Source organism: Botrytis byssoidea, assembly GCF_014898295.1.
Source record: "Botrytis byssoidea strain MUCL 94 chromosome Unknown BBYS_008, whole genome shotgun sequence".
Lineage (NCBI taxonomy): Eukaryota > Fungi > Ascomycota > Leotiomycetes > Helotiales > Sclerotiniaceae > Botrytis > Botrytis byssoidea.
In genome coordinates, this window is record NW_024065849.1 from 1 (window position 1) to 108,398 (window position 108,398).

Below are 108,398 nucleotides of genomic sequence, written 5' to 3' on the forward strand. Positions count from 1 at the left end.
GAAGGTCCGGAGGAGACAGTCTCTAGAACCTGAAAGTCCCAGTCTTTTGACTCTGCCCATCGGAAAGCTATGATAAATCCACGTATAATTTGGATCCTCTTTTGAATAAATAGAGAAAAGCTGTAATAGCAAAGTCAATCATGGTCTAAGCAAGAGAAATACTAGGTAGATAAGTTCTGGGACGGAATGGAAACCATTGAAACTTCGACTCGTTCTCCGAGCGATCCGCAAATCATGTGAAGAGATGCGTATAACCAAGGCCATACAGCCTCCAGCACGAATTTCCTCGTAAAGTTAAAGGCAAATAACCTACATAGCAATCTGTGTGTAAAAGATATTTGTTACTGTGTGTAACATTACAACGAAAGTTTTATGCGCCTGAGCGTAAAACAGTGCGTGTTTGGTACACATCTTTGGTCGCTTGGAATGTCCCCCTTGGTCGAAATTCGCGAAAATTCGAATGATATACTTATAGAAGAGCAGATTTATTTCAGCTGAGTAGGTTTACTCGACTTTTATAATTGGTGTGATTTGTGTAATTGGTGTAACTGGTATGATAGTTGTGATAGTTGTTCTGGTATGATCGTTTATTACATGAACGTGTTGGAGCATTTTCACCTTATGGTTGAAGTATCTTGTTGTCATGATATATGCGTTGGAAACGACGGGAAATAGATGAAACAGAGTTACCAGATTCGACTTTGTGTTCTTAATTGCTTATGAGAGGTAAGAATTGACGATGAAGAAAGCACAAGTTGAACTTAACACTAGTTGTAGAACATGATCCATGAATTAGCCATGAGGTGTGGGAGTGATAGTGATGGTGAGATGGATTGCAGTGAGGACAAGTGTGATATCAGTTAGTGGAGAGATAATTCAGATCAGACCAGTTGCTTATCCTTTTGATAGATTCTTAGATGGCATGGATGAATTAGACAGCCAAGGACTTGATCGATTGCAGATAAAGATGCTCGCAACGGTAAATGAGATGTGATTGATGATTGATGATTGATGATTGATAATAGACAATAGATAATTGACAATAGATAATTGATTGATAGCGGTGATGGTATAATGTGATATGTTTGAATCTTTCTTTCCCCAGATTCTTTCTGGTTTGTTTCGAATTGAGTTGAGTGGATGGGATGGATGAACTTGGAAATACCGGTAAAGTAAGAAAATAATAACTTAAGTGATTAATAATGATTTAGTACTAACTCATTACCTACCTAGTACCATCTCCTAGTGATTGCCTACATGTGAACTTTAACCTTAAGCTGGGAAGGTTAATAATAAGGCAAAGGGAGTGAAGACTGAAAACAGAAAGGAGAGAAAAGGAGAGAAATGGAAAGCAAGGAAGAAGCCGAAAACAATATCTACGTGAAGAGCTGGAGGTAAAGAGAGATCCGACCTAGTAATTCAAATACTCAACTTTGGATTGACTCGGTTTGGAGATTCACGATTAATAGACAACAATCAATACATACGATCAATTGAGCGATACATAGGTACCTTCACACACATATACTCAATATACTCAATATACTCAATATACTCAATCTACTCAATCTACTCAATCTACTCAATCTACTCAATCTACTCAATATATACTCGAAGAGTAACAACACATTTAATACCATCACGTCGGAGAATATCCTTCAACATCTCAATCACAAAGAATCAACAATCAATGGATCCCCAAGTCCAAGTATCCAGTTCATACCAAGAATAATCCAATCCAATTCACGAAAGTCAATTAAATTGTCCACATCAAACGTCCTATATATTGTATTTGGTATGTATCTGTTGATAATTCTCTCGTCTCCTTCTCCCTCTCCTTCTCCCTCTCCTTCTCCTTCCTATTCTCTTCTCCATTCTCACTCAAACTTGATGTGCCTCTTCTGACCTCTTCTTCATAGATAGACAACAAATACTTGGAATACCTTCATTTCCATTTCCAGCTCTTGCAGACTAAAACGATACTTCGTACATAAAAGAAACGGCTTTCCCCAGATATATCAATCAATCACCGTCTTATTCCGCCTAAAGCCGTGGATCCCCCCATTTTCACTGTACATTTTACATGGGGCATTAGATGCTAAGATACCCCGTTTCCACTTCTCATCCTGCACCTCAGAAACAACCCAACCCAACCAATCCAATCCATTCGCCATTATGACTTCGACATCGACCGCAGGTCATAGACTTGATCCTATTCAAACCACAAACTTGTCATTAAATACGGCTCCAGTCGAGATGGATGATCTTGATACTGCAAAAAATTCAAAACTTGTCTCAGGAACGTCGGGTCTATTAAATCATATTTCGATTCCGGAAACATCGCCAATAACATCCGATTATCCATCCTATCCATCAAATTCCTCAGTTTTACCCACAGCACCCACAGCACCCACAACAACAACAACAAAAATAACAAATCCCACGACAGAGATGGTGGACTCATCAAAACAAAATGCCTCTGTTGGGGATGGTGGTTCAACATCACAAGAAGCATTGACCGCGCAACCCGTTACGAACGAAGAAACCTCTTCTATTGATCGTGCGCCTGCGCCGCCACCAACAATGTCGAAAAGCGAAGGTAAAGCCCCTGCTACCGAATCATCCTCCGACGCTCAAGAATCTTTAACTTCGCGACCACGAATGAATTCAGAAGCTATCGGTCCCTCTCTTGAGATCACCAAAACACCACCACCACCTGCTGATGGAGGGCCCAGAATCTTGATTACCTTGTTACTCACATCTGGCGCGCGCCATCCATATAAGATCGATGAGAAATATCTGACCAAACGCTCTGTTGCGGTACCCGGTGTTACAGAAAATGGAAAGAAGGATCCTCTTACTATTAGTGTATATACGCTCAAGGAGTTAATATTAAGGGAATGGAGAGACGAATGGGAAACGAAGCCGAGTAGTCCAACCAGCATACGATTGATATTCTTTGGGAGGCTGTTGGATGATAAGGATCCTCTGAAAGGTACGTTTTGTCAATTTACAATTTGCATGTTCGAGTGCCTTGACTTGATATCAGAGGCACTTGAAATTCTTGGTCCAATACATTTCTATGACGAGGACTGTGATTTGTCAATGTTGCAATATATTTAGCTAACACCCACTCCTAATAGCATGTAAATTCAACCCCGAAACATCAAATGTGGTACATATGACTATCAGACCCCAGGATATAGTCGACGAGGAAGATGCATCAAAAGCAAAGTCCATGGGTCGAGGAAGAGGAGAAGATGGAGAAAGCAATGCTGGGTGCAGATGTGTTATTCTCTGAATCCAATCATTCAAAAGTCACCATTTTCGTACAAAGTACAAACTCGAATTCTGTCTATGGAAAGCGTCGAAAGGGGAATCTACTTGTATACATGATTCTCCAATTCATTGAACAAAGATACAGCCAAGCACATACATCACAACCCAAGTCACCCAACAGAATGGGCATATCACGAGCGAGAAAATGGCGTTGCGGGTTCAATTTGATTGAAGGGTGACTTTTCCCCTATTTTGCTTTCTTTATACGGTTTCTCGAGCGTTTTTCAAATAAAAGGGTCATGGCATCATATCAGATGTGAAGCTTTGTTAATACAGGATTTGAGCGGGTGGAGGCGGACTGGGCGAGAACGAGAGCTGGTTGTATGTTGTGTTGTGTATAATAAGATGGATGTGTGATCATATATGGATTTTAGGACATCAGGAAACTGCGCATGGAGTGTGAAAGATGGCGGAGGGGTGAACAGAGAAATGATTGGCGAATTGATTTTTCTTGATTGATTTGATTGATAGCGAGCGACATGGTTAGCATTTGGGAAAGGTGAGATATTTGAAAGGGAACTTAGGAATTTGCTAGGAACAATATAGGACAGATGATGTTCTGGGTCGCAAGAGCGAATGCTTTATTTGCTTGACTTGACTTTTTGGATGAGGACATCTGAAACACCTCCGAATCACATTTCATTATGTTACCGAGGAGCTGTGGTCTGATAGGGTATAGTATCCTTCATTCAGCCTTATCATATATTTGAATTTGGTATTTGCGTGATACGAAAATGAAAATACAAGCAAGCAACACTCTTTTTTCCTTCACTCCAGATGCTCATCTATCATTCATGAATTTCAATCTCACTGCAAGGTGAATTTATGCATCCATCAAAATCGATTGCTCGTATTAAATCCATATCCACATCCCGTTCCGTCATGATTCAGAGTCAGGAAAGAAAGATAGAGGTCTAGCATCTGATTTAGAAGCCCATCTTAACCTTCCTCTCCACTTCCTCATGGAAACCGGGTAATGTCCTTGTCTCGTCACCTTTAAATACATCTTCCCAGCTAATCGTCGTGTCGGATCCTCGTAGAATTTCTTCGTGGAGACCTAGATTGATAAATGTTAGCTCTGGATTTTTGATATTGTATTGCATCTTGAGTTCCATTCGCAGCTGATCTTTCGCTTGCGGATCTCTCTCTCATTTCTTTAGTATTTTCGAGATCGTATCACATAACATAATCCGAGTATATCAAAATCCAAATAGAAATAAACACATACCCGGTCCACCACCTCCAAGCGCAAGAGGTCTCCATTCCCCTTCTCTCGTAATCTTCAATTCCATACCTCGACGGATGGGTTCGCTCATACCGAAAGTGCGACGCAGAGAAGCCATCTTGAGGGATTCTTGCGTGGATTCCCATTTCTTGAGACGGTTTTCGAGTGGGTGCGAGGAGTCGGGGAGCGTGGAGAGCGAGGAGCTTTGGGTTGGGCCGACGCCGTGGCGGAGTGTGTCGTGCAGACCTGGGGCCGAGGGGGCGCCGAGGGACGCTTCTTGGAGGTGTGTGTGCGTGCTGGTGTGCGAGGCGGAGGGAGCGATGCGCATTGCCTGTGGGGAGGGGTGTTAGTTTGGGGTTGAGGTTTGGGGGAGAGAGAGGGAGGAAGTGGAAGAGGATGGTTGTTGGGGACGTGGGTGTGTAGGTTTATAGAGAGATGGATAGAGAGAGAGTTGAGAAACTTACCATCTTGAATTATTTTTCTTATTTAAATTTAGAGATGTAGTAGAGTAAAGCGTGTGAATTGTTGATTTCGGAAACAAGTTGTGAGTTTCTAAATACCTTTGACAATGGTGGTTGGAAAGCTGGATTCTTGATGTAGGTATTATGATGGGGGAGCTGTTATGGTAGAGCTTCAGGCTGCTCTATGGAAGACGTGTAAGCGCGAAATGGAACGGGCCGGAATTAAGCGCCGCTAAGGTTTTGATAAGGATGCTTGGTATCTGTTTATCAGCTTTATCTGAAAAATAATTGAAGAGGTAGACCACTTTGAATTTACACTTTCATTCAAACCAATCGATATTTTTGAGTGTATTTGGTGTGTTGATTGAATTACTATATGCAAGTAAGAATAAGTATAACGCTTTCTAATCAATCATTTTATATTCAAATATAACCTGTAAATACTAACTTGTGGCAATAAGTCCAGGTACAGGCTTTAATGGTGGATCATCAAAAGCTTTCCCCGCGTTCCGGGGTCGGCTCTCTTTCCCTTTTTCACAAGTGACTCAATTCTTTTCTTCAAGATGGAAATTCCAATTAGTATCAAGACGCAATGGGGAGACCTATGATATGGAATCACAAGACTTTGCAGCTGCGTCGATATGGCACAAGTACAAGGACAAGGACAACTCATCCACCAATCGTTAGGATCAACAATGGCACATTTTATCGACATCATCCAAATTCACATCATCATGTTCCCGGACATGCGAATCCTGCTCTATTCGAGAAATTGAACTTTGAGATACCTTCATTTTCAGAAGGAGAGAAGCATTGGGCGATACTTGGAGCTTCATCGTCTGGGAAAACTACACTATTGCAGATTTTAAGAGGAGGTCTTCTATGTATTCCGCCAACAGCGCGATCATATCCATACCTCAGTAACGATGCTTCCAAGCCACGAACTCCGACCAAGGCAATCAAATATGTGGGATTTGATGGGGAACAAGGATTGGGAAAACAGGCTCCGAAAAGCGCATATCTGAGTGCGAGATATGAGTCGAGGAGAGAGGATACAGATTTTAGCGTATGGGATTATCTACAAGGGAATACGGAGCTCAATCCTTCGACGAAGATAGATGCCAGTGGTTTTGATCCCGAGATACTCGTTCGTGTGATAAATGATTTGCGATTGGGGGAATTGTTGAATATGCCGGTATCGAATCTGAGTAACGGGCAAACGAGAAGATCGAGAATTGCGAGAGCGTTATTGGAAAAACCGGAAGTGTTGCTTTTGGATGAACCTTTGATGGGATTGGATCCTCCTACGTTGTTAACTTTGAGTCCAATGTTGCATCGATTGGCTAAGGCGAATACTCCGAGACTTGTTTTGTCGTTGAGACCGCAGGATCCTATACCGCATTGGATAACGGATTTGGTATATTTGAAGGGAAATTGTGAAGTTGCTTTCTTGGGACCAAAGGACGATGTTTTGGATCAATTGAGAGAACATGTTGAGAGGAGTAGGGATGGAAGTGATGAATTGAGTCTCCATTTGACGCCGTCATCTTTGAAGGAGATTGGGAGGAAGTTAACTTTGGAGGGGATTGAGCGGCCTAGCTTTGAGAAAAGTGTGGCTACAGGTGGCAACTCAACCGTCGCCGCAAAGAATGTTCCGGAAAGCGCAGGTCCAATGAGTCGTGATGGTTACCCTCTGAATGATGTTAAGCCATCAGAGACGGGTGAAGCACTCATCGAGATGGAAGGTGCTCGAGTAAAGTATGGAGATAAATCTGTTCTTGGTAACTGGACTGAGACAGTAAACGGTGTCGAGAAAGACGGCTTATGGTGGAACGTCAAAAGAGGTGAGAGATGGGGTATTTTCGGTCCAAATGGTTCTGGGAAAACAACTCTTCTGTCTCTGATCTGTTCTGATCACCCTCAAACCTACTCTCTCCCCATCCGTCTATTTGGAAAGTCTAGATTACCCGAACCTGGAAAGCCTGGGATATCGATTTTTGATCTCCAATCCAAAATTGGACACTCCAGTCCCGAGATTCATAATCACATTCCTCGTAATTTGACTTTGAGGAAAGTTCTCGCCAATGCTTGGGCAGATACTTTCATGGGATTACCAAAATTAAATAATAATGCGAATGAACGCATCGATGCAGCATTGAGATGGTTTGAACAAGATCTGAGGTTAGGAGGAGCTACTGGTCAAGATAATGGGAATGAATCTCTATCATGGGCTGATGATATCTTGTTTCGCGAAATGCCATTTTCATCTCAAAGAGTAGCACTATTTCTTCGGGCCATAATCAAAGCACCAGATTTAGTCATTCTAGATGAAGCATTCAGCGGTATGGACGATGGTGTTCGTGATCGATGTCTTTTGTTCCTAGCCCATGGCGAAGAAAAACAATTCGCACACGTTCAACACGAATTATCAGTCAATGAAACGGAGAGAAAAGCGCAGAATCTTCAGATTGTTGAATCAAATATCTCGAAGGGAGGGAGGGTAAAAGTTAAAGGATTGGATCAGAATCAAGCACTTCTTTGCATTAGTCATGTGAGAGAAGAGATACCGGGGAGTGTGAGGGAGTGGATTTGCTTACCGGAGGCGAATACGGGGAAAGGAGCTAGGTTTGGGAGGTTGAATGGGCCAATTGAGGGGGATTGGAGGAGGTGGGGTGAGATTTGGGGGTTGGGTAGTTAGTGGTTGGGAAGTTGAAGAGGAATTTTGGAGGGGATCTTAAACAAATGGGAGAAGATGAATTTGAGATGATGTAATGGCTTTGAAGATCTTAGATTTTTTGGATAATAAGAGAGAGATATTATTCATGGGATAATGGAGATTGGCTTTTTGCTCCTTTTTGTGTGGAGTAGGATGGGAAGATCTTTCTATCGAGCGAACAATCAATCCTCAATCAGAACTCATAAATATATATTTGCATCCGTCCATCTCTCTAATCAAACTTTTGGGATATACTAGCAAAGCAGGTTTCATAAATATAAAGATCCAAGTCATGTTCGTGCGAATTGGTCAGGTTATCTGCTGCTAAAGCTTTTCCATTTCTAGTTTCTAGCCCCCATCACTCTACACCATTTCTCAGTAAATCTCTAATTCATCCTTGATCACTAACCCTATTCACACTCCCCACCGAAACCCTTTACAACTCTCCCTTCCCCTCCCCCTCCTCCACCAACCCCATCACCATACTCATCTCACCCCTCTCCATCCAATCCAAATCCCTAAACCTCCTCTTCACAATCCCATTTCTCCCTGTTAAAAACATCACCTCCATGCTCGCATCACCGTTATTCTTTTCATAATCATATCTAGCTTCGCAAATATGGGTTGTATTTCTTTCCTTAGGTTATTGGAACTAGTCTGGATGTCGAGTTTTCACACGAGGATAGCGTTGAGGCGGAGTACTGAGAAGTTCGAATTGGAAGATGTGGGTTTTGATGGTGCGGGGGATTTGGGGGGGGGGGCGGGGAGATGGCGAGATGGGGAGGTGGGGAGGTGGTTTATGAATAGAGTGTGAGGGGAAGAGGGAAGGGAGGGGGTTTGGAGGGTGTGTAGTGTGAGGTTGGAGAAGAGATACTAGGAGCTACGGTGGGAGGTTATAAGGAGGGGGAGCTGAGGAGAGTGGGGATGGAGAGGGGGGTTTGAGGGCGTTGGGGAGGGTGCTAGGGTGGGAGAGAAGGTTTGTTGGAAGTGGGTGGTGCTTTTGCTGATGGGGTATCTGATGTGGGAGGGTGCGGTGGCTTGGAAGTGAGTGGTTACAGAGGCGAGTTGAGAGGCGAGTTGGGGGGCGAGAGATATGCTTGGAGAGTTGGGGTTGTGTGATTAATGGTGTGGTGTGATTGGGGTGAGTATCTCCCTACTGCTGCAATCAATTTTTTAAAGTGATGATGTGGGAGTACGAGAAATATTGAAGATATATATAACAATACTTTTCTCTATATTTTCATCTCTGTAACGCAGATACCCTACTTCTTTATGATCCCTCGAACTCATATTCATATCCATCATTAGCCGTACATGAACGAATTTTCAATCCATAATTTTACTACAGAATTCAAATTCCTTACGAATTGATCGGTTATCCAATAGGAGGGGTGTGTGTACGAATCCTTTTCGCGTTCGGGTTGCTGTTGGGAAGAGCTGACGGATATCGTCTTGCTACTTCGAGGGGTGGAGAGCTGGGGTGATTAATTTAATGACTAGGTGATTGTGATTCCAAATTCGGGTTTGATTGGTTGTTGGTTGTGATATTTCACATGTGTGTAAGTATATCGTTGTATTTCGGTAAATGTTGTTGATAGCATATCCTATGGTTCGTTTGTTGCTGAGTATTACAAAGTGCAATGGTAGATGCTAGATAATGTCTAATAGGCATGCATTGTGTGCTTGTGAATATCTGGAGATAAAGTAAGCTGGAGATAGGTATGGTTTTGCATCTTTAAGGTGAATAATGACTCATTGAATCGTAATATATACCTAGTAGGTGCTATGCATGAGACCGCCATCGTAACTGATGGAAAGAAAAGAACTACTCTTGTGCGAAGTATTTCTAATCGAGCTCAAATATTATTACATGAGGTCTGGCAACTATATCGCGATTTGTGATGCTCAAGACTACCTAGGTAGTCATACTTTGATAAAATCTATCTGCGAAATCAACAACGAATCCACTCCTTAATCATGCAGAGAATCGCTTTTAAGAAACGACCTCATACGTCACACGGTTCTGTTAATCTACCATCCTTTAGACAAATTTATCCGCATCTACCACATCCCACGCATCGCCATCCAAGTATCAAGATCTGCAGGCCATTGTTGATGCATTCTCAACCATGGATTATTCTCTCCCCGCAAATAGTTCCAGCCATATTTATAATTTTCTCCTCTTCGATGAGCACTTTGCCAAAAACTATCATATTCTTGACGGAATCTCTGCATCATTTCTCAGCCAACGATAACTCTATACACAAAAAGGTACCTACGTTAGGACCGCTATGATTCCAATCTTTGAACTTGGAAGGATCGATTCGTCGACCTTGATGATAGGCCTTGTAAATTTTGTTATATTCATCCAGGTTTAATCGTGGATATTCCCATGCATGATTTCCGATTCCATAACCGTTCCAATCTTGAGCTTGTTCCCATTCAACATATTTTCGTGTATGTGGATCATATCTTTTGAAATCTCTTGAGAATGCTCCGGTTACTTCTTGTTTATGCTTATGTTCATCGTGGTATGAATCCCTGATGGAGAGTCAGCTAGATCATATGCGATATCTTCACTACAAAAATTACCAATTCTGCCATCGATCGGGACTAATTCTGCTTCCTTGTTTCCCGACAAAGATATCTGGTCCCTTGTTCGTCACAACATTATTGAGCCTTCCCAGAAATCCTCGATGACCACGACCTTTGGGACCATCTTTGGGCCAAATGAACTGTAAATTTTTCTTCTTTTCTGGCATGATGAGAATAAGAACTGAGTGCTGGTTTATAAAGCAACCAAACGAATGTAAGAGAAGTGTGGATGAAAAATTCAAGACCATCACATAATGACTAGATATAAAGGTTTCTAGACAGGTTTGACTCGGTTGGACCGAACACTCTCAGGGCTTGCTCTCTGAACCGTTGTCAAATTCATAAGGTGCACTTGACCACCATAGCAGAGCATAGCAAATCAAATAGTTTGTGAAGATTTATCAGCAATTGGAATCATAGCCTCCATTTTCTCCGCCCTGGAAAGGAGTCATATTTGGTCATGTTCATGACAGCAATGTCTGTACAGTTCATTGCTTGTTCTGCAAACACTATATACATATAGAAAGGCAATCTTAGATGGCAAGGAGAACTAGCAGTAGTTTCACAGGATTAAGATGAATAAAGAGGACAGCAGGTCTGACAGTTTTATGACTAGACAAGCAGCAAACAGCTGGTATGCCATCTTGTCATACCTTTCACTAGAGAGTATGAGCAATAACTGTATGCTATATCGTACTACTTGGTATAATGAACCACAATGCAAAAGTTTGATATACCTCATTCTCTCATTGTCACGTCATGTCATCGTTATTTTGTTGACAGTCAATATCAATGACAAAAAGAATTGAGTGAGACCCAAGCTCGAGTCAAGGTGCTGACATAGATCGAAGCACGTGAGAAACAAACGGTCTGGCAAACTTGTGGGGCAGAACGCGGTTGGGGTTGGGGTCGGCAACACATCGCGTCTACCATACAAAGGACAAGAAACTCTAGATGAAAGTAAACATCATAATCAACAACCTGTTTTCTATGAGATTATTCTTGATTCCCAATCGATCGAGCTCAATCATTTCCGAAGACATTAGATGGGGAAATACGGGAGCAAAACCTTGGACAACAGATCGATTTGAGCTTTATATCAATATATAGGGAATTCGGGAATTCAGGGATCCTGCTGCGCGTCAAACCTCGAACTATCTGCAACATTCACTCCTTGGGAAAAGAAGGACTTGCCGTTAAAGCTATTTAATACCTCTCATCCTCGATTCTGAAGTCCTGCCCATGTTCCAAGGCGGTTTGCACGATTAGAAACCCATTTTTCTCAGCGATTATCCACCGTTTGACAACGCATCGCAGTCGCGAAACGAATCATCAACTGGGGTTTATTGGCGTTAATTGGAAGGACTTGATTTGATTATTTGCATTTCTACAAGGCTGGAGTGAGGTTTCGAGGTTTAAGATCGATCACTATTGCAGCATTTACCCCGAGAACCAGGACTTGATCACGCACAACAATTTGGCGACATAGAACGATCTCCCCTCGTCTACATGGTGTGCGCTATACTCGAAATGACCTGAACTGGAAGTGAAGCCCAGGCATACCGTCTTGATCGCATATTCAACTAGCGCAAGACATTAGTTCAATACCAGAATCTTGAGACTCGGAGCGCAATCAACTAAGACTCGAATTTGTTAGGAAGAGAGGAGGAGACGGAGAGGAACAGAGCAGTAATAGCCTGTCTATCTTGCCGCAACAATGCCAACAATCAATGTCTTGCCAACCTCTGCTGCTGAATTGCAGGAAGTTGCAGATATCCTTGCGAAATCAAGGAAAGTTGTGGTTGTGACAGGAGCTGGAATCAGTACGAATGTCGGAATACCTGTATGTGGACCGCAGCCTAAACTACCCTTCGAACTACTGCTAACCCAGCAAATAGGATTTTCGTTCCGAACATGGACTATATTCCATGATACAAGCCCAATATGATGCTGCACTGGAGAATCCGCCTTGGGAAATTAATGATTATGATATTGATGATCGACCGAAGAAGAAAAGGCGTGTCACGGAGCGCTATTATTACGAACTTGTGACAGCCGATGGTGTAAGGGTAGAGCTGCCACCTGAAGAATCAACTGAGTTGCCCTCTCAGCAACCCTCTGAGCAGTCTTCCCAGCAGTCTCCTCAACAATCCTTTCAATCGCCATCAAAAGAACCTTCAGCGCAACCAGAAACCCCTGCTCTAGCTCCATCGAGAAGGAGTTCTCGCAGACATGCATCTTTGGTACAGGACAATCTCATAAGTGAATCTCAGAAACCGAGTGTGGAAACTCCATCTGCTATCAATTCTAATACCTCGATCACAAACGAGAATGCAGACAATAAATTACCAATATTACCCCCGAAGCGCCAAACTCGAAACGCTTCTTCGGCGCAGGACAAGTCTTTCAAGCAATCTTCGACACCAAATCCAAAGGGTCAATCTGCTCATAATCTGCATGATTCTCTTTCTCAGGCGACTCCCACTAATGCACCAGATTTGTTGCCCCCGAAAAGGCAAGCTTCTAAGTCTCGAACTTCTATTTTGGCACAAGATGATATCAAGATTGAATCGCCACAACCCAACACCAAAGGCAAGTCTTCTAAACTTCGGGCTACTCGCGCTTGTGATAGGTGTCGAGTTCGAAAGATTAAGTGTGGTGATATCCGGCCAAGCTGTGAACCATGTGCCAAATCCAAAGTTGAATGTATTACCACCGAAACTCCCAATCGACGAGTATCTCAAATTGAAAATACCAAATCTCATGAAGAAATAAATCCTTCAATGGAAATGGAACTTGATTCGGAAAGTTCCAATACTGAAGAAAATGCTTCACAACAATTACTTCAAGAATCGAGTGAATATTCATCTCAATATTCATCGGAATATTCTCGGATGTCCCAAGACTTGGAGTCAATTGACAATAAACAAAAACGGACTCGACGTTCACTCCGAACAAGCTCTCCCTTATCTTCAGCAAAAGAAGAAAATTCCAATACAACAATAATTTCTTCTGATTCTTCCTCATCAAATTCACTACGACGTGAAAGTAGTCTTCGGTCAACAATTCAAGCATCAACCACCAATCTAATATCTATTCCTTCAAAATCACGAACACTTCAAAGGTCTTCGTCTCTTATACCTTCTGTCGCCAGTTCAATTCTCGAAAGCAAGACTTCACGACAATCAGTGAGATCACGAGCTGATAGTTTACCTCCACAACTTACAGAACAATCTTCTTCACTTCTCAGAAAATCTTCCCGAAGAAATGCACCTGCATTTGAAACTTCCAACAGCAAACTCTTTTCAACCACAAATACTGAAATTGTGTCTACAACTGGCAGCGCCACACCTTCAGTTTCATCAAGTGATTGTAGTAGCAATAACAACAACAAGAAACGAAATCTATCGAGTGAAGTCAGTTCTGTCACAACTGCTTCCGAATTTGAAGAACCTCCTTCACAACCATCTCAATCGTCTTCATCACGCACGTTACCAAATCTTAAAGGAAAAGATCTATTTGACTCAGTCATTTGGTCCGATCCTTTCTCAACTTCTATATTTTACATGTTTATCTCCAATTTTCGTCGCAGAATTAATAACGATGTCAAGTCTACCACCACCACTCACCAATTTATCCGCTCTCTCAGAGACAACGGTCGCCTCGTCCGGAATTACACACAGAATATCGATTGCCTCGAAGAACGCGAAGGACTCACTACGGATCTCGAACTTGGCGCGGGTGATCGCACGCGTTTTCAAACCAAAATCCAGGGCAAATCAGTCGCAGCTGGATCAGATGAACGAGGAGGAAAAGAAACCCCTGCTGCAACAGGAGTAGAGTGCGTTTTGCTACACGGGTCACTTCGTAAGTTGCGATGCGGTGTATGCTCGAAACTTACCAGTTGGGACGAGGAAGATAGGGAGACTACTACAATGGCTGGGTCCGCTCCCGATTGTCCTTCTTGCATTTCAAGCTCTATATCACGCCAAGACAAAGGTCGCAGAGGTTTAGCTGTGGGGAGATTGAGGCCTGACATTGTTCTTTATGGAGAAGAACATCCGCACGCAAATTTGGTAGGACCGTTGATCATTCACGATTTAAAATTAGGTCCAGATGTCCTTCTTATTCTTGGTACTAGCTTGAGAGTTCATGGGCTCAAGATTATGGTCAAGGAATTCGCACAAGCTGTACATGCTAGAGGAGGAAGTGTCGTTTTCGTCAATCAAACGAAGCCATCCGAGAGTCAATGGGGGGATGTGATCGACTACTGGGTAGAATGGGATTGTGATGCATGGGTGCTGGACCTTAAAAGGAGACGAAGTGATATCTGGCAGCCATATACAAATGTCACACAAAATGTTGCCAGCAAGGAACCGGCGCCGTCCAAGCAGCGTAATACATCTGATAAAATACCACCATACCGTCCACAGTGTAAGAGAGACGACAAGACCAATGCAGTTCATTTCATATTCAAGATCCTTGACGATCTTCGGAAACTCAAGGATGCCAAAGGGAATGGATCAGTACGGCCAATGTACTGGGTGCCTTTCGATCGTAGGCCTTTCAGAGCTTCGACTGGACAGATACCAGAAAACAACCCGATTAAGAAGCCCCGATCATCAGTATTACCCATTAGAAAAGGTCGAAAATCTCTCCCAGCTTCATCGTCAACCAAAGTTCCCACAACTTCCACGAGTAGCAAATCCCACAGACGGAAAACTATCCCCGAAAACACTCCTGCGAAAATGTGTCCAACTGAACCACATCGCAGTGGTGCCTGGCTTGAAGACTCTCTTTTGAAAATAGTCCGCAAACTCACCAACAACACGATTTCTGAAGACCTTTTAGAAGACCTACGCGGCAGAGTCCCATTTGAAAAACTTGCCGAAAATGTACCAGGGAATAGCATTGGATACAAGAGATCTTTCTCAGATGTTGGCATAGATGGTGCATTGGAAGGAATTGGTCTCCCAAATATGCGTGGACTATTAGATTCTAGCATTAGTATCAAAGGAATGAGTTTGAGTAGTTTGCCTCCTACTGGATCCCCGGAATCAGGAAGGAAAGATTTGGGGAAAGGAAAGGGAAAGATGATTGACAGAGGAGAGAGGGAAAGGACTAGTTTGCCGCTTGAACCGGCTTTGGAAGAGGATCAGAATACCATTGTGGTGCAGTCGAGACAGGTACAGGCCATGAAACATTCGTATGGGACGAGAAGTAAACGAAATAGGATGGAAATCAGTGTTGATGATATGGGAGTGAGTGGGAGTGGGAATGCGGGAGATACGATTGTGGTTCTCAATAGGGATAGAATGAGTATTGGAGCTGTTTGTAATGATAGATGAATGATCGATAGTCGGATTGCTGAATTTGCTGGAACTGTATACACTGGGCTTGACTGGGAATTGATGGATTAGCTAGGGTTTAGCTCTGAGGAGAATATTTAGACAGACTGTTTTTTGCTTGGTCAATAAATAGAGGGGAGGGGTGTAGAATATGATACCATGATTTGAGCACTCTTTGTCAGTATGACTTGAGATGGAATTGGGGTGATGTATCTGTGTATCTGTGTGTTTGTATTTTTACTTGCATTTAGGTTGGCAGTAAAGTAATCCGTTCGGCTGGGAGGATATGATTCTCAGATCACCGATCTGGGTGATGGGAATCAATACGCATAAGCTTGTGAATAAGGGGATATCAATCGATTTGTAATGTTAGGTGGTATGTAATCTTACTTATCTGCAAATCATCAGATACGATTCTTCTCATATTACCTGCCTATTCGATTTGATATGAATCTGCCACTGTAATAATCGGATAGAGGTAGCATGGTATAGGCTGTGGTTGGGTAATATAGCTCAACCAAGTCTAGGTATCTTTCGTCAATTGTGTTGAAGACACCGCACCGCGCCTTTGTATCCCAATCAGATTGTTTGTCTGTCCTGTTCAGATTCAGTGCACGAATCATAAAGTAACTTCTGATTTTTTTTGTATAGCTTATAATAGTCACTCTATTCCAATGTATGTAGAGCTTTTCAAAATCTGGATTGTTATAACATATAACATATTCACTAAACGCAACTCAATTCCTCTCCACCAAATCACAGACCGTAACTCCAGACTTCTCCATACAGGAACCACAACTCCTCTCCTTTCTCTTCCCCTATAAAATCACATGTCTTCTCATAAAACCCTCTTCCGAGCCATCCCTCCATTCGCACTCTCCAAAACTCTCCTCCTCTTGATCCCAGAAGAACTTCTCACTCTCCTCCATATCTCCCTCTTGAACCCTTCAACCCAATACCCCGTCCTTCCCAGCGCATCTCCATTTTCCTTTACCCTTCTCAGTAGAAATTGTAAACACTGCTGCGTAGATCCCCACACCATACATTTATACGCTTTTGGTTTGAGCGCCTGCGTTAATCTGGATTCCTCTTCTGATTTCACAAGTCCTTTAGAAGCTGATGATGTACTGTTCGAGTCCTGGGATTCTTTTCGACGGAGTTGTAGTAAGCTGCAACTGATCTCATCGGCCATGCCTTGTAGCTGTCCAAACGCCAATTCGATGGTGGGTTTTCCGGATAGGATTCGTGAGCTTTGGAGTGTGTAGGCTTTTTTGATACTCTCTTCGTTGTGCGTGGCGAGGAACAGTTCTGCGCGTGGATATGCGTTTTCTTTTCCCATTTCCTCTGTCTTTTCTGTCATTGCAGTATTCTTCTCGACATCTATCCCAGGATACGATAGACTTAGCAAACCAGCGGCAATCCCATTATATGCCTCATGTGTCTCTTCAATACTCCCCCATATCAACTCCCGCTTCTCGGTAGCAATGTACGCACCCCTGACCAATTTTATGCCCAGTACCCAATTCTCTTTCTGTGCAAGTTTTAAACATCTTAGGATATTCGATGGAGTGGATCTTAAATATGCTTGCATGGTTGTGTAGAGTAATGCTTGGGATCCGGTGTTGTAGATGCGCATGAGATCGATAGTCCATGACTCGATAGTGTGCTGTAAGTCTTGCTGTTCTGCATCGAGCCAGATACGTGCAGATTGGGAGGCGGCGGTGCGGAGGAGTATATGCATGGATTGGAGGAGCAGGGGTGGTGGGGGGAGGCCATTTTGGAGAGCGTGGAGCACGAGCGGGCCTGCGCCGGAAAATCTGGGGGTGGGAGGCTTAGCGGATTTATTTTTGGGACTTGGGAAATATTGATATTGATATTGATGTTCAAGAAAGGAAGGGAAACCTTACTTGAGCGAAAGAAAATCTCCAGGTTGTAGCAAAGAAAGGGTACTCATGAGTCCATCTCTCCATTCCCTGATAGCTCTCTCCCCTACCTCCTTGCTCACCCCTGATACATCTCCACCCACTTCTCCTCCAGAAACATTGACTTCCCTCGCATATCCCAATATCACCCCGCTAAATCCCAATCCCTTCATTTCTTTCACCCGAGCTCTCACTTGAGTAGCATTTTCCCCGGCGATGAAATGATCGTAGATGAATTTCCGGACGATCATATGTAACACTGGATTTCTATCGGGATTTAAGATCGTTGAGCTGGAATTTGCGAGCTTGTTAAGGAGAGGGAGGAAGAACTTGATGATTTTTGGGGAGGCAAGAATGGAGGTTATGAGGTAGGATTTGAGGAGGAGAGGAAGCGGCATTATGGAGAGGGGTGGAAGCTCGGAGGTTGGAGAGGTGCTGAAGGGGGGAGGGGTGGGCGTGGGCGTGTGTGGAAACCCATTTTGAGGAGAGATAGTTGAGGTAATGGATGAATAGTGTCTGAGAGATGGTATATGATATCTCCTTGGTGTAAGTGAAGGAAATCTAGAAGATCGTCGTAAGAACATTTCAATAAAGATCGATAGCACTCGAGATGAAAGGAAAGATCAAGAGATCAAGAGTCTCGAAGTAAACATTACCTGGGACCTACATAGTATAAACCCTGTGATATATCCGGAAACTATCACTTATCAACCCGATCGTTCTACACAACAGTTGGTTCGTGTATCATCGGGTCTATATTGGCATGCATCCACCTCGTAATGGCACCTCGACCCCGCATGTCGATATCATGGTATTGCCTTATCTGGAGAGTGGGTCCTTATCGTGTAGTTTATTGTGACATTCATGTGCGTAAGTCCAGAATAGGAATCTGGATTTGAGTGGTAAATGTATTATGGAGTGCAGATCGACTCGGCGATCCTTTGGCTGCTCGCTTTCCGTGATAAGGAGTACCGAGGGGGATATGTCTAGACATCTTATTCTTGAAACAGCCAGGGTGATTAGTACAAGAAACGTGTTGGCGAACCTTCTGTTAAGCCACTTTTGTTTGCCGGTCATTATCATTCGACTCCATTACGTCAAACAATGTTGAAGAGAACTATAGATGGACATTCAGAGTAGCTGTGGGAGCCAAAGAAAGAAAATAAAATATGGACAATTTTTGGTTTCAATCGAAGTTTTAGGGTGTATATTTTGAGCCTTTCGGCCAGCCGTCTGTTGCGCCCCTGGATTATTAGTGTCATAAATCAGAAGAAAATATCCGAGGAATCATATATCCAGGTCGGTAAAAACTTCGATAAATTGTTAGTCTATTTAGACGATGTTCTATTCTACTGAAGCCCGAGCTCCTTTTATCGGATTTATATCTTCGTTCAGTAAAAGTAGAGCAAGAAATAAATGTCATGAGTTCTTCAAGGCGTCCAGTCTCAAGCAAAATAGCGTGTCGGATCATCAAGCATCAAACCAGTCCCCAACAAAGACGAGAAAGTATTTACTTCTTGCCCATATTCAATCCGTGTTGGACCGAATCAATGGTTGCATCACAATATGTTGATCGGACACCACCTTTCTCAATAGTTTTCAGACCTTGAATTGTGGTACCCTTAGGAGATGAAACCTTTTCTCTCAGAACAGCAGGATGTTCACCATTCTGTATTAACTTTGCGGCTGCGAGCATAGAACCAGCCAAAATTTCAGTGGCGGTATCTCGTCTCATTCCTTCGGAAACAGCACCGTCGAGGATTCCATCAAAGGCAGTGAGGAACCATGCTGGAGTGCAACCGGCAAGGACACCTGCAACTTGGAATACATTGTCGGGTACATATGTATATTGACCAATACTCTGAAAGATCCATTTCATGGCCTCTTCGTATTTTGGAGAAATGGTTTCCGATCCAGTTGAGATAACGGTTGATGATTCCTTGATCTGTGCACCAAGGTTTGGCATACTTCTGACAAATGCACATCCTTTTGTATCTGAGCTACCTTTAAACGCAAACTCCTTCAATTGCTCAGTTGTTGATCCTGCCAAGACTGAGATGACAAGTTTATTTGCTAAAGCATCACCGACCCCAGGAGCTCCGAGAACTTCCTCGGCCATATATGGCTTGCATGCCAGGATAATAACATCAGCCAATTGAAAAGCTTTCAAGTTGTTATCATAGAAGACGGCGAGTCTGTCTGCAGCCTTGGATTCTTTTGATGCCGAGTATACTCTAGAAGCTGAAGCTTCTGACTTGGTACAAGCAATTATATGTGAAACTGGTGTGTTATCCCTTGCATCTGGCAACGAATTGGCAGCAAGAATACCAGTAAGGATAGAACTACCCATGTTTCCTGAACTTTGTAAGTGACTTTCCTTATCATGCGAATGTTCCGACTCACCACATCCCACCACAGCGGCGACCAAGTTGTTGTTCTTGGTTGAATCTCTGTTCTTGATCCATTTTTCTATTTCTCCCAATGCTGAGTTAGCATTTGGGTCACTGCTGATACTTCCAGATCCGTTTTTCACAGCCATGATGTCAATATTGAGAGAAGAATAGGGTTCTGATGATGTTGAAATCCGAATATCAATTTGAAAAGAGACACCAATCCCACGGATAATGTGGGGGCTTAAGATTAATCATCACGTGGTTCTTAGCGTCATAACCGATATCCCTACTACGTGCACGACCCTACTATATGCACACTTTTTTTATATCAAAACAAAAATCAATTTAAAATTTAAAAATCATTATAATAATATAAAATTTAATTCAATAATTAATTAATATTATCAATTTCAATTTATAAGGATTTCGAATTATTAAATTAAGAATTGATTGAATAATTAAATAAAGAGAATATAGAATCTTGATATATAATTTCTTAATAAATAATATATTAGAATCTATTTATAGAATTATAATAAATTTTTATAGATTTTTTGATATTAATAATATTATAAAAAAATCAAAAAAATCAAAAAAGTAAAAAGAATTAAATTTAATATAGATTCTTAGATTTTTCTAATGATTTATAATATTTTTAGAAAAGTTAAAAATATTTTTTTAAATGAATTTAAATTTTATATTTAATATTAAAGATTTAAAAAGTAAGTTTTTAAAAAAGGGATTATATTAAATATTAAAATATATAGAGTTTTGATTAATAAAAGAAAATTATTTAAAAAATATCTTTTATTTTTGAAATTTTATTTTTAAAATTATCTAAATCTTAATTCTATTATATATAATAAGATTCTAATTATATAAAAATTCTTTTAAAATAAAATTCTTTAAAAAGAATTTTTTTTTCAATTCAAAATATTATTAATTCATTTTTAAAAAAATTATTTTAAATAAAAATTGATTTAATATTAATTAATAATTTAATTTTCGAAATTTAAATTTTTTTATTAAATCAAAATCTGATCAATATAGTTTCATTCTTTAATAATTGATTAAAAACTATATAACAAAAAAGTTTAAGATTGAAATTTCTTAAAAAAATTAATAAATACTTATATTATATTTATTATTAGATTAAATCAAATTCCTAATAAGTTTTTATAAATCTTTATTTAAATTTAATATTAATAAATTATAGATTTTAATATATTTATATTTTTTTTAAAGATTATTGTTATTATATAACTTAAAAATAGAATAAAATATTATAAATTCATTATTCTATTAATAATTAATTATTAAAATATTTTTTATAAAATATATTAGAATTTAATATTAATATAATTTCAAATTTTCGATAAAAAACTTTAGTTTTTTTCAAATATCTTATATTATAATATATAGAACTTCATAATTTCATTAAAAAAAACTTATATTTTTAATTATATTATAAAATATATTAATAAATAAATAATTTTTTTTATAAAAATTAATATCTTATTTATCATTATTATTATTATAATTTTTGAGATTTTTAATTTTTTTATTTCAAAATATTATATAAGTTTATTTCAATTATCTCAATTTTGAATTTCAAATTATAATATCGCTTTTTCAATTTTTAATTCAATTTTCTATATAAATAATAAAAGTGTGCACATAGTAGGGTCGTGCACGTAGCAGGGATATCGGTTATCTCAACGCTTTGATAACCTTTTCTTTATTGAGTGTCTGGTGCTTGAATTTTCTATTTATCTAGACTCGAGTGATCGATAACGAATATCATTTTACACACAAGACAAATTCATCAAAAGAAGGTACTCTATTCGTTTCCTCCTTGAATGGCTTGTCCCTCGAAAAGCTCTATTATATCGTCTTACCTTATAATATATGTCATCGATGAACACTGGGTGCATCGTTTGCTATGTCGCGGTATCGAGATGCTTAAAGCATTTCTCATATACCAATAGGTTTGGTCGATCCCCGAGTATGCTTAGATTGTATCCTCGTTGATGAAAAACAGCTTTGTCAATACCAACATAACAACAGAATCCGGCTATCAGTTCTATTGAAGGCACACAAACCAGTCTCAATAGCTCAGCTGGACGATTTACAGGGTAGATTATGATGTATTGCTCTACATAGAAACACTCTCGAAGTCTCGAAAGTTGCAAGGTCTTTCCATATCTCCTAGCCTTGGATACGGACATTCAACTCAGCTTGCTGGGGCTACTACATGATATCAATCAAGCTTGTTACTGTTATGAATGCAATATACTCTCCAAATCCAGTAAATATCCATCACAAATCGTCCCCTAGTTACAACTGCTTAGTCCCAGTTTATCTCGACATCCTCGCCTCTTAACCACGCTGCCAGCCTCATACATCTTCCCGAAAGGACCCCCATTATATTTGGTAAATCTCGGAAATCGGATGTCCAATTCTATGCTGCGCAACAGCTAAATACCCATACCTCTCTGGTCATTTCTCTAACTCCTCTTTGGTGAAAATTTCAGGAAGGTTCTCTCCACCATCCGCGATCACCTTGGCTTTTCATAGCATAGATGATTGTATTTGACATCCCATCCGCCATCTTCGATGAGACACCAGAAGATAAATCGGCAATCACATTCTACATCGATTGAATGACCTCTATAACGAAGCGTTGAGTAATTGTGGCCTCCATTTTCCCAATGGCTCAATCAAGAGGAAGGTTGAGGTCGACTAATGTTCCATTTTCGCGGTGCATGATGAAATCTCCGTTCTTTCTTCCTTCCTTGGATACGCTGATACAATCATCAATGGCCTTCCCTCCACTCCATGCTGTTCTCTTACCAGTATCTTCCTTGGTGTGAAAGCTGGGAGATGTTATATAATTACTTACAAGTCCAGATCTTAGCACCCTTTTCGGTGAACATACTCCGATAATTTGTCTATTTTGACGCATTACGGTACAAAGGCCAACCAATACATAACTCAGGAACGCAGAAACGAGCAAGTATCTCGTCGTGCGTACCATTGAAATGGTTGTAACCCACCGGTTGGGTCTCCTTTTCTGTGATATTACATGGCATATCTTGAGAAGCTGAACACGTTTATTCGAGAATTTCAAGATGTTGGAAAGTATAGTCAGTACATTCCTCTTCGAGTTATCGAACGAAACACACTCCTCCCCTTGTTGTATGTCACCACGAAAACTCCGCTGTCGTCAAAATTGTCACAAATAATGAGGAGATCTCCGATTTCACGTACCGAACAGGAAGTAGCTAGCCAGTAGCTAGTTGTTGGCCCAAAATTGAATACGCAAGCGTTATCTAGCGTCGATGGGATGATCGGTCCCGAAACTTTGGCACCACTAGGATCAAACCTATTTTTGGCCAGATAAATTTCTCCAAAGAGTTCTACTTCCGGAAAGTGTTCATCCAGGACGAAAATTGCATTCTTCCTTGTATATTTGTTGTGAAATTAACACATATTATGAGATGGATCAGTAGTTTATCCCGAAATTCTTTTTATATTTTATATCTATCGTGCTTATATTTCCACATGTCTGAATCTATCAATTCTCAAAACTATACCGTTTAATCACTTCTTCACATTAAAAAACAAAATCAGTAAAAAACAAAAGGAAATGATCTCTAGCACCTGGAAGCCCACTTCTTCACACCCTTCTCCCCACATTCATCTAAACACAAAGAACCAAACGAATCCCACTTTCCTCAAGCGACAAGAGCTAGAATCCTCTTCCTCCAGCAGGCTTCCCAGTACCGACTGGCACGGGATCTACAATAACGCTGCTACTAGCCGGTCCATAAGTATTGACCAGAACAGAATTTGGGGTGGTCTGACCACCATTATTGTAAATGGTTGTGAATATTCTTGGAACAATTTCTGGCTTATCAGTGAAAACGATAGAAGTCTTGATGGGCTCAATAGTTTTGATTGTTTTGGTAGGTGGCGTATTCGGCTTTTCGGTAAAGTGTTGAGTTGGTTTTCCGGTGGCAGTTTGAGCGGGTCCATCGGGGTTTCCGGTAAAGTATTCAGTGGGTCTAGCTGTTACTGTTTGTTCGGGTCCGTCGGGCTTGCCAGTGAAGTGCTGAGTTGGCTTAGCCGTAGCGGTTTGAGCCGGCTCAGTAACCGGTTTCCCAGTAAAATGCTGTGTTGGTTTTGCAGTAGCGGTAGGTGCAGGTGCTGGATCAGGTTTTCCAGTGAAACCTCCAGTGGGCTTTCCATTTTCAGCTCTCTCCTCCAATTCGACTCTCATATCCGCTAATATTCCCTCTATCTCCCAATCTAAATCCAAATCTGCAACGTCTCTATCCTCTAGTTCCTCAACATCCCTCTGGCCCTTCCCCTTTGCTTTTGGCTTCTCGGGAGCATGCGTAGTACAAACCTGACTACTCTGCGCCGGCCCACCCTCGCCCCCCTTCACTGTCTTAGTAGCATGATCCTGTCCATCCTGTTGCTCACCCTTGGTAGTAACAGGCTCCGGCTTTTGCGTAGGAGCAGGAGTAGGAAAAATGGAAAGCTTGGTAGGGTCAATGATAGGAATAGAAAGCCAAGTAGGCTTGGCGTGGATGTTCTGGTTTTCGGGTATTTTAGTTGTGGCTGGGGCATCTTTTGCCGGCTCGGGGTCGGCGAGGGGAAGGGCGAGAGAAAGGGGAGCTGCGATGGCGAGCGCGGCGATCAGAAGATTTCTGTGGAGAGATGTTAGTTGCAATTTGTAATTGTTAAGTTTTGGAAAGGAAAACGTACTGGTAATGCATCTTGAAGATTGTGCAAGTGAAGCGAGATGTGAAATGAACGCGTTTGGTTTGTGAAGAGAATGAAAATAAATGGTAATGATTGTGCAAGCGATAGGAACTCGAAAGAATGGAATGTATTGGAATGAAAGAATAGATTGCTGTGTAGATTTTATTCTTCGACATTGATATTTCATTCTACTTATACTTTTTCCACAATCAACTCAGCACACCAAACCTCATTTTCAAACAACTCCATCGCCTCTTCAACTCTTCATCACAAAATCAACCAATTCTGTTTCACCTCCCATTTCGTCGGCTCCCACCCGCAACTTCAAGACACTTATTCCTCCTCTTGACTTTCCTCAATGCCTCCCAACTCCTCTCGATCCCACGTCGCACATCAAAGGTTCCTCAAGATTGATCGTGTATCACAGTACGGGCGGCACACTTGGCTCATCGCCATAAAATTCCCACGCAACTTGGCGCATCGATACGTCGATGCGTCAATTTACAACCTCTCCAAAATCTCGCAGACAGAAACCCAAATTTCTGCTAAACCAAGATCGAGGCGCTCAACCACACGTTTCAAAGATTCATGATCAATTTCCCTCCCCCTCTCACAAATAATCATTCCGCATTCTCGCCTAATCCATCCCATGTCCACTATACCACACAACCTCATCCCAAACCTTCACCCTTTTCGTACCTCTGATATCCTCATTTCCTCATTTCTGCAATTTACAATTAGCAATCTTCAGCATCAATCTCCCTTCAATTACCACCCGATCAAGATAACAACCCCTCAAGTAAGACCTTCAGATCCCTCAGGAATCCACACAAAATTCAATGTTACATGCACCATGCTGACTCAAAACTTGGCGACATGTAAGCAAGCGCAAGCGCGAGTCAAAATGAAAAACGAAATAAATTCATGGGAGTGTCACGAGATGTGGCTGCTTTGTAATGAAACTCCATTTGTCCTTTATTTTGCTTACTATTTTCTTGGGGTCTTGGGGTCTTGGGGTCTTGGCTTGAAGGTTTGATTACTTATTTTTTATAGTTGGAATTTGTATACTTTGGGGGGCTGATTGATTTCTGACTATTTAAATAGAAAAATCGTTAAGAGGATTCGTGCACTCATAATTGCAGTTTTCACAAACGCGTATCATGTTCCAATATCTTTGGATTATATCTATATACCCTAATCAATAAAAGGTACAATTTTTCTCAACTATTGATACTTAATTGCCACGCTTACTCTGCTGCGCCTTGAGATGTATCCGAAGTATAGAATCGCCTCGGACATCTGTAAGGCCACGAACGGTTCAACTCCATCTCAACTCTCGAGACTGTGTATCGAGGTCTCTTCACCAAGAACGAATTCACCGCCTTGATCACCAGGTGTTCCTCTTCCCCTGGTCCGCACAAGTTCCCACTGAATCTCCCGTTGAAAACCTTTCGCAACCTTTTTACAGTATCTTTTCTCAGCCCCTCACTCTCACCTAACCGTTTCAATAGAAAGTAAGCCACCTTATCCAAATCAGAAAGGTTGGGATTAAGAGGTATTCCAGACGGTGCTCTGTCAATTTCTGATCGGAACTCTTCACGCAACTTCATAAGCAGATACATGCACGTAGAATACATTCCGTGCCAATCAAAATGCAGAAAAAGAGCTTCTTTCTCTACGATTCCAATCATGACTTGGAGAAATTCTACATAAGTCGGTTTGAATTTTGATTTTGAGAAATGCGTTTTCAATCGGTGATTTAGATCTTTAAGATCGCTAGAGATATCGCTAGGAGAAAGTTGATTTCCGGGAAAGATGTTTTTCAAACTAGAGAGTAGCTTATCAAGTTTGTCGCTGAGTGATGCGGAAAGGAGACTACGTATGTCGTGCGAGTACCCATAATGATCACAATTTTCCTGCACGCAGACTATGTCGTGATGATATCTGGCAAGGCCTGACTCATGCTGAAATTCTAGCTTTCTTGGACCTCGCTTCCAAATTTTTTGCGCATAGCTCATGACATAGTCATTCGGAATGTAAGGTGGATCACGTCGAGCGAATAACCGGTCCACTGACTGCATCATGATTAAGAATTCCATATCTTTCCACTCAGGATATTCATCCAAGTCTTTCCGCGACTCTTGACGGAGTGCGTTGTAGAGATGTATACAGCTCATTGTACTAGGTTCAAAAGCTGTATTGCGAACTCCTGATTCGTTGTATCTTATCGTAGACATAAAGATCAACAAACCACACATAACAGGGTTTCGGCGTAGATAGGAGAATTTCTCATGTTTGTCCTCTGGGTTTGGCGCAGGGTGTATCTCTCCACGATCCCCGTCAGCGAAAGGGGGGTTAAGAGTCGAACTCATCCAGTCTTTCAAGTTGCAACAGCGAAGATCGTTATAAAGCCGATACGTTGCATCTTCTACATCCTTTAAATCGTGAATTTCAGCCATCGTAAAGCAGTTGTACAGGTTCTGTAGAATATGACTGGAAAATATAATGACCTCATCGTGGCAATGCACCACTTCCTTTCCCAGTATGAACCGAATATCGCACATGATCTGTGCCGCGAAGACCAACCACACTGGAATCTGTTTGGTAGTCAGAAAATTCCGGACACCTGTCGTGAACGCATCTTCAGTATAGTTCCCATCCACGCTTGTGGCCGTCTCTTCCTCGAGGTGCGAGACCTCGTAAAGCAATTCGTGTAAGATTTTGCGATTAAGAACAATCTTATCTTCCAAGGTGAACTTTGTGTTTTCTCCCTGCGCGACAACTTCATGATCAGAATTTCTTTGGTATTGATTCACCGAAAATTTATCATGCCATTCAGATAGTATCAACCAAGTGGTATAACTCAGATAGTCCTACACAAAATGTGTTAGCGAGGAAGGAAATGGGGCATCAGCAGACAATCGTCGTCTGATCTCAACGATTTTAATTCAACATAAATCATGTATTTCTCATTAAATCTCAAGCTTTCAGTGTATAAATGTGAGATAAGTTGCACAGTTGATAATTAGGGTTACTAACTTCAGTCGCTATAACAGCATTGTGCTCTTGGCTGTCGTCACTTTTATCCTTAAGATACATCAATTCGTTGAAGTCAGTGGCGCTTGCTTTCTTGAATTTCTCCATCAACTTGTTGACATCCGGGCACATGATATTTGCAATGCTTTCGTAGCTCCGTTTATTACTTGGCAGATTGGAAAACAATTCTCGCTCGAAATCTATGGAATTGGACATCGCTGTATAAGTGGCAAGCGAGACGCTTGCTAGGCTGAGAAGTCCCATTGAGTAGTCGCCCCACATTTCGAGTAGATAGGTTCTTGTAGCCTTTGAATCCTTGAGAAAGAAGTAAACTCTCATGTATTCGTCGAATGGATCGGATTCATCGACTTCCAATAGCACGATTTGTTCGTCGATCGGTACATCAATTTCGTTCTTTCTAATCTTTCCACTCTCTGGCTTTTTACCCTTCTTTCCCTTCTTTCCCTTCTTTCCATGCTTCTTCTTTGCTTTTGGCTTGCTGTGATTTATTATACTACCACTAATTGACCTTCTCTCTTCATCACTATCCGAATCCGAGGATGGTTGAGTACTTTCAATCTCCAAGCTACTGAATTGGTTATTGATGACTCTCTCATCGTTGGTGGCCTCCGAATCGATTTGGGGTTGCTGATCAGTTTCATCATCCAGTGCCACATTTTGTTCCTTTGAGATGAGACTCTCGAATAGTCGCAATATCATTTGCAACGTTTCCAAATAATGCCTGTGGCCTTCATCTGCCTGGTTGTTACGTCCATACCATTCCGCTGCCTCCTTGCGTTTTGATATAACTTGAGCTAGATCATCTCGGACGTTACTTGGTAGCTCATATTTCTGGCTAATGACAGCCTCGGTAAGCCTCTTGATGTATTCAAGTCGAGGTGTAGAGCCAGGGGACCTAAGATCTTGTTCTATTGCAGATGCTGTTTTCACGAGCCACCCGAGAAACCTCTTTTCCAGCTCTTTGTAAGACTTCCAAGTATCGTAGACGGGAAATTGATAAGCCATAATAAAGTATCTTGAAGATACAAATAGAGTACGTATGAATCTTCCAAAATTGGTAATAATGCTGCAAGCCAATTGAAGAATGCAAGTTGTCAAGAGAATGAAAATGAATTTCCAAAGCACTTATTGTAAACAAAACCTAGCATGAAGCAATTAACACCTTCCCATTACCAACACGTAATGAAGATTAAGGAAGTGACGACTTGCTCGAACGGCTCATGACATCCACGTGATGTGCGAAGGTTACTACGTATACAAACTTATACCTTACGACCCCGGCATTTTATTCAGGTGAACACCAAATAATCGATGAGAAATTTATGAAATCCTAATATGTAATCCGCCGTGTATGCGTATGGGCTTTTCTTAGTAGGCAACTAATACCGTTCATAACATGCCCAATTATCAACTGATAAATCGAATCACCTATCAATCAGTCAATTGCTCATGTGACTCTCGACTGACGAGTCGAGCTGTTTAAGAATGCAGCTTGAACTGTGAGACAGTTCATTGTAAAGCTAAAATTTAGCCAGGGAGGTGATGAGAACCATAGGCTAGCATAGGTAGGTAGGCAATAGTTATCCTTTTCTTGCCTTCTGGGTGCAATGAATCAAAAACGGGGTAATTTCTTGATTCAGCGCGGCTGTTACCATTGAGAAATATGTATAAGAGATCACGAAAGGTAGGCTCTGAAAGTCATGTTTGCTGGAGGTTACTCAAAATCAACAACATCGTCACGTTATCACAACACTACAATCTTCAAGCAACATTAGAGATGCAACATGATTAGATTCAGAACAGAGCTTTCATAGTAATAATCATCAAATAAAATGTACGAAATCAAGAGTTCAAACAAAAACCAATGCCAATTGCCGCATGCTTCCCAACTCAACCAAATTTGTCAGCCCATGAACCACACAAAACTATCTCAGTGCAAACAACATCCAGCAATATCCATATTCCATATCCGACCCAAGGAAAACAATTCTTTGCCAATATCACTAGCTTTCTCGTCCAAACACCTTTCAACAATTCTTCGGAAACTTCTTATAATCCCTAACAAACGGGACAAAAGCCGGAACCTTCTGCTCTCTAAAAAGAGGCTTACGAACTAACGCATTTGCCGACGCATTAAATTCTTTCTTCACCTGCCAAACCAAACCGGGATATGAAAATGATTGAACTTCGAGATCAAAGTATCCAACTCCCGGAAAATCTCAGCATTAACAACCGGCTTGCCATTCGAAGTCTTGAATCCGTTTTCCTTCCACTTGTAGATCCAATCCGCAAACCCATCAACCACAGATGCCGAATTGGTAATGATGAGAATCTTAGAAATTCTCGATGCATTCTCATCGCCGTCATCATTTCCTCCCCGCGCAATAAAAGCATCCAGAACCTGCTCAGCCATCCTCAAAGCCACACGCACAGCGACTAACTCAGCTACTTGAGTCGTCTGCGGGATATCCTCGTCGAGAAGCTTAGAAACACAATTAGGTGTCGTGTCGCCTACATAAACACCATATGCAGCTCGATTGGCTTCATTTCCGTTCGCACTGCATGTACTGTCGATAGCAACTACACGCGATCCTTCGTCAATAGTCACCTCGCCATCCGCATTGCGAGATTTGAGTTTGAGAGCACCGCAACAGCCTAGTGCGTCGAGAACATCGGCTGGATTGTCGACATACAATTCGTTGGCGTCTGGGTTGAAGCGGCGTTGGAAGACTGCTTCATGGCTGAGTCCGTTGTATCTGGTAGTGCAGTCGCACTCGATGTCGCGGCTGACGACGATTGAAATTTTAACGTAGACCATGGTTGTCAAATTGTTTGTTGTGAACTCGTGATGTTTTTTGAAGTGCTGGATTTTGATATTTCATCATTTCTGGGAATCACTTTATACGTATAAGAATTTGGCACATTCGATCGTTTCATCTATTTTCTTGATGGAGATTCTTCAGAGTACTATTTGGTCTCACTACGTCCCTGGATTATTTATTCACAAACGCAAATCTAATGATCTCGCCCGCAGCATACATATGTGACTGCCCAACATCTATTTACAAAGATTATGGCTGTAAGATCTTTTCCTGAGGCTGTAACAGCAGGCTTGAAACAGGGGTTCTCATCTCTTTGTTCTTCATAGAGATGGAAATCATGGCTGGCTTCTCTTTCTGCAGTTACTCTCCAAATCAAAGACTATTCTCAATCATATCTCAGCCATGCATTCAAAAATTTATTACCATTTGTAGCTCAGAATCAAGCAATTATTCTGGAATATTCCATTCTATGTTCACGTCGCTCTCATTGAGAAGTGTAATGACGAGGAAGTTTCAAACTGGAACATCTCAGCCACCAATTTCACCCAACACAAAAAGACGCTTCTAACTGTCATGATCATTTAACTTCACTGCAAATTGTTCCAATGATAATTTATTAAAGAAGATAAATAATCTTCATTTCTGGTTCAAGCACGATTCTCAATATTGACACGGACCATTGCATGCGTCAATATCAAATATTGCACCATTGCATAATTGTGACATATAAATTTTTTATAGACTATAGTAAGTAAGATGACAAATGAAAAGTATGAATATACTAGTAGTGATGATATATAACAAGATTTGCATCGAGTAAAGAAACAGGATATTATGTTGACAAAAACAAAGGAAAATGGTGGAATCACAACTGCCATTACAGCCGCACACTAACTCTCAAACTCTCATCCTGACCAACATACCCCGTAAATCTGCAGTCAAGCTCTCACAGCCTTCGTCGTTTCGTAGCGATCCCCTCTTCTCAAGCTTCCCCAAACAGTTCTCTTCCTCTCCATCCCCCTGATGTTCTCACCCACAACTCCATCTCTCCCCATGACTCTTGGTTTCTCCTCCCTAGCCACCTTCTTCGCATTCTCCATGAATTTCTCAAATTCTCCATCTCTCACATTTCCAGAATCAGAGCATTGTTTTGTGACCGTCATAGAAACTCTCTTGATCATCTCTCCAGTCGAGTATGGCGCATATTCAGAGTACGTATATTCGGAATAACTATACTCGTCATAACCTCCACAATCCATCATCAAATTAGGCACATCAAACATTTTCAAGTAATCGGGTCTCTTGGATCGACGCGGTGTTTGGGCACGTTTTTTCTCCTCGACCAACACTGGAGCGTTGATTTGAGAGCGTAATGTATCAGGTTTAGGAGCGTTCTTCACACGACTCGGACTGGCTTTGATGGGTAGAAATTCTATCTCATAAGGTACAGTTCTGATAGTTGCCATAGAGTTTCGTGGTTCGGAAGATGTAGGAGAAGGCAAAACAGAAAGAGGTGCTTCATTTGAAACTTGTGATTGTCTTCGATTTGACATCGTTGAATTGCGTTTCGCATTCCTTACAGTCGCGCTCCTGCCTATGCCTGGAACGGGTGCCTCGGTACTCCCTAACGTATAATAAGTCTTTGAGCGCGTGCTGCTTGAGCGTTTGACCTTTGGAGCTAGACCCATTTGTTCAGAAAGATCAACTCCTTGCGTTTGGGAACGAGTAGGTGTTGGGCGTGATGACTTGAAGTCTGACAGAGAGCGCCTGAGGGAAGATAAACGTTTTGGGGTACTTTCATCAGGTCCCTTGCGAATGAGGAGAGGGGCGACAGTATCATGGGTGTTTTGGGTTGTTATTTCACAGATATCAGAAGGATCGAAAGAGGGACGAACGGTTGTGGCCATAGAGTTACGAGGAGCATTGCTGCTGCGGGTTTGTGGTCGAACAGAAGCTGTGAAATCGGCTTCAGATTGAAATTCGCTCAACACTGACTTACTGAAGGAAGCAGGATATCGCTCTAACTCGGGTTGCGATTGAGATGCTCTGCATGTTGACACACGAGATAATGCAGGATGTTGAGCCAAATCTACTTCGGGGACTTTATCCAACTTCGTAGGAAAATCCATCGAAGCATTGTAATTGGGCGGCGGCGATCTAACTGCTTGTACTTCCATTACCGGAAGGTCCGTAGCAATCCTTTGGTTACTTCGAAGGGTTGAAGTGGAGTATGCTTTCTTGATTGATAAAGGTGCAATACCACAAGTTGATGCTGCTGAGTTCGACATTGAGGTGGAAGTTGATGCGGATGTATTGGGTCGTCGAAGATCTTTACGGGAAAAATTACTTCGTAGAGGCGTTGGTGAAAGGAAAGGTTCAGATGGAGGTGTTTCAGCTATAACCGCGGGATGAAGCTCTACAGGATCCGACATCACCATTTTGATGTCAATTGGATAGCCTGCACCTTTCTCCATATCATTCTCTGCTTTCTCATTCTCTAATTTCCCATTCTCTGCTTTCCTTGCCTTTCTCGAAAATTTCATTGATAATTTCCTTCCCATGGATTTTGCAGCGCGAACAGGAGAACTATCCCGAGACTTGCTCTTGGGTTTCGGTGTTGCAGGTCTGGAATCATTGTAGGGATTGGAAGTGAGGTTGTTGATCATGTCCAGAGACGTGCGTTCTCTAATGATACTACACTGTGTGGGTGTTTCTCTAGTCGTGGGGGCTGGATTGGGACTGGTACTTGGCCGGGTAGCCTTTTTCCTTTTGAGACTTCCAAACATACTGGCTCTGAACAAAACGGACTTCTGAGACGCTTTGTGATCAAGGACATTAAATCTTCTAGGATCTTCCAAGGTATTTTGACGTTGATGTTGATGCACGGGTCTCGCGTTGAGAGCTGGTGTGGTATTGATTGTCGAAGACAGGATATCCAACAACTCTGACTCCGAGTTTTCGACTAAGACAGGTCGATCGTGGAGCCGAGGAGGTGCTTTTCGAGAACCAGCGGGCTTTTGAGAGGGGCGTGATAGAATAGAACGACTAAGCCGGCGTAATTTCAAAGGCCAACCATCCTCAGTGGTCTCAGTCATAGGAGTGTAGGTGTTTTGCGAAAGCATGATGCTGGCGAAATGTCGTATGGTCGAGTAGATTGCTGTAGTATTTAAAGGGATGAAGAGAAGTTTTATGTAGATATAGGAATCTGTGTCGAAAGAGAAATGGAACTGTCAAAGCCCACTCTTTTGGTATTTTGAGTTTCGAACAGACAGGCTTAAAGGCAAGATGTTTCCAGGTTTCGGATTGATGAAACAGTATCCCAAATTTGACAGGATTCAAGCAATCAAAGAACTCTTGATGGATTCAATTTGTTTCGGTGAACAGTAAAGTAGTAAACGGGAAACAGGAAACAATAAACAAATAAATAACACGGGGATATTGCAAGTGCGAAAGTGCAATAAATGTATGAAGGTATAGATAAGATTTGGCTAAAGAGCAGATCATTTGATTTACCAGAAATCAAAGTTTAGGACCCGCAAAGCAGCACTGCATGCAATGTTAACAGAAACGAAAGTAAAAACAGGTCTGAAAAAAACGTTTGGAAGAAACTCTAAACTCATTGATGCAGGAACGCAGACAAATGTATCTTATATGGTCACTGGAGAAAAATTCTTCCCAGCTGCAGTACCATCCGAGCATCATTTCCAGGGACTTCCTGCTTCCCTGCCACTAACAAAGAAGTTTTAAGGAAGAACAAAATGCCTTACAAACGACAAAATGATGTGCACTAGCCATGCGTACGATTGTCCCTGCGCAGATCCGTATCTGAAAAAGAGCGTCAAAGCTGCAAACGGCACCCAAATTTGGTGGTGAAAAAGTGCAATGCTCGTGCTCAACCCTCTATTTGGGACCATTGAGTGGGGCGTGATACTATATAGGGAAGTGAAAGGCAAGATTTAGACTGAGGTGCTTTGGTGATATTGTGATATTGATATATCGTGATGCCTTGGGAGGTGTTGTGAAATTTTATTTGGGAGAGAGACCGGGTAAAAGAAGTGCCTTGGGGTGAAAGGAAATGGATTTGAGACAGGTGATTACGTAGATACTAAATATAAGGTTAGGATTTGGTAGGAACGACAATGAGAGGTATAAGTAGGTAGTGTCGAGATGTTCATCAAAAGATTTTGATCTTAGCGACAGCGACATCAACGGCGATAGCGATGGCGATGGCGATGGCGACCAACATCACAAGTATTTCTGGGTTCCTGGAAAGGTATTGAAGACAGAGCCAAAAAAAGATAATTGATAATCCGGGATCGAAGCATACAGGGACCGATTTCAGAGTCTGACCACGCCAAAATCACACCAAAGCTCAAACTAATATTTTGGTGTTTCACCATCCAACCCCCTGTTTTAATTCTGAAAAAGTCATAGAATGGTCAGAAATATGTTTATTTTTCCTTCTTCAAATACTCGCCATCCCCAACTCGTGCGCACAGTTCTTTAAGTGCGTGGCCAGCCCACTCAAAATCTTCCATATCGAGATATACTTGTCCACTGTGAGAGAGTGGATTGTTAGTTTGTTGCAGAACACGAAATTTTAAACATATGATGTGGAAAAGCTTTTATGAAGGTATGAATCACGAATCAAAGAGCAGGTGAATTATCACATACCTTAATCTAGCCCACCATTTGTTGTTCACGAATGCTATGGCGATGAATGTTTTGTATTCGTTTATCAATGTTTCCGACATCCATTGGTAAGCTTGCATTTTGGTATCTTCATTGATCTTGAAGAATGCGTCGATATTTGATGTTCCAATCTCCAATGGTAGTAACACATTGACAAAGCAACAATCTGTCAATGTGTTGGTACTATTATCCAGAACCTCAGTACCCAAAATCTTTGCGATAGCTTTACCACCTTCTCGCGATAAATTGGTACAGTAATCCATGATGGCTTTTTCACCACCACAAACTTCTTTGCGCCATTTGATTGCTTCGGTGGTGCAGAGATAACTGCTGTTATCAATCGTACCAACGAATTCGAATTGATTGACAAAGACGCTCTTGACGCTTGGCGGTAACGGATTGAATGGCCTAGGTCCCTTAGGAACGAAACCATGTGATGTAGGTAAGGTTGACCTCATCAGATCCTGGTTTCGTTTTGGAACGTAAAATACGGCACAGCCTCGCGGGACAAAGAGCCACTTGTGACAATTGCTGACGAAGAAATCAGGATCAAGCTTTGATAGATCAAGTGAAACGTGACCGATTCCGTGGGCTCCGTCAACGATGGAATACATGCTTTCCCTCTTGCAGATCTCGATGTATTTCTCGTAAGGAACTCTCAATCCAGGAAGTGATCCTACTACATCAAATACAGCAGCTCGAGGACGTTTGCCTTCTTCTTTTGAGGCTTCAATTGCCTTCTCAAATAGTCCAACGAGTTCATCGTCCTCGATGGGATATTGGAAGGTAATCTGTCTGGGTTGGACCAGGCCACGACTGGCCTCCGAAACATATCTGATCTATAGCATGAGTAAAGGTTAGACTTGATGTTGAATTATGGACGATCAATTGATAGCAGTGCTGGAAAATTATATCCAGGGTTTGGGAGCTACATACTGTCAAACCACAAGCACCATATATTGTAGAAAAAAAGAGAATTTCATCTTTTCCGTCCTCATTCCACACCAAATTTCTCAATACAATATTGACTCCGGTAGTCGCATTTGGCACGAAGACCACAGTGTCAGTTGGAACATTGAGAAGCTTTCCCAGAGCTTCTCGTGACTCATCGAGAACTCGTGGGTATGTATACCGGATAAACTCATCTGGACGAGCTTCTGAATCATCTTGATACTGTCTTTGCTTTTCACGAATGGCACGAGGGATAGTGCCAAAAGAACCTAATATCGTAAGCTAGGTAATTGCAATTGGAGGCGGGGAAAGGGGGAAGGGGAGGGGCAGAGGGGGAGGTTGGGATTTGATGAATATACCATGATTCAGATTTCTCCACCCTGGTTCGAAAAGAAAGTGCTTGGCCATTTCTTTACCAAAAGGCGTTGCTTGATATGTGTTTGAGTCGCTGAGGGAAACTTCCCCAAACTTGGTGTCTAATTCTCCCATTTTGATAACTTTGATGATAATCGTTGAAATAATGAAGTGTAGATATGAACAGTGAAGTGAAGAAAGTGAGGGGGAAATGAACTCTATTATACTAGAAAGTGGAGAACACCAGAGACGCCAGTAGGATGTCATCGATAACCATTTGGTGGAGAAGCAACAGTGAATGGCCCGGGCTATCACAGTGCGGAAAGATAACAAACGGTCAATACATGATAAAATCCATCGATGACTCTTTTGCCAAGTCAGAACGATTTCAATCTCAACGGAGGTACAAGCCGACTCCAAACATTTGTGCTGCAGATGTGGATTGCAAGATTGTCAAGTAAAAGGCGTGGTAGTGTTCGACTTCCCCCCACCTATCAAATACGCCTATCACAACAATAAAGTTCATGCCAAACCTCAAGACCCATCCAGATTCTTCATGGAACCAATATCAACAACTTCACACACCTAAACAACTTCATATAAACCCATATCTTGCCGATGCTATGCGAGAATTTCAGTCATAGATCCAACACCGGACAATAAGACCATAAGACATTGAGGAAAGTGCTCAGGAGCATTGAAGAATATCCCATATTAAGTGATGGAACAATCGATGCAACACAGCTCCCTTCTGACATCCGTCACCAAGACTGGTGAAAAGCATCCAAGTGATTACACATCAACCACCACGAATCGAAAGGTTATCTGGCTTAGCTTTATATATCGATGAAGCTGTCAGATGTACATCCAAGAAAAAAAATTAAAATTTGGTTGATTAGGTTGATTTGATTGACTGATTTGCCCTGTATATTGGGGTTACTGAATTCTGCAACTCTTGACAATGATGCGGAAGAGATGAACAGCGTCGTATTCCAATTTCATAATCTGCGCTTTTTGTCTATCGACAACTTCTTGACATGAAAAGTTCATGAAACAAACAGTATGAATACTTCAAGTATTGACAATGGTAGGTTGATATAATCTTACCAACAGTCAGCATCACAAGTCTTTTCTGCCAATTCACCGCCTTCACCTGTCACAAATTTATATTCACCATATCTTCAGATATAATCAAGATTCTCTGCCCAGGACCCAAACATTAACGAAACGACACACTCTTAAATCTTGCAGAGTCGACAATGGTTTCAGCCTCCAATATGAAACTGGGTTCTTCAGAAAGAACTCGAGAACTGACGACGGTGTCACTTTCGTGCTTTGATACGAAATAGAGGCCAGCGTTGGATGGTGTGGCCCAAATCAAGACCAAGCAGCACTTGGCTTTCTCTGGCTTCAAGGACGGGGATAGTAGGGTCGATTCAATAGTGCTGTTGAATGACTTCTCGATGCAGATTTGGAAAACTCATCCCACATCATTCGTTCCCGGAAAAGTTCATCTTCTGCAACAGACCCATCTTCGGCCAACTTCCCAAGGTCAAAGAATTGACATTACAAGATTAACAATCCATGCTGAACCGGCTGTTAGTTCCGCCTTTATGGAAACACGAATCCGTCATGTTGACTAGTTTTTGGTGGGAAATTGAATGTGAAACGAGTGAACAAGTCGAGGTTTCTTGTGAGATCTGGAAGAGGAATACATTCAGTAATCTCGCTTTGCAAGTCGAAATCGCGACGATTAGACTAAGCTTGGAGAAAAATTCTGAATCCAGATCTCTTAGAAATTCTTTTGGGCAGACTTTGACCAATTCTTTGCTTGGTTGGTCGACTAGCTGATTTGATCGCCAGAAAAAATAGAGTGCTGTGATCAAACTTCGAAACTTCAATTCCGACGGAACCCACCCAAATGGAGCGCATCATTGGAGCGCATCCAGGAGTTGCTGCTGTTTTATTTGTCGGAACACGACGCCCTAAGGGTGCTTTACTTGTTGAGTTGCGAAACCCATCTGTGGACAAAGATGTCTTTCTTGAATCGTTATGGCCGCTTGTTGAGGAGGCGAATAAACCCGTACCATACACTGCTAAAATCACTAAAGACATGATCTTAATCACAGACGAAGCACTTCCGATGGTAAGATCTATTAAAGGTACTATCGAAAGAAGAGGTACGGTGAGACTTTATGAACAGAAACTTGACCTTTTGTATGCAATTCATGCCTAGAGCACAATTAAGGGGGGGAAGGGGTTGGTAAACTTCCTGCATTGGAGTACCATAAAGATGAGCCCTCGCAATAAGTCCACATTTTCAAAAAGACCTCAACAAATCAAAAAATCATAACGTTCTTCGCTGATACTGTTTGATCAATCGCGGCTCAGTATCTTCGGTAAAAATGTGTAGTGAATATGATCTCAGATCCTTTATTAGCCTAACGGCATGTAAAAACGGGCAAAACCCTCGGCACGATGATGTTCTTGAGAGCCCTAAAACATTAGATTTACATGCTAATATTGACATTTTGATGGAAGGGAAGTTTTGCATCTCAAAACATATATGTATGTATCTATATACAGTACTATGCATTAAGTTTGCGCGACAAGCCTTTTTCCACCAAAACTCACCTTATTTAAAATAAGATTAAAAATCAACTTTTCTATCTAATTATAAGAAAACTAGAGTTTCTATTAAAACTTATCGAAATATCGATAAAAAATTAATGAATTATTTTTATTGATTTTTGTTTCGATTAAAAAAGACTTTGAATTTGAAATCTCTAAAAAGTTATAGAATTCACTTAATTTTGATATAGAAATTGATTTCCAAAAAATATTCTATTTCAAACTTATATATAATATCAACTAAAGATTCTAGAGTTGTAAAATTATAATTATTAAATATTTGATTAATTTTAATTCTATTAATATAAGATTCATTATAAAATATTTAATATATAAAGATTTATATTCAATTGAAATCAGAATATTGACATCTTCATTTTGTAATATAATTAGAAACAATTCTATTTAGATATCTTTTGATATTATAAGCTTTTTCGTATTATGTAATTCAATTAATTATTTATACAATTCCAGATTTTGATAGAGATATATAGAATTGATGATTTTTAATCATTTATTAAAATTGTTAAGTTTATTCGAATAATCAATTTCGCGCGAACTTTATTGAGGTTACTGTAGGTCAAATCCAGATTTTATTTAGAAATCAGAAGAATGCAAGCCAGAGATAGTTAAAAGCCTAATGATTGGCCGTTAAAGCTTAGTTTAAGCTTATCCTTATCAATTTTGCAACCCTAACGCAAATTCTAGACCGCTAAACATTTCAACTCCAATCTTTATTCTAGCCCGTCACTTTCCTCATTTGTCATTTTCCATTCGCCATGCTGTAAGCCAACCAACATGTTATAGATATGTTTGGTAACCCGTGCAAGGTTATATCAGCCCGTCAGCGGCCTGCAATAACTCGCACAATGCTTTATTACCTATGTAGGCTTGAAAAGATTATATACCTCCCGACATCCATTTCTTCTGGACGAAACGGCCGACAATCTTTTATATCTTAGTATCTAGCTACGCGGAGCAAGCTCCTACGTTGAATACTCTGGTGCCTTGAGGCTCTAGGTTCGTCGATCCAATTCTGGAACAAATTGCCGATGTCTTCAAGCATGCGCAACTCAAGAGAAAACTGGAATGAGTGGCCCGTCTTTAGTAGAGAAAGTTCCAAAGCTGCTGCTGTTGATGAACAAGTGATGACTGGAGCCGACAATTCGGAGAAGATCGAACCAGACACTGCTATTAAGAATGATGCATCATCACAAGAGAAGATATATCCAAGCGGATGTAAATTTCTTCTCATCACATTGGGTATCATGGCTGCTGTTCTGGTGGTTGCTCTCGATAACTATATCATATGTAAGCCATAACTGATACCATCTCTGCATAAACACTGATGATATCATAGCAACAGCTATCCCTCGATTAGCCACAGACTTCAAGTCAATCAATCTGACTGGATGGTACAGCAGCTTTTATTTTTTGACAATCATGGCTTTTCAGCCAGCTCATGGACAGACATTCACATTCTTCTCAGTAAAATGGGAATTATTGATCAGTATCCTGTGGCTTGAAGTTGGTTCTATCATAAGTGCAGTCGCCCCTAATTCAATTGCCTTCATTTTTGGGCGTCTGATTTGTGGTGCAGCTGCAGGAGGAATCTGGTGTGGAACACTTACGCTCGTTACTAATGTCGTTCCTCCTGCAAAGCGTTATCTATACGTGCCGCTAGTTACTAGTATGTACGGTGTGTCCTCCGCAGCTGGACCGCTTCTTGGAGGCTTATTTACAGATTCGAAGCTCACCTGGCGATTCTGCTTCTGGTTGAACCTGCGTAAGTAGTAATCTCCGCTGTAAGCTCTTGCAAAGTTCTGACATTTAATTTGAGAAGCTATCAGTTTTGTTGCCTTCTTGTTGATTGTGTTTTTCCTTGAGCCACCAGAACTTTCGGAGCTGGGGAAAAGCCTGACTATAAAGCAAAAGATTATAAGGATCGACTTTTTGGGCACGCTTCTTCTGATTGCAGCGTTCACCTGCTTTTTCTCGCAGCTCAATGGGGTGGCACCACATACGCGTGGTCTAATTCCAAGGTCTGGGGTTGTATACTTGGCTTTTTCCTTCAAATAGCAGCCTTCACTTATCTCCAGGTTCGGCTTCAAGACCGGTAAGTTTAAATTGAGAATCTGGATATCCTTCCTAACGTCTCAATTAGCGCGACAATTCCCATTCGGGCATTGCGAAACTTCACAGCCTTACTGTGCCTTCTTTATCAACTTTTCATCTCTATGGTCATAGCGATACAGATTTAATTATTTGCCTTTCTACTTTCAGTCCGTACTTGGGCATTCCGCGGCTTCATCAGGAGTTCTCACCCTACGTAATGACGCTACTTCTTTCACCAATGGCTAGTGGTGCTTATATTACCACCTACGGTCATTACATCCCAATCATGTATATTGGGGCTTGCCTAGCTGTTGTGGGCTCTGGAATGTTATCTACACTCACCATCACAAGCAGTCAGGCACAGTATGTGGGCTATCAAGTTATAGTCGCTTTGGGAGCTGGTACAGTTCAACAGATTGCCTTCACTGCTGTGCCTTTAGCACTTCCACCGGCGGATGTAGCTACTGCGAGTGCGCTAGTATCTTTCTGCAACAGTCTTGGGCCGGTAGTGGCCCTTATTGCCGGAAACATTCTTTTCACCAACCTCTTTGGAAGCAAATTGGCAGAAATTCCAGGGTTGAGTGGAAAAATTACTGGATCAGAAATCAAGGGACTGGTAGACATTGGAACACTCGTAACAGCCCAGTACGTGGCAGGTGTCAAATAAGTCGGACGCTTTTGTTTGCGATACGAGCTGCAGGATTAGCCGCATGCTGTGGTCTCGTAATCCAGCTTCTTTCGTGGAAAAAGAAAAGAATAAGCAGTCCAACGTCGGGAGAGATGACGAGAAAAGGCTTCAGCAGAGTGATGCGAAGGTCTAGCTTGTTTTCGTACGTGAACTTCCGCGCAGAAGACCCTTCTTCATGATAGCTAGTACTGTATAAACATCTCTTATCTCCCATGATCCAAGTTTAGCATTCAGCTCTGTCTGGAACACTCCAGGGTGATTTAGACATATTTGTAAATACCCGAATCTGGCCTATTGAAGATCGCAATATAGCTTAAAACTTCTATCTAGTAATTTTTGTCATGCACCTTCTGACTACCATTCTATCAACGATCCAAAAAGAAATTCGAGTATCACTGCTTTGCACACGCCAATCAACGGTACACGGTCTGACAGAAGGATGGCCAATATGAAAGCTCTACAAATTTTAACGTTCAAATATCGATAAACTGAGCAGATTGATTGTCGCTCGAATTATTTGATACTTTCAGCACCACTTATATTGATCACATGCGCCGTAGGTTAGTCCAAATGGATGACCAATACCCTTTCGTGATTTTTATGTTTTTGTATGACCTCAGCTCATTCAAGCAGTCCTCTCGATAACGAAACCTAATTGTTATTGCACAAGCATCAAGACTAAAGGTATTACAACGGTAGAATCTCCGAAAGTAATAGTAGGGGGTCTGGTCAAGGGGTACTGCAGTAGTGGGTCTTTCTCGCTAATGTGTGACTTAATAGGGGGCCGATGTTTATACATTGCTGGACAAAAAGAGGGCAACGCCTTGAAAGAGTCTCAGATCATCTGATTTTTGGGATGAAGTCGCCGAAAGAAAATAGAATCCATCATCCGAACTTCCCGATTGCAGGGAGGTAAGCAGATAATTCAGTCAAGCTTTGCTGCGCATACACATGATAAAACGACAAAAAGTTTATACCCAACGTGTATAATTTCTATTACAACCTCCAATCATCGCAAATAGATCACCCCCCCCCCCCCCCCCCCCCCGGAACCCTCATAACCACATACACCATCCCCCGCCTTTCCCCTTCCTCACTTAAAACTCCAGCTCATCCCCCCCACAAACCCCATCATGCAGAACCCTATACCCCGGCGCCACACCCCCCCAGAACGGTATCTGCACCGTCGTGACCGGTTCATCCAACGACGCTGTCACATGCCCATTGGCACTTGTATCTTGCGTATCCGCTGCCACAATAATGCCATTTGCGCCTGCTGAGAAAGTTGCAGTCTGGTCTGTTTCGGGTATGGTGATAACCATTTGTCCGGAGAGAAAAAGTACGTATCTGGTTGTTCGGTTAGAATTAATTGAATTCTATTTTTGGAATGAGATGGGAGAAAGGATTGAATCAATATGAGAGGAGACAAACTGTGAAGTAGGCGCCACATGGGCCGCGCCGGGGAAATTAGCGGGCAGATATCCATAAGTCGCATTTCCCATCGCGCCCAACTTCTGTAGAATCATCTCGGTACCATAACCAGGCTGCTCACCAGAGATGATGGGATCGGTAAGCTGCCAGCATTGGAACATAGAGATGTTGTTTGAGGCGGTGATGGCGGTTAGGTTGAAGTTTGTTGGGACCGCGTTGACGGGTGATAGATAGGAGGCAAGAAATGGGACTGCGAAAAGATATGGGGTGCATTGGGAATGCATTTTGGATCTAAGGGGCTGAGTTCAGGAATTTAGAATCGGATCACAATCACAAGTTTATATCTTTCAATGGTACTGACTTTATATACATACAATAATGGCTTCCATAAGTAAACGCTGGAATCATGCAAGTGCGGGGTACTTGTTTTTACCACCTCCGATACTATAGGTTGGTTCTAGATAGGCATTCAGTGTTGCATATGCATCGAGTCAATTCCGGAAAATAAAAAGGCAGTGATTGGCACTTGATAGTTTAAACTTTACCGCACAGCAGCTGATGTTAGCCCCCAGATCTTTAGAGTGATGCAGTCCAATCTAGACGTTGAATGCAGTAATTCTTCGATCCAACAGTTGGGTTCAATGTAATCTGAACGTCACCCACCATAAGTTTCACCCATCTACAACTCATGTATGTAAGGTGGTGCAGTTTATAAATAGTTGCTAGCTGAATTCGAACTATTCCGACCGAACCAAAGCTTTGTAGCATTGAATATCAAACAACAGTGCTACTGGTAGAATTCAGATGTGTACGCATATGAACAAGGAACTTTGATTCATCTCCTTCCAAAATAAGAGTTGGCGCACACAGAATCTCTACTAAATGAAGTACCAATACTGAAATAGCGCTTCGTGCAGATTGTTGAAGCTATACCTTGAACGCGGGTGTTGAGTCTAGTGGTTGTCTTGCCCTTGTAGACTCATGATTGGCTTGTTGGTTGATATAATGCTCCACAGAATTAAAGATTATCGTCGATTCAAGATCAACCGATTTATAGGAAAATGCATGCACTTGCATTAGTCTATCCAATGATAGAAGGATAGTATGAATAGCTGGAAGCGGGTATAAGTAAACGTCAGTTGGTGGATTTTCACCTGCTCTTCGGGGAGCGGCTCCCAATTTCTCTACACTGATTATATTTCTCACATTCAAGGTATACAGTGGACAAAAAAGAGAAATGAAGACAGTGAGATGTATCTTTGTATTGGAAATTGGACTTTGTTATTCATCCGACCTCCGTAATATGGCACCAAAGTGCTAACTATCTGAAATGAACTCGTTGAAATATAGTCATGCATTCGTCCCGTCTTCGTGTCATAAAAAAGCATATCCAACGCCAAATTTCCCATGATTCAAGATCCAGTTATCGGGATGACCGATTATAACTGTTTCGCAGAGGCGAGCCTCTTGCCCCATTCCCTCCGTTTCATATTCGGTGCCTCGCCACTCCATCCAATACTTCTCATCATCATTCATCATTCGGGCTTTGTTCGTTTGCACCTCGCACCACTACTTATCACCCCTAATACCGATCATCATCATGACGTCTTCCATGAGAATGGCTAGAATGCCTCGAATGACTTCTATGTTCGTGTCCATGATGTCCGTGATGTCCATGATCATGATGTCTCGAATGCCTATCCTCTTCATATCCTCCATGACCACTATACTTTTCATCCCTATACCCACCATGCTGCGAGTGTGATCCCTCACCATCTCTTGGCGGCGAGCATTCCCGTCCAGTTTGTGCATCCTCATAGTATTCTACATCCCGATTGTTGTGATCTTTTCTATATTTCTTCACTTTGTTTCCGAGAAATTGTCCAGCGATCATTCCACCAGCTGCATACAAGAGTTTGCCCATTGTGCCGCGACCGGTTTGAGATGCGACACCCCAGCCTCCGGCGGCGCCGAGTCCCATAGATACAAGTCCACGATCGCCTTCAATGGGCTGACCGTTGGCATCGAGTTGTGGGGGTGGGAGATTAGCGCCGGGCTCGTGGTAGGTTGGTGCACCACCGGGGGGTGCAGAGCCATAGGGAGCGGGTGCGCCATAAGGAGTGGGCGCTGGGGAATAGCCACGGTTATCGGTGTAGGCATTTAGTTGTTGGTTTCCGTATGGATCATTTGGAGGAGGGTAGGGGTTCTGTCCATAGGGAGATTGCTGGGGAGGAGCTCCGTAGGGACCTGGGGAGTGTGCTGGAGAAGGACCCGGTGCGCCATATGGTGGTTGAAGGTTCTGTGGTGGGTAGGGATTTTGGGAGTAATTTGGGGCAGGAGGGTAGGCGGTGTTGTCTTGACCGTACTGAGGTTGTTGAGGATATGGCTGAGGTGGGGCGGCACCATATGGCTGATGTGGTGGGTAGGGATTTTGGTTTCCACCACCATAAAAGTCCTGGTTGGACATTCTGTTTGAATAGATTTATTTGGGTTGTTTTCTTTGCTTAAATTATATCTGGAGGTTTGGTATGTTTGATGATGTTTCGCGACAAGTTTGATGATTGAATTAGATGAGATGTGACCTCTGATCAATGTAAGCGCAGGAGTAGGCAGCTTAGAGGAAGGTGGGTGAGAGAATCTTATATAGGGCAGAGCACAGCACGGATATGGTAGTGATTGAGGCACAGCTAGGGCAGTGAATCAATCACCTGCAGTCTCCAGGGCTCGCAAGGGATTTGAGCCACTCAGGCCTAAAAGCCTAATTGGCATAGCTGACTGTGATGAGTGGAGAGCATAGGGCTTATACAAGAGCTTTGGTTGGTTCATTGGCAAGTCATGTTCCGAGTTCCGTGGTGAGGGGCAATCTACTGCGCCACGAGTACAAAATTATCCCGGTTAGGTTAGTCATGCAAATCATGCAATAGATTCCTTCTAGAAGCTTGAAGAACCCTTCATTGGAGAACGATCATGGTTCCTGATAAATGCTGGCTGACTGGTTGGTATGTTCGAACTTCGAAGTGTTTGATGGTTCATCTGTTCTTTGTGTTAGTGGGTGATTGCACGCTGATGAGTGTGTTGAAAATGATCCAAGCACTTATTTGTCCCAAGACTTCCACACTTGTAAATGAATGGATTACAATATTGATTGCGTAGGACTTTCGATTAGGCTATTCGCATTCGTATTCATCTTGAACTATGAATGTTTACGAATCTTGCGAATAATTCTGCATTTTAATTTATTATAATTTCCAAAGAATAATAAACCACTCTCTTATTACCATACCGAGCATGCTAACCATCAACCCTCTCGCTTCCAGCCCCTTCATCAAAAACTCATCATCCACACTCAGCCCAATAAGATAAGAAGCAAAAAACGTCATCAACCTCGAAAAGACAAACTGCCACTCTACGCCTTATTGCCAAGCCACGAACCCTCAGCCCCGAGCCACTTTGCGCAACGAATGCCGAATTTCCGTTCTTGGCAATTGTCAATGCTAGGATATACCTTCGCTATCATGTAATCATTGCAATAGTTGCGGTATAAACAAATGAACACATGTGTTGTCTATGCAGTATGTTCCACTTTCGAGCCTCGTGATCTTTTTTCGCCGATGATAGGAAAAGAATGGGAGGGGCCAGATTACTGAGATCTAAATTATGTATTGTTCTGATTCAGTTATGTGTCTATTGAGAGAGCGCAGGCTTTCCCCGTTCGGTGCCGATTCAGTACCGAAGAGATACTTACTAGATCCGGAGAGTCCGAAATTTCTTCTGTGGAGGTCGTGGAAGTGGTCACGAGGTAGAAGAGTCATTATCCCCTCTTAGCATTTTGTGGCATTAGAATTTATCCACTATGATGTTCGACAGTTGAGTAGACCGTCGTCGAACATCACTTCGATTATTCAGGGTAAGAGACAATAGAGTTATGCGACCAATGTTTACATTGTAATTTTGCTCATAGTTATGTTACTACCCAAATGGAAATCTCATCGAGCCTTATCTCCCCGAGTTTCGATAGTATTATCCCACTGCTCAATACCATGATAAAAAAAGAATCAAACCAATCTAGATCTCCCATACCCATCATCCAGGCCAATGCCGGCACGATCATTATAGAACAATCCACCTCCTTCCATTGCAGCTTGCGTTTGCATCATTTCGTCCGGTCCCATTCCCACCTCACTAACCCAATCTTCTACATATGGAGATTGATAATTTGTATTCAAAGGACCACCATAATTTCGACGACCGCCTTGGCTGCGGTCATGAGTAGAATAAGGCATCATAGATGGTTCCATTCTCATCGAACGCTGTTCACTCAACTCCCTTTGTAAGTCCGCATTGCTTTCACCCCCTAGAGGAGACCGAGAGTGAATAGATCCATACCGAGACGATGTAAGTGGGCTGTCCATTTCGCCGTACATCAGAGGATTGGGACTTTGGTGAAGATTGTTGTGGTGGGAATGGGGATTCCTCATTGCTATTTCATTTCGCTCGTCGTACATCATTCTAGGTGTAGAACGTTGGGATATACGGGGAGAATTGGGGTAGTACGCTACTGGCTGATAATCTGGAGTCATAAGATATTCAGGGGGACCGGGTCCTAGGTCCTGGAATTGTGTTCGTGAAATTGGGGTGCGGGGGCTGTAGTATCGAGGCCTTTGAAGGCTAGAATCGGGATAAATATCTTCGCCTGAACGTTGACGGCTCGTATTGGGATGTCGTTGATTCAATGATCTGGATGCCATGTTGCGATCGATCAGGTGTTCGAATGTTCCATGTTGATCCGAACCTATATTTGATTGCAATCTCCTCCTATCGAATTCTTCAAAGTCTTCTAGACCCAGTGGTGCTGCGCCCAAGATATGACTTCGATCACGAGGATCTTGTCTACCAAGTCTGAGAGCCTCAAGACCCCCAGGGTTTTGGCCAATGCTTCTGGATCTTGGGCCTATTCCTGCCATTGCAAGAGCTTCCAGACCACCCGATCCTTCCAAATATCTTTCATTTGGATTAGAACGATTTCGTTGGAGTAAAGGTAAAAACAAGCCCGTAGAGAGGGGGGAGTGGCCGCACATTCTTGGAGTACCTCTAGGAGAATTTATTATTCTACTCATCGAAAATTGGTCTCTAGGACTTAGTTGTCTGGGGTTAGGATTGAAATTTGGACAACCTTCCCAATGAATACCGTTCTTCTCATGGCGGATATCGTAGCAACCGGATGTTGAACCTTGGTGGTTACTTAAGTGTGAAAGAGCATGTCGAGAACCATGATGAGGTCTGCCTAGACCAATACTTTCGAGAAGCATGTCGATAAAAAATTTCGCTTTGGGCTTGGATATTGACTCAACGTTATGTTGCATAAGTATAATATAAAATGAGAAGAAGAAAAAGAAAGAAGAGGGCTGTGAAGTCAGAGGGAGGAAGGATCATAAGCAAACTTCTATTTCTGTACGAACCGATACCGGATACGATAGTGGACAGCCATATGTGAGTCAAGATATCTTCTGACGATAAATCTATCTGTGAAAAGAAAGAATAGATGCTTCGCTTGTTCGCTTGCTGAGGAATCTTGACAAACTGTAATACCTGTTCGTGGTTTCAATCCGCACAACGTGATAGATTGTATGACGATCAGCCAATAGTCTTATTCTATATTTGCATGAGCTACAAATACAAAGCTCCATAGGTAGAATAATGATTGTCTTCTCGAAAATCACCGTATTGATCTTCCGGGTGAGCAAACAAACATTTTGATACGACTTGGCCCCCAAGTATGGAATCGTCCGATAGCCGGATACCTTCAAAGAATGTACGATGAAGTAGGTTGTGAATAAGAATCATCTAATGATTTGTTAGACGCGAAAACAGTCTCGCCAAAGCATTCCAGGGCCCGAGTCTGAACAAGCAAAAGCTTCTTTGAGCTTTGCAATTTTTCCTTGTGGTATGTTACATATTTCTTTGATTGGTTGGTAGAGAAACCATTGGCAGCAGTTTCCTCGATACATCAAGTGGTACAAGAGCGATGTAGTAGATAAGTGGTAAAGATGAAATTGAGAGCGAGAGATATTTGGAATGATATACGGTTGGTGAAATCTGGTACTCGTTACCATAAACGGCGTTGTTATTAATGTAGGACACAAAGCCTAGGTAATTATGGCTCGCTAGATCCTTTGGTCGATCGACAAGTCCAAGCATTGGGGGGTCGGATAGACACTCACAAGATAGATGGGAATGGTTGAGGAGATAGATTCAAAAGATGCAAGAATCGACTTCATTGATAGCTAAGTAGAAAAGAGTAGAAGAGCATAGAAAGATAGGAATGTATGCACAAGCTATACTGAATATCTTGGGAGATCCAGCAATATAAAGATTTATATCAAAGCATCAGTTCACCAAGACCATTGAGCAGTCTCCTTGTGATGATATCCGTAGAAATAGAAGATATCACTAGTATCAAAGAGTGTCGCTCCCCGAGTTCTTCGAAGAATACTGCGATGCAAGCGTAAAAAGTGACAAGTATTTACCTATATGAATGGCTATTAAATTTGAGAAGTTGTCCTTGTATATGGAAAGCTATCGAGATGCAGAAAGATATTGAAAACAAAGGCGCTCTGTAGAAAGAGAATAAAGGTTGAACTTCGTCGTATTAATGGTAAAGAAACAAGAGACTAGAAGAAATTCCAGCAATTACATGCGTATACATAGGTATTTATCAGAGCTTCCTATTTTATTGTTCGCCGATGATGTTGGCCAAGGACGGTTGTAGGATCATCATTTTGATGTCGATCACGTGAACGCTAAACCCTAAGCGTACTAACTCCTTGGAGCTACTGACCTTCGACGTTTCTTGCCCTTAACAACTTCCTTCGCTTTTTTTGTACGAAATTCGAGGTTCCTCAAATATCCAGAAGAAACAGTCGCCCCCGCAAATTCACGAAGAAAATTAAATCTTAAATCAATATCATAAGATATTCATTTACAGACAACTTAATCCTTCTCTACAATCTTTGAACAATACTTACTGCATATTTGAATTTGTGCGCATTATCCGCATTCAATCTAAAAAGTCGCCGCGCGATCAAAACTTTTACATCTACACACTTCCTTCCTCATTGTGAAAACAAGAGAAAGCTACCAACAAAATCAATATGCCTTCGCAAATGCCGTCAAGTTTTGCTTCTGCTGCTGCAGCGGCTGCAGGTCCAGGTTCGAGTCGCGATTCTCGAACGGGAAGGAACGAAAGTGCTCGTGGTAATGAATGGTATGTTTGATTCCTTTACACAGTGTATCTTTTTGAGAATTTATTACAATCGCTTTATTGCTATAATTGAGTTATTTTGGTAAAAAAAAACATATCTACATTCGTTACGAATTCTCCGTCCCTTTGATCCAATTACTTTCTTGGGTGTTCGGTGGTTTGAAAATTCCAGACGTCATTACCACCAAACCCTTCTTGGGGTTAGATCATAATTACGACATGCATTCAATCACCGTCGAAGACATCCCTCGTTTATCATGTCAATCAGACTCAAGTATTAACGTAATCTCATATGGTAGGGCCAGAAGAGATGCTAGATCTACCAACGGAAGTGGAAGTGGCACGCTGACCTTCCGTCGTTCCTCCAACGCTCCTCATACATTATCCGCACAAGCAGAAAATCTCCCAGCACACAGTTTCGAAGCTTCCGATGAAGTACCACAACAACAAACTCAATCATATGAGCCATCTGTTCCTGCAGATCTTCGTTATCCGAAAAATCATTTATTGGATTTATACCAGAAACATCGAGAAGCTAAAGATTCCGGCGCACGTAATGGTGACGTCTCGAGACTTTATGTTGAAGGGTGGAACCCGGGTCAGTCGAATGGAACAAATGGTCGAGCATGGGGTAAGGTCACCGATGGTAGAGAGACCCATGGTCCAGATGCATGCTGGGATATGAGTGGTAGTCAGAGACCAGTTTCATTGGAAGAAATGACTGAAGAGGAGAAAATAGTCAGTTTACCTACCTAGCAGCTCGCCGCAGTAACCAACACTAATCTCTACATTAGCTGTTCACTACCGATGTTAATTCCCCCATGAAGCCACCACCCCAGAATCAGAACAAGGGCTCGAACGAACAAGGATCTAACACAAATGGTCGCAAAACCTCGGTTTCTCATGGCTCTGGCAACTCCAATTTCGCAGTTTCTTCGCCAGCATCAAGCAGACCTGGTACGCGCCGCAGGGAGACGAGTGATGCGGTTCCGTTCGCTGCTGGATTAGGATCTCCTGCTGGGACTGGTCGATTTCCCCGAGACGAGTCCTCTCCCTTTTTTACTCGTAAACTCACGGATCTGAAAGATGATGGAGACGATAGAGTGGACGAACCCAAGAGTTCCTTACCATTTGGTCCCTTAATGCGTTCCAACACAGGCGGGGCCAACTTGGGAAGTGCGCCACTATCTCCTTGGGGACCAGCGACCACAAGTGCAACGATGACTCCAATGGGAACCTTCGGTGCATTTGCGATGCCAACTCCGACAACTCCTAGTGAGAAGCGACCAGGATTCGGAAGCATTCGAGGAGAAAGTCGACTTGCACATCTTATGCCGAAAGAAAAATCGGAGGATGGCGCATCGCAGCCTGCCGAGCGTTCATGGAGAACTAGACCTCGAACTGACACGGATCCATTTGGCGAGGATAGTGTTCCAAGCGGCAGCGCTGGTCTCGGAGGTGGTCAAGATACTAGCCCAACCCTGAATCCTCAGCGAAAGGCCCCAGGACTTGATACCCCAATCCGTGGATTATCGAGTGACTTTGGGATGTCTGATATGCCTGGCTTCCGAGATGCCCAATTACGCGCTCAAAGCCATCAGACACCGCAGGGTCAACATTTCAATGAGCCATTGAGTCCCGATACTAACCCGTATCGCAGCCCGCTCGAGGAACGTAGACACGATGATAGTTCCTTTGACGATGACAATTCTCATGAGCGACCTCAACCATTAGGAGGTATCCCGGAGCACACACCAAATGCGTTTAGTAATCTTTCTCGAAATTTTGGCAGTGGTGCCTTCGACGGGAGCGATCGTAGCCAAACATCTAGTGTTGTAGGTGGTGTTTCCCGGGGACCATTCGCAGCTTTAGGGGGACTTCCGTCATTGAGTAATGTTGGTGGTATGGGGGGTTGGCCTACAACTAACAATATGGTCTCTACACCGGACCGCGAAAGTCGATCTGTCTTCCCAAGCGCGTTTGGAAACTCCATATTTGGACCCATGGGCGAGATACCATCGCCAGTCCATAGCTCCATGGGAGGGGGTATGTTTGGGCATGGAAACCCAATGGGTTCTATTGGGCGTGGGAGTAAGCTTGGGTCTTTGTTTCCTCCAGCCATGCAGGCTCAGATGCAAGGTGCAGAGAACGACAATTCTGGTGAAGTGGGAGATTTACGACAAAACAGTGCATTTGGAGCGATCGGACGAACTCAATTTCACCACGGTAATTTCTATGGATCAGAACCTCGCGCCCAGGAGCCATTCTCAGCAGCGGAGTCCCAGCCTAGTGCAACCATCCCACAAGCTACTTCGGCTCAATCTAATTACCAACAAGCCCAAAACGGGCCTGATTCAGCACCTGGTCAACTCCCCAACTCTCAACAACGTATGATGGTTATGCCGGATAGAATGCGATGGATTTATCTTGATTCTCAAGGACAGCCTCAAGGCCCGTGGTCTGGGCTGGAAATGCACGATTGGTATAAAGCCTCATTCTTTACTGCCGATCTCTCGGTCAGAAAACAGGAGGATACTGAGTTTGAACCCCTTGGTCAGCTCATTCGTCGCATTGGAAACTCTCGTGAACCATTCCTTGTGCCTCAAATTGGCATTCAGCATGGACCTCCTACTACCCAAGCCACCCCTTTTGCCTCCGCCGCTACAGCTCCTACTGTTCAGCCTGGATCTGTTCAACCTCCATTTGCCGGAGCATTTCCAAGCTTCGGTACTACCCTGACCGCTGAGCAGCAAAATAATTTGGAGAGACGTAAGCAAGAGGAACAGTACCTCATGGCTAGACAGAGGGAGTTCTTGGCGGCTCAACAGGTCAACATGAAGCAGATGCAAATGGGCGGCCTTCCTTCGACCTTGCACCACCATTCAAGTGCACATAGCTTGCAAAGTCAACCCAGCTTCGGCAGCATGACATCGCCAATTTCTATGCCACCTCAACCTCCAATGCCTGGTGGATTTTTCGAGTCTGGCCCTAGACCAGGTCTGTCGCAGATGATGGGAGGTATGTCCAGTGAGTTTCTTCACGATGATTTGGCTCGCCTTGGTCTCCAAGATCGTCAACAACCAGGAGCAGTTGGTGCGCCAACTTCTCAAGCTCAGCAAATCAACGCACTTTTTGGCCAGCCTCAACACATTGGCGCTCAACGAGAGGCTCCTAGAGCGGAGCCCAATGATCCCGAAGGTTTCGTAGCTCGTCTTCGACAATTCAACCAGCTTAGAGCCGAGCATGATGCAGACGAAGCTGCACAATCTTCCACAAATGAAGATCCCACCCCTCAGCCAGCTGAAGCCGAAGCGATACCTGAAGAGCAACAATCACAATCTCAAGAAGAGGAGAATGTCGTGGAGGAAACGCCTACACCAAAGTCCCCCGAGGTTCTTTCTTTAACTCAACAAATCAAGGACCAACAAGCTTCAGCCGCATCAGCACCTGCAAAGCAATCTCCAATCTCGGCCCCTCAACCTGAATCTCCTTGGGCCAAGGTGAATACCAGCCTTCCAATGCCTTTCCCACCTCCGGCACAATCAACAACCCCTCTTCCTGCTCCAACAGCACAGCGAGGAGGTCGCTCTGGCCTGCCTGATTCCTTACATGCGGAAGTCCAATCCCGTTCTGAGACTCCTGAGGCAGTTAGCGCCGGACCAACTCTTGCGCCATGGGCTGTTCAACCTGTCGAGGCTCCTAAAGGCCCTTCTCTAAAAGAGATTCAAGAAGCCGAAGCAAAGAAGGCTGCCCAAGCAGAGGAAGCTGCCGCTGCTGCTCGTCGTGCTTTACACGAACAAGAAATGAAGATGCTTGCTAGCCAGCCAGCTGCACCAGCTCCAGGTCTCCCAACCACATCTACCTGGGGTGCCATAGCCACACCTACAACCCCTTCTAATGCTTCATCTGTTTGGGCTAAGCCAGTTGCTGCCAAAACTCCTGTAACCGCAACTTCTTCCAAGAAGACTCTCGCAGATATCCAAAGAGAGGAGGAATTGCGCAAAAAGAAGCTTGCGGCTACTGCAGCAGTATCTCAACCCTCCCCCGTTGCAGGTGGTAAACGCTACGCTGATCTAGCGAGCAAGCCATCTGTAACTACTCCTGCCATGGGAGGAGGCTGGTCTACCGTCGGCGCTGCTGGAAAGGTTAAGATTCCAACAGGACCGTCAGCTGCAACTTCACCTGTCCCGGCTCGTGCTGCCAGCACCGTTTCTGTAGCTAGTCCTGCCGTTCGAACAATCAGACCAACACCATCCGCTCGTAATGTAAACATGGCTAGTACTCAGGCTGGTGGCAATACTGCCAATGAAGAGTTCAAGAAATGGACAAAGGCTACTTTGAGTGGCAAAGAAGGTCTTAATTCTGATATTGATGGTGAGTTGAAATTGATTCAAATGCATTACCCAAACTAACATATCTCTAGTTGATGTTTTCATGAATATGTTATCTTCATTCCCAGACGAAGCTAGTATTATTGCAGATGTTGTGTATACTAATTCCCGTGTGATGGACGGCCGTCGCTTTGCTGAGGAATATATTCGTCGCCACAAATTGGCTGACAAGGGCATTGTTGAGCCTGCCAATACTGGATCGAATGATAAGTCCAGTGGAGGTGGATGGAGTGAAGTCGCCAAGAAGGGTCCGCCCAAGGAGGAACCCACGGCTGGCTTCAAAGTTGTTCCCACCAAGAAGAAGGGAAAGAAATGAGGGATGATATGATAATATTTGATTGAGCTTCTCTGTATTATGAATAGCTTTGTCTGAATAGCGATTTTGTATTGCAAGCTAGATTGTTCTTACTAGTCAGCTATCAATTGATGAAGATCAAGTTGACTGACTGATCACCTGTTGACTGGAAAGAGGAAATAACCACATTTTGCAGTAGAATTAGTATCGAAAGAACATCAATGTAAAAGTTGACAGCGTATGCGTATACATGAATACTATGAGTGAGTTCTCTTCCACCGTTTTCCAAATGATATGTGAATCTTTCAACGATTGGATTTGAAGTATACCGATACATGGAATTACACGGAATATGAAGTCTGATTTACGAGGTATTTGATATTTGAAAATCATCGCTTACAAATCATTTCATCCGACCTTGACAAATTTTCCCACATGAAAAAAAAAAGATTTGAAGCCCAATACAACAACAACGAAAATATATTCATTATGTCTTTCGCCTCAGATCTGTCTACCGGCGGCAAGGGCGGCACATTGGATGCCTTACTGTTCAATTTAGAGCAATTAAAAGAACTTGAAGCTGTATCGGAAATTGTCACAAATTATCTCAGTGGAGATTACAAAGCCGTCCTCCGCACGCCCACTGCGCAAATCCTCATACAAATCTTAGCAGAGAACGTTCATCTTTCCAAGGAAGATCAAACTCTTGCTCTCAAAGATGCAAATCTTCAAAATCGGGAAGTTATTCTTTATACATTCATCACGGGACTGGCAGCGTTCAATGCATTCCTCCAAACAAATGTTACGGGACCTTCAGTAGATTTTGGAGATGTTTTTCAAAGTTCGGAATGGAATGCTGATGAGCTGAGAGAGAAATGTTTGAGGAGTTTGGATGTGGATGGTGTGAGTGTGTATCAATACATTCCCAAGGTGGAATTATTTTGTCTGGCAAGATATATCTTTACGGTCGTTTTCCCAAGACGTTCCTGGGTGAAAACCTGGGATTGTAAGTGGATGAGAATTAGAATCAATGCTTATCATCAACGATTGTTGAGTGGATATTCGATGAATGGGAGAATGAGTGATTCGACGGTCTTGCAGGATTTGATTGAACAGGATTTAAAGGATTTGGAAAATGAGATGTTTGTAGAGGAAAGTCCGTTTGGAACGGATGCGAAGGTTATGTTATTGTTGGAGAAAGCCCAGATTTATATTATGGAAGGCTTGGACTTGAAGGCTAGAGAAAATGTGAAGAAAGCTAGTGAGGTTTCGGGATTCGAATATGCTCTTTCTGGAGCCTTGGGAAAGAGGACAAAGTTTCAACAGACTGATATTTCGCAATTGGTTGTTTATGCAAAGAGTAGAGAGGACGATGCGAGTACCAAGGTCGTGGAATCGGCAGAAAAATCAGAGGAAAAGGCTTCGTCATCTGATGTCGAGCAGGAAAGCACAACCGGTCCTCAAGCGTTGGATTTGAACGATGACACATTATTGGAGTCTATTGAGTTTGCCAAAACACCATCCGACAAAGTAGATAACTCAAGTTTACCAGCAGCTTTAGCTGGTATGAAACCAGATGAGCAACCACAACTTCATCCTCTGGACCAGATTGCCCTGTTAACAGAAGCTACTCTCAAAGATACTCTGTCTCCTCTTGACAAGTTGAACAGCGAAGAGATCCTACCATATGCTGTTCGTGTTCTCTCAGATAAACCCACTAATTGGCAAATTTATACACAAGCTCTCTTGGTCCGAAGCAGAATCGAAGCCCACAGATCCAGAACTCAAGAAAGATCTGTTCTTCAACTACAAGTCATCGTGGATCAAATTATTGCCGATACACAAGAATCTACACCAACAGCAGATGCAGACGGAGTGCCACAAATCCAAGTAACTTCTTTCCTTCCACGAGCCAAAGCCGGCGAATCTGCTCCGGTCACTGAAAGATTGAGATACGTCAATCAACTTAACACACCCACAAGATGGGAAATCGAAACTGAACTCGCATTTGCATGGTCAAATGCCGGCTCCCTCGTCAGCGCTCTCGAAATCTTCAAGAGACTAAAGATGTGGGCCGAAGTAGCATTATGTTATCATTCCGTCGCCCAAGAAGACAAAGCTCGACAAGTTGTCCGAAGACAGCTCTACTACTCTTCCCAAGGCCCAGACATGGACAAATACGATATCGACGCTGATGCTGTCGTGAAGGAAAAATGGGATGGAGAAATGCGCACTCCCCCTCCACCCCACGCACCCCGTCTTTGGTGTATCTTAGGAGATCTCGATCAAGATCCAACCTGCTGGCAACGTGCGTGGGAAATATCTAAACAACGTTATGCGCGTGCTCAACGCACACTTGGAGACTACTACACACGAAAAAACGATCTCGCTGCGGCCCGTGAAGCTTACCTCGCTTCCGTGGTTGTTAATCGTCAAAACAACGATACCTGGTCTCGACTCGGTGATATCGATCTCAAGACTGGAAACTGGGATGGTGCCGTTATTGCTTTCCAACAAAGTATTATGATCGATGATACCGATGCGAAGACATACAGCAATCTCGGCTCCGCACTACTATCCAAACACGACGAACTTGTTTCCTTGCAAAAAATCGCAAAGAAGGAAGAAGCATCCACCGATATTCCAGACGATGAAGAAATTGACTTTTCTCTCAATACAAGCGATAGATCCAATGATCCCAAAGAAATCCTCAGGCAAGCTCTGATGGCCTACAAACGAGGCGCGGCCATTGCCCACGGCAATTGGAAAATCTGGGATAACGTCATCACGATCGCGACACGCATGAGTCCCCCCGCCTTCCCCGAAATTCTCATGGGCCTGCGCAATATCCTGCGCATTCGCGCACCTAATGTCGGCGAATACGCAATCGATATGGATATACTCTCTTCTCTCGTGATCGAAGTCGTTAGTCGGGATAAGACAGATGAAGTTGGTTCCTCGGGGGAAACAGGCATCTGGGTGCCCAAGCGCGGGACGCTCGCGCGTGCCGTAATCGAAATGATGGATCGGGATATCATTCCTCTGATTACGAAGCGCGTGGAATTGTACGAGATGGTGGAGAAATTGCGATTGTGGCAGCGGGATTACAAGGGGGCATTGGAGGCGGCAGAGAAGGCGTGGAGGATGAGTATGAATGAGGAGGGGTGGTTGGAGAAGGAGGAGCTGTGGATGAGTGTTGTGGGGACGACGGAGAGATTGGTGGGTGCGTATGAGAATTTCGGGGAGGAGGGGAAGTGGAAGGCGAAGGCGAGGAGTGCGGTTAGAGGGGTTATGGGGAAGGGAAGGGATTTCTGGGAGGGGACAAAGGGGTGGGAAACGTTGGAGGGGTTGATGGAAGAATTAAAGGCGTAGTGGGTAGATATGAGTGGTTGTAGATAGGGAGAGAATGAGTCATTTGCCTAAGTGTCATAAGAGGATTAACATAGGAATGCTGGAAGAGGGACCAAAAAGAGGAAAAAGAAATTTAGACAGAGTTGCTTCCAAAAGCTATTAGAGGACGAATGAATATATGATCAACGTATACTGAGATCAATGTTTCGAAGCGTGAAATGATGGTAAATTCGTGTTTTTCGTCAGATATAACTAGGACTCTAACGTCGGTAGCACACTGCAAGGAAGTACAACTCAGCCCACATAAATATAAAAGCTCATCTTATCAAGAGAAATCTGCATATGAGTTGCAGGTTGAATGATTTCCTCTATTGTCTAAATATTTGGCTGTCAAGATACGAGCCTAACCAATAGCATGTTCCTCTGCGCCTTCTCTTCTATTTTCCTTCCCTTCGCCCCCACCAAAGGCTCCACCGTCTAATATAATATTTTCATTATCATCCATATCATCTTGTACTCTTCTCCACGTTTTCTTTTTCCTGACAACTTCTCCCTCGCCATCGCCACCATCTCCTTCAGTCTCCTTCTCCTTGCCTTTCCCCTCTACCTTCTTCGCGGTCCAAACAGGTTTAATCAGACCCCCCAACAACGGATTCCTACTAAACATGCCTCCTCCCACATTTCCCCCATCCACAGTTTCCACCACCTGAAAATCCTCCACCTCCTCTTCCCCCTCACTCTCAAACTTCGGCGCCTCAATCTTCGCCATCCTCTTCACAATCTTCCCGCCCACCAAATCCACACTGACAACCTGTCTTCTCTTCTCATACTCCGGTCTCGCATTCCACTCCTGCTCCGCCAAAACCCTCTGCTGCCTCTTCAACTCCCTCGCTCTCTCCGCAGGGCTCGCCCACATCCCCCCCATGCCACTTCCTCCTCCAACCGCCACACTCGCCGCAAGACTCGTATCAAAATCCGCAGCTTCATCACGGACCGTTGTCCGCTTCGCATTCTGGGCCTGGAACCCCAACAACCTATCACGATGTTCTTTCGCTTTCTGTTCCGCGGGCGTCATATCGTTAGTTTTGGGTGCCGAAAAGGGCGCAGGTGTACGGGAGACCTCGGCGCGACGATGCGACGAGGCGTCTAGACGTTGTTTTTCCACTCCGCGCTCTTCCCGCAATTTGCGGATCATAGATTGGATTTCATCCTTTCCCAGGATATCTGTTCCGCAGAAAGTACAAGGACCCAATCCCTCTTTCACACAGATTACCTTTCCGCACGCGAGACAATTCGGCGCTGCGGCCAGCAATGGATGTCGCGTGGCTATACAATTGCATCTCCGTTTTGCGGGATCTGACGAGGCCAGCGAAGAATTGGTTGAGATTTCGAGGGTGCGGATTGCGGCGTCGAGATCAGAGAGGACGGTTGAGGCGCCGTGCATGGCGTTTCCGCCGGTGATGTTTACTTTTGTTTTTGGGGCGGGCGAAGCATTGCGAGAGGGGTTTTGAGAGGCAGCGCGAGAGGAGGCGCTGGATTTGGATTTCTTGCCGAAATCAGAGATCAGGGTGCCGGCTGCTGAGGGAGGGGGGCGAGGAATGGGTGCTTGGATGGCGGATGGGGTAGGGTCGAGGGTGAAGGCGTTTGGGGATCCTGAGACTTTAGATGAGGATACGGGTGTGGATTTGCGGGATACGTAGTCATCTTCGTCTTTCTTCTTGTATGCGGTTCCCTGCCCTGTATACGTCTCTTGAACTTGTCGCGGTGCTGGTGTATGAATAGGAGCCTTCTTCTTTTTGGGTCCTCGAGTTGATTTAGGGACGCCGGATGTAGATCCCTGTGTTGAAGATTGTGCTGAAGCTTGTGAGTATGTTTGTGCCTGTGGTGGAGCAGCTTTTGCAGTTGGATCTTGTCGTCTGGAATTGAATGAAGAGATGAATTCGATGCTTCCGGGTGATTCTCCTAGTAGATCGATGAAATGATCTCGAGCGGCAGGTTTAGAAAGTGTGTTTGCGTAGTCTATTACTTGCTTTAAATCTTCCTCTGGTAGAGGTAAGAGGTTTTGTAATTGTGCGAGAGACATGGTCACTCTCTTTGTATTGTATTGAGAAGACGACGTTGAGTTGATACCAGCACAAAATGTTGATAAGAGTCTTGATCAGTTTATTTTGGTTGAAGGTGCGGCACGGTTCGTAAAATCATTGGCGTCATCATTGAAAGAAGTAGTGGGGTAATCTACCTTAATCGTCCACCAGTGGGTGCATGGACTGACGGGACACTTCCCAATTTTCAATATTTTCAATAAATCCATTCTTCAGTTGTTTGATATCAAAATTTGTGTTTTGATTATTTTATCTTTATTTAAGAAATATAACAAATTTTAAAATAAATGATTCAATATATCAAAAGATATTTACAAGTTCATTTTTATACTGTCCCGTGAGTCCGTACACCCACTAGTGGTCTGAAGTTTCAATATGATAGGGGGAATCGTAGCGAGTATTATACTGGTATACCGCTGATGAAAAGATGTCTTAATTACTATCAACATAGTCTATTTCAAGGGTATAAATTTCAATTCATAGCTCACTCAACAGAATAAAGCTCCTACAAATCCGATTTAAATAATAATAGAAAGGTATAATCACAAATCTCATGCTACCAAGCGCCCGTCGTCTAATTTACAGAATAGGAATACATACAATGGAGTTATTAATCAGAATACTAAGTGCAATACTATATAAATATATGCAACCTATAGGTACATAATGAAAACAGGTACAAGCTAGATAACATTCTCGTGTCTTAAACTACATAAATACAGGCATGTTGAGTGAAAACGAGGGTTCATCTCCAGAATATACTGTGTACAACAACTCAAGATACAAAATGCTAGACAAGCGATCATGAATATACAAAGAACAATATAATTTATAGCGAACTCTCTAACTACAGGACTGATTCTCAAGAACTCTAATAGCTATACTGTATAACTCCATGGTAGAAGAAAAACAACGTCTAATCTAATCCCATCAAACATTTATCCCGAATCAGAAATATAAATAAAAAAATCCCCTCCCCCCATTATAACTCTAACGACAATAAAATTCCTGCTCTCCCATCTCAAAAGCATAACATTTTAAGCATTTTAATCCACTCCTCAGCTTGCGCAAGACTAAACATATCATCCGGCCCAAAGATTCCGATATCGATTGTTTCATTCTCGGGATGATAGCGAATCTCTATATCGATCGATGGCTATAAATGATCAAAAATTAGTAAGTTGTCTTTCAAATGGTGGAATAGAAGAACAGATCAATGACGAAGAATGTCAATAAATGGGAACAAAAATCAAAATCAAAACTCACAGGATAAGCCCCCGAATCCTTCCTAACAAACATATTCTGATCCCTCTTTGGCCTCACCACTCTAGCATATCCTTCCGTATTAAACAGTGGTTGGAACAGATCATCTGCAGTCGTGTTTTCTTGCTTATCCTTCACAGACTCTAGACCGGACTCTCCTTGAGGCTTCTCATGCTCCTTCGTCGTACCTCCATTAAAGTCTTCAACAACTTCCCAATCCGACATCTCTGCGGAGTCTTCTTCATCTATCTTCGCACCGTGATGAGAAACATTTTTGACAATATTGATCCATCCATGCACTTTCACACCAGTCCACTGGTAGATTTCGTCCAGCCCCACGTTAGCCATTCCCCCTCTACTAATCTTGGCTAAATCCTTCTGCACATTCTTGGCCAACTCTGATATCGCTAGATCATCATCTTCATCTCCATCTATTGGCACGATTTTGATTGGCAATAGATTGAGCGTGGGTGCCATCATTGTAGAAAGATTCTGCGAAAATGGGAAGCGATTGGCTAAATATAGACCAACGATGAGACCTTCTTCAGCGTCCTCGTCATTCTTGTTTTGTTGATCGTTTAAGACTATCGACGCTAGAACGATAAGTATGTGATCAATAGAAACACCTGCATTCTGTGCACGTGTCTTGACACCTTTGGCTGGTAGACCAGGTTTGAAAACTTCAACTCGACTAGGCTTCCTGATTCCCGGTCCTATTACCTCGAATTCGAGATCTAGATCAAGGCTTGACTGGCGAGAGGAAACCGTGCCAAGATAGTCTATCCATTGATCTCTCACGGATGGATTATTTTTCTCCTGTATTGCCGTCGCAACAAATGTCTTCCATCTATTTTTGGCAATTGTAGACGTAGACCTAGCCATGGTATTCGCGTGATTATACCAAGCCATTAACTTCTTGAACAACAAAGAGATGCTGATTCCATCATAAAGAGCATGATGAATAACTAGGTGCATTTCAGCCTGTCCCAAGCTATTCGGTGACGTGATGACAAAAAGACTTATTGGTGGATCTTGAAGAGTACATCGCTGTTGAAGACTAGGTCGCTCCTCACCATATTCTATTACACTTGTCGGTTCTTTGTAAACAATTTGAACGATGCTTGACTCTAAGTCAATGAAACCAGTTCGTAAAATATCATGCTGAAGTAGCAAATTATACCAGGCAAGATCGAGCAGATGTGGATCGTAGCCGCTAGATAACTTGAACTCAAAGGTTGCTTGAAAGAGTGATCCTTGAGAGTTTTGCCAGTGTCTGATCATACACGTTTGACCTGCAGTTGCGGGCATAATGTAGTCTATCTCGCCTGAAGAATCAATCAATTGCTTGAGTTGATCCTGGTCGATGGATGGCGTAGATTGAACCAGGATGAGATCAACATCGACCTCGACATTAGCAGGAGTATTCGATTCAAGGTCTTGTTTCCCAAGTAAATGATCAGCCATATCCTGGATTGTGAGATGTCTCATAATTTCCGAAACAGTCAGATGAAGTTTGTAGTTCTTGAGATGTGCTGGAAGTTTGAGGACTGTAACTGAATCTAAGCCCAGTTGAAATATTGTTGAGTCTTTAAGTATATCTTGCTCCGGGACACCTGAAACGATAGAGATTGATCTTCGGAGATCCATTTCTATTTGAGACCAAGCAGAAGACACTTTGGAGTCTTTGTGCAGATGGGGACTTTCTCGAAGCTGAAATTTTGAAGATCCGCATACAGAGACCCCGTCGCTGTGAATTGTAACAATCTGTTCTTGCTTGTCTGCCATGATTCTCCCAAGAACCTTGTCCAATTTTTCGAGAATATCTTTGGTTTGCGAGAGGTTTCTAGCCACAGACTTACAAGCCGTTGTCCAGTAAAGACGATCAGTTTTATCTTCAACCTCCATTTCAACACAAATTGCGAATTGAACGTCTGAAGAACCACCGAATGACGAATATAATGGATCGGATTCATTCTCAATTCGAGCACCTTGATACGTGAATAATGTGTCGAAAAAAGTGGTATCTTTGGTTGAATGATCTCGAGAGCCAAGCGCGAGTGCTTGAGCTTTGCCAAGGGGGAATTGTTGGAATTGACGAGCCATATCACTCTTTTCTTGCATATCCCGGAGCATTTGACCCACCGTTCCGCGAAGCACTGATCGAACTGCCACAGTATTGAACAGTGGGAAATTTACTTCGCTGGCTATATCACTTGTATCACGACAGGCAAGCACGGTGCCAAACACAACATCAAATTGACCCATGAGTTCTGCAAGAACTAAAGCCCAGCATGCTTGTCCCAGAGTCTGCAGGGTAATATTAGAAGAGCGACAGAAACTTTTGATTTCCTCTAGAGAAAACTCGGAATGCTTCTCATGTCGGTGAGTCGTAGTCTCGTCAATTGGTGATAACTCCTGCTTTGGAAATATCGCTGGGGGCGAGTTCCACAATGTAGCCTTCCAAAAATCTTTTGCTTCATGACTGTCAGCATTGAAGATCTCTGCGAGACACGGTCTATAATCTGGACGGCTAGCAATCGTTTGTTCCCTATAAGCTTTGCTGATGTCATCGTGTATCATTGGCAGTGACTTGCCGTCGTAGATAGCATGCGAAATCCCCATTACGATGAATCTCCTGCTCTCAAAATGGACAGGGATTATTCCAAATAATTCGCGCTTTATCGACAACATGCGTGCTCTTAATCTGTTTTCCACTGTTTGTAAAAGTTCTTCGAGGCTTGCATGACCCTTTCCAGTGACTGGATATTCTTTGCCTATCTTTTTCCATCTTTTGTGGACAATCTGTGCATAGTTCACGGGAGATTGTGGGTCTTGAACTTCAAGAAAGGTCGTTCTCAGAATCGGCGACTTTTCAATAACAAGATCCATAGCGTCCAACAGTCGTTTTTCTTGAGTTTTGTCACTTAGTTCGAAAACCTGGATGGTCAAATAGCTTTTGAAATTGGAAGCAATCATTTCCTTTAACATGCTCTCTTGTAAAGGTGTAGCCGGTAAAACGGATTCGAAGTCTGCAGGAAGCCTAGGCGTCAGATACCCACCAAGCTTGCGACTAATATCCACCAGTCTCTTTGTGGATAGTGTGTCGGATGAGATTTCCTTGGACAGCATCGCAGCTTCTATGATCTTGGTGATCGTTTGACATTTGATAATTCCGCTGACAGATATCACAATCTCGTTCTTTCGCAGACGTGAAGACAGCTTGATTACATCGATGCTATCAAGTCCAAGTTCAAATATCGATCTAGGATCATGGATATCTATTTTATCAACTTTGGCCAAAACTGCAATCTCCTTGCAAACAACATCACTTTTTTCTTTGCTTAGAGGTATTTGGCCTGAGTGAATAAATTGGTGTGATGATCCTGAAGATGGCTGTGTGTGACTTGAATTTTCGCTAAAGTTTGGCTGAACAAGGGGTCTTGAAAAAAGTAATTCGAGCGGATCAAAAGGTTTAGTCCCAACCATTCGTGTCGCTTTACCGTTGCCGGAAAGAATAGTTCGAAGTGTGCTATCCATACTCGTGAGAACAAGGCTTGCCAATACTTCCGACAAAACTGAGCTCTCTACGACCATATTCAACACAAGCTTGGTACTATCGTGGTTCAGAGTAGCTTCGAGTGCTATCGGGTACTACATGATTGTCAGCTTGACTTCTATTCGAAATCGTTCCTGTTCACTTACGTCTGCATCTATGTGCTGATTCCTAGTAAATATCGTCTTTTCCAGCATATTCGATGACTGCTCCTCATTGGCATCTGGACGTTGAAATACGAATAGAGCCTCGAAGAGTGGTTTTGTAGCTGCAACAGAAAGCAACTTTTTAATCTCATTCAATGGCGTATGTTGAAATTCTTGCATTTCCATATTGATTTGGTGACACTCCTGTATGATTGAGGAAATTTGAGTGTCATCTTGGACCGGAAGATGGAAGGGCACAGTGTTGAAAAGAGGTCCGACAACTTTTTCGACTCCTTCAAAATCGATGGCTCTGCCGGATGTGACAATGCCAATTGTCGTCAGCTTCTTAGAAATGATTTCTTGAACAGCTGAGATCCAGATTGCTTGGATTATAGCTTGCGGCGCAACAGATAAGGCTTTTCGTCTTATTTCAAAGTCTTGTAGGTCAAGTGTACGAGAGAACATGCGAGGTCCTAGATCCATGTGATTATGAGGCAAGGAATAATAAGTCCATGTCTGTAAATGGGATTTCCAGAATGGCTCTTTTCCGGGAACCATTGATAGCGGACCATAAGCCAACGATGAATGGAAATCCGGTCCATATTGAATGTTCGGTAATTGGCGGAATTCGTCGCAAAAATGAGCTAGCATCATTCCCAGACTGCGTCCATCATGAAGACCATGAAAAATACTCAACACTAGAAAACATTCTTCTCCATCACGTTGAACATCAAAAGACCACGGTTTCTTAAGAATGTCTAAGGTTTCTAATACAATACCTGACTCCCAATGCTTCGAAGATGCTCTGGGTGTGAGAACCACCTGGGCATAGCCATCGTCTGTCAAAACAAATCTAGTTCGCAAGATCTGCAGGTTAGAAACGACACGATCCCACGCATCGTACAAGTATCTAGCAGGTTCAGAATCGACTCCGGATCTTAACCTATAATTGAAGTGGTTATAATACAATTTTCCATCGCTCTCAAGTAACCTGTAGATCATTGCTTCCTGGACAGGAGTGCAAGGCGCGATACTCTCGATATGTTCCGGTGAAACCGCTAAGTCCTTGCAAATAGCGACTGTATACTGCTGTGCAAAGCCGGCAATTCTCAGTTGAGCTGTAATAAGATGTGGGTTTTCTGTACCATCGTTTGTTTTGGCAGCAAGAAGCGCTTCAACCAATTTCCCGATCGTGGGATTACTTCTGACGGTTGCGTTGGTGGCATTATTGTACCCCGAGGTTCTCAAGGAGCTTGAAAAGGCAGTCATACTAATGGAGTCGAGACCGAGTTGGAAAATATTCGAACTACGTGTTAACTCGGGAACGTCGACTGGAAACACCTTAACAATGATGTCTACCACCTTCTTCTCTCTGTTTGTCCACCCTGCATGGTTCTGCACCTGGGTACTCATGTTTTGGAGATCTTCCATACTCAAATCGTTGAATTTAGCTGCGAGTTGTTTTGCATCCGCTTTATTGTTTGCGTTGAGAGGAAGTGCTTTGATTGGAATGAAATGTGTTGGAACCATGTATCCAGGAAGTCGCGAGCTGCAGGCATCTCTGATAAAGGGAATCGCTTCACTATCTTTCAACTCGGTCTTTCTTGATACGACAAAAAATGTGACCAGCTGCTCTTTGGCCTGTGCTTTGTGTCTTAGAACTAACGTAACTACTTCTTCTAGATCGTTCCTACTTTTCTTGATTACCTCATTGATTTCGCTTAACTCCAAGCGTTGTCCACGAAGTTTGACTTGGTCATCAGCACGACCGAGGAAGAGGAAGGTACCATCGTGCAGAATACGAACGAGGTCTCCGGTGCGATATACCCGCTCTTTGAAATTAGTAAGCGTAGGAAATTTCTCAGTCGTAAGTTCCGGGCGATTGAGATATCCTTTTCCTACTAGTTTTCCAGAAACACAAAGTTCACCAATGCCGCCTCTTAAAACTGGTAGCTCGGTTCCTGGCTTCAAAACGAATGATCCGACGTTGTCAAATTGAGGACCAATGTTGGAAGGCTTACCGTTCTTCGGTACTCGAGGATACATAGTCACACCAATGGTGGCTTCAGTTGGTCCATATCCATTGTAAATGCAAGCATGTTCGCCCCATACATCAAGAATTTCTTGCTTGAGTTGTTCTCCACCCGTAATGAAAACACCTTTGCATAATGATGGGACATCGTCGGGATGTAATAAGCGCGCAAGACTTGGTGTTAGATCAATGTGCGTGATACCCAGTTGTTGAATCGCAACCGGAATATCCTCGAATATCAAATCTCGAGGAGCTGTAGCTACACAAATTCCAACACTCCAACTCCAAAATTGTTCCAACACACTCACGTCGAAGTGGAAAGAAGCAAATTGTAGCCACTTCGAGTCGGTGGTCCAATATCCAGAAAACAATCTTTGAAATGCAAGCATCGCTTGAATCGCATTTTCATGAGTAAGCAGACATCCTTTTGGTGTTCCTGTTGTTCCAGACGTGTACAAACAATAGGATATATCCTCGGGTGTGATTTCTCTGGAAAGTTCAGGGGCCTGAGGTTCAAATTCACGAAGTGTGGCTGGATCAGTCAGATCGATCATTTCCCCGTCTACAAAAGTTCTCAAATTCTGGGCTGGGATGCCTGCACTAATGATTAACTTAGCAGCAGAATCCTCTACGATGAACTTCAAGCGATCAGCCGGAGCATTTGGATCCAGTGCAACATAACCACAACCAGCCTTCATGATACCAATAATTGCGAAAGAAGCCTCAGCACACTTATCAAAACAAACAGCAATTATTTCGCCCGGAGTAGTTCCACGTTTCTGAAGCATCTGAGCTACCCTGTTCGATTCTTCGTCCAATTGTCGATATGTCCATTTTTGACTTAGATATTTTCCTGGCTGAAGACAAGTTGCGAACTCTAGTGCGACCTTATCTGGCCACGTCTTGGCCCCTCTTTCAACGTATCGATGCAGAAGGGTTACTGAGTCCGGAAGAACAGGATACTGTGCAGGTGTAATAGAGAGTAAGTCGACTCCAGCTTCGGGCGCTATGTTGCAAGCATGATCTGGATTTTGGAGGGTATCCAACAGTAATGCATCAAATTGTCTGACAATTATCTCAGCATGAGCTGCAGGTACGACATCTTCTCTGAATGATAAGCGAATTGTGATTTCACCCGATGATGAGGGTTGGACTTCTAGAGATACGACGTAGTCCACTGTAGCTTCCTCCTTTACTAATTTCCATGGCGAACTCGGAATTTGTTCATCTTCAGGTAATTTTTGGTACGCAAATAAGGTGTCAAATATCCGTCCCTCGGGGTACCCAGACCACTTTTGTATTGATGTCAACGGCGTAAATTGATGATTATGAAGTTTTGCATTAGATAACATAGTCCTGGATAACAATTCATTGTTACTACCAACCACGTTGCAATTGACAGGAAGTGTAACAATAGTTGGGAAGACCACTGAATTGGCATCATCACACACGGATCGACCAGAAAGCGTCATGCCGAAAGTCGTGGCATTCTCTCCAGTATACGCCATCAACAACCTCGCCCAAGTAGCTTGCCCAGCTGCTTGCATAGTGACTCCAAGTTTTCGACATCTGTTCTCGAGATCTTTTAGTGAAGCCGAAGATTTCATTTCGCGAACTGCATTGCTAGTTATTGTAACACGAAGGGGAGTTAAATCAGGGAACTTGTTGACCACAATCCGGTTTTCAAGCAGTTGCCAAAATGCTTTTTTCTCAGCTTGGGCTCCTTCAGATGCTTGTAGAACTGAGCCCAAGATTTTGTTGATGCTAGGTCGACTGGCCACCTCTTGACGATGATATAGCTTTGTAAAGTCCGAAAAAATCATCTGCATAGATTGAGCATCGTACAGTGCGTGGTGCGCAGTGAAACCGAGCAAAAAAATTTCCCCCTCTTTATTCACGGTCATTTCCCATGGGTCTCGGAGACGGTCTTTATCATCAGAAGGTGCGTGAACTCCACTTTCAATCCACGGGAGAACAAACGAGTCTTCTGTGAATGTGACCATTACAAAGGGGTGGCTTGGATCTTCAACCTGAGCAAATGCTGTTCGAAGCATTTCATGAGCCTTACAAACTTTAGTCCAAGAATCTTTGATATCTTCTAGTGAGTGATCGGGTAGAATCTCCAGATACACGGTGTTGATATATTCATGTCCTCCGGAATGCAAGCTTTGAGCAAGCATGCCTTTTTGTACAGCTGTGCAGGGTCTGATGGCTTGAACATCATTAGGTAAAACTCCAATTTTCGAACAGATTGGCTCGCGATGTCTCTGATCAAAAGAAGCGAAATCAAACTGAACGTCGTTCTCTTTCACTGAAGATTCATTTTGTTCAAGATGCGAAGCAACTTGCGCGATAGTGGGATGCTGTAGAATATCACTCGCAAGAACATCATGTCCTTGAGCCCTCAAGCGAGACGCAACCTGAACTGTACTGATACTATCAAGACCCAATCTAAAAATGCTAGTATCCCGAGCGATCTTTTCTGAAGGAACATCTGTAAATCCTGCGATTATATTTCGAATTTCTAGTTCAATTGGACTCATGCCTTTGTCCTGACGGTCTGGGTCTGAAATTTGTACCCGCCTTTTCTCTCTTTCCTCGTCACCGGCAAGAATCTGCGCTCTTGCCGACGAGGAAATAATTTGACGCCGAGGGTTCTCCAGGGCGGTTTGTAATAAATCTTCGAATTTCTGAGTTAAATTATTTGCATCGTAATCGGAAAATAAAGAAGTAGACGTATGAAGAACAATCTCAAGGGTATCGTTGCTGGGTTTGGGAATAATTTCGCAGACTAAAGGAAAATCCATGGCACCATTTTCTTCCACAATGGACCATATAGAAGAGTCGACTTCCTTCGACGGTTGTTGTAAAATGAAAAGGGTATCAAAGAGACGAGTTCCATCGGGACTAAACTTTGACTGGAGTCGTCGTAAAGGAGTGAATTGATATGGCAAGGAGTTTGCATTTGCATTTTGTAATTTTCTGAATGCCTCTAGGTAAGTGGTCTTGTGAATGTTTTCCAAACGAATTGGAACTGTGTTGAAACAGGGCGCGACCAGTCTCTCAACACCACCGACCGGGGCAGTGCGACCACTGACTACATTTCCGAAGCAAATATCAGTGCTCTTGAAAAGTTCAGACATAAGGCTAGCCCAGATCGCATGAAACGCGGCGAGCGAGGTAGTACTATGCTTCTTGATATTATTTTCGACCCTACTAAGAGGCATCCGCGCTATCATTCTCTGAATGCGAAAGTTGTCCATTTCAACTCGGCCAGGCAGATCCGGCATATCTTCAAAATGAAGTGGGTGGTATCCTTCTAAGGTAGATTTCCAAAACTTATCGGAGGAATCGATATCCAGTGAGCTTATGTGCTCTAGAAATGGAGTAAAGGAAACTTCAGGAAGTAGAGGCAAACCATTGTACAGCCTTTCAATTTCGTCGTAAAGGATTGCCAAGGCGACTCCATCGTAAAGTGCGTGATGCATTGAGACTAAAAGACGCTTTTGGCCATTGAAGTGCAGGATGTTGACTTTGTAAGGCGGGGCATTATTGTTGTGTGATAAATGTGTCTCTACTTCAAGAATGGCAGCCTGTAAAGTGCTAGAATCAATAGAGCCGAATTCGAACTCAAAGTCTTGCAACACGACTTGAACGTAGGGGAATTTTTGCATTTCCGTAGCAAGAAAACAAGTCCGTAGAATTTCATGTCTCCGAACCATTTCTTGCCAACAGCCACGAAGTCGTTCAAGATCACCAGATATGTTGAACATAACATGGTTGTTATACGAAGCGCCTGGGGAAAACTCGGCCGCGGACAGCATGGCTTCTTGCAAAGGCGTACAGGGTAAAACACTTATCGCAACTCTCTCCGAGTTGGTAAATTGGGACAAAGTAGACGCTACAAATTCATCGCTGAGTCCTAAGTTCCTATCAATCATCAAGATGTCGTCGCGTACAAGCCCATCGGCTGTTGATAAATGTTCGGCAAGTCTGACTACGGAGGTGTGCTTCAGGATATCAGAAATTTCAATCGTCTTTCCGGTTATCTGACGTAGCTTCCGGGAAAATGAAATTGCTGAGATTGAGTCGATACCAAAGCTGAAGAACGATGTGTCTGGACCAATATCCTCTACTGGAACTTTTGAGATTTCACTCAATGAGGAGCGGATCTCAAGCTCGAGTTCTTTCCACTGATGATTTGTAGAAGATCTTGAAGATTTAGTAGTTGAATCAAGGTACGCGAGCTCAAAGCTTTCATACAAGCTGATTAGTCGACGCTTGTCGATCTTGCCTTGCGACGTCGATGGAAGGTTTGAAACTGGAATGAGGTTTGAAGGTACCATATAGCTCGGGAGCTTTGACTCAAGTATTCTGTAAAGTTCGCTAACAATGACTGGATCGACATGAAGAGGAAGAAGATTCCCAGACGTGGTTGACTGAGTCGTAAAAAAGCAAACTAAGCGTTGTGAACTACCTTTCCCATTGATAACCATTGTTACACAATCTATAATGTCTGGTAAAGATATCAAGATATTATTAATCTCGCCAAGCTCAACTCGTTGGCCCCTGATTTTAACTTGGTCATCTTTTCGACCTGTAAAAACAAGAGATCCGTCTGACATCAAACGTCCAAAGTCGCCACTTTTGTATAGACGTCCATATTGGGGATGATCAATGATCTTTCCCTCTTCTTGAGCTCGATTCATGTATCCTCTAAAGACCTGAGAGCCACCAAAGCAAAATTCGCCCTCGCCACCTCTTGGTACCAAAGAGAATTCTGAATTGCGAGCAACTACAAAAGTTGACGTGTTTTTGAATGGAGGACCAATATTGTCAATACGATCATCTAGAGTGACCTGTGGCTTGACGGTGCAAATATTAGTTGTTTCGCTGGGGCCGTAACCCTGGTAAAGTCCATGGCCAGCCCATGTATGGAAAACTTTTTGCGTCACAGCCTCTCCAGCAGTCACCAAGAACTCTACTGTAGGAACTTTGAGTGGGTCGATCAAAGCAGCAACAGTAGGTGTCAAGCTAAGATGAGTCACATCCAGAACGCGAATTGCAAGTTCTATGTCTCGAAACAAAACGTCTTTCACGGCAGAACACAGACATCCACCAATTCTCCACGTAAAGAAAATTTCGAAGACAGACACGTCAAAGGCCTGTGAACATGACTGGAGAAGTCTAGACTCGCTAGTTGCTGGATAAATCTCCGCTAAGACGTCAAGGTTGCTCAGAAGATTGCCTTGTGTGACAAGGACTCCTTTTGGAGTTCCAGTACTACCCGAAGTAAATACGCAATATGAGATGTTCTCCGGCTCAAAGGAAGTAGCAAGGTTCTTCGTAGGTCGTTGATCTAAATCAGTTTCGTCGATGTGAACAATCTTTTTCTCCGTAAATTGTTTCAACAATTTTCCTGATGAAGAATGCCCAATCAACACCTTTACCTTAGCTTCGCTCAAGATATGATTCAACCGGTTATATGGAATATCGGGAGTTACTGGGAGATAACCTGCGCCGAGTTTCGTAACAGCCAATACAGAAGCATAGAAATCATGACTTTTTTCGAGACATATACAAACAATATCATTTGGCAGAACGCCATAAATAGACAGGTAGTGGCCCAGCTGATTTGCACGATCATTCAAAGCACCATAACTCATGTATTGAATATCTGAACTGCCACCTTCGATTCTGCTAGCAAACGCAATTGCTGGACGATCGGGATCTTCTTCTGCGACTTTTTCCACTGGAGATATCAGTGTCTCGGGTCCAAAGTCAAGGCTAGGTGTGTGATTCTCCAAAGATAGTAATTCAGAGTTGCTCTCTTTGAAGACATTGATAGGCGAAGATCCTGCGTGCTGAATGATTGTTTTGGCGACATATTCAATTTGACGCAGAAGCATGTTTATCTGACTTTCTGGGAATATCGACTGTTGGTAGTTGGCTTTGAATTGAATTGTGTTGGATGTAGGAGTTATTTCAAGAGTTAGATTAAATTCCAGTTGATCAAGCTGGTCGATAAGAATGACATTCTTTCTGCTATGGTCATAACTATGGAGAGTCTGTTGCCATATTAGAAGTGTATCAAATAATGGCTGTCGAGGCTCGAAACCGTTGAGTGATTTGATCTCGCGGAGTGGGAGGGTGCTATGCTCAAGATGTTTCCTATTTATACTATTTAGTTCTTCTACGAGATCTTGGAGAGTAGAAGCTATGGAGGTATCGACACGGATCGGTAAGGTTGAGAGACATGGTCCGATAATATCTTCTATTCCAGCAAGGGGGATGGTTCTTCCAGAGAAAACAGTACCAAAACAAACATCTGTTGATCCTAAGTAAGAGGCCAGAATCAGAGTGTATGCGGCTTGAAAAATAGCTTGTGGACTTGAAGCCAGTTTCTTCGCGGCTAGTTCAACATCAAAAGTTAAAAGTTGAGTCGAGTGATGCGCCACTGCCAATCTGGCGGAAGCAACCTTGGTTGTGTGAAAATTTGGTAAATTCCTAAGCTCGAGATCTACCAAATGATCTTTCCAGTAGTCTTTAGAATCTTGAGATTCGGAAGACAGGCTACCATTGAGATAACCCCCCACAACATCCGCGAATGACGGGCGTGGAATTGGAATCTCGTCTTGCAACAGACAATTCAAATCATCAAGCAGAAGATCTATCGACCAGGCATCATACAGAGCGTGATGAATATGGATCAAGAGTTTTAGACAGGACTCAGTAGGTAAAATCTCGAAAACAATCGGGCGATGAAGTGAACCACTTCCAACCCCAAAATCATACGTGAAATCGTCTACTGTTTTGATGTTTGAACTGGGAAATGTTTTCCATACAAATTGCATATATCCACTATTATCAGAGGACTCTGCGAAACCAGTCTTCAAGATTGGATTGCAATCAGCGAGATCTATTAGCTTCGTATAGAGTTTGTCGATATCGCTAAGTTCGGGTAAACTTAACTCGATCCAGTTGTGGTAAGCTCTCCCATCGAGGGCAGTTTCAGCAAGCATTGCATTCTGAAGCGGAGTACATGGGTAGGAAATTTCTACGTCATTTGCATTGCCATTGAGCATAGCGTGCATTTCTGGGTTGGTTGTGGCCAATTGAGCCTTGCCTGAACTTGGAACCTGGGGACAACTTTCACAAAGTCTCGCCAGCGAGGTTAATGTTTCGGCTTGTAATACAGCTAAAGTTGCGACGTTGAATCCTCTCAATCGAAGTTCTTTGGATACTTTAATAGAAATGAGAGAGTCAAGGCCTGCCGCTGCCAAGCGTATATTTGGGGGGAATGGACCAAGTATCTCGCGCAAGACCTCTCTCACGATTACTTCAGTTTGTGTGAAGTTTGATTGTTCGTCCCCTTCTTCACGTCGTTGCTGGTAGTTTACTTGCAATTTTCTTTTATCTACCTTTCCCGATGGTAGATAAGGAAATTCTTGCAGGAGAATGATCTCGCTGGGTACCATGAAATTCGGAAGCCACTGTGAGCAAGTGTTCAGAACTTGATCAGGACGAGTTTCTTCTTCATTTGTAAGAGCGAACACAATAAGTACTCCGCTTATCACGACAGCTACAACCGTCTTAATGCCAGGATGTTTGTAGACAGCATCTTCTATTTCCCCAAGTTCGACACGTTGACCACGTAGCTTAACTTGTCCGCCACTCATACGGCCGTGAATCTCTATACTTCCATCTTCAAGAATTCGACCTTTATCACCAGTCCTATAGTATCTTTTGTCTGCCACTGTCACAAAAGCAGCTCTGTTCTGCTCTTCTCTGTTAAGATAGCCATTTGCTAGTTGCGGGCCGCCTAGAACAAGCTCTCCGAGCTCGCCCTGGGGAAGGAATTTGAGATTCTGCTCATTTCCAGACCCAGAAGCTGCTTCCGCTATGAACGCGGATACCGTCTCAAAGGGTACTCCAATGTTGCCTGGTTTAGCACTTGCTTTCATTTTGGGGTGAATCGTGCAATGAATGGCTGCTTCAGTCGGTCCGTACATTCCATACAGAAGGCTCTCTTTGGCATCAGATCCACCGAATTCTTCCACGATTGGCCTCGTCATCATCTCACCAATCGTCATCAACAATCTCAACTTGGGAACATAGGCTCTTTTCTGTAATAAAGCACCCACCACGGTTGGAGTAAGTTCGGCAGCATCAATTTCTAACTTGTTGATCATGCCTGGTAAATCGTTAAGTAGCTGACTACGATCACATCCAACCAATGTTCGACCTCTAGTCAGAGGGAAGAAGATCTCGAACACAGAGACATCGAAAGACGGTGCAGCAAACTGGAGAAATCGTTCAAAATTGGGAATAAGACTCTCGTGAGTTAAAAGAGACTGCGAAGCAGCTAGATGACTGACTGTAACTCCCTTTGGGGTTCCGCTTGAACCAGAAGTGTACATAACATATGCAAGATCGTTGCTGGTGGGTTCACGTGATTCATTTATTTCTTCCAGTTCCTTGGGAATAATGGGGAATTCGTCGATGACAATAACTCTGGGGCCATTTTCCCAAGAAACCGAGTCTCGAAACTCCGGTGTCGTGATTATAATACTCGCAGAGACGTCGCCCACAACAAATCGTATTCTATCTCTCGGCGCATCGAGGTTGATAGGGCAAAAGGCCCCTCCCGACTGCAAGATTGCAAGTTGAGAGATGTATAATGCGGGACATTGTGGCAGCAATATTGGGACGATGTGCTGCTGTTGAGATGTTTGATGACCTTTGATCGTTGATTGGATTTGTGTAACGAGAGACGTCACACAAGCTTGTATATCTCGATAACGATACCTCTCTCGTCTGTCGTGACTAGTGAAGTCAATTGCACAAGAATTTTCGTATTCATCCCATCTGATCAAATCATGTAAAAGTTGTGGCCCAGACAAGAGTCTTGGCGGGTCATTCAAACACGAAATCTTTGTATCCATTTTGGATCATGCAGGTCGATCCTCATAATCTGGACTGCTGTAAGTGCATATGATCGGTTTATATGTCCTGTTGCTACAGAAGATTATTTGAATGTCAGGTCACTGCTGGGGGTATTTGTATTTCTTTCTCATGCCGGACAGTGATTGTAATGATGGTGTATTAACTACAACAAGCTCTTGTGTTATTCACGTGGGTTGAGAAACCTACCATAGAAAGAGCAAAGATGATTGATTTGTATTAACCTTGAATTAGTCATATAGCAAGAGATCTGAATGATGACCATTAGAGAAGGCAGGATTGGTTGATGGAACGAATTGGTGGTGCTACTGTATTACTATTAACGGAGATAAAAGGTAAAAGTGGATAGATGCTGTATTCCATGTGTGAATACTCAGAGGTGATAGGGGCTAAATAGATGGTATATGGAAGTACCTAGCTAGTAAGGAAGGAACAGGTAAGGCGACTCGAAATACGCGCCATCTGCTAAAGAAATTGGGAAAAAATAAGGCAAAATTGATAGCGTCATCTGTTTCCAAGTGAGGAGTACAAGTAGCCCAAACGAGAGTACGATTCGTACTCTCAATCCTTGGCGAGGCGGATAGAGGGATCATGTACCATTCGCGCTACAGGCGGAACAGACTCTTAGCTTTCTAGGTTTTATTGCAAGATCACGTGTTTTACATTTTATTTCTGCATTGGACAACCATGTCGGGTTTAGAATACGAATGATATATCATGCTACGCTTCATCTTTTAATCTTCTTCGTTTTCGAAGCATGTAAAAGACTGGAGAACTACCCCTTGCTCACACATGCTTGATTTGCGAATTGAGGGATAGATATATTATCACGTGATATAAAGGACAGCCTTACTATTATGTCATCTCCTAATCATGCAGCTGTTTCTAAAGAAGAATACTCGATATCTCACTTATTGCTGTCCGCACAACGACGACCTCGTCCATATTCAGGAGCATGAGAACGCGAGCCATCATTGATTGTACCGTGCTTTTACATCCTCTCGATACTTACAGGCTCAAATACCCGTTGAACTGCCGGCCAGTCACCAGGTATATGGCGAACAAGGGGGTTGATTATATTGGACACACTGGAACCGCATCCACCCACTTCATCAATGCAGGATTTCAAGTTTTTCTCAGCTAAGAATGCAATAACCCTGGTCAACAGCGGTCGGTCATACTTACTGCAGTCTGCACGAGGCTCGAGCTGCAGGTTCCAAACAAGGGTGGTGAAATTGGTGGGGTCTTTGATGCTTGTTGAATGCTCACAGGTTTTAATCTTATCAGATGAAAATTCTACATCTAATCTGATCCGCAGAAACCGATCTTCGGAGCAAATGGAGTAGCAATACTAAATTTGCTTTCATGTACGATTGTAGATCTTACTTGACAATATCATCAAAACTGGCACTACTCCATATTATCTCAAGCGTTGTAGCTAATCATGAAATACGACATTCTTAGCCAGTGCTAAAGTTAAGTCCCATTTGCTGATCAAGCCGAGGGCTTCACACTATCAGAATCTGAGCTAAAAAGAGCGAAAGTTGGGAAAAGCCATTTTCGGATGCGATGGAATCCGGAACTCTTTCAAAGCACTCTTTTTGGAATCAGTGGAATGTCACTGAACATGTCAAATCAATATCAGTCTTGCAATTTATCACGCTAGGTAAATCCTGAGATGATGCTTAGATTCTATGCTATCTTGGTGGCGAATTATGTATTGTCCATTGACTTGTGCAAATTTTGCTGCTTTCATTGCATACCTTGGATCTTAATATATCTTAGATTTTAGATTTTTAATCCTCCTTGATTTGTGGATTCTACCCCAGGGGAAATAACTCCTTTAGTAAGGTGGAGGCTCAATAAGGATGCGAAGTTTTCAACACCGATGCAATTAACTTTTCCACATACTCCATTTCCTTCTTCTATACAGCAGAATCGTTTTAGTGGCAAAGGTAGTCCCTTTACTTCATGAACTACTTTGTTTTCTTGTGATCACGACAATATTACTCGGCTACAACTTGACGTCGTTGTTGCTCATTATCTTTTTGCTGATTCGATCATCACACGGTCGAACCAAAATTGAATGTCCGGGTACGCAAACCAGCAGATGAATCTCATGTGAAGGCATCCACGGTGTGTATAGCCCTCGACTTAGGGAGAAATAAAATACTTCGGCCGCTTCGGGCTTTGGCCGCTGCATAATCGCCATTTTTGGGGGTATATACCTGCATACACCATCTTTGAATAACGGAGACTATGTCCCGAAGTACAGAAGATGGGGGAAATACCAACAATGCCAACCTAGTCAAACGATCGTGGATCTCACTTAGATCAGGAGGGCGTGGATCCTCTTATGTCGCTCTTTTCAGACCTTTGGACGATCTTCAGTCTCGGTTCATCTTATTTTGTGGAGTACTATTTGCAATCGCTGCTGGGGCACGTCAGTATATCTTCATTCTCTGTGTAGTTCTATTCTGACGAAACTCTTCGGTACCACAGCTCTTCCTATAATCGGGATCATATTTGCGCGCATCATTGATGCCTTTCCGCCTTCCGAGGAGGAAGTTGTTTCCCGAGTCTATCAATTGGTTGCGGTTGGTTAGGGTTTAAATCTTTCAAAATCTCAAAGCAATTGCTAACCATACAGCGTGCGCATATTTCATAGTAACATGGGGCTGGGCATTTTGCTGGGGAATCGTTGGCGATAGAGTATCGCGAGGTTTACGGATGCAGATGGTCGACAGAGCTTTGGGACTTGATCAGACATATTATGAGACTCAATGTCCAGATGTAAGACTGCGTATCCAATAGAAAGACTAAAGTTAACCATTTCAAGATCACCAGTCGTCTGACTGTAGACGCACAAACAGTCCAAGCTGGTACGGCTGAGAAAGTGGGCCTATTTCTGCAATCTTGCAGTTATTTCGTTGTAGCATTCATAGTGGGATTTGTTCTCAACGCTCGTCTCACTGGAATTCTTTTTGCTGCGGTAATTCCCTCTATGACACTGGTGGTTGTCATTGGTACCTCCACATTGAATAAATACGCCAAGGCCGCAGCAGAGAGTAATACGATCGCAAACTCAATTGCTGAAGGGGCTGTGAAAGCAGTACAAGTAGTTCAAGCTTTTGATGCCTTTGACGCTTTAACGGATTCTCATCACAATAATCTAGTTATTGCAATGAGATACGGCGCAAAAAAAGCTGTGACGGGTGCAATAATGCTTGGTAGTGTATTTTTTATTGCGTAGGTTTTGCTATTTTCAGCCTCATTTTCATGGCTTCCAATGGTCCACGCTTGCAGTCTGATGATCACAAGGTTTCAATTTTGAGTCTCGTTAAATGTTTCGACTACCTAGTTTGAAAGGGCGAATTCAGTGTGAATTTTTTACCACTTCCAAGTGTTTGAAGCCATATTCAGTCTGGACTGTTGGAACCTTATCTGTCTTAAATTACAATGCTAATAGTACATAGGTTTTCAGCAAATGCCTTAGCATTTTGGCAAGGATCCAAGATAATCAACTCTGGCTCGTCTGGCAGTGCAGGAACAGTATATGCCATTGTCTTTCTAATACTTGACGCTTCGTTTGTGATCGGAGCAGCAGGCCCATTTGTTCAATCCTTCGCAAACGCCGCTTCCGCTGGGCAGCGGATATTCAATCTTATAGACTATCCCAGCATACCAATCGATGTATACTTCAAAGAGGGAATTATCTGTGACAGCGAGACACTACATACAGGAGGAATTATTACATTTGAAGATGTCAGCTTTTCTTATCCAGCACGCCCACTCGAAACTGTTTTGGATTCAGTCAACATAGAAATTAGAACTGGAACTTCTGTAGGCATTGTAGGCGCATCTGGAAGTGGCAAATCAACCGTCACTTCGCTTCTCTTCAGACTTTATGATCCATTACAGGGCTCGGTTCGAGTTAACGGCCACACAATACCCGAATACAATTTAGCTAGTCTCCGCGAGAAGATGGCCTTGGTTGACCAGGATCCAGCAGTCTTTTCGGGGACAATTTACGATAATATCAGATATGGCTACAAGGGGGTTGCTTTGGAAGAGGAGGAGATGAGAGAGAAGTGCATAGATGCCGCGAAGGCTTCTGATGCCTGGCAATTCATTGAATTGCTACCAGATGGATTGGATACTTGGCTTGGTGAGCCATCCGGCACAAGGCTTTCTGGTGGCCAGAAACAGCGACTGTGCCTTGCTAGGGCCTTAGTTGGCGACCCTCCTCTATTGATACTAGATGAAGCTACTAGTGCACTTGATACAATTAGCGAGGCGGCTATCTTGAGCTCTCTTGCAATAGCAAGATCTTCGAGTAAGCGAACTACCGTAATGGTCGCTCATCGACTTGCATCAGTGAGGGCTGCTGATAATATCATCGTTATGGGCAAATGTCTAGTTCTTGAACAGGGAAGTCACGAATTCCTAATGTCGAAGCCCGAGGGTGCTTATCGTCAATTGATTGAAGCACAAAGACTAAATTCTTCTCACAAAAGCCAACACGTTGAATCCCTCGAACTTCTAACCATCGAAAAACCATCCACCTCATCTGACGGGTTTTCTGATCATGAAGATAATTCTGTACAAGACTTACCTGAAGATAGTGACTCTGAATTTTCAAAGCCTCTCGGAACGTTCCCAATAATTCGACGCTGTTTTGCTTTAACGAAACCTGAAATCCCCTTTGCTTTACTTGCATTCGTGGCTTGTGCTGCAACAGGAGGTCTGGTCATTGGCGAATCTATTATCTTCGGTAACTTAGTTTCTTTACTCAACGGCTCTGTCTTGTCTTCCCAGGTAGACTTTTACTGTTTAATCTTCTTCATTCTTGCAATCGGTGCACTTCTTGGTTACACAACTTCTGGGTCCTGCTTTGGAATTGTTTCCGAAACTCTAATCATGAGAACCCGAGATCTATCCCTCCGAACCATATTAAGACAAGATATGGAATGGTTTTTGATGTCAGGTCGATCTACTTCTGCCCTTATCTCTGTTATGAACATGGATTCCGGCCACTTGAGTGGACTTTCGGGTGTGATCATCGGAACTATGATGTCCGGTTTTGTCTCGGTCGTCGGTGGGGCAATCTTAGCACATGCTGTGGCTTGGAAAATTGCGATTGTTCTTTTGGGTACTTCGCCAGTAATCCTCCTTGCGGGATACTTTCGGATACGCGTGTTGGCTCAAATAGAGGCCAAGAACCAGGCAGCATATGTCGACGCTTCCGCATTCGCAACTGAGGCTTGTGGGGCAATTCGCACCATTTCTGCACTTGGTATAGAACGAGAGACTTCATCGAGGTTCAAGGTCGCAGTCAATAAGCATCGAAAGCAGACTTCTAGGAACACAGCGATTGGCAACATACTTCTTGCATTTGCGCTAGCAATCACGTAAGTATACTCTCTATATAGCGAGGCAAATGGCTAATCAGCTTGTAGATATTTCATATATTCTCTTGCTTATTGGTGGGGAGCCAAGCAAGTGAGAGAGGGATATTATTCATCTCGTCAATTTTTTATTGTGCTCCCCGCTATACTGTATTCGGCTCAAGCCGCAGGGCAATTATTTAGTCTGGCACCAGATATTGGGAGGGCAAAAGGCGCCGCTTCTCGAGTCTTTAAATTGCACGATGAGAAACCAACTATTGACCTGACTAACGATTCAACCCCTGCGATTATTTGTCCGGATAGGACTTTGAATGACACTTCTGCAATTCCTTCTGGCACAATCGAGTTTAGAAATGTTGGTCTCGCCTACAAATCTCGCGCCGATACACCCATATTCACCAACCTGAACTTTACCGTACAAGCTGGCGAGACAGTTGCTTTAGTAGGAAAATCGGGGGCCGGCAAAACATCGACCATCTCATTAATAGAGCGATTCTACGATCCAACGTCTGGCGCAATCCTTCTTGACGGCATAGACATCCGGAAAGTTCCTGTGCCTCAACATCGAGCTCGACTCAGTCTCGTATCTCAAGATCCTGATTTGTTTTCGGGTAGTGTGGCTTTCAATGTTGGGCTAGGGGCTCGGCCAGGTCATACTGCGACAATAGAGGAAATCACAGCTGCTTGTAAAGCTGTCGGGATTCATGAATTTATCAACGGGTTGCCCGATGGTTACGAGACGTATGTATATTCTTTCCAGACTTCACGAAATTTCTGACAATTTTAGACAATGCGGTATAAATGGTTCTCAACTGTCTGGGGGGCAGAAGCAGCGAGTTGCAATAGCCCGAGCATATATTCGCGACCCAGAGATTCTGTTGCTTGATGAAGCCACTTCAGCTCTTGGTAAAGGACTCCATTTTGTTGGCAAAGAGATCAAACACTAACTTACTACAGACTCGCATTCTGAAGCTCAGATACAAGAAGCAATTAAAACTGTCTCTCGTAAACGAACCACGATCATGATTGCACATCGTCTTACCAGTGTACAGAATGCGGATCAGATTTTAGTCTTCGATTGTGGCAAAATAGTAGAAGAAGGGAAGCACGAGCAATTGATGAATGGTGGCGGTATCTATGAAGAAATGATCAGGGCGCAGGATTTGGGTTGATGTGAGTTATGTTGTTGACTGTACTTTTGTAGCATAGCATTGGATTCGCTTTTCACATTCAATTGTACAATACTATGATTCCATTACTATAGATAGGTGGGCATCTAAGCGGTGGTACGGAGCACGGCATGAAGCAAAGACAGCTGACACGACGTTTATTTAACTCTCAACGGCTTATAGATAAGAAGATAATGCAGGAGTCGAAATTTCAAGAAAGGAATTCAATATAGATATGCGTTTATTTATATACCAACCATTGGTGAATCAGTGCTCGTGTCTCCTTCCGACCAGGCAAACAAGTTTGTTCGCATCCATGAATATTATTGAATCTCGTATCATCGAAACAATCCTTATCCCGCATCGTCTATTCCAACACGAGTTACACAACAACATGATGCCATGTTTTCGATATCTTCAAATTATCCACACCAATCATTACACCGCCGCTGATACCTCCCAAGGTCGGCACTTCGGTACAAACGTTAATAATATTATGCAGGGCTTTAATCCACTTCACAAATTGGCCATTCCCTTTTGCCATCTGATTCTCCGGTACCGAGTAGATTTGGTTTCCCTTACGTGGTGACCCCACTGCATCATTTCTCCCATTGAGGTTACGCATCTCAAGTCGAGCCCAACCTGCATCATCCCACATTACGAAATCTAGGACGACAGAAGTTCTTTCCACTTTCATCCATATCGAGTTAAAGCCCTGGAAAATCCTAGTTACCCAAAGCGAGCAAGGTTTCCCATCGCTTCGGACATGCCTATTTGAATCTAGGAGATCTGCATGGTGACTATATAAGCTGCATCTCACTCTTTCAGTATAATTTACCAGAGGCAGGAAAAAGTAGAGATTAACAGGGATTATGATTATCTTTTTCATCTGATAAAAAATTTTCATCGCTAGTTTCTGGAATTGCCCAGTTAGATTGAATGAAGTGGAGCATCTGGTTGGAGCAAAAGATCTGATAACGAGTACGAAACAATGTGGACTGATGTCGGTGAGTGGAGAATGAGAGGGATTCTTCAAGAAAGTTTCAACATGTTGTACTATTGCTCCGTAGCTCGAGCCTTGGTATGTATCTATGAGCTTTTTTCAACCCTTTCCCTCCCCTGCTCCGCATTTATCCGTCATGCCTTTGCAAATTTCGGGACGGATCTGATAATTTCTCTTGGCAACTAAGTGGAGAAATTAGAAAAGTTGTCTCCAAGGTGAATTGTTCATTGGTTTGTCCTCTTAACGAAAAAGTCATGTCGCCATCTACTACTGGAAGAAGCTACTACGAGCACCCCGCACACACGTTCACATGCTACATACGACCTTTTCATGCTGGAAGAATGTAAGCGCGTAGTGACAGAGAGGTCACTGACATCTTGTTGGAGACTGGAGTAGCTTTGGTGGATATTTATCGGTAGGATTACTCGAGGTATAGCTACGATCTATCCATTCATATTACTCTAGCGACGCAATCGAGAAGACTAACCTGTAATATCAAGAAGTGAAAACCATCTACAATGTAGCATTCAAAGAGGGAAGCATGTCCGATGTACATATCAAGAAAATCAGACGATGTACATATCATATCATGTCAAAAAAACGGTCGAATCAGTCCATTCTACTCATACTTCGTGCACAAATCTACCTTCCATATCCTCATTGACACCATTCATATTCGCCATCCCTACAACATCATTCTCATCATCCATGAATGATCTTTGGCTGCCCCATAATAAACAGGAAAAGGTCCATGTCTGGAATCAAAATACACATATGCTAACCTGCCATTATACCTACCAATGACAATGAGAAATCTTGGCATACATGTTCTGTGATTTTACTGTTGATGTCCCCCATGTTCTTGCTCAGGTAACTGAATTAATGATTCGAGATTCTATTACACAATACTTCAGAAATCCCATTTACATTTTTCTATTGACTGAGAGATACATATATCCTTCACAATAAGTATCTGGACTCTTCTTTTTCTTTTGGTCAGTTCTGTTATCTACTTTGATCAGTTAGGCTTTTTTATTCACCCTTTTCCCTCTGCATTATCGAGATCACATATCGGATCATTTCTTGATTTTATTTTTAAATCGATCGACCATCTGTTTATTCGACAATAATTCATAGCCTCCCTCCTTCATCTACAATTATCCTTTTAGATATTCCAAATAAGTCGTCCTTGCCTTAAATATCACTCTTATCTTGGTCATTCCGTCATCGATATACACTTTCTCAATTATCGATTATCTTGGGCTGTACAAACTAGTTCCATTCGTCAATCGACCAATTGAACTTCTTAACCGACATACTCCTTCCTCCAAACACCACCAAACGCAGTTACCGCCAAAACCAGTGGTACTTTCTAATATTTACGGCTTTGTACCAATCCGCACAGCTTCAAAACTATCGGACGCACGGCAAGTTCACACTTGTATTGAACGGCAGTTGCACGAGGCTTCGAAGGAATACCAAGTCTCCAATCAGAATCCTCGGATTGCAAAGCAGATTTTTGTGGTAGAGGTATCATTGTATCTCTTGGAAAAGTACAATTTTTGGTATCTGGAATAGTATTATTTAAGAGAAGGAGAATATTCTTTCGGTGTTGGTTTTTTGGACAATACGAATCGTTGAGGAGATTTGAATAAAAGCATATTCGGATTACCCTCAGAAGTTTTGGAAAATCAACATTCATATAAAATCACTTGATCAGTAGTTTTGATCACGTTACATTCATATACAATCTTACATTTGTCCTCGAATCAATATCAGAAAAATGGCTCCTTCAGCAATCAGCACGGGTAACTCGCCCGAGGGACTTCGTCCAGTTGCCATCAATGGCGAGAAACTCATGTCTTCTCTGAAGATGAACAACCTCTCCCTCTCCCCAGAAGAATCTCTTACCAGCAACTCCTCAACCGAAATTCTCGACTTAATCTGTGTCGGATTCGGTCCAGCCTCCCTCGCCATTGCCATCGCTCTCCACGACGCTTACTCCAAATCCTCATTACCCCCACCAAAGGTTCTTTTCCTCGAGAAGCAATCTGAGTTTGCATGGCACGCCGGTATGCAAATTCCCGGTGCTCGCATGCAAATCTCCTTCTTGAAAGATTTGGCTACACCCCGCGATCCCCGATCCAAGTTTACCTTTATCAACTATTTGCATTCCAAGGGACGCTTGAATACCTTTATCAATTTGAGCACTTTCTTACCTTCTCGTATGGAATACGAGGATTACTTGCGTTGGTGCGCTAGTCATTTTGAGAAGCAGGGTTGTGTGAAATATGGTGCAAATGTAGAGTCAGTTGTTCCTTCGTCGCCTTCGGCTGAAGATGGAAAGATCCCTGGCTTTACTATTTCTTCGTCCTCATCTTCTGGAGAGACAGTCACACACACAGCGAAGAATGTTGTCATTGCTGTTGGTGGAAAGGCTATTATTCCTCCTGTTTTGCAAAACAAGCGATGTGTATTGCACTCCTCGCAATATGCTACTAGCATTGGAAAGATTGAGAAATTGCAAAAGGAGACTAGAAAGCCATTGAGATTTGCAGTTATTGGTAGTGGACAAAGTGCTGCAGAAATCTACAATGATTTATGGGAGCGTTTTGGAGAGGAGACCGGTGTTACTGTTAAGTTGATTGTTAAGGGTCAGAGTCTGAGACCCAGTGATGATAGTCCTTTGTAAGCTTTCTTCCTTTCCCGTCATCGATAGACACAAAACTAAGACTCGCAGTGTAAACGAAATTTTCGACCCCGACCGCGTAACCCCTCACTACAACCGTCCCTCCAACCTTCGTGCCGCGGGCATCATCCTTGACCGCGCCACAAACTACGGCGTTGTCCGTCTCGAGCTCCTCGAGCATCTCTACGAAAAACTCTACATTCAACGTATCAAGTGCGAGCGCACTGGTGCTACTCCCAGAGCAGCTATCGTTGTAAACAGAAGAGTAATCACAGCTACTCCTTCTCCTTCTAATGATTCTTTGAGACTGAAGATTGTTACTGAGGAGGGGGCTGAGAAGGAAGAAGAAGAGTTGGATGTTGATTATATTTTTACCGCTACTGGTTACAGAAGAGATGCACATGTCGAGATTCTCCGAGGGTGCGAAGAACTTGCCACAGGTGAGGGAAGTGATGTTAAGGGAGAGAATGGACCTGTAAAGGGCAAGTGGGGAGTAACCAGAGATTATAGAGTTAAGGTAGTAGATGGAAAGGTCCAAAATGGTGCAGGAATCTGGTTGCAGGGTTGTAATGAGTCGACGCACGGAGTAAGTTTCTTTCCTCCCATAGAAATACGAATAAATACTAACAAATCCTCAGTTATCCGATTCCCTCCTTTCTATCCTCGCCATCAGAGGTGGAGAATTAGTCCAGAGCATGTTCGGAGAACAACTTGCTCAAGAAGCAAAGAACTAAATCTGCTGCGTTTTCTTTGTCATTCAAGATACCACAGTATACTGTAGCGCAGAGGATAATTTTCAAATAGATCATTACCGGTGCTCAGAATAAGTTGTTGTTTTTGTTTATACATATTATTTTCTCAGGTGACGGTATTATCAGTGGAGGAGTAGAAGATAAAAGTGAATCATGTATATAGGACTGGAATTTGGATTTGTGGATTGGAAATTATATTTATACCTCTTGATATACTTTATCTTGTCTTATGATGAATGATCAATTTCAGAAGTAAGTGAGATTGTGAATAGTTGCAAAAGTTTTTGATGGGGACTTGATTACGTGGTTATGGGATACTACGATGGGTATTTGCCAACAAGGTGTAGATAACTGGTAACTAGTACTTACTGTTGGTTGATAGCGGAAGAGAGTTGCTGAAAATGTGTTACAGATAACCGAATCAAAACCCGTTGTTCCACAACGTATTGCCATGGCTTGCGGATTCTCGTGGATGGATATATTTGTATTTCTGGTAAAAGCAACCACGAACTTCGATGTTATTGAGATGCTGGCCTGACGACGGATGTGGACGAAAGGTCACCAACAGACTGATGAGAGATGAACGTGCAGAGAGTTCCAAGATGCGTGGTATAACATGGCATTGCTATAATATCATCTTATAATCTCAGGATGATGATACTTGTGTGCCTGTTTCCTAGGGAAAGTAGAGATCATGCTGTCACTCCTGCAAGTACTGGCTCGAGATCATCGGTGCCCTACAAATTCATTCAGAAGATCACTTTCCAACAAGAGGATACCAACGTAATACCCATCACAGTCCTCTCAATTGTAATGAGGAAATGATCTCCTACGCCCCTCTATCAAGCCAAACTCACTATCTTCCTTTCGAACATCCGGGCTCGACAGACAGTTCTCCAAAACTAGGTGTTACAGTACTTCTAGCAATTCACGTCTTGCACAAAATTACAATCGCCAGACAATTTGCCGAACAATTTGCTCAATCTTTCTTCCCAGTTAATTGGCCCTCAATTTGGCGATTTTCTCCTCGTCAAATACACCTGGGCATTTCTAGTGATTACCGGGATGGGAATCTAGGTAAATGATGCAAATAGTACTAACAGCAAATCTTTTTTACAAACACCATTCATAATTCATCTAGCTCTCATTCATGATGGCTAGTCCCACAGTGTGTAGAGTCTAGCACAACATTTGGGAGAAAGTCTGTCTTATTTCAGTGAAGATTCATCGAGATTCGTCCAATATCCACGCGAAATTCAACACTCTATTTTCCGGTGATGTTGAAATTGCGGAATTTTGATAGTATACATCCTGCGTATAATTTATTAGAACCCATTTAAGCTACGCAGCTTTTGCAGTCTCGCGTTACGTTCGTGTTTATTCATCACGTATGTTAACACCCAGTAGAGTGCTTTGGTACATTCACTTGATCATTGAAAGAATCAAGTGTATTTTCGATGACTTAGCGAGAAGAGATCTCACTCCATTACCCAACTTCAGTCTAGGATATCTCCTTTCGTGGTTGAATATCAAGTACAATCTAATTCCCCATACTTCACATCTCCACACTTTCCTCCCCTCAACCTAACATTCCCCAACCTCCAAGACCCAAAGCATGACAAGCAGGCTTCCCATAGCAATCCTCTCAACAATCCACATACTCAGCATCCACGCAATATACATCAGCATCTACCAAAGCCGGTTATATATCCGCACCACTTCATCTCTACAACCAAGGACCCTCTGTCCTCCTCGACTCCCACAATCCCATTCTTACGCAGTCCTGCGGGATTTCTCCCATAGATAAACTGCTCACGCTTGCTGGCGTCATTTTTGCGAATATCACAGATGGTTCTGCTCCTGAGTTTTGCTTTCTCTGTATGCGTTTCAATTCGCCGGACAGCTTGTTTCTGAGATCACTATTATCATGGTTAGAGAGATCACAGTTCGAAAAATAACTGCCCTGGCAACATTCCCTGTATCTATATGTATCGGATACATTATTCCATCGATATTAATATCTTTACCCTCACGCTCAACAGTTACCAAACAATGGTTTGGGGGTCTTGGGCAGGATTTTTCTGTTTGGATTTCTGCATGTCAACTTCTTTTAGGCATCTTGTATCCCAAATTCATTTTCCAAACCCAAAATCATGCGCTCCATCTTCCAACATCTTCATCAATACTCAAAAATCAAAATAACAATACTCATCTCCTCTGCTCTCACCAACCCAAATCAAAAAAACCAATCTCCTCCATCAAACTTACAATTTCGCCCTCACAGTATCCACATCCTGCCATCCCCTCCCTCTCACACTCACAACCTGCAACTATCTCTTCCCCTTCCCCTTCCTCCTCCCTCCCCACTATCATTCCCTCTCGACATTCCCTCGAATCTTCATCCCTCCACCCTTTTGGTCACAAAAACAAGTGGAATCTATGGCAATGGCAATCCATGATTTCCTGCAATACGATCAACATATCGGATCAAGCGCTGCGTTTACATGGGCTATGACTTTGATTACCAATTCGAGAGAACAATTTACATAGCGTGAAGTCGTCAAACTATGAATTTGGAGTTTGGGAATTGCCGTTTTTGCGGGACCGAGAGGAGCGGTGGTGTGACTTTTGAGGGAGAAAGATTTGAGGGTCAGTTTGGGAGGAGGGAAGTAGGGTATGGAGAGGGAAATACGTATTGAAAAGAGATTTAGCTAGAGCAAATTTTCAATATTAAAAAGATACCGAATGGAGTTATGCTCGGATTTCGCTCCGGGTTCTCTCCTCTTCACGAATTTTCTCGCTTGTCAAATACATACACGATTAAAAGCACAAGTAGACAAGCAAGCAACTACACAACCATCAAATCTAATTACCCACAACCTGGAATGCTAAAATCTCGTATTGGTATCAATAAAAAAACGACATTAAATACACTGCTAGCTTTTTCGCCTATGATCGCCCAGTAATATTTTCGTTTCCACTTCCCGCTTTCCATTCCTTACTACTATTTCCATTCATTACCGACAATGATTCGTCGTCTCTCTCCCAAAACAATTTTTCCCATTTATAAACAACGATGACTATTAATATTCCACTGCAGCCAATTATCCCTTTATACCACACTGTCCCTGATTACAACTTCTTCGTCTACTTCTTCTTGCCCTTTCCTTTATCGCTTCCACCCTCTTTCTCCCCCACCAACTTCAATAGCAACTCCTTGAGTTCTCCAACTTCCTTCCTCAACTCTCTTACTTCACAAGTCGCCTCATCACTCTCCACATTTGGTACAACGCCCTTGACTCTCTTTTCCCAGCCCTCTCCTTCGAAATCCACTTCCCCATTCAATTGTTCCCACTCCTCCACTGTATCATCATCGTCATCACCTCTTTGTCTATTTCCCTTGACTCTTATCGCACTTCTCTGTTCAAACCAAGCTGCTATTAAGAGCAATGGTGAATAGATCACTGCCATAACATAATCGTTAAGTTTAGCGTATTGTTTTCTTGGCATCCACCATTCGCAAGGAAGAATGAGGAAGAAGATTTCGATAAGATTAGTTGGTGCGATAAAAACATTCTCATCTGGGGCTCTGACAAATTGCATGGTCTTCTGAGAGAAGAGTGCCATATATTCATCAATGGCATTATCCGTAATATCCTCATAAGCAGAGTTGTAAAGTGCAATGAGGATATTGAGAAGGACTACCATAATGAGAAATGTGAAGATATAATAAAGGATAATTCCAAAAGGTGGAGCGAAGTTGTCAAAACCGGAGAAATCTGGTGATTGCATGACAGCGTTGGCCATTGCTTGAAGGATGAATGTAGCAGAGTCGACATTAGAATCGGCCATGTCCATACCAATGAACGCTTGTAAGAAACCAATGATGATGACAAATAAAAGGGCGAAGAAAATGAGGGATTCTTTCATCATTACTTTGATAACGACAAGCATAGCTCCGAAAAAGCGAATGGAATCGAGGTAGAGTAATAATCTCATCCAGAACATTGGTGCAGAGAAAGCTATCCATGTTAGTATTTTTCAACCACTGAACAAAATTTAGACATACCTAAGAAGTTATAACTAAGCTCATTGAACTTTCCTCTTTTTCCATCATCATCTTGCAGTGGGTGACCAAGAGCAATAATTCTCGTAATCAAACTTGTCGTTAGGAGGGCATAAAGGATTACATTGAAGACATTCCAGAATCCAATATAATATCTTCCAACCTTCCAAAACTTGCTGGCCTCATCGCATATGAAACCAGCTGTGAAAATGTAAAGGATAATTTCTACAATATCCAAATCTCCACTTGGATTGACTGTATTGATAGCACCTGTATACAAAGCCAAATAGATCAATGAAAAGATGATCTGAGTAGCATTTTGATAAACGGGTGCGCGCATGCGATCTGGATCAACATGAGTCCAGTAATGTGTATTGTCCTTCTTCTTATAATCAACGAATTGAGAAGGATCGTTCTCATCTTGTACGAGCCATCCTCTCCAGAGATAATTGACGCATTTCTGATATCCCGAAGAACCAGTAACACGTAAAGCATGAAGATCTACTGCTCTTTCGATAACATTCGCAGGTGCAGTTTGCTCTCCATCGACCAATACCGAATATCTTTTCAACAATACATTTTGTAAAAGATACTCTTGATCTTCTTCTGTTTCGATTCTAGCCATATGTCAGTCTCTTACTTCTTTCGATCTCTCCGATTCCGATTCCGAATTCAAGACCCAGAAGTAGAAAACTCACAATTGTTTCGCAATAACCTCACAAGCCACCGCTCTCACATTGTGTAAATCCGCATCCCAAAGTTCCAACATAGCCTGTTTCTTGAACCATCTCTTACAAACCAACAGTGCATATACTACACAAGCACCATAATCCTTTCCTCCTGCCTCCTTTGCGGCTGCAATAACCTTCCTAGTTATGATTTTCGAATGTGCGCATACGACATTTGCTTCTTCGAGTTCGCATGGTACAGCTTCTTCAATGAGGTAACGAAGACGAAGAGCAGTTTTAGTTACTTCGAGAGGAGGAATGGCGCTGGACAGTTCATCTTCGCGGTAGGAGGGAAGAACTGAGAGTTGTTAGTTGTTAGTTGTTGGTTTTTGTGAGTTGTGATTTTTGTAAATGCGCAATTCGTTATGCGACTCTAGGGAATACAAGCAAGAGAGAAGAAGACTTACGACGACGAGCTTCATCGCGCCAAAGATGTTGATCTGCGCTATTCATCAAAGTGTCAGTATCAATTGCATTATCCACATAAGTGATAGCTCGTTCCTCTCCAGCTATTACATATCGCGGGGTTCACAAACCTTCCATCCAAACCGAAGAGCTTTCTCCATTGAACCATTGTGAATGAATGCAATGAATTGCAATAGCTCCCGTCTCAATTGCTATTTCCTTTCCAAGAACGACGATCAAAGGTCGTCAAAACAATTTGCTTTGAAAGGAAAAATGACTTATCGCATTGATGTGCTTACACGAAAGTTGTTGGTTTTGCTAATTCGCGTTCTGTGCCTTGTGCATCCACTTCCAAGGTTTGCTTTCTCTCAAGCCTATTTGGATTTCTTTGCTTGGCAGATAGGCGGTGGATAGCACCTGCTCAGTGAGCCGAGCCCGGAGAGCTTAAGTTTTATGACGTGGTGCCAGCAAAAGAGTGAGTGAAAAGCCATTTTATCGACTGGCAATACGATACGAAGCCATGAACTTGAAAATACAGACTTTGAAGATATATTTTTGCTTATGGTCTTGGACAGCGATAGATGTGGAATTGATTGACGGACTGTACGACTGACTGTGATATACTATATTGGTAGGGTCTAGTTCTAGCTACCTACCTAGCTATTATGTAATCCATGTGAGATCATCTGTGGCGCACATATGAATGCATTAGGTAGGTATGGTATGATCCATTACCTACCTCCAGCTACCGGTGAACCTCACGAGCCACAGGTGCCACACTCAAACGGAAAGTTTTATACCTAGGTCGCCACGAGTAAAGACATTGACTGATCAACCACATCGTACAACGAACAAGAAGATTCTTTGTTTTAGATTAAACTTCATTATAATCATAATCTCAATGGTATCAGAACTTTAACCCTTTAACATACATATATAGGGGAAAACAAAATTTCGATCTATCAATATTCGACTCCCTCAACCAAATTAAATGGCCAACCGAACGTGTTCCTGGTATCCAGCCTGTCTGTTCTGTGTAAACCTGATTCCCCAAGATGTTCTAAAAACCCCAAGATGTGACGCCGGCGGGGGTAATTCTTGATACGTGTTCATACTCCATATCGTAAGTAGAACAGCGATATCTCACCCTGGTATCATATCCATATATCGTACAAAATCTTCGTATACTTTTCTGTGTATATTTTTTCCTCCTTATGGAAGCCCCTTCATCAATTGGCTTCAAGCCGAGAATTTACGTCATTCGAGCACAACGGATCGGTATAGCGTAGTCCCCTATTGAATGTTTCTCTGCGAATTTCTGTGCCCTTTCCACCCTAAGATTTGACTTTGTTCCCATTCTCCCGGCGCAGAGTGTCTATTAGCACTTGTCACAGTAACCTTCGTCTCTTTCAAAATATGTTTCTGACTTTCTCCATCATCTTTTTCAATATCCGAGTCGCCTAATTGAACGAAAGTATCCAGATTGATATCTGATCTCTTTCCTGTACCGTGTTGAGTGCGCGGTACATTTCCATTCTTTCCTGATGTAGGATTGTTGGAGTTTCCAGTAGTACTGAGATTGAGGAAGGGAAGGGATAAGAGAGGACGAAGGGCAGGGAGAGATCCGGCGAAGATTCCCATTGCTTCCTCGATGACGGACCAGAGTCCTATGCGACCGGTACCGAACATGAACTCGGTAGGATCGCTGTAGAGTGATAGGTAGCGGAGTCGAACGATTGTTGCACAGCTTGCACTGAAGATGAATTAGTCTCAAGCCATCTTCAAAATACCCAAGAAACCAAGAGAACTCACAAAGCAGCCAATCCCAAAATACAAGCCACCGAGACCTTAACTCTACTCTTCATCTGAATGTTCCTCAACAATACCGCAGGCAAAATCGCCAATGCCCAATCTGTTGCGATTTCCACGGCCGAAAAGAACAAACTGACATCACTGTTCAGTTGCAAATTACACACTCCTTCCGATTCCCCCCATAGCGTATTGATCGGATGACATATATTCGCAATGCCTATCATGAAAATAAGGGCAGAGATAGCGGTCATGATCATAATACCCCAGACGGTATAAACATAGCGACGACGGGTATCAGCGATACGGAGGAGAGTTACTGCAATACTGCATTTGATAGCTACAGCACCAGTAGCGTAGAAAAACTCAGCAATGAAGAAGAGCTATGAGATGATCAGTATGGTGGAAACCTTGAAACCCAATTCTCAGGAAAAATAATAAATACCTTAGTCCCCCTTGCAATATCATACGCACTCAAGTATTTAGCTTTCTGACCACTCCCATAGAAACTGCATACAATACACAGACTACTCGTGACAGTAAATAGCAACTACTCAACCATTACCATATTAGCATCAATTCTCTCTCCAAACCACATCTTTTGAAGAAGTCAAACAAGGGAACACAAAAAAAACCATACCAAACCAATCGCCATAACAATATCATCCAATCCCCAAATCTTCCTCCACAACCTCACACCCGCACGCATGGAAAAAGTGATCCAGCACAACGCCAGCAACAAAATCGAGGTCCAAAATAATGCGACTCCATCCCCTGCGATCTTCGACATATTTGCGGTTCTGCTTTCGTCACACTCCGTCGATTTGTCGCCGAGCAGCTGATCTTAAGAACTAGCTCACTGATCACACCGAACACACAAAGTAGGTAGGTATGTAAGAATCGTAAGATAAGATAAACAAAACTTGCAAAAAAAATAAAAAACCACTGATACTGCTACTAAGATTCGAAAGTATACACATGCATGTTAGAAATCCAATCGCACGAATACGAAAATAAAGTACGGTGCAGTAGTTGTCTACTTAGCACTTTAGTTTCCTTCCCAGTCTTGATATATCTCCATATATCATAATGATCGAAAAATCTCATTCCAGATCCCTCCCCTTCGTGATACTTCGGGATATTCCCTGCGCATGCCTTGAGTGCTGATAGGGCGGAAAGTGCCCGAGAAGACATAATTCGAGACTTCCTGGCTCGAATCATATGGGTACTCTGTTCATGTTATTCCTCTTTGGGATTGTTCATATGAAGAATTCTAAGTGCCCTCGCTCGGCTCGATTAATGGTGGACCCGAGACCAAGTTCTGAGCTTCTTTAGTTCTTTAGTGGGTGGTAGCTTGGTAGGGGTGTGATTCCTGCTTTTATGTACGGTGTGCACTTGGTATATCTTGGGTGTATAAAAGTCTAGAGTGGGAGGAACACCTAATATTCGAGAAATTCATTGTTATGATAGGGTAATGCAGAGTTAATTAGTCTTCTTTTGACGGCGTCCTTACTGAGAACTGATATATCATTAATGGGTAGGACTACCGGCAATGCATTCCTTCTCCGCGCTCCATTCCTTTTTAGTTCCAGAACTAATTTCATAATTCAAAGCTTTTCTTTGAGTATATTCCTAGGTAGTGTATAAATCGATAGTCATTATTGAATTAATTATGGAATCGTGAACAAGACTCAACCCATTACCTAGTATCAGACCATCAATTCAAGGGGTAACGAATCGCACCATCCCCTCCGCTTAAAGCTTATTCGGGGCGAAAAACTTTCAAGATTACGCTGAATATCATTTCCATGTGTTCCGATTGGAAAATTGGCTCATGATCTCCATCGACATCAGGGACTGTGTTCTTAAAGTTTCCCTTTTCAAGATCGTTGACAAGAGCTCCTATCCAAGTCAAATCTTAACAAAAGTGGGATACATGTTCACAGAGTCCCTCGCTGCGAGGGCCTCGCAGCGGCAGTTACATTTACAGTAAGATCGCCCATTCCAAACAGCAAATCCAACGGTTTTCCACACAATTGTTACAGAAAAAAATAAACAGCATGGGGGACATCCATGAAAACACGCACAACTTGCGTGAAGCCCTAGAACTCCAATATGAAATGTATTATTACGCTACGTAAGCGACTAAAAGCTCCACATAGGTATGTATATCGGCGACATTTGTTTTGGAATTCAATCGGTCCCTAGTTCGGGGTCGGTTAACACAAGCCTGAAGCTTCAGAATCCAACTTTTTTTCTGCCAGTCGGAAATCTCAGTCACATGTTTTCAAATTTCCTCGCTCGAACGATTTCTTTGCCCATGAAGCTAATCTTAATACGCTCCACCCTAAAATTCATTTATTAATTCGTAGCCTACGGCGCTATATCCTCCTCAAGAGGACCAGCCCGAGGTTCCGCATAATGTGTCAAATGTATACGGAGTAGACCAGTGTTACTAGTAAGGGACCAGTGCCCCACTAACAGCTGTCATATTGAGTTTTGAGGGGTTGTTTAAGCTTGCTATTGTCCTTAAGGTTTTCCTACCATATCAATTGTGATTTTCCCATAGTTCTTCCTTTGTACCAGAATCTATCATATTGTACTATTAACAAGAAACATCCCCAGTCGCATACATACATATATACATCATGTCTGAAATCATTATCAAAAACGAAGATTTGGCAAGCCTTAAGGGCAAGGTTGTCATTGTGACAGGTAGGTTACATTCATCATACATAGAAATCACGTAGACGAGTTCCCACACCTGTGTACCTTACATCTACTCCTCACAACCCCTCATACTCACATAAAACCCCTCATTCTAGGCGGTTCCTCAGGAATTGGTCTCGCAACCATCGACCTCCTCTTATCTCTCGGAGCCTCCGTCGTCAGCGCAGACATCAACCCTCCACCCACCCCAATCTCTTCCCCCTCATTCCTATTCGTCCAAACAAACGTAGCCATCTGGTCTTCCCTCGCTGCCCTCTTCAAAGCCGCTGTCGAGAAATTCTCCCACATCGACTATGTATTCGCCAACGCTGGAATCGGTCCTCGAGGAAACTATATTGCCCTCGACACTGACGAGAATGGAGATCTCAAGGAGCCAGTCCATGAAGTCTTGGAAGTGAACTTCAAGAGTGTAGTCAACACCGCTTGTTTAGCAATCCACTATTTGAAGCAAAATGCCCAGGGAGGAAACATCGTACTCATGGGATCGAGTACTGGATTACAACCTTTGAGAGCACCAGATTACTGTAAGATACCCTCCTCTTCTCCCAATTCCCCAAATTAGAAAATAAACTAACAATCCCAAAGCCGCAGCCAAAGCAGGAGTCCTCGGTTTCGGCCGCTCAATCCAACGAACCATCAAAGCAGCAAAACTCCCCATTCGAGTCAACACCCTCGCACCATCCTGGACTTCCACCCAGGTTTTGCCTGATCTCGATGGTATCATGGCTGCCATCTCCCACAAGGCGCAATCTTGTGATGTTGTAGCTAGAAGCGCAGCATTCTTGATGACTACAACTGATAGAGAAGGAGATATCTTATACGTATCTGACGGACGTATCACAGAGATCGAGCAGAGTATCTTGGCTCCAGCCTACGCGGCTATCAAGGGTGATGGACCAAGTGACGATGAGATTTTGGAGCGAATTTTTGGTTTGGGTGCATAAAGGATGATTCATGAGGTGCGATTGGCGTGAATGATTCGGATGTTTAGCGTGTCAGTAATTGACATCGATGATTTGGCTTGTTTAGATGAAGAGATACCATATTTTATGTACTCGATCGAGTATGTATGCATTAGTTATGAATGAAATTTGAGCTGTTCATGACATTTTGCTATTTCCATCTCCCTGAACTGCTATACGCTGATCCTCCTACTCATACTTCTCTGTGAATGTACGGCAATTGAAAATGAAATACAACGGCGATTGTCTTCTCTATACCTGACTGCCGAAATTCAATAAGTACCGTTCGAGCTATTCATCGGCACCTGAGACGAACGTTAGGGATCTAGATCCTCCCATCCGCACCGCCTGTCAATTGTCAATCATAGCCATTTTGCATTCGCACATCAGCATCTCCACAAAAGCACGAAACACAATTGCGAAAAAATAGGGAAACTCTAGCCTATCTTCCCACACACATGATTCCCAGCAGCAATCCGACAGAATTTCAACTAGCCAAGAGCGAACGTACTCCTTACACAAACCCATCCATCCTCCGTCCGTACAAGAAGATTTCACAATGTTTCACCTCCCCGGTATTTGCATTGATCACACAGCATATTTCCCATTTGGGTCGCGCTCATCCGCTCCTAGACGTTATTCGGAGATAACGCCGACATCCTTGATTCATCGTTCTCTAGCGTTGAGAGCGGGTAGACCAGCCTTCCAGTCCCGGCAGATTAATTTTGTATTTTAGCGAGCGTAGGAACGAATGCACTGCACTATATGTAATTTTTCTCCTCATGATCTGTCGTCCGCGAAATTCATCGCAGCAAGAATCAAGATCGAGTATCAGAGCCGACTGGGCGTTCTAAAATGGGATATCCAAGACTTTTCCCCATGGATGCATGAGGTAGAAAATCAGGAGAACAAAACAATTGATGCACATACACGTACAACCCAGAAAACGAACAGAACTTTGATACAAATGATATGAAATGTGATTAAGTAACCTTGACTTACTTACTACTCACTCATGCCGCGTGCAGCGAGCCCAAGCAACCCCACTACCAAAAAAACCGGATTCGTCCTCTTATAGTCTACGATCTTGTGATATATACTTCCAGCTTCAGGGTTGCCTACATTGTGCCACCTGAGAGAACGAGCAAATAAGCAAGTTGAGTTAGAACAAAGCTCCAGTCCCCTGCATGGAAATATTGGACTCACACTGCCAGCCGCTCCCTCTTCAGCCTCAAAAGTCTAATTCTCAGCTTCGCTGGCGGCATATCTTTTACCAAAAGCACGAAAAAAGTAAGTTCAAGAAAGAACACTCTAGATCTTCATTTCTTTTCAACATTCCCTAGAAAATCAAAATCTATTAGTGTGTATCTTTCGTTCAGTGCATACAAGTTGTTCTCATCATTTTCTACATCTCCTACGAATCACATAGAATCCCAAGTATCTCTTTCGTTCGTCGATCCCTCCTGTACACCAAAGCGGCCAAGATCAGAGACTCTAACGACTGGGTGCCTATAAGAAGAGTAGAGATCTACCTCTTGCATGAGGAAAGTACTAAGTTAGCTCGAGCTTTGATTGGGCTTCGATGTCAATGGAGAAGGGGTGGTGTTTGATACCAGCTTACACAGAGATTGCATATACACATATCCAGACACATATCCATAGCCATCGACGATCTCTCGTGCCCGATACTTGATATCTAAATCGTCCGTAGGATGTACACTAGCTGGACTGAACGACCTCCACCTATCAACGTTTAAACATCCCATGATAAGGCCATCAGATCTGATACCGGACTCTTTCATTCTTGGAAGAAAGCTCACTTCGGCATCTTGGAAGTGATAGACGAATATATTCAAAATTTTCATCACATTCGAGGTGTAGAAAATGCTACATAGCACGGGGAAAATCACTACAAAATGAATCCAAATGAACTAATACCCACCAAGTATACAACATCAAAAACAACGGATAGAATGATGAAAATCTCAATAGTAATCTATAATATACAATCTACCTGCGCACCGTATCTACTTTGCCATTGATGATATTCATGATCTAACCTTCGTCTTAATCTTTTTCTCCAACTCCTCAATCTCTCTTTGAGCCTTTTCCTCCTCTGCTTTCATCGCCTCCAACTTCAAATCTTCAATCCTCTTCTGTTCCCTTGCAAGTTGATCTGGTCTTCGAATCGCGATATCCTTTGGTTTGTAATCACTGAAAAGAGCTTTGAGCACCTTTTCAATAACAAAACAAGCAAGATAATCCACAATCATCGTAGTCGTCATAACTACTTTGAAATCATATGAGAATGGAACCAATTTCATTTTCTCATTAACCTCAGGGATGAATTCAGTCGAGCAAGAGAAAGCGATTGCGGATACACCAATGATACCGTAGTACATTCCTTTGTTTTCGGAAATGGCTTCACGGAATGGACGACCTTGATAATTGATTGCGAATGTGGAAATTTGTTGAATCAGTTGAAGAAGATAGACAGCGCTGTTTAGGAGGGATGGAGCGAATTCTCCTTCGAGATCAATGTCTGGGTCACGTCTGATAAGATATTAGTACCTGTTGCGCTGGTGAAAATGAGAGAAGGGTTTAACTTACGGAGCAATCTTGTCGCAGAAACGAGCGATATAAATGAGTGTGGCGATATGAACTGCAAATTGTCCAAGAATAGATCCAATGATATAGAAGTTGAAGATATTTGGCTGGGGTCTTTCTTTGGATAGGCCTTCCACGGACTTAGCCCGGGAAATTGACAGAAAGCAAACACTCATGAGCATTCCACTAATTGTCACTTGACCATCACCAAATTTAATACCTTCGAGATACAACACACTCAAACTGTAGGCGCTAATGAGACAATTCAAAGCGAGAATTTTGTACATTTGAATAGTTGCAACGAGCGTACAACGACCTTGACGAATGATGTTGGGGATGGCAATGACGTTACTCAGTTTACTGGTGAATGGAGCAGCGACGGATGCATCACCAAGCTTGATTGTAGGTGGCTCGTCGTCATCCATTTCTGCCTCCATCAGACTTTGAGTCATTTTATCAGCGAGACTAGCCGCTTTCTTCTGTGCATCATTCAAAGTCGGCTTGTTTTGCTGACCATTAATCAATGCTTGAGCGCCAGGCGAAGTAATCGTTTCCACTTCATCAGTTTTATTTTTGTTAGCAGCTGTCTCCATAAGCGCCACAGAAATACCCTTCTTCTCAGCTTCCCGTTGAATAGCTTTATCGTAGTGTGGATTTTTAGGTCCCGGTGGATACAAGTGTGCAATCAATATGGGTACTGGAGGAGTCGGTTGGTTGAATCGTGTCATCATCTGACATTGCTTCTCGTAAAGCTCTTTCATTTTGTTGTTTCTGAAATGTTCGGCAATCTTGTTGAGATCCTCTTGCGAACCATTGAGCAACGCAATACCAATATGAGCTTGCTTCAAGGCTCCAACGTCGTTCGTTCCATCACCAGCCATAAGAGTGTGATATCCAAGATCTCTCAAGCCGGTAAGAATTTCTTCTTTCTGTTTTGGAGATACACGAGCATACACCCATGCGTAACGGTAAATGGTAGAAAGTGCAGATTGATCCTTGAATTTAGACAAAGCGTAACCAGTGACACACAAGTCATTTTTCTCGATAATGTTCTTGTCAATGGGCTTGGAAGGATCAACGGGAATGCTGATACTATCATCAACACTTCTCCATACAAGTTTCTCCCCCGAATCATCGTGTTCTGGTGCATCAAGAATGAGGACATCTCTATCCACAATTTCAACTTCTCTGGCAACATGGATAGCGGTCAGAGGATTGTCACCAGTAATCATAACGACACGGTGACTACTTTCATTGAGCATTTGTACAGCTTTCTTCGCGTCATCCTTGAGAGGGCAATGTAGGACCAAGAAACCAGCGAAATGTAATTCGCTCTCCACTTCTTCACGCTTTAGATCATTGATTTTGCCAGAGCCAAGTTCAGATTCGGTGGATAGATATTTGTAGGCCAAAGCGAGAACACGGGATCCTTTCCTGGTAAAGTATTTGTAGGTTTCTTCGTAATCCGCGGGGACCTTGACCAACATTCTCATGATGGTTTCCGGAGCTCCTTTGACACCAACGAATGTAGAACGAATCTTCTTACCAGTTTGGGTATTGAGAGCGGTCAATGAGGCGACAGAGCTTTGACGTTTAAGGGCAGACGAGAATTGGAAACGGCGTTTGATTTGAACCGAAGATGAGGGTGCACCAGTTTGAATCTTGCTGGACAAAATATCATTTCGACCAAGTGTCCAGCCCAACGAAGTCAATGTAGCTTTCTCCATAGGATCTCCGACAATATCACCCTCATCCAATTTGACGAGGGCATGAGCCGTAGCGAGCACATATGTGGTCTCCAATGAAGCTTGTAAGACAGGAGTGATATGGCTGTGAGCACCATCGTTTTCACGAGGGGTATCGGTACCGGAATGACCTAGGCCTAGACCGGCGATACCCTCAACGACTAAATCTTCTCCAGTCAATGTACCAGTCTTGTCGAAACATGCGACATCAACTCGCCCAGCGAATGGAATACGGAATGGTTCGGTGCAATAAATAGCATAACGACTAAGAGCTGCCAAACTAGTGTTGACTGCAAGACTGAGCTCCATGGGTAATTCTGGGGGTACGACACTGGTAACAATCAAGACGCAATCAAGCAAAAGCTTTGATCGTTTTCTGTCCTTTCTCACACCTTCATCCCAGACATACCAAGATGCAGCGATTGCGAAAATCAACAAGAAAAGAATGAAGAACAATGCTTCAGCATTATTGGCAGATACGCGCTCGGTAGAATAAATCATAGTTCGAACCAAGCTTCCCTGCGAGGTCTCGAATCCAGTTTTTACCACAATGGCCATAGCACCATTATCCGGGGGAGATGGAACGCCCGAAGCGATCTTTGGCCTTTCTTCATCGGTATTTCCATGTGTAATTTGTAGAACTTTTGTTCCTCCATAAAGGAACGCATTCTTGTCAAGACCTTCTGGCTCCAGAACTGCATCACTGGGTCTGAGTTGAACCGAATCCTTTAATAGTGGGGTACTTTCTCCAGAAAGCATAGCTTCGTTCACAATGGCGCTTCCTTCAACCAAAATCATATCGCAGGCTACACCACTGTCCTCCTTGGTTCGGCCAACTGAAACGAGATCTCCTGGTAGAAGCTTATCACTTTGTGTTTCCTCCCATTTGTTCAAGCGGTACACGAAGATATCGTATGGCTTAATACTCATTCCTCGGAATTCGGTCAAGGTTCTTTGGCGTTGCCAGACTACAGTACTCTCAAATCCTACTAACATGACCAGGGTAAACAAGGAATAGTACCAGTAATCATCCAACATCCATAGCCCAACACAAAAGATTTGGAAGACGAAGAATGGTGCGACTGCATGTTCTTTGAACAATTCTGAAAAGGTGGGAACTGGGATATCGAAAGTGTTGTCGCCATAATGTTGATGAATTCTGGATAGCTCAGATGCCGAATCGATACCTCTAGACTTTTGATATGTCTCCAAAAGTGGCTTTGGCTCTTGATCTATCGAGTATGTCAAGGGGGCAAACGAGTTCTTCGATGGATCGTAGAGAAATCGACGTTTTTGAAAGAGGAAAGAAACATTGCTTTTTCCACCAGCCTTGAGAAGAGTCAGTCAAGACGACTGTGGGGGAACAAGAATCAACCTACATTATCTCTATCTATTTTACAAAAATCTGCAGATCCAGCATTCGTAACAGGGTGAACCTTGATGAGCTGGGCAGTTGAAACAGACTTTGCAGATGTCGAAGTGAACAGAGATCTCAAGTTAATATTCCAATGTGTGCTGAGCCATACTAAACTTTGCGCTGTAATAATTGTTCCACACCACACAAAAGTCCATTCTTGCCCGCCGATATGTTGATCGTATAAATCTTGCGAGAGATAGTATCGAAAGAAGACAGGCCATATAATCGCGAAGGGCCATATATAAGTATGCAACCAAAGCGGTACTATAGTCAGTTAGAATTGTATACCATCTATTGAATGGTGGGGTTTTACTCACATGGATTATGCAATGTTGCGGATGCAATCATGGGATTATCCACTAGAGGCGCCATTGCGCAGGTTGGTAAGTGAAAGGGTTACGTTGAAGCTATTCACAAAATTCTCCAAGGCATAGGTGGCACTGAGTTATCATCATCAGCTAAACTTAAGAAATCGGAACATCGGAGCTTAATTGTTCGCTTAACCATATCTCAACGTGAGTGCAGTATCACGTGCAAGGGCCATTCTGGCTCGCCTGGTACATTCCTGCTGAATGTTTCTGTTTGGCCCTCGACAATGTTAGTTCTCTGGAAGATAAGTGAGGTACAGCAATGTTTGAATCACATACTTGTATTCATCCTTTGAGCAAGACTGATATCCAATGAACCAGCACAGGAAGCATCGCCTCCCAATCCAGCCAAATATTCTTATCGAAAATGAGGTATATCGACCTACATGGGGTGTGTACAACACTTTGATTTCCCGAAATCTTACCAGGTAATCTCAAAGTTACCTGCTATATGAACATTCAATGCAACTGCTTTCCTTATCACAATCGATATTCATATTCTTTACAGAGTTCAATGATATTAATATCATTTCCTTCAATTCATATTCCAATCAGAACATTAAAGCCATGTCCTTTACGCACATCATATATACATGTATACAATATCAAACAAAGTTCAATCACAATCATTCAATTTAGTCGTATGAACATACGTACAGATTTGACAGTTGTTTAGTAACAATGCACGGATACTTTGCCACTATACGCCGCAATCGGGTGTTCTGAGCTTCTGATGGGTTCCCAACAACCTGAGGCTATCTTTCCTTTGCTCACCGATAGATTTCCTACATGAGCCATGATTACTTCCCATACCCCCGGATAGGCCATCAAGTCTCTAAGGCTGAAAGTCCCCGCATCTCATACTCCATTGCACATCAAATTCTCGGAACTCCCCTTATAGATGTGCGGATGTAGGCGTGAAAGCTGCAGACCGACTTCAATGTATTGAGTCCGAACGATAGGTTATCTATCGAGTTACCAGAAGTGTATCAAGATGATAATGAAGGATGTAAGTTATCAAGCAACACGATATCAGCCCGGGGTAATTTACCACATTAGCATGATACTAGGCCCATCGAGAGGCTAGGTCCGGCGAGGATTATCTTTTGGAACGTCTGACTGGTAAATGAGGGCCAATATCGGAGCTGCCAAGTGGCCAAGCCAAAAAGTTAGCAGCTTGGTTGCTTGGCGGTAATCAGCACTTCCACACGAACAAATAGAATCTTCAAATTTTTCATTATCAGAAAGATAAGACTTTTCAATGCGGGCGAATTTCAGAGGGGTATATAGTTATTGCTGTGGTACAATGTCTTGACTCCATTGAATTCTGTGTTTCGGAACGAACCGACCAGAGATCCAACTACACTCCATTCTATTATCTCGCTGAGAATTTCCTGGTTGATCATGGTTGGTTGGGATACCAAACTCAACGATGCTGTTGCCGGCAGCATCGTTGGTAGAAGATTTCGTCTTGAGGGTTCTGGTCATGTAAAGTCGAGAGAGGGGTCAAGGTTTCTGACAGAAATTCGTGCTGGATTGGCGACATTCTTCGCAATGGCATACATTATTTCTGTATGTTATTGTCTCTTCATTTTCTTCACCTAATCCAATCATTCGCGATCACGAGGAGGACAGCCTTCCCTTTAAAAGTTCATTGCAGGTTGGGTCGGCTCAGTCTTCGAAATCAGCTGACATTGAGAATTCAGGTCAATGCCACCATTCTCACCGATAGCGGTGGAACTTGCGTTTGTACCGATGCGACTGATCCTACTTGTGCCACCGACGTTGACTACAATCTCTGTCTTGGAGTTATCCGTCGGGATTTCATCACTGGAACTGCTGCCATCTCTGCTCTAACGTCATTCTGTATGGGACTATTCGCAAACATGCCAATTGCATTGGCTCCAGGGATGGGTCTGAATGCTTACTTTACCTACACGGTTGTTGGATTTCACGGGCTTGGGCCTGTTTCATATAGACTTGCCCTCACTGCGGTCTTTGTTGAAGGTTTTGTGTTTGTGGCATTATCGTTACTTGGATTGAGACAATGGCTAGCCAGAATTATCCCCGCTTCCATCAAACTCGCTTCTGGAGTAGGAATCGGTCTATATTTGAGTAAGTATAATTTTGCCATGAAAATAATCCAATACTGATTATCGGATAGCAATTATTGGTCTTGGATACAGTGCAGGTCTCGGAGTCATTACCGGGTCTCAATCTACCCCCCTTGAGCTTGCAGGATGTGTCGCTAGTGCTTTCGACGAAACCGGTGTTTGCCCTGGATCAACTAAGATGCGTTCGCCTACTATGTGGATTGGAATATTCTGCGGTGGTTTTGTGACTGCAATTCTCATGGCATATCGTGTCAAGGGTGCAATCATTGCTGGTATTTTATTGGTAGCGATCACCTCCTGGCCAAGAAATAGTTCAGTCACTTACTTCCCACACAACGATCCTACCGGTGATGCCAACTTTGACTTCTTCAAGAAAGTTGTTACGTTCCATGGAATTCAGGAGACACTTGTGGCACAAGACTGGAACGTAGCTGGCGTTACAGGCCAATTTGGTCTTGCTTTCATCACTTTCCTCTATGTTGATATTTTGGATTGCACGGGCACACTGTATTCTATGGCACGCTTTTCTGGAGCTATTGATGAAGAGACTCAAGATTTTGAAGGTTCAGCTGTAGCATATCTTGTCGATGGTGAGATATTTTTACCTCCTTTCGCTTCAATCATACTAATTTTTTTCACGCAGCTTTCGGCATTTCCATCGGCTCACTTTTCGGGCTCTCACCGGTTACGGCATTCATTGAGTCCGGCGCTGGAATTTCTGAGGGTGGTAAAACTGGTATCACTGCTATGGTCACAGGCCTTTGCTTCTTTATTTCGATCTTCTTCGCGCCTATTTTTGCCTCCATTCCACCATGGGCTACAGGGTCCACTCTGATCATCGTCGGTGCCATGATGTGCAAAGCTGCTAAGGATATTAACTGGAAATACTGGGGCGATGCACTACCAGCTTTCATCACATTGGCTGTGATGCCATTCACATATTCCATCGCGTACGGTTTGATCGCCGGTATTGTTTCTTACATGATTATTAACACCACCACTTGGATAGTGGAGAAGATTTCCGGTGGTCGTATTGTACCATACGATAAGGAGTTCAAGGAACCATGGACATACAAGATCAAGGGTGGTATTCTGCCAGCTTGGCTTGTAAGAGCTTCGAAGGGGTAAGTTCTTGAGCCATCCTTCAAGTCACGAAATCAGATGCTAATTTTTTCCAACAGAAAGAAAGACTTTTGGCACGATGATCCACCAATCAACACTTCATCAGCGGGTTCTTTCTCGGCTGGGGATTATGCGGATAAATCACGTGTTGAACCTCAACCCGTAACTCGTGCCATCGATGAGTCGAAGGCTGGTGAGAAGTTGGCTTAATATCTGTCTCTCGTTTCAATTTTGAAAAGAATTTGTAGAATATCTTATAAGGAGCGGGAAATGATTATCGGTGTTGAATTAAGGGATTGGAGATACCTGGTGGGAAAATATGGAAAACGAGGGTTGAGCACCTTCCTATATAATTATATTATTTTATGCAACAAATAATCAGCACTACTTGTTAATATTAAAATGTTACTTGGATCTTTGTTCATTTGTAATCACA

General features: G+C 42.9%; 29 protein-coding genes across 29 annotated transcripts; 11 read left to right on the forward strand and 18 right to left on the reverse strand.

Moving 5' to 3' along the window:
• Window positions 1-2,175: 2,175 nt before the first annotated feature.
• EAE97_004627 (uncharacterized protein) lies at window positions 2,176-3,301 on the forward strand (the record flags this gene model as incomplete). Its single annotated transcript, XM_038875139.1, has 2 exons — window positions 2,176-2,995; window positions 3,144-3,301. The coding sequence occupies 2 exons, from the start codon at window positions 2,176-2,178 to the stop codon at window positions 3,299-3,301; spliced, it is 978 nt and encodes a 325-aa protein (XP_038733496.1).
• Window positions 3,302-4,265: 964 nt separating this feature from the next.
• EAE97_004628 (uncharacterized protein) lies at window positions 4,266-5,031 on the reverse strand (the record flags this gene model as incomplete). Its single annotated transcript, XM_038875140.1, has 3 exons — window positions 4,266-4,396; window positions 4,568-4,895; window positions 5,029-5,031. The coding sequence occupies 3 exons, from the start codon at window positions 5,029-5,031 to the stop codon at window positions 4,266-4,268; spliced, it is 462 nt and encodes a 153-aa protein (XP_038733497.1).
• Window positions 5,032-5,617: 586 nt separating this feature from the next.
• EAE97_004629 (uncharacterized protein) lies at window positions 5,618-7,723 on the forward strand (the record flags this gene model as incomplete). Its single annotated transcript, XM_038875141.1, has 1 exon — window positions 5,618-7,723. The coding sequence occupies one exon, from the start codon at window positions 5,618-5,620 to the stop codon at window positions 7,721-7,723; it is 2,106 nt and encodes a 701-aa protein (XP_038733498.1).
• A 1,997-nt stretch (window positions 7,724-9,720) lies between these two features.
• Window positions 9,721-10,503, reverse strand: EAE97_004630 (uncharacterized protein; the record flags this gene model as incomplete). The annotated part of the gene is made up of 3 exons (XM_038875142.1): window positions 9,721-9,970; window positions 10,021-10,282; window positions 10,334-10,503. The coding sequence occupies 3 exons, from the start codon at window positions 10,501-10,503 to the stop codon at window positions 9,803-9,805; spliced, it is 600 nt and encodes a 199-aa protein (XP_038733499.1). The 3' UTR covers window positions 9,721-9,802.
• Window positions 10,504-12,053: 1,550 nt separating this feature from the next.
• EAE97_004631 (uncharacterized protein) lies at window positions 12,054-15,684 on the forward strand (the record flags this gene model as incomplete). The annotated part of the gene is made up of 2 exons (XM_038875143.1): window positions 12,054-12,179; window positions 12,235-15,684. 2 exons carry the CDS (start codon window positions 12,054-12,056, stop codon window positions 15,682-15,684), a joined length of 3,576 nt encoding a protein of 1,191 aa, XP_038733500.1.
• Window positions 15,685-16,522: 838 nt separating this feature from the next.
• Window positions 16,523-18,190, reverse strand: EAE97_004632 (uncharacterized protein; the record flags this gene model as incomplete). Its single annotated transcript, XM_038875144.1, has 2 exons — window positions 16,523-17,537; window positions 17,592-18,190. 2 exons carry the CDS (start codon window positions 18,188-18,190, stop codon window positions 16,523-16,525), a joined length of 1,614 nt encoding a protein of 537 aa, XP_038733501.1.
• A 926-nt stretch (window positions 18,191-19,116) lies between these two features.
• EAE97_004633 (uncharacterized protein) lies at window positions 19,117-20,145 on the reverse strand (the record flags this gene model as incomplete). Its single annotated transcript, XM_038875145.1, has 2 exons — window positions 19,117-19,961; window positions 20,010-20,145. 2 exons carry the CDS (start codon window positions 20,143-20,145, stop codon window positions 19,117-19,119), a joined length of 981 nt encoding a protein of 326 aa, XP_038733502.1.
• A 2,570-nt stretch (window positions 20,146-22,715) lies between these two features.
• Window positions 22,716-22,935, reverse strand: EAE97_004634 (uncharacterized protein; the record flags this gene model as incomplete). Its single annotated transcript, XM_038875146.1, has 2 exons — window positions 22,716-22,875; window positions 22,898-22,935. The coding sequence occupies 2 exons, from the start codon at window positions 22,933-22,935 to the stop codon at window positions 22,716-22,718; spliced, it is 198 nt and encodes a 65-aa protein (XP_038733503.1).
• Window positions 22,936-23,750: 815 nt separating this feature from the next.
• On the reverse strand, window positions 23,751-24,783 carry EAE97_004635 (uncharacterized protein; the record flags this gene model as incomplete). Its single annotated transcript, XM_038875147.1, has 2 exons — window positions 23,751-24,714; window positions 24,773-24,783. The coding sequence occupies 2 exons, from the start codon at window positions 24,781-24,783 to the stop codon at window positions 23,751-23,753; spliced, it is 975 nt and encodes a 324-aa protein (XP_038733504.1).
• Window positions 24,784-26,016: 1,233 nt separating this feature from the next.
• EAE97_004636 (uncharacterized protein) lies at window positions 26,017-28,831 on the reverse strand (the record flags this gene model as incomplete). The annotated part of the gene is made up of 2 exons (XM_038875148.1): window positions 26,017-27,642; window positions 27,809-28,831. The coding sequence occupies 2 exons, from the start codon at window positions 28,829-28,831 to the stop codon at window positions 26,017-26,019; spliced, it is 2,649 nt and encodes an 882-aa protein (XP_038733505.1).
• Window positions 28,832-29,972: 1,141 nt separating this feature from the next.
• EAE97_004637 (uncharacterized protein) lies at window positions 29,973-30,644 on the reverse strand (the record flags this gene model as incomplete). The annotated part of the gene is made up of 1 exon (XM_038875149.1): window positions 29,973-30,644. One exon carries the CDS (start codon window positions 30,642-30,644, stop codon window positions 29,973-29,975), a length of 672 nt encoding a protein of 223 aa, XP_038733506.1.
• Window positions 30,645-31,586: 942 nt separating this feature from the next.
• Window positions 31,587-33,770, reverse strand: EAE97_004638 (uncharacterized protein; the record flags this gene model as incomplete). Its single annotated transcript, XM_038875150.1, has 1 exon — window positions 31,587-33,770. The coding sequence occupies one exon, from the start codon at window positions 33,768-33,770 to the stop codon at window positions 31,587-31,589; it is 2,184 nt and encodes a 727-aa protein (XP_038733507.1).
• A 1,329-nt stretch (window positions 33,771-35,099) lies between these two features.
• Window positions 35,100-36,780, reverse strand: EAE97_004639 (uncharacterized protein; the record flags this gene model as incomplete). Its single annotated transcript, XM_038875151.1, has 4 exons — window positions 35,100-35,205; window positions 35,323-36,179; window positions 36,277-36,560; window positions 36,651-36,780. The coding sequence occupies 4 exons, from the start codon at window positions 36,778-36,780 to the stop codon at window positions 35,100-35,102; spliced, it is 1,377 nt and encodes a 458-aa protein (XP_038733508.1).
• Window positions 36,781-38,566: 1,786 nt separating this feature from the next.
• On the forward strand, window positions 38,567-38,881 carry EAE97_004640 (uncharacterized protein; the record flags this gene model as incomplete). The annotated part of the gene is made up of 1 exon (XM_038875152.1): window positions 38,567-38,881. The coding sequence occupies one exon, from the start codon at window positions 38,567-38,569 to the stop codon at window positions 38,879-38,881; it is 315 nt and encodes a 104-aa protein (XP_038733509.1).
• Window positions 38,882-39,845: 964 nt separating this feature from the next.
• EAE97_004641 (uncharacterized protein) lies at window positions 39,846-42,523 on the forward strand. The gene is made up of 5 exons (XM_038875153.1): window positions 39,846-40,587; window positions 40,637-41,062; window positions 41,120-41,318; window positions 41,356-41,392; window positions 41,441-42,523. The coding sequence occupies exons 1-5, from the start codon at window positions 40,329-40,331 to the stop codon at window positions 42,056-42,058; spliced, it is 1,539 nt and encodes a 512-aa protein (XP_038733510.1). The 5' UTR covers window positions 39,846-40,328; the 3' UTR covers window positions 42,059-42,523.
• Window positions 42,524-43,176: 653 nt separating this feature from the next.
• On the reverse strand, window positions 43,177-44,695 carry EAE97_004642 (uncharacterized protein; the record flags this gene model as incomplete). Its single annotated transcript, XM_038875154.1, has 2 exons — window positions 43,511-44,695; window positions 43,177-43,426 (listed from the first exon to the last, which is right to left on the reverse strand). The coding sequence occupies exons 1-2, from the start codon at window positions 43,792-43,794 to the stop codon at window positions 43,177-43,179; spliced, it is 534 nt and encodes a 177-aa protein (XP_038733511.1). The 5' UTR covers window positions 43,795-44,695.
• Window positions 44,696-45,092: 397 nt separating this feature from the next.
• Window positions 45,093-45,977, reverse strand: EAE97_004643 (uncharacterized protein; the record flags this gene model as incomplete). Its single annotated transcript, XM_038875155.1, has 1 exon — window positions 45,093-45,977. One exon carries the CDS (start codon window positions 45,975-45,977, stop codon window positions 45,093-45,095), a length of 885 nt encoding a protein of 294 aa, XP_038733512.1.
• Window positions 45,978-47,565: 1,588 nt separating this feature from the next.
• EAE97_004644 (uncharacterized protein) lies at window positions 47,566-48,819 on the reverse strand (the record flags this gene model as incomplete). The annotated part of the gene is made up of 1 exon (XM_038875156.1): window positions 47,566-48,819. The coding sequence occupies one exon, from the start codon at window positions 48,817-48,819 to the stop codon at window positions 47,566-47,568; it is 1,254 nt and encodes a 417-aa protein (XP_038733513.1).
• Window positions 48,820-50,661: 1,842 nt separating this feature from the next.
• On the forward strand, window positions 50,662-55,478 carry EAE97_004645 (uncharacterized protein; the record flags this gene model as incomplete). The annotated part of the gene is made up of 4 exons (XM_038875157.1): window positions 50,662-50,774; window positions 51,071-51,509; window positions 51,566-55,145; window positions 55,195-55,478. 4 exons carry the CDS (start codon window positions 50,662-50,664, stop codon window positions 55,476-55,478), a joined length of 4,416 nt encoding a protein of 1,471 aa, XP_038733514.1.
• A 468-nt stretch (window positions 55,479-55,946) lies between these two features.
• EAE97_004646 (uncharacterized protein) lies at window positions 55,947-58,829 on the forward strand (the record flags this gene model as incomplete). The annotated part of the gene is made up of 1 exon (XM_038875158.1): window positions 55,947-58,829. The coding sequence occupies one exon, from the start codon at window positions 55,947-55,949 to the stop codon at window positions 58,827-58,829; it is 2,883 nt and encodes a 960-aa protein (XP_038733515.1).
• A 382-nt stretch (window positions 58,830-59,211) lies between these two features.
• On the reverse strand, window positions 59,212-60,891 carry EAE97_004647 (uncharacterized protein; the record flags this gene model as incomplete). The annotated part of the gene is made up of 1 exon (XM_038875159.1): window positions 59,212-60,891. The coding sequence occupies one exon, from the start codon at window positions 60,889-60,891 to the stop codon at window positions 59,212-59,214; it is 1,680 nt and encodes a 559-aa protein (XP_038733516.1).
• Window positions 60,892-61,713: 822 nt separating this feature from the next.
• EAE97_004648 (uncharacterized protein) lies at window positions 61,714-76,849 on the reverse strand (the record flags this gene model as incomplete). The annotated part of the gene is made up of 3 exons (XM_038875160.1): window positions 61,714-62,066; window positions 62,177-65,824; window positions 65,876-76,849. The coding sequence occupies 3 exons, from the start codon at window positions 76,847-76,849 to the stop codon at window positions 61,932-61,934; spliced, it is 14,757 nt and encodes a 4,918-aa protein (XP_038733517.1). The 3' UTR covers window positions 61,714-61,931.
• A 2,278-nt stretch (window positions 76,850-79,127) lies between these two features.
• On the forward strand, window positions 79,128-83,448 carry EAE97_004649 (uncharacterized protein; the record flags this gene model as incomplete). Its single annotated transcript, XM_038875161.1, has 8 exons — window positions 79,128-79,311; window positions 79,371-79,469; window positions 79,519-79,661; window positions 79,708-80,117; window positions 80,345-82,279; window positions 82,328-83,017; window positions 83,064-83,182; window positions 83,234-83,448. The coding sequence occupies 8 exons, from the start codon at window positions 79,128-79,130 to the stop codon at window positions 83,446-83,448; spliced, it is 3,795 nt and encodes a 1,264-aa protein (XP_038733518.1).
• A 2,783-nt stretch (window positions 83,449-86,231) lies between these two features.
• EAE97_004650 (uncharacterized protein) lies at window positions 86,232-87,871 on the forward strand (the record flags this gene model as incomplete). Its single annotated transcript, XM_038875162.1, has 3 exons — window positions 86,232-87,136; window positions 87,189-87,723; window positions 87,776-87,871. 3 exons carry the CDS (start codon window positions 86,232-86,234, stop codon window positions 87,869-87,871), a joined length of 1,536 nt encoding a protein of 511 aa, XP_038733519.1.
• A 3,165-nt stretch (window positions 87,872-91,036) lies between these two features.
• Window positions 91,037-93,257, reverse strand: EAE97_004651 (uncharacterized protein; the record flags this gene model as incomplete). Its single annotated transcript, XM_038875163.1, has 5 exons — window positions 91,037-91,911; window positions 91,959-92,572; window positions 92,654-92,981; window positions 93,091-93,128; window positions 93,220-93,257. The coding sequence occupies 5 exons, from the start codon at window positions 93,255-93,257 to the stop codon at window positions 91,037-91,039; spliced, it is 1,893 nt and encodes a 630-aa protein (XP_038733520.1).
• Window positions 93,258-93,947: 690 nt separating this feature from the next.
• Window positions 93,948-96,209, reverse strand: EAE97_004652 (uncharacterized protein). The gene is made up of 4 exons (XM_038875164.1): window positions 95,538-96,209; window positions 95,343-95,447; window positions 94,901-95,280; window positions 93,948-94,841 (listed from the first exon to the last, which is right to left on the reverse strand). The coding sequence occupies exons 1-4, from the start codon at window positions 95,685-95,687 to the stop codon at window positions 94,382-94,384; spliced, it is 1,095 nt and encodes a 364-aa protein (XP_038733521.1). The 5' UTR covers window positions 95,688-96,209; the 3' UTR covers window positions 93,948-94,381.
• A 1,336-nt stretch (window positions 96,210-97,545) lies between these two features.
• Window positions 97,546-98,571, forward strand: EAE97_004653 (uncharacterized protein; the record flags this gene model as incomplete). Its single annotated transcript, XM_038875165.1, has 3 exons — window positions 97,546-97,612; window positions 97,723-98,151; window positions 98,213-98,571. The coding sequence occupies 3 exons, from the start codon at window positions 97,546-97,548 to the stop codon at window positions 98,569-98,571; spliced, it is 855 nt and encodes a 284-aa protein (XP_038733522.1).
• A 1,982-nt stretch (window positions 98,572-100,553) lies between these two features.
• Window positions 100,554-104,799, reverse strand: EAE97_004654 (uncharacterized protein). Its single transcript, XM_038875166.1, has 4 exons — window positions 104,676-104,799; window positions 104,321-104,622; window positions 101,200-104,270; window positions 100,554-101,142 (listed from the first exon to the last, which is right to left on the reverse strand). Exons 1-4 carry the CDS (start codon window positions 104,728-104,730, stop codon window positions 100,638-100,640), a joined length of 3,933 nt encoding a protein of 1,310 aa, XP_038733523.1. The 5' UTR covers window positions 104,731-104,799; the 3' UTR covers window positions 100,554-100,637.
• Window positions 104,800-106,130: 1,331 nt separating this feature from the next.
• Window positions 106,131-108,172, forward strand: EAE97_004655 (uncharacterized protein; the record flags this gene model as incomplete). The annotated part of the gene is made up of 5 exons (XM_038875167.1): window positions 106,131-106,298; window positions 106,433-106,841; window positions 106,891-107,430; window positions 107,484-107,964; window positions 108,022-108,172. The coding sequence occupies 5 exons, from the start codon at window positions 106,131-106,133 to the stop codon at window positions 108,170-108,172; spliced, it is 1,749 nt and encodes a 582-aa protein (XP_038733524.1).
• Window positions 108,173-108,398: the final 226 nt, after the last annotated feature.

What these genes read in the sequence shown, in the direction of transcription:
- EAE97_004641 (XM_038875153.1), top strand. Translation starts at nt 40,329, where the DNA reads ATGTCTTCAAGCATGCGCAACTCAAGAGAAAACTGGAATGAGTGGCCC. An exon ending in TCTCGATAACTATATCATAT is followed by an intron (nt 40,588 to 40,636) that starts GTAAGCCATAAC and finishes ATGATATCATAG; the next exon opens with CAACAGCTATCCCTCGATTA. An exon ending in CAGGTTCGGCTTCAAGACCG is followed by an intron (nt 41,393 to 41,440) that starts GTAAGTTTAAAT and finishes CGTCTCAATTAG; the next exon opens with CGCGACAATTCCCATTCGGG.
- EAE97_004652 (XM_038875164.1), bottom strand. Translation starts at nt 95,687, where the DNA reads ATGTCGAAGATCGCAGGGGATGGAGTCGCATTATTTTGGACCTCGATT. An exon ending in TTGTTATGGCGATTGGTTTG is followed by an intron (nt 95,448 to 95,537) that starts GTATGGTTTTTT and finishes ATGGTTGAGTAG; the next exon opens with TTGCTATTTACTGTCACGAG. An exon ending in ATTTTGGGATTGGCTGCTTT is followed by an intron (nt 94,842 to 94,900) that starts GTGAGTTCTCTT and finishes ATTCATCTTCAG; the next exon opens with TGCAAGCTGTGCAACAATCG.
- EAE97_004654 (XM_038875166.1), bottom strand. Translation starts at nt 104,730, where the DNA reads ATGGCGCCTCTAGTGGATAATCCCATGATTGCATCCGCAACATTGCAT. An exon ending in CGCAACATTGCATAATCCAT is followed by an intron (nt 104,623 to 104,675) that starts GTGAGTAAAACC and finishes AACTGACTATAG; the next exon opens with TACCGCTTTGGTTGCATACT. An exon ending in GTAAAATAGATAGAGATAAT is followed by an intron (nt 104,271 to 104,320) that starts GTAGGTTGATTC and finishes ACTCTTCTCAAG; the next exon opens with GCTGGTGGAAAAAGCAATGT.